The sequence below is a fragment of the Emys orbicularis genome, chromosome 7, assembly GCF_028017835.1.
Source record: "Emys orbicularis isolate rEmyOrb1 chromosome 7, rEmyOrb1.hap1, whole genome shotgun sequence".
Taxonomy (NCBI): Eukaryota; Metazoa; Chordata; order Testudines; family Emydidae; genus Emys; species Emys orbicularis.
In genome coordinates, this window is record NC_088689.1 from 45,981,806 (window position 1) to 46,125,984 (window position 144,179).

Genomic DNA, 144,179 nt, shown 5'->3' on the forward strand with positions numbered 1-144,179 from the left:
TTTTGTTATGGCCTCTACTGAATAAGACGACAGGATGCCTTTTTTGTGCAAGGTCAAATTAGTTACTATTCATTAAATAAAATAAAACAAAACAATGAAACGCAAGCAAGCTGTTCAGGAAGAAAGCACAATCACAGAATCTCTAATGCTTCTTGACACCATATCATTACATAGAGCCATTCTTCACATAATATTAACTTCTCGAATGGACATCACAAAAGTTATGTGATAATTCACTGTTGCCCTCTGCTGCATACATAAATCTACTTACAGTTTTTCCTCATCTTTTTCAATAGTCACCAATACACACGATGTCTTATGCCTTTCTCTACAAAGGTTTCATTATGATGAGCAGAGTCAGATCTATTAGCATTAATATATATGCACCTAAACTTCCTTTTTATATTCCCATATTGGGCTCAGTGTATGCAGAACTGAAGGATTCTGTAGTTATTAACAATACTGGAAATTAATTTCTTGTTTCTTAACAAGAATTAATCTATTTGGTAAAGCTCTCAATATCTTTTTTGATACAAGTTACTTATACTCGACAAAATTTTGTTGTCTTTCATGTAGCAAAATTCCCATTTAAATGAATAGGAAATTTTTTGGATTATGGGCAACATAATTTGATCTACAGAGACTTCTGCAAGTTTAGGATCAGATTCTGATCTCATTTATTTCATGTACATTGAAGTATCTCCTTTGACTTCAGTGTTCAATGTATGCTGGTGTGAATGAGATCATGACCCTTAGTTAGTAAATAACAGTGAAAGACAGGGTTGTCAGCTGCCAGTATTCGACTGCCAGATTTTGGGGACCCAGTTCGGCTTAACCTCTCACAATGGAGGTATTAGGAACCTCTTCTTGAACGACCAAGGATCAACCCTTCGTTCATCTCCCTCCTTTACAATACTTCTTCCAGCAAGTCTTTCAATAATACTTGCCTCTCTTCCCCACTACAAAAGAACAGAGGCTATGTTTTGGAAAACATTGCACCACTTGACCTTCAGCCTACCTGTCATGGGGAGGGTGACCAATGTCCCGATTTTATAGGGATAGTCCGGATTTTTGGGGCTTTTTCTTATATAGGCTCCTATTACCCCCCACCCCGTCCCGATTTTTCACACTTGCTGTCTGGTCACCCTAGTCATGGGTGTGAATCACCTCTCACTTGTGGTGATGTAAATCAAGAGAGATTACAGTGAAGTCAATGAAATTACACTGGTGTAAAACTGGCATAAGGGAGAAGAGATTCAGGCCACATGTTTGGTCTGTGTTCTTTGTGTTTTAATTTACATTGTAAGTTCTTTGGGGTGGGGATCACATCTTTCTCTGAATTTGTAAAGCTGTGAGAACATTTACTGCTGTCAGTAATACTAGTAAGTATAATATTAGCACCTATAATAAAATATCCTTATGGTATGATATTTATATGTACTAACAAGTTTAACATACTGCTTTTCTTGTCTTTCAGACTATGCATAGAATGCAGGTAACATGATTGCTCTTGGACCTACTACCTAATAAAGGAGGATTCATTCATTTCTTCTAAACCTGAAAAGTTTGTGCAGATTTAGTTTTAGTTTATATTATTTAATAACTTAGTCTATATATTTAGGCTTGAAAGGGTTAGATTTTTATCAATAGATATTGATTTCACCATACACAGACTGGCAAAAAAATATTTCCATTGATAATTGAAGTTTACATAAGGCAAAGTTTTAAAAAAAATGCTGCTTGAGATACTTTGTATATGTTGACAGTTTGTGTTTCAAAAGCTTTAACTTTTTGAATCTTAACGTGTATTGTCATTAAGCAATTATTGTCCGAACCCCCTCACCCTAATTTTCTGCAGCTGTGAATATTTACATTGATATAAATGCTTAAAACTCATAATTTTGTGCAACTGTGGAAATTTAAATGAATACAATTTTTTTAAATGCTTAACTATACATTGTCATCCATTGAAATCATAAAAAAAAAAAGATCAAATTCTGTCAAGCCTAAAAATATTCAGTAAAGTTTCTGGCAGTGCACTATAGCTTGATTATTTCTATGTATATAAAGTGCTACAATTGCTGTAGAATTTTATTATGTTGGATCAAAATCTGCTTTTTATTTACACCGCTGAAATAGTGGGAGGTTTCAGAGTTGTAGATGGGCGCAGAATTTGGCCCTTCTTAAAAAAGAAACCCATAAACCGCATTAATTTAAATTACAAAATCCAATTATTTTCTTTTTAGAAACATTACTAGGAAATACAGCATCACCACATATTCACTTGATCCGAACCCTAGATGGCTCTCCGATAGTAACACATAGCTTAGATTTGAAAGTGACCTAACAGTGAAACACTGTGTATCTCCTTCCCAGTGTCTTAATATAGCCAGTGCGCCAGTAACTCTTATGCCTTTATATTTTCATATTTAGTGCATGTACACTTCTAATGTAGGCACACTTTATTTTCAATGGTAATTAATTTTTTTTAAAGTGTAGTTTCTCCTTGCTTTAATCTGTTTCTTTTTCTCTGAAAATTTAAACTGTGAAAAAGCACTGAATTGCAAAGCAAGCCAAATAAGACCTAAAATTACAGCATCTGTAAATGTGATATTTAAGCCCCTGTTTGATTCTAGTTAGGACCCCATGGCTGTCCCTGATCAAGTTTAAAGTAGTGAGTTAGAACTGCTGAAAATAAAGTCCAAATCATGTGCAGGAAATCATCATATACATTCCTAACCTCTAACCATTGGGGTCAGAAGGTTGTCAATAAAATTATGTAAAAGAGAAATATACTGAAAGTGTTTGTTTAGTAAGGTTATTAAACATCCTTCGTTATAGCCCCCTATAGCATTCCCTGGTTTACCTACTATTTATCAGGGTACAATGCTAACTTTAGTTGTTTATACTAACCACTGTGTTTCTTAAATATTATAACCTTCTTTGCTCGTTACAGATGCATTTCCCCCTGTTTGAATAGTAGGAACTCTACCTGTGATTAAGTTTCCTAAATGATCCCGAAAGAAGTTTTAATTGCACCAGGCCACAGTTCCTCTTTTTTTTAAAGAGGAACTGTGCATCCGAAGAAGTGGGCTGTAGCCCACGAAAGCTTATGCTCTAATATATTTGTTAGTCTCTAAGGTGCCACAAGTACTCCTGTTCTTTTTGCGGATACAGACTAACACGGCTGCTACTCTGAAACCTGAGTTCCTCTTTAGTCAGTTTAGCAAATGAGCCATATGATGTGCTTTTTTTTGTCTAGGCATGTCAAAAACTCATGTGGAAAGAGACTTGAATTTAAAAACCATGAAGTTACAAGAACAGTACTCTGTGTTTAAAATCAGGGAGTCACTAAAACTGAAAAGGAACAAATATGAAGCGTACATGGAAATATACAGTAGTTTCAGCTGTGATCTCTACAGTATGTGCTTCATACAATCTAGGATGTTTAGTTTCATGTGTTTAATGTCCTAAGCACATGCCTTATATTTTACTGTATGTTTCAAAACACCATGAATACACACGGCATGGTTTGTACACACACACACACACACACAAATATAAATATATACTGTATATAGCTGTACCTCCATGAAATGCTATGTTTATATAGTCTTATCTACTATGATCACATACAAAAATTATGTTCCAACTTCTTTTCTTTTCCTTATGCAAATCCTTTTAGGATTACATTAAAAGTCACATTCTTTACTCTCTATCACAGTGTCAGTCCTTTCATTGGCAGTATCCAGTTAAACACCACAAATCCTTAACTTTGCTTGTTACAGGAGCTTTAACTGAAGCATTAAAAAGTGGTGTTGATTTTTAAGTGCTAAAATTATGTCTCTTCACTCTGAGATTCTCAGAAAAAGACATAGTACTGAACTTTTTGCGCTACACTCTATACCATAATCATACTGGAGTAAACTACAAGGCAGACATCTTGTACAATATGTAACTTGCAGCAGTTCCAGCAGCAGAACTCTTACTAAAAGCAAGTTGCTTGTAAACCTTGAGTCTCTTGGTTTGTATCTTTTCTCTTTTCCCCCCCCCCCGATAGTTCTAATATTTCTGCAGGTATAATTGGAACTGCAGGTTTTTAAAGTTCTTCACTTTCCACCACGCTCTGGGATGAGGATGAAAACAACTTTGGACTTTCAACAGCTGAAAAGGCAGAAAAAATGTCGAGTCCTTGACCAGTGAGGTTTGCATACCGGCCACCACTAGGTCGAAACTTTATTGGTAGTGGAATCTGTTGGTGCCATTGGGCTGAAGAAACAAAAACAATGAAGAGAAAACATAATTCCAAGTCAAGTCCACATTTATTTTAACATATATATAAAAAGCCAATGGAAATTTTCACACCCGTTTGGAAAGTGCTGCTTTCCATGTTTCTAAATGGGAACCCCTCTCAAGTCCTTTAAAAAAAAAAATCTGTTACTAATGTAGGGTCTGTTCCTTCAGATATCCTCAAGTACAGTGCTTTACAATGATGCAAAGTCCTATTGGAGCCAATGGGTGAAATCCTGGCTCTACTGAATTCAATAGCAAAATTACCATTGACTACAATAGGACCAGGATTTCACCCACTGAGCCTACTCATGGTTGTAAGGACTACAGTCAACAGTAAGTTTGTGGATCAGCAAACAGACATCAATAAAACCAGAAATCTCCCTCAGCAGTGTTTTCCCTCCCAGTTCCTCCCCCCAAAACCCCCCAAAAATCAGGGGAAGGATTTGTATTTCTTTTTTTTAAGATAAATAGTTCTGACTTTGGTCCATCTCTAATTTTCATTGCAGCTACTTTAGGTGACTGATTATGAACAAATTATCAATTTGTTAATCAAGTTATTAAGCAAAATAAAAAGAAATATATTGCTTTACGTAATTATAAATCTAGTTGCTAACAGTTAATATTCAGTGATATTAAAATGCACATACAGCCTGTACTTACACATTTAAAAGTAACATTGAACTTTTTTGAAGTTAATAATATTAATAATACCTAGCTGTTCTATAACAATGTAGTTCTCAAACCACTTTACACAGCCTCTTTCAACACCTTAATAAGACTCTACTATTGTGCACAAAACCTCCAATTTTGCACACAAATGTGACAAACCTATTTCTACCAGAAATCATTTGTGTATCTTTGTGCTAGTTGGATGCACAAATTCAGGAGTTGGTGTGCAGATTTGAAACCCATTTGGAAAAAGTGTCCTTTAAAAAGTAGATCCATCTTCTTAAATGTTGACATGTAGTTGATTCCATAGCTGACAAAATGCAATTTCTAAAGACTTCATAATCAATCATTTCATATTCAAACATCATAGGGATTTTTAGGGTATAACAACAGACAATTGGCAGATGTAATCAACACTGATCTATTAGAAAAACAAAGCAGCTAATCACGGGAGAGATGCTTGGGTCCACTGTAAGAGAGTTTTTGTAAATAAATAAAAGAATAGTAAAATCAATAGATTTACAGGAAATTAGGGCAGAGTTGTAGAATGGGTGATTTCTGGGATATATAGGAACACAGTAAATATTTAGGCTGCAGCATTGTAGTAGCTGGATGAGCAGCACTATGTGTAAATAAGGAACTAACTGTTACACAAGAGTAGAATCCTTTATCCCTTTTCTGCACTGAACTTTAGCCTTCTTTAAGATTCAGACTGTTTTGGATAAACAGCCTTTTCTTTCTCCCAGTCTCAAACAGGTTCCCTCCCTGATTATACCCTTTGTGTTGATTATACATATTTTTTTCTTTAAAATTTGGGGTTAACTGAATTGGAGACATTGAAGACTATTAACTACCAGACCCACCTGACACTGCAGGACTGTTCCCTTCTTGGTTTGTTCTAGCTTAGTTCTAAATGGCACAAATGATGAGGCTTTTAGTCACTTCCCTTGGCAGATTTTCCACAGAGTCTCTTAGAAAATGTTTTCGGATACTCAGTCCAAATTTTCTTATGTCATTTCTCTTAATTGGACCACCTAAACAATTCCTTTCTATGCTTATGGTTTGAACTCTTTAGGTGTCTGCTATTTATATTTCCTTCAAAATATGGGAAGCTTAAATAAATATATCTAAATCTTTTGTAAATATTCCAATCTCTCTCTGGCTCCCTATGTCCTATCATCAAGCATTAATAAAGTATAAAATGCAATTCTCCATAAGGCCACTGAGTGGCAGAAACTGACAAGGATGTGGACTAATTCCTTGGCACTGGCAGCCTGCCTGTTTTCTTTCCAGGTACAGTAGTCTAGTAATTCCTTTTAAAATGTAGATTAAAAGGATTGAAAATTCTCAGCTTCTGGCTAGTGCTGCAGAGACATGGTCTACGAAGTGTATGTGAGCTATCTTATTACACAGCTTAGGCATTCAGGATAAACGTTTTTTAATACCTTACCAGCTACAGATAATGGCTATGCTGTTATTACAATAGGCATTCACTTTCATCTAGGGGTTCATAGCTGCTAAATATAGTTTCAGACAGAGTGTTCTACGCCAGATGAACTGTGCATGGTGGCTCTACATGCTCTTGTGGAAGCATACAAAGTGGTTGATAAATCAAATGAAATGCTCAGATACCTACTTGTAGAAAAGACTATTAGCGAACAGAACAAATTCCTGAAAGACCAGAATTTGGACCTAATCTTACATTCAAGATTTTTTTTTCTAACTAGACAAATTGAATTTATAACATAAAGACATGGAGGAAAAGAGCAGGGTGCTGGACTGGTAAAGAATAAAGGAGCCTTTTAGCATTAAGTCACTGGCTTCAACAGAGGCCAGATTGATTTTATTGCCAAAGTTGTTCAGTGGCCTAATCAGTTTTTAGAGTACTTGCTATGGAGTTCTAGTGGTTGCATCCCTGCCATCTTCTACTGGACATTTTCATAAAGCCAAGACAGACACTTTTTTAATACGGACTGCAACTCTGATAGAAAAATACACCAATTTATTCAATTCCTTCCTTTGGCTTCTCAAATTGTTCTAGCCACAGAACTGCATAATTCTCACTTGCCTAAGTGGAAAATTGACTAATAAAATCTGAGAGATCTAGACAATGGAGAAAAGGGCCATGCTCAAGAAAGAATGAACATTGCTGCTTGACTCAATGATTTCATTTAATTATATATGCAGAAAGTAACCTTATGGTTCCAAAACCTGTTTCCATGTGAAATGTCTCTCCATAAATGTAGATCTTAGAAGCCTCTAATGTTTATGCAGGTAATTGCTTATATTTGTGCTGATTCTGTCCCCAAATGAAGTCAGTGGAAACGGAGTGTATCCGACTGGTTTTTTTTATCTCTGTATTGTTTACTGCATATCTTGCAATAAAAACTGACTAAAAAAGTTTTCTTGTGAAGTTATTTAGTAAATTGCATGTAACATTGTTTATTAAATGGCATGTATATCAGGTCATTAATTGAGATGCAATGAGATCTTTATGTTTCATATACAAATGTCACATTTACCTTGCTATGTGTTATGAAATTACACTATAAATGAATTAGCTGAAGAACAAAAAATGGTTTATTAGGGTATGCCCAGGGGTGGGCAAACTATGGCCCGCGGGCCGCTTCCGGCACATTGGATGTTTTTATCCAGCCCTCAAGCTCTGTCCAGGGAATGGGGTCAGGGGCTTGCCCTGCTCCGCCCGCCTGGTGCTCTCCAGCCCCCGACTCATAATTCCACTATCTTCGGCATGCGCAGAGCCACACTGCACAGGTGTGACTTCACTGCGCTGTTTCTGGGATCGAAACCCTGTCCCTACACGGCAGCCCCATTAACATGGCAGCGCACCCAATCCCCTCCTGGTCTCCTATGGCCCTATCCTCGAGAGCCTTGAAACTGCCCAGGGGCCGCACCTGTCCCAGCTAGGGTGCTTCCGCCCATGGCAGTGCCTGGTACGGCCGCCTTGGTGTCACTGCCGGCCGTCCCCTAGTAATCCCCGGTACCGCCCCTGTAGAGTCCCCCCATGCCACACCCCATGAGTCCCACCTCCCCCCACCTCAGTAACATCCTTTATAGAGCCCTCCCGCCCCCATGCTATACCCCATAGAGTCCCCCTCTGCCATCAGGCATTCATGGCCTGCCATACAATTTCCATACCCAGATGTGGCCCTCAGGCCAAAAAGTTTGCTCACCCCTGTCTGCTTATCCTGGTGTAAGAGGCGATGCATAGCTTTGCTTCCTCAGGAGGAACTGTTTATTATTATTTATTTGTATTATGGTAGTGCCTAGAAGCCCTATGAGAAATTAGGGGCCCACTGTAACTAGGCACTGTACAAAAACATAGCAAGACAAGTCTCTGCTCCAAAGATTTTTATAGTCAAAATAAACAGGACAGAGGAAGTATTATCCCCATTTTACAGATGGGAAACTGAGGAACAGATTGTTTAAGTGATTTGCCCAAGTCACCCAGGCTGCGGTAGCGCTGGGAAGTGAACCCAGATCTCCAGAGTCCGGTGCACAGCTCCTGCTCTACCTCTCACCTGCATCCAAGTTGTCATGCAAAAGTGCTAATATGGCCATGCAGGGCGTGTGTGGTTCTTACTCCTCTTTGTGGCTATATTAGGTTGCGAACATACTGTGACCCTATAGTAATAATGGGTCTATTCAATTTCCATCAATGTCAATGAAAAGATTTCAGCAAGAACTGCAACGGGTATAATAAGAACCGAACCACATATGTTTTTTGCTTTGTTTTACTTAGTAGTCAATAATAGGACACCTACCATATATATCAAGTCTAGCAGTGCATGAAACAATACCAGCTTCATTTTTCGCGGACAGAGTGTACCAACCAGCATCTACTTTCTTGGCAGGTTGAATCAAAAGGCATACGTATCCTGTTGTGTCTTGATGCATGCTGGAAAAATAAGTGTACAGAATTAGTATTTCTCAAGTGTCCATTAGTATTTCTCAAGTGTCCATCTGCTGTCTGGGTTTAACATCACATAGATTAAATACATACTAAATCATAGTCTTAGAGTGCAGCTTTACTCTGAAGGCCTGTATAAAAGCAGCAACTTCATACTCAACACATCTGCTCCTTGCATGTTCTTGGAGGCTGATCTGTTCATTCTAGTGATTCAAATATGTGTTTACTCCTCTCAGCCCTGCAGAGTCATCACAACAGTGGGCTTTTCTACACTACCGCGCGAGGTCGATCTAAAATACGTAACTTCTGCTATATGAATAGCGTAGCTGAAGTTGATGTACTTAGATCTACTTACTGCGGTGTCTTCACTGCGGTAAGTCGACAGCTGACGCTCTTCCGTCGACTCCGCTTGCGCTTCTCGTTCTGGTGGAGTACCGGAGTCGATGGGAGAGCGCTCAGCAGTCAATTTATCGCGTCTATACTAGACGTGATAAATCAACCCCCGCTGGATCGATCGCTGTCCGCTGATCCAGCGGATAGTGTAGACAAGCCCTAAGAGAGAGAGAGTAAGCTGGATTTTATACTTTATTATGCATCAGCTATAGAATTGTTAGTAAGTTCCAGTTAGTTATACCTGTACAAACCCATTTAAAACAGTTGTAAAGTATTTATTTTTCTAATGCAGAAACTGGAGATGCAATATATGAAATGGCAGTAAAATTGTAATATTAATCCTGGAGGAAAACATTCATAAAGGTAGTAATTAGAGCTGGTTGGAAATTTTGCTGTAAAATGTTTTTCTGTTGGAAAATGCAGATTCAGTAAATTTGAAATGTTCCAGGGGAATTATTGAATTCAGCAAAATCCCAGTGGAAACCTGCCTGGTTTCCTGCAAGCTTGCCCACCTCCCCAGGTTCTCAGCAGCTCACAAGGCAGGATGTCATGGACTGGGATGAGTTTGCTCTCTGGGCTGCTCTCCTCTCATCACCCTGGAGGTTTCCCTCCTCTCCCTCCCATCCTCTCCTATTATCAGCCCTGGAGTTTCCCTTCCCCCAGCAACAGCAGACAGGAAAAGCAAGGATAGGCAGCAATGACATAGTCCCAAATGGGAATATTCAGTTTCTCAGGAAAGTCTGAGATTCACAGTTTTGTTCTGATTCAGAATGAAACAAAATCTTAAACATTCTGAATTTCCCAGGTGATGGAAATTCCATTTTCTGGCCAGCTCCTGTAGGAACAGTATTCCTAAAGGGTAACATTCACTGTTCAATTAGCCCACTTAACTCACCCATATGGGCTATACTGACGTACAAGGGACACAGCATCTGTGTAGCAGGTTACATGCATACACTCTTCCCACTGCAGAAAGGGTCTCCTGGCCTCATGCAGGCCAGCTTAGAAGATAAGCTTGCTGGCAAGAGAGGGATGAGCCAGGGAGAAGGACTGACATTTTATGTTCATGTGGATCCAGGCATCTTAACACTGCACAGGTGGCACTGAAGGGCTGGGGTTGGATTTATGATAGGCTAAAATAGCAGCTGTGTAGGGCAGGCCTCGTAGAGCAGTCCCACAGATTGGACAAATACTCAGACTTCCTGTGGATGTTGGAAATTTCACCCAAATTAATTAAAAATGAGGCAAGCCAGGACAGAGCTTCATCCTGTTTTTAACCATTTAGCAGAATAGCCGGCAGGGAGCCAATGACTCCATGTTGAACTAATAGACTGTGAATCTAATTCAAACATTACATTGACCAACAGATTTACATAGGAGTAGGAATCCTGGCAAAGAAATCATAAAATATAATTAATTTCTAAGCTAAACAAAGTCAAGGAAATATTTTATAGCAAATTTTCTTTATTCAGCTAGAATGCAGTGATGTATTTGAGCCAAAATGCTGGATTCCAAACACTTCTGAGTTTTAGAAATGTGGACTGAAATCTGTACCTGGGCTTGAGCCCAAATTTTGCAGTCAGTTCCTATCTTTCATGTGCTAAACTAGAACTCTGGATCTGAACTTCAGGGTATTAAAAATCATGATCTGAATATTCTGGTATTGGGCTCATCTGTACTAGAAAGTGAATGCACGAAAAAATTATCTTGTCTGAGAGAAAATTAGCTGCTATTGCCCACAAAAAAAATACAAGGCTTCAAAACCAGCATTTGTTACAAGCACAAGCCTATTTGCTGATGCTGAGTTTATCTGATGGTGGATTTAATGTCTGACACAGCCACTTTTATGCTCACTTTAAAAAAAGTAATCAGATACTTAATGCAAATTTGCTTGTCACCGTATGAATAATGAACATTATTTTAAAATCTACAATATAAAATTGAACCTTTACTTGTCTGCACCCTTCAAACCTTGGGGAAATTAAAGTTTCTAGAATTTTATTAGCAAAAAAAAAAAGTGCAATTGTGGTTTGCAGAGTTTTCGTTTTAAGGAAGAGGAAAATAATTATTCTATCTGCAGCGCTGATGAGATCTCTGCTAGGAATCTTAATATTAAAGATACTAACTACTTGGAAGAAATCCAAAGAGGGAACAATGTCAGTTAAAAGGCTGGAGGGATTTAAAAGTTAATTATGCTTAGGAATAACTGAGGGGACAGAACTAGCTGTGACTATGCCAAAAGCCAAATTCTGGAACAGTATTCCTGGACCGCAAAAATGGAAGCACATTAATGCTGCAGACTAGTAGTGTGTTTCTGTATTAAGGAAGGAGTATTCCTGTTCAGAGCAGGAATAAATCTGCACCAAGGGTTGGAGTGTGGATAGATGCCAGTTTGGAGGCAAGGAGTTTGTGCACTCAAACACGGAGACCACACTTCTTGACTGCTAGATCCTGCTCTGCTAATCCCTTCTATGGCAGGACCTACAGAACTCTCCTCTCTGAGTTCTGGGAGAGATCAAATCTGGGTGGCCACCTTCTGCCTCCTATCCTTCCACTTCTAATTGCAGATTCTGGTGTCCTCCGCTGTATACTAGCCAGCCAGCATTTGGGGAACATGAATGAAGAGGCATTATTTAGGGTGGAAAGGGGCAGAATGTGTATGTAACTGCAAGTAATGGGATGAAATAAATAAAAACTTCCTGAAAGGGAGATCTGTTAGGCTGTGGACTAGTGTCTTAAGGGAAGGGGTGGAAGCCCCATCTCTTGGGATATTTAAAACTAGACTGGACAAGGCAGTGGCTATAATATACTGTACAGTACATTCCTAGGTTGATAGCTGGGTGAGCAACAAGACAGGACCTATATGGTTTTCCACCTCTAACTTGTGATGATAATGAGTTTGACTTTCTTATTTATTATTTATGCCTACAATGTATTGTATTACATTTTAGTCCACTATGTAAACTGAGCTGTAGCTCATTTGTGAATTTCATATTTTGTATAATAATTGCCTATACTCTTAAAAGTAAATCAAATATTTCCCTCTTATCCTAGAATGAGATATTGCTTTAAAAATCCTCTTAATAAAGGTCCAGTATCATTTATGATTTCCCCCCAAATCGACAAGTAAAAAGGCAATTTGAAAGATTAAATGACCATTGCAGTGATGGATCCCAGCAGCACTTTACTCACAGCTCAGCCAGCTGATCTCTTTTAAGTTTAGTTTTAAAAGCTAAACTGACATAAATATAAAAGAGAAGCTCATCTTTAAATACAAAATTATATTGTTAAATTGGAAAGGTTATGGCAGTGAAGTGCTGATGCCTATATTAGTAGGGTGCACTGAGCAGCAGGCACAATGGAGGTGATGAAGAACTGAGAGGCAAGGGGGATGAAATTCATCCTGGTACAAAGGCACAGTTCAAGGTACTTCTTAAACCCTTCAGGGATGGCTTATGTATTGCCAGAAAGGCATATACGTGTTTCACGACTGGCCCCATGTAGCAGAGGACTGTGTTGTGGTGAGTATGGGAAGGGGCAATAGGATCTGTGGTGATAAAGTATAAGTAACATACTATGCAAGTGGCCCAAAAACACTATCACCACTATACTAGTCTATTGGCTGGAGCAGTGGCTGTGAGGTGTAGGGAGCTGTGCTGCACTTTTGCACCCGGATCCCAAATTGGGGAAGTAGATTTCATTCCCTTATCCTTCATACTAAAGACCAGTTCCTTAGGTTTTAAGTGGGTGAAATAAATTTCATCTAGAGAGAGGACAAAACCTGCTCTGACAACAAAACTTTTGTGCCAACAATCAGCCCAGTCTCAAGGTGACTAACTGTATGAATGACTGTACAATACCTCATCCTTTCTCTGTTTGCAGGGATGGTTTCATTGTCTTTCTTCCAGTAGAATATTGGTGGTGGCATTCCAATCACTCTGCCTTCTAATCTGACTGGGTGCCCTTCAGGCACGCCACAATTCTGTAACTTCTCCAGGAATGCTGGGGCTTTTTTGACTTCCTTTGCTGGAAAGGAGGAGGAACAATTACTGTGCATCGACGTCTTTATTTAGTCTTTTGCACTGAACCGTTTGGAAACAAACAATCCAAAATGATTCCTATGACATCTTAGGCCTTGTCTATACTACCAAGTTTTGTCTTCAAAAACTGCCTTTTGTCGACCAAACAGTACGTGTGTACACATTGCGCTGTGACTTTTGTTGGGAAAGATGCCCGGTTTTGGTGACTAAATACATCCACCCCAACGAGAGATTTATGTCTTTTTCCTCTACCTGTTTCTCAACAAAGTGCCAGAGTAGACAACACGCTTGATTTCATTGCTTTAATTGGCCACCAGGAGGTGTCCCACAATGCCCATCGTGATCGCTCTGGTCAGCGTTTTGAACTCCACTGCCCTGCAGCCAGGTAAACAACCATCTGCCCCTCCCCCTTAGAAGCCCCAGGAATTTTTGAAATTCCATTTCCTGCTGGCTCGGCGTGGAGAGGTCTCATCGCATCTTCCCAGGTGACCTTCGCGGGTTATAGCACCAAACGCTCTCCCGCTTGGACCACTGCAGAACTGTTCGCTCTGATCTGTATATGGGGAGAGGAGGCTGTGCAGATCCAGCTGCACTTGAGCCATAGGAATTGGGATACCTACGGGCACATTTCTCAAGGCTTATACGAAAAAGGCTATGATCAGGATACACTACAGTGCAGAGCAAAGATAAAGGAGCTGAGGCAGGCGTACCATAAGGTGAGGGAGGCAAACCATCACTCTGGTGCTTCACCTAAGACCTGTTGGTTCTATAAGGAGCTGGACGCTATCCTTAGTGGCGACCCCATCTCCATTGCGAAGAGCCCCATGTATACTTTGGAGGGAATGGAGGTGGTGGAAAGAGGACCTAACCTGGAGGACGAAGTTATTGATGAAGAGGTGGAGTTAGATGAGCATGTGCAGCTCCCGGCAGGGTCACCTGGTGGGGCAGGCAGCCAGGAACTGTTCCCCATTCCAGAGGTGTCTAGCCAGTCTCAGCAGTCACTCTCCGGGGAGCAAGAAGCAGGAGATGAGACGCCTGCTAAGTGGCTGTGGCCTGTATAGTGCGGAGGTGGGTTCAGGGTATAGAAATAATAATAATAATAAATGGAGATATCCTATCTCCTAGAACTGGAAGGGACCTTGGAAGGTCATCGAGTCCAGCCCCCTGCCTTCACTAGCAGGACCAAGTACTGATTTTGCCCCAGATCCCTAAGTGGCCCCCTCAAGGATTGAACTCACAACCCTGCGTTTAGCAGGCCAATGCTCAAACCACTGAGCTATAAATGTGGTAGGCTGGCTGCGTTTCTGTGAGCTGGACTTTTCCCTGTGTAGCTAATTGGCACGGCAGAATAATGTGTTGATGCACGCTGAGATCTCATGGGAATCCTCCACAGAGATCTCCAGGGAAGTTTCCTGGAGGTACTCGGTAATCTTCTGCCGAAGGTTCCGTGGCAGAGCAGCTTTGTTCCTTCCCCCATTGTAGGAAACTTTCCTACACCATTCGGCAATCACTTCTGCAGGGACCAAAGCGGCAGACAGGCGAGCAGCATAGGGAGCAGGGCGGAAGCCACAAGCATTGAGTAGATGTACCCTCATTTCCCTGCTTACCCTTAGCAGTGAGATGTCTGCTAGAATGATCCCCGTCTGTGGAAAAGTGCAGGAGAATTGTAGAATTTTTTCCATAGAATGTTGCACCACAACCCTTGCAGAGAGTGTGTGCTCTTTTCCCCATGTGGAGCGCCCTCCAGCCCCCCAACACTCACCATGCTTTGGCTGTTCGCAGAGATGTGTGCCTGATTAGGGTCAGTGAGAACGTGATTGCAATGTAGCAAAAGATGTATATAACTGAAATGTTACAATGCTGTGCGTGAATTTAACAATCCCGCTTCTGTGCATTGTCCCCTGTGCTTCACCAGATGTGGCCTTCAGGAAGACCCCACGCACCTCCGCCGAGCGTCTTCGCCAGATAAGAAAGCGCCCAAGACGCAGAAAAGAAGACATGTTACGGGAGGTACTGCATTGCTCCAATGCAAGGAAAAGGGAACGCCAGGAGTTCTGGGAAGCCGAACAGTAGGACAGAAAAGAGAATTAGGAGTTTGTTAAGAACGCTACTGAGCGGATGATTAAAGTAATGGAGGAGCAAAAGCAGATGCTGCAGTCCTTAGTAGCGCTGCAGACTGAGCAGATCCATGCTCGCCTTCTCCTACAGCACATTCAGAACACTTTTCCATGCCCTGCCCCCCAACTCCACCCGCACATTCCCTTCCACTTTCCGGGAGTTCTCGGTTTCCCCTTCTCTCCACCCCCTTGAACAACTTTCACAATGATAGCTGGACCTAAACACAGTTGTGAAAGTCTGTCCTTCCCTGGTTCCTCCTTTCCCAGCAGGACCTTCTGTGTGCTGTTTCTTGTTCAATAAAAGCAAAGTTTTTTTAATGGTGAATCACTTTTATTTTTTTTTCTACAAATTCAGATTGCAGGCACTACCAATACATGCACAGGCATTGTAATCATTGTCTCACATGAATATAAGGCCCAAAATGACACAATTGCTTCCTAGGAAAACTAACACAGTGTCAGAGATATACATTACTGGTGCTCATTGTCAAAGTGCTGCCTCAAAGCCTCCCTGATTCTAATTGCCCCCCTCGAGGCTCCTCTGACAGCCCCAGTATCTGGCTGCTCAAAATCAGCGGCCAAGTGGTCTGCCTCAGCATTCCACCTATGAGCAAACCTTTCACCCTTAGCTTCACAGAGATTATGCAACGTATAGCATGCGGCTATGACCATGGGAATATTATCCTCATTAAGGTCTAGCCTGCCATAAAGGCATCGCCAGCGTGCCTTTAATCTGCGAAAGGCACATTCAACAGTCATCCAGCACCTACTCAGCCTGTTGTTGAACTGCTCCTTACTGCTGTCCAGGTGTCCCGTGTAAGGTTTCATGAGCCACGGCTGAAGGAGTACGCGGGGTCTCCCAGGATCACTATGGGCATTTCAACATCCCCCACTGTAATCTTCTGGTTTGGAAAGGAAGTCCCCATTTGTAGCTTTCTGAACAGGACGGTGTTCAAGAAGATGCGTGCGTTATGTATCTTTCCAGACCACCCTGCGTTGATGTCCATAAAACGCCCACGGTGATCCACAAGCGCCTGCAACACCATGGAGAATTACCCCTTCCTATTGAGATACTTTGTCACAAGGTGGTCTGGTTCCAAAATTGGAATATTTGTGCCATCTCTCGCCCCTCCACAGTTAGAGAACCCCCTTTCTGCAAAGCTGTACACTATTTCATGCACATTTCCCAGAGTCACGGTCCTTCGTAGCAGGATGCGATTTATTGCCCTGCACACTTGCATTAACACAGCCCCAACGGTCGACTTCCCCACTCCAAATTGATTTGCGACCGACTAGAAGCAGTCTGGAGTTGCCAGCTTCCACACAGTGATTGCCACACGCTTCTCTACCGAGAGGGCAGCTCTCAGTCTCGTGTCCTTGCGCCACAGGTCTGGGGTGAGCTCCACACACAGTTCCAGGAAGATGGCTTTCTGCATCTGAAAGTTCTGTAGCCACTGCTCTTCAGACCATACCTGCATAATGATACGACCCCACCATTCAGTGCTTGTTTCCCAGTGTACCCTATGCAGCTGCTCTGTGAATGCCAAAAGCAATCTAGAGTTGCTCCTATCCATGTCACGCAGAATGTCGGGTGCCTGTGAGTCTTCTTCAGGTAGGAACTTGACAATTAACTGCACTGCCATCCGCAATGTCTTCATGACAGTTAACAGAGCATAGGAGAGCAGTGCGGGATCCATCCCTTCTCACAAAGATGCTGGGGTGCACAGCAGAGAATGGCCGTTGCAAGAATGCCGTGAAAAAGCTGGAAGCCTGTGGAGTGCTGGGACACAAAGCAATGCATCACAGGACATTTAGCCAGGTCCCAAGATGCGCCACGATCCGCTCCGCCTTCCCACAACACCTAGTGACAGAAGGTGTCGAGCTGGACTGTGGGATAGGTACCCACAGTGCAATGCTCACACTGTCGACGATGGAGCCCCCAATGTGCATGCGATCTGCTGACAGAGGGAGCAAGTGTGAACATGAAATTCAGATTTTTATTATGTCGACTTTCGGGTGTCGACATCACTTTTGTCGACAAAAATTGGTAGTGTAGATATTGCCTTAACAGGTTGTGATTTTATTTTCTAATAAAAGATTATCAACTTGTTTAAGATCCAAGATCCTTAAGGGAATGTACTGAAAATCATACATAGAAGTGATTTTTTTCTATAGATGAATATATATATGGGGTCCAAACATGCTACCATTGCAGGAAATGAGTGCTGCAGATGTGGATTTCAACACCACTTTTACCATGGCTGCTCAGGTTTCATCAGGCTTACTTAATAAAATGAGTAGAAAATGAGTAGCATTCAGCATTTTTACATTTAAATATTTTTTTAAACTAATAAAACTATAACTGACATGATAGGGAGGCCATACAGTATTTTTAAAACCCAAGGCTGTGTCTTTTTCCTAGGGAAGAGATCAAGAACAGCAATGTATGAAGGCAGGGGGCTGAAAAAGAAAAAGATTATGGATGAGTAGGCAGGGGTTTGCACATAGATACTGTATAGAATCATCACAGCCCCGAAGGAACAACTGGAACACCTCTACAAAAGAAGCACTGGATTTGATTCTCTTCCTTACATCAGTTTTACACTGGTGTAACTCCACTGACTGCAATGGAGTTACTTTTGACATACAGTGGTGTGAGAGGAGACTCAAGCTCAATACATACAAAGTAATAGATACAAGTAATTACAGTATGATACTGTACATAGTCTTTTATTAAAACCTTTCAGTAAGTCTTACCTACAACACTGAGCTCCAGGCTAAATGAATTTTGTCCTGTTTTGTTGGTTGCAATGCAAGTATAAGTTCCAGCATCATTTTGTGTGAGAGGATCAATAAGCAAAGAGTGAACACCGGTCTCTCTGACCAACATCTTGTGAGTGCTATCTGGTAATACAGGTTTGCCATTCAGAAGCCACATCAGGTCTGGAGTTGGTAACCCACTCACCTAACAGACAATGAAACAGCTAAAGGCAAGTGACAGACTGACACACACATTCAACAACCCAATAAATAAACTATCGTAAGATCACATATGTATGAGAGAATGTAGAATAGAAAGTGAGGCCAAAGATAGAACTGCTAACTGCTATTGGCGATTATTTCCAGGAAAAAAATTGGTTCCACAAATAAGATTTATAAAAAGCAAAATGTTACTATTCTGCTTGTGTTCAGATTGTGATTGGCTGAAACCAAAACACTAGATCAGAACTTTTATAGGATTTAATAGGGATGAAATCAACTGGGTTCTACAGAACTCACTTGAAACACATAGAATTTAATAATACAGAATGAGGTATTTCTGTAGAAGTCTTAAATCAACACACAATAGAATTGTCAGTTAATACGATTGTTTTATACCTCTTATTACATTCTATAGGATTGTTCCATTAGAGATAGGTGCTCACTCAGGGTCAGAAGCTTCTCTTCAATGGAGAGAAGCAAATGCACGAATTCCAGAAATTGGAGAAGGGAAATGGAACCTACCTGGAATGGAAATTGCTTTTCTCCAATCTTGTGAAATCTCCAATTTGCTTTTAGGTCCCCACAAGCACTGGTAGGAGAGCAGAGCTAGAGAGTAACCAGCCTCTGTGGCATGCTCCCCTAGTAAACTTTGAATTATTCCTAAGGAAAATTCACTAGAAATGGGCAATAACTTCCACTCTGTCTTCTACTCCCTTCGGGGCTAGGGAAGATCTACTTGCATGGTAGTGGGACTAGTGTCAGCAGTGTGAGTGTTTCTCTGTGTATGTGGGTGTATACATCCTCAGATCTGGAATGGTGGAGGCTATGAAATAGCTTAAAGGTCTCTGGGGTCTGCACAAATGCCATACCACTGCTTAGCCCATTTGGATAGACACTAATCCCTGTGACCCACAACTCCTCAGAGTTGGGAGCATGGGTCAATAAGTTGGGAGTTTTTCTTCTCTATGCCCTTTAGAGAAAAAGGGAATAATCGAGGCTCTGTTGCACCTTTCTAAAAATATTAGTCTTCTAACTATCAATAAAATACAGTGTGAACCTTGGGGTGAAAATACAGTATCTTCAATCGTTTCTGCCCCACTTTTATAGCTATATGGGTGTGTGTTCAAGCACCTCTAACAGGATGACTCAATGACTCATCAGAGGAGCCCTACATCTCTATGGAAGTTCCTTCCATTTGCCACTCTTCTAAAAGGCTGGTAGAAACTAAGCCACATAAATTGTATGAACTCTGTTGTAAATGAGCCTTCTAGTTTTGGTGAAATTTATACAGCATTTTTCATTCCATTTTGCATGTGCTATGTAGAAAACACCTGAAGCTCAGGCAGAGTGGTAGTAAGAAATGAGAGAACAAACACAAGAAAGGCATTAAATATTAGAAGCAAGTATTGAAGAAAGCCTATTAAGGAAGACAGCTACCAGTATGTATACAGAGAGAGTAAGAGTGAGCCATGACAATACCTTACAGTCCAGTCTACAAAGTCGCCCCTCATGAGCTACCATGTCTCCAGGTGCCTGCAGAAAATATGGCCGGAAAAAGCGTTCTTGTAGTGGTTCTTTATCTCCTTCTTGCACACGGGACCTTGCTCTGCAATACAAAACTGCAGGTATGTGTTTGGAAGAAATATAAATTATTTTCCTAAAATTTGGTATGAGGCACAAACTGTAGAAAATGATCAACAGATATTTAGGTAAAACCAAAAAGTAATGCCAGAATAGGTGTACAAAGAAAAGCATTAAGTACAATATAATGTGTGCATATTTTAAATTTGTTAGGATTATCAAATGAACTTTTAATATAGTAAGTAAAACTGGATTCCTAAGTCATTCCATATTTTTCTAGCAGAATTTATTTTTACTAATTCATCCATTTCCAGTAACTCCATTGCAATTGTGATTAACTAACTGTAATAATAATACTTTGCATTTAATTAGTACCTTCCACCTGATGATATCAAACACTGTATTGACATTAGTGAGTTAAACCCCACAACTAGGGAGGTAGGGAAGCATTATTATCCTCATTTTTAGAGATGTGGAGAGTGAGATACAGGCTGAAGCCAAAATTTTAAAAAATTACTAGTGATGTTGAGTGTCCAAATTGAAACACATTAAAGAGGCTTGATTTTCAGAAGGTGGGTGCTCAGCAGTTTCTGAAAATCAAGTCACTTTAGGGTGCCTGAAGTCCAGCACCCAAATTCACTGGCTCATTCATTTGAAAACCTTGACCTAAGTGACTTGAGCGCATTAACAAAGGAAGTACATGGCAGGAGCAGGAATAGAACTTGGAACCTCTGGATGAAATCCTGCTCCCATTGAAGCCAGTAGGAGTTTTGCCTTTGTCTTCAGTGGAGCCAGGATCACCCACCAACTCAAAGTTCTGTGCTTTTGGTCACAGGCCATCCTTCCTCAATTAATCAGCTAAGTGCAAACAATCCACCCTCTAGAAACAAATTACACCAAAATCTCAATGACGGAATCAACAGATGAGCAGATAATGTTGGGACAGATAGCAAATTTTAACCATGCCAATAAAATTCTACGGCTCCGGACCAATCAGCACCAAAAAATTCAAGTAAATCACTCAACCTGAAAAATATTCTGGGTCAAAATGGCAACCTCGGTAAAGCAAAACGGTGTGATTCTGGCATTGTACATCATCTTACCTGTGCGACTGAGTAGTTGTTAATCGGCCATGCATGGGAACAGTCTGAACCATCAAGTGGCCAGAACAACTGATTCTCCCCTAAAAAAGAATGGAAATAGAATTAATTGTCAGTTAACCACTTGTTCGAGTCTTCATTATAAGTGTTTGATCCTCTACAGAACATTACGGAACTAATATATTTTAAACTGTGACTGTACTACAGGGCTTTTATATTACTTAAATACTGGGAAGTGCCACAAAACAATTTGCAATTTCACATCTTTCAAAATATATTAACATTTAAGGGCCCAAGTTCATCCCCGGTATAGCTCTACTGGAACAGGGTAAATCTATTGAAATCAAATCCATACAAGTCAATGAAATCAAGGAAAGATCATGAAAGCCTAGAATTACACCAGGGATGAATTTGGCCCACTGTATATAAATTATAGCAGTTCTATCTTTCTTTATAGAGTAAAACACAAGCAAAGGAACCCACCAACTAAGTGGCTAACCTGATCCTCACTAGACATTTGTCAATCAAAGAACATGTATTTGACAACACAACTGTTGTCCACACATCGAACTCTACTCTGCTTTGCGAGGCTCACCATAGGTTTAGCCAGTTTTACACCAGTGTAATTCCATTGACTTCAATATCATTCCACGGACACAAAACTGCAGTAACAGAGTGGAGAATCAAGCTGTTGTCAGCTATCATGTTATTTTAAGCAATGGCACCATAACAACTTAATCTATCTGGTTTGGGGACTGTATAATCAAAAATATTTATAGTTATGTGAAACTTGCTAAGAATAGATGGGAAATTTTGAGCAAAACAAAGGTAATGTTTTAGATTTACAATTTTTAAACAGGTCACATGCACAACTTGTGCACTGAGCTGTGGTCAATTTACAGCAGTTGTTAAAAAAGAAAACAAAATATTAGAATGTATAAAGAATGGAACAAAAACTAATACTGAAAATATTATAATGGCATTTATATAAATGTTGCACCCACCTGAAATATTGCATCTATTTCCTATCACCTTGTCTCAAAAAAGATATAGCAGAAATAGAAGATGTTTGGAATGGGTGACCAAAAATGATTAGAGGCACAGACACATGTTCATATAAAGGGAAACTCATTGTGACTGTTTAATTTAGAGAGAAGATGAGTAAGAGTATAAACAGGTTTTCCATAACTGTCTACTACGTGGATGCTTCTTACGCATCTGGTTCTAGCCACTGTCACAAACAGGTTGCTGGACTAAATGAACCACTGGTCTGATCCGGTATGGCAATTCTTATGTTCCTAATTACTTATCTTTCTAAGCTGAAAAAAACACTTTTGTAAAGAAAAAATTCCCTTACTTGAGGATTTGCAGCCATTATTGTATAGTTTCCATCATCATCATTAGTAGTAGCTTCAATGTGTAGAGAACATGTTCCATCTCCCTCTCTCTTCATTTTGCAATGTTCATTTTTCTTTGAAATCTGCTTGCCATCCTTGAACCAATATACCTGAAAGTGATCATAAAGAAAAACAGCTATTTACATTTGCTTTGCTGTTGAATAGTGACAAGGCAATCTGCAGATAAGAGTAAAATGTGTTTGCTGAACATTTGCTACTGCACATTTTTATAAATATTGTAAAATGTGCAGATCATTTAAAATAAACAACTGAATGTTTCAGTATTGGGATAATGTAAGTTAACATTACAGAACTGTTATCTTGGCTGTATGAGTATGTGCACTGCTAGACATCTCATCAAATCAGCCCATGTATTTGAGACAGAATCAGACCTTAATATTTTTATCAAGTTTTGTCTTCCTTTGATCAAAAAAGATCTGGAGATCAGTCCATGCAGATCACTTAGGGCTGACTTGCACTAAGCAGTAGTGGGGAGATTCTGCAATATTAACTGCTTTACTGATTACTTTGAGAACTACCTATGCAGAACAACAGTCTTGGGAGTGAGGGGCTGCAGAAGTGATATACTGGAAGTTACTGGTAAGGAACCTTTATTTCTGTACATCTGACTTTAAGCATCACTTACTTTGGGTATGGGTATTCCAACAATTTTGCAGGTGAATGTAACAGGAGATCCTTCCATGACCCGAAAATGCTTGAGTCTCTTGTCAAAGATGGGTGCTATGCACTTGCCTGTAGGTATTTCATCATGTTGGATTTCATCATCTGATTCATCCACTGGGGTGCGTTCCAGGCGAAACTCTATTTCATTCATCAACCTCTGTTCAAAGCTTGAAATCTTGTATTCCTGCAGAATTATATCGGCAGTGATCTGAACAACACTATTACACTCAAAGGTATTTCCAATCACTTGTCTTAAACCAAATGTCAGCTAAAAGACCTGAAAACCTAAAAAGCCCTAACCCCAACAGTAGGTGCACTGGTGCATCGTGCAGCAGTATACACCAATATGTGCACCCGCAGGCTCTTATTGTAACTTCGGTGTATATGTTTCACAAAAATGAGACTAAGGTTGAGATCTGTCAAAGGGAGCTGCACCTCTTCAATGGGAGCTGTGCACATAACTCCTAGGCCTCTCTCGAGAATGTGGCACATTGAAAAAGTAAACTGCGGTTTTCAAGGGTGTTTTCCAGAACTAGTAGCCTGCTAAATATATGAAGTACTGCCTTTTTGTGTAATAATTTAATTCACATTTAAATAAACAAAAGTATAGCTGCCAAAAGACAAAGATATCAAGATTAAAAAACATGAAACATTTTCGGGTTTACTTACCTTACTGCCAAAATCTTGACCAGTGGAGTTACTTTGTATTTGCACTGCTGTAACTGAGAGCACAATCTGGCCCACGATGTAAAAATGTAAGTTTGAAACTGGTCCTTAGATTATGAAAATATATAGTGCAACAGTCACCATTCCAGTGTGAACAACCAGTTATAATTTGTTTGAATTCATTAAGGGCCTGATCCAAAGCCACTGAAGTCAATGGAAAGACACATTGCTCAGCTACACCTTCCTCTCAATGCCAATGAGAAGTCTGTCTAAAACCTCTCTCATTATGAGATCTGTACATAGAGCGTCAGCCTCCTCTCTATTTGGCACAAAAATATGGCTCCTACTTCTGTTGAAGTCCATAGTAGTTTTGCAACTGATTTCACTGGGAATAGGATTATGTCCTTATCCTATTTCTCACGCAGATGTGTGCCATCAAAATTTCGCTCTAACTGCCAGCATACAGGGAGTGGAACTGTGATAAAATACAGGCTGCTTTGATCTAAGAATATTCAGTAAGGAAAAGTTCCAAGACCCTAAGAGACATATTTCAGAAATTACCGGTAAGTATTTCTGAAAAGATAGTGATGGTTTTTCTTTATACAGGATAATAATACTTTGAATTTTTAAAGCATCTTCCCTCTAAAGTTTTACAAATATTTATGAATCAGCCCTCATAATACCCCATATGACATATTTTAATAGCCTCATGTGCAAGATAAGCAAAGATTGCCTGTCAGATAAGAAGTGCAGCATAGTTCCTTTCACTCAGCTAGAAGGACTCTCCTTTTTGTGGTCGCTAAAAGTTGCTATCTACAGACCATAGGCTCCTTCTCCACTCCCCAACCCTCCTTGTACAACAGGAGCTGCCTAAATAGGCTAGTTATAGATTTCCCTGTGTGAGGGAATCCCTGGCTGGCATAGATCTGTCTCTTCACCCCCCTGTCCTAACAACCCAGTGTAGGGGGCATGGTGGGGATATGAGGGGTTGGGGCTGAGGAATGATACTGTACATTCTGATGCCCTAAGATACAGTTACCAGCCAGTGCACATTACAGCCTTCAGACTTCTCTAACTTATGTGGGAGGCTGAACTGGCTAACCCAGAATGGGAGTTGAGGGAGCAGAAAAGTGGGGGAAATACATTTTTGTCTCCCTCCTCTGCAGTGAACACAACACAGCCAGATCAGAGTTCCTGAGCCCACAAGTCTGTGGTATTGTGCAGGATGCATCCACAAGATGGTGTTACCTACTGTAATGGTTGGTTAAGGTTTGCCCTATGGCTCACCACCAGCTGGCAAGCTGAATACATCCTTACTGAATTTCATCTTGTTTAGTTTTTTCTTTCACAAAGCACGTCTTAGCATATCACTTTATATGATAGGCCAAATTCTAATCTGTTACACTAGCGTAAATCAGGAGTTACTCTGATTTCAGATCTACCAAATGTATCATGTTTTCCTGCAGACTACAGGTTTGGGCCTTTGTACAGGTCTACGGGGAAGTTAAGCAATCAATTGTTTTTTCTGGTGCTGGGAACAGGACTGTGTGGGGGCAGATTCCATATGAAATCAGAGAGTGATTTGTGTATTTTAAGAAATAGCCTTGGCATTAAAATGCTTCATAGTCATCTCCTTTTTTCCTGGAGTTACTCATAAATTAAATCATCCAAATTCAGATACACCAGTTTCTCTCATAAGCTGTGATTCTAAGCAGATATTTCTCTTTTTTTCCATGTCCACACTTTTCTGATATCTCATTTCATTCTTCTTAGATTTGAAATTTGCTGTGAGAACTTCTAAGGGCTTCTTTGGAATTCTTCAGGTAGCTCCTGAGAGCAGAGAGCAAACACTTGTACAGACTCCCCCTACCATCTCCCAGGACCTGAAGACATTATTACTAGTTTCTCTAAGGCCCCACAGGATAGCCACTGATGCATCTCCAGAATACAGGACATCCCCTTGGTTCTCCCCACCCCCACCTACGTGACCCCTCCACCCTTGCCAGCATGACCTCTCACATGTAGCACAGAGGATGCCATTGTTCAGAATGTACTGCCTGACCCTAGCCAGCGTGAGCTCACACACAGGGTCATGCCACTGGGGGCAGAGGAGTGTTCTCTGGGAAATGGCATCCTCCATGTATGATACCAGACAAACCAACGTTCAATGTTTTATTAGTATCAGACAGGCACAAACCATATGAAAACAGGACTGTCTGGTTTCAAACTGGACAAATAGCTTGTCTACCACCAGAACAGAATTTTTTTTTCAGAGTCTTGACATCCTGTATTTCCTTTGAGAGACAAGGTGGGTGAGGTCATATCTTTTATTGGACCAGCTTCTGTTGGTCAGAGAGACATGCTTTCGAGCCATGCAGAGCTCTTCTTCAGGTGTGGGAAAAGCATTCAGAGTGTCACAGCTAAATACAAGGTGGAACAAATTGTTTAGCATAAGTAAACACCTGTTTCAAGGGATCATGATTATATACCTATCACACACTTTACTTTCTCCACAAATGATGCAATTGTGTCCTGACATTGAGGTTTGTTACAGCATAACTTTAAAGTAGGAAGGCATATACTTCAGAGTGTTTGGCTTACCTTGGGCGGCTCCCAGTCAGCGGCACAGCGGGGGTGCAGAGGTCCAGCTCCTAGGCGGAGGTGCGCAAGCGGCTCTGCGCAGCTCTCTCCTGCAGGCACTGCCCCCCAGCTCCCATTGGCCAGGAACTGGCCAATGGGAGTGCAGAGCCGGTGCTTGGGGTAGCATGCGGAGCCCCATGGCCCTCCAGTCTAGGAGTCGGATTTGCTGCTGGCTGCTTCCGGGGCGCAGCGTGGTGTCAGAACAGGTAGGGACTAGCCTGCCTTAGCCAGGCAGCACTGCTGACGGGACTTTTAATGGCCGGATCGATGGTGCTGACCAGAGCTGTCGCGACCCAGTGCCTTACATTCCGCGACCCAGTATTGGGTCGCGACCCGCAGTTTGAAAACCACTGCACTATTGTACTGTATTTGCTGGTTTTGGTTGTCTCTGATGTTGCCTGATTGTGTACTTCCGGTTCAAAATGAGGTATGTGGTTGACTGGTCAGTTCGTAACTCTGAGGTTCTACTCAGGGACGGTGCAACCATTTAGGCAAACTAGGCGGCCGCCTAGGGCGCCTAGAAGCCCGCTTAGGCGAGGAGGTGGAGTGGAGGTGAGCTGGGGCGGGGGGGCGGGCGCGGGGAGGGTCGCCCGCAGTAATGGGGGGGGCACACAGGGGAACCGTTCCCCGCCCCAGATCACCTCCACTCTGCCTCCTCCGCTGAGCACACAGCCCCCGCTCTAAGTCTCCTCCAATTGGCGCCGCAAGCCTGCAAGGGGAGGAGAATTAGAGCGGTGCCAGCGTGCTCAGCGGAGGAGGTGGAGCCGAGGTGAGCTGGGGCGGTCTCCCCAGGCGGGGTTAGCTGCCGTGGGGGGGAGTCTCCCCAGGCGGGGTTAGCTGCCGCGGGGGGGGGGGGGGCGGGGAGTCTCCCCAGGCGGGGTTAGCTGCCGTGGAGGTGGGCTCCCCAGGCAGGGTTAGCTTCCGTGCGGGGGAGGTGGGGGGAGGGTGTCTCTCCAGGCGGGGTTAGCTGCCACGGAGGGGGGGGTCTCCCCGGGTGGGGTTAGCTGCAGAGGGGGGGCGGGGTTAGCTGCAGAGGGGGGGCACAAGGTGGACGTTTCGCCTAGGGCACGAAACTTCCTTGCACCGGCCCTGGTTCTACTGTATCTTAAACAGTTATATAGTCCACATTTACCATCGTATCTGAGCAACTGACAATCTCTTTTTTACCGCATTTACCCTCACAACACCTCAGAGAGGTAGGAAAGTACTATTCTTCCCATTTTACAGATACTAAGTGACTTGCCCAATATCATATGGGAAGTCTGTGGTGGAGCAAGTAATTGAATCTTGGTCTCCCATGTCCCAGACTAGTATGCTAACCACTTTTCCATTCCTTCCTTGGTCTTGATCTGAACATAATACGTTGTATTAGGGGGAATTCTGATCTATGTTGATCACTTACTTTCCAGGCCTGGCTTCCCCAAGTTCCAGATCTGTCCAATCAAACTATGCAGAAGGTTTAATTCTAGTTTCACCTTAATATCAGGGATCGTTTCCTGCATCCATTATCTCACCTTTAAACTGTGGTTGCAGATTAACAATTGTGAAGTTGTCTGCGAGTCACTAAACAAAAATGTTGTTCTTTGTGCATTTAGGACATCAGAAAATCTCTTACAACAGCTTTTATCCCTCAGCAGTGCTCTAGCTACACTGTTTTGTAAAGTGTCATGTACAGTTGTGTAGCTACAGGGCTCTGGGGAAGAATAGGGTGATTGAGCGGGTGATTAGGTAGAGGATATGAGGTCAGAAGTAAGGTACAGTAAATCCATGGATAAATTGGAGAATTCAGGAAGGCAACTTTTAGCTACAGTTGAATTAGATGGAACTTGAATGAGGATGGGGAGTGTTATGTCTTCATGGAGTAAGCAAGTTGCGTGACCACAACAATCCGAGACCCTGAAAATTTAGAGGATGGGGATTTGGACTACAGAAGCCAATAAACAAACTCTTGGTTTTTATGCACATTGTAATAAGGAACAAAGAAGAACGCATGGCACCTGAATCTTCGCTTGTATAGTCATTTGAGTTATTACAGTGCAAAGGAGAACCCAACCCAACACAGCAGAATTGTTGGAATGGTTACTGCTCTTTGAATCTCCAGCGTAGTCAACATCAAGCAACAAAAGGCATTCCATTCTGCCGGTGCCAAGTGTGATGTCTTCACAGCACTCCCAGCCCCTGCTACCCTAAGGACCACAGTTTGAGCCCAGAGATTTTTACACAGGATCTTTGTTTAGCAGTGCAAAGACCTGCTACTGGACTGGCTCAAATGTATAGTTTTAAACTATATTAGTGTGTTTAGCAGCACAAATGCTGATCATGCAATTTTTCAAACCTACAAAGAAATGCAAATATAATAACTTTCTAGAACAATGAAGCAATTATTTTCATATCATTTTTTTTTTACCGATTGTGTCAAACGCAGAATTTGGAAATGAAAAATCTAGTGACAAGAATTACATATGGTGTAACAAAAGTTGGATAATAATGTTGTACCTTGGATACATCTTGAGTTGTATAGTTGAAGACTGGGGAATCATTGCTTGGTCCCTGAAGTCTGTGGGTCAGTTTTTCATCATATGTTGTTCTCTAGCAGAGGGAAGTAAGATTAGGGATTAGGAAGATAGTACCATACCAGAGGGAAGTAAGATTAGGGATTAGGAAGATAGTACCATAACACTTAAAGGTATAATGTTAATGAATCTGGAGCTGATTTTGGAATCAAAATATAATAAATGAAGTTCAGAGGTAATGAAATATTACCACATAATTGGAGAGTCTGATACTTGTTCTAGATACTTGGGGTATTTCAGCAGTTTTTCTACTGATTTTTATTTGATACTGGCTGCTATCAAAAAGAAGATGCAGTATGTAATTACAAAATAGGGGCATTTTCTCCTTTATATTGTGCTATTTTATAGCAGAGAATATGGGAGAAGGGAGTCCATCTGATGGACCCATTTAAAAGTCAACCATAGGCATTTTTTCTTTCTTGTGTGTTTCTTTACTAAAAAAAAAGGCATGCAAAAATGACTGTTATTGCAACATTCTGATCCTGCACTGTGATCCATGCTGGCAAATTGTTGTGTTCATGTGGAATCCCAGATATGTCAGTGGGGCTTCATGCAGACACAGCAGTCTGTGCACCCAGATGACTATGCAGGATCATGGCCTAGGTTTGCACAGTTTAAATTTTAAAAGTCAGGAAATGCCGAAGATAAGGTTCCTACAGTACAATTAACTCAGGAATGTTGTACGTGTCATATTTCCTCTTCCTGTTTTCTCTTATGTCTATAATTCAAAGGTTTTGTTAAAACTACAATAATATATAAAGTAAAACAAGGCCATATTAATATTGCTGTAGGAATCTTAACTTTAACTTTTATTGAGTGAAGGTATCATAAGAAACTTAAAATGGGGAACATGAATCTCTTGCTGAAATAAGTAAATACTGTAAAATTTAATAGACTTTAGTCTATTTGTCTATTTCCTCATTGTGTGTGTGTGTGTGTGTGTGTGTGTGTGTGTTTGATTTGTTTTTGTTTTTAGGATTAGCATGAAAGAACACAAACAAAGTGATTGCTGACAAGTTTTCTGAATAAATGATCTTGTCAAACAAAGGCTATAGAAATTTTTAAAGGGTGATTTACATAAAAAGATTAAAGAAAGGTGGTTCTGATTGTGACTAACCTGTTCATCAGTAAAGCATTTCATAAAGCATCACACAGTAAACTAATTAACGATCACAAGTTTGAGTAATAAATCTAGACTGGAGTCCTGGACAATAAACTGGCCAAAGGGAAGAGAACAAAGGCTTGAGCTGCAATTTAAGAACTAAAATGCAGGGTTCTTTGTTCCTGCAGCTGGTGGTGACTGTGACACCCTGGCACCCCAATATTCACCACTGTCATGTAATTAGGATATGTTTTGTACAAAGTATGCCTTGTGAGGTATCATTCTAAAAGTCTTGATCTGCTAGACAGTAATATCTCATTGAATTGTATGTGCTATCGTCATATGTGAAGTGATGAAGTTTGGCTATGTATGTGTTACTGAAACATGTGAGGTTGAAAACACCCACAAGCAGCCTTTCAGGTACAACAGTAAAAAGGCCAAACAATATTAATGGCTTATTGAGGAAATGCACCCAAGCACAAGGATTACCCCAGGAACTGTGTATAATAGAAACCTCTCAGAGATAGTACTACACAATGGGAACTGTTTGACCCAGGTCACAGCAAAAGAGCCTTTCAGCAAGTGAGAAGAAGATATAAAAGGGGTTCAGTGACATCATGATGGTACCTCACTCTCCCTACAACAACACACCTGGAAATACCTGAGGGGCAAGGACTGAACTGTGGGAAGTGATGGTCCCAGGCTAGAGGGATTTTTAGCCTGTGTATGAAAACCCAGGAAAGCCAAGGCAGCTTGTGCCTTAAGAATCTGCCAGCCTGTTTATCACTCAGGGTGAGAATTTGCTAATTCATATCTTACCTATCTAGTGTGTTAAGCTCAGTTTGTGGTTTTGTTTATTTACTAAGGTAATCTGCTTTGATCTGTTTGCTATCATTTATAATAGCTTAAAATCTATTTTTTGTTGTTAATAAACTTGTTTTTGTTTTGTTTAAAACCAGTATGTGGAAATTATAATTTAGGGCAGAAAGCTGTTGCATATCTCTCTCCACATTGAGGGAGGGGCGAATTTTATGAGTTTACGCTGTGTAGTTCCCTGTGCAGCGCAAGATGGTACAATTTTGGGTTTACACTCCAGAGTGTGTGTGTGGGGGGGAGCCTTATCAACTGGGAGGTGCCTTAGCTGAGCCTTCCCATGCAGAGCTGATCTCAGCATCTGTGTGTAAAGCTGCAGCTGGGTAGGTCCCTATCTGTGTGTATGCTGGTGAAAGAGCAAGCTTGGAGAATTTAGCAACTTATCACAGCACCACAGTGTGAAAAGGAGCCTGGGCTGGTGGGTCAGGCGGGCTCAGTGGTACCCCAGTTCCAAGTGGCACCCCAGGGGGAACCCGTCACAGTGACATCTTGCTGTACAGTCAAAAATGAAATATAAAATAGTAAAAATCTAAAATCACAGCCACTCGCATATAATACACAGGCATCAAAAATATAAATCACCCCCAAATGATCAGTTCTCAAGTAGTCAGATGCAAGAGGAAAACAGAAGAAAGAGCAAATGTGTGTGTGGGGGTGTGTGGGTGGAGGGGAGGACAAGGTGCACCCAAACTGTCAAAGGCAGACCAACTGAATTAATGGGTTTGCAGTGTCCCAACACGCAGAGGGTGAAAAGCTCAATGACTGTTTTCTAGGTGGTGAATTCTATCAATGAGGACCGTTGTCCGAGAGAGACCTTTCTCTTTGATCTTGATTAGACCTAGGGCCTTAAAAAAGACCATAACTGTTAGCCAGGGACATAAAGCAATTGGTGACTGCTCAAGTAATTAGGGTACAAATACACAGCAACCCTTCCCTGGGCTCATGGGCTTGTGCTGGTGGGCTAAAAATAGCAGTGTAGACACTCTGGCTGGAAACTGGGCTCTGAGACCCTTCCCCTCTTGCCAGGTCTCAGACCTGGGCTCCAGCCCAAGCCCAAAAGGCTACATTGTTGTTTTTAGACAGCGTGAGCCCCTCAATTCTGAGTCAGTTGACCTGGGCTCTGAGACTCACTGCTACAGGGTTGTTTTTGCTGTATAGACGTTCCCAGAGAGCCCAGATTGCTAAGAGTTTTACATATTAATACCAAGATCTTGAATTGTATCCTTTGGCATATTGCCAATTACTAACCCTGTTTTGTCTTGTATTATACAACTGGGCATTCTCCATGAGAATTTACTTTGGAATTTAGTTCCCTCCCTTCGTCCAAAATAGCCTAAATTTGTATGTTGCTTTTCGGGATGGCTGAAGTATGTGTGATTATAGTCCTTTAGGGTACAGGGTTTTTTGAGGGAGTTTTGGGGGTCTTTGTGAGGTTTGACTGTGTTTTGTGGGATCTGAGATGAGATAATTGTGGTTATCAATGATTGGTTGTTTTGTTGGTGTTGGTGCAGAATAAATAAAAAGGAAATGAACTCTGATCTGCTGTTGCTGTGTTTGGTTTTTATGAGGTGTAGTTCTGTTATTGCTTAGGGTGCCTAGAAGAGCCCATAGATAAACTCTAGGCCTCCTGTATCCTGGACATTATCATATTCACCAGGGAAAGGGAAGCATACATATGTGTTTGAGGGCTGTGAACAAAATGGCCATTACTTAATCATCTGTAGCTTTACTCTTTGTACTGACAATAAAACAATCACATGCTGCTCTCAATGTCTCATATGAGATACAGCCAGAGAGCATTGCTGCATAGTTTTCTTCATGGTAAACAACATAAATGTGTGGGTACAATTCATAATTCTTAGGGCTGCAAGGGTTCTACTCGCACAACTAATCCAACTCCTTGTTCTCATTCTTTAACTCTAACTTTCCTTGATTATTGTAGATTTAGTTCCCTTAATTTTACTATAACACAGGGTTTGGAGATTTCATTATCTTTGTTTTCCTATCAATTATATAACTTGTATGGTAGCTTTCCAAGGAAATAATACTGCTGTTAACTCACAAGTGTTGTCCAAATAGTAGAACTTTTCCCATTCATAGTACCATTGAAATGAAGCTTGTAAGCATAATTCAGTTTAAAGGATGGTTATGATGATTAAAGTATTTAGTAAAAATGGCATCTTATTACTGCACACACAGTAAAATTTACATCTGCTATATCTATTAGCAAAAACATGTTTTTACTCCTGCCAATACTAGGGCTACCATATGTCCGGATTTCCCCGGACATGTCCGGCTTTTCGGTCTATAAATAGCCGTCCGGGGGGGATTTTAAAAAATCTAAAAATGTCCGGGATTTCCCCCCGGTCGGCTATTTATAGATAGAAAAGCGGTGGCCAAGCGCCGCTGGGCACCCAAAGCCCCTTCCCGGCTCCCCCCATCCCCTGCAGCCTTACCATGCTGTCTGGCCCGCAGCTGTCTTCCCCCTCCTCCCCTCCCCTGAACGCTCCGCCCCCCTGCTCCTCCCCCTCCCCTGCTTCCCGCGAATCAGATCTTCGCGGGAAGTCTGAAGAAGCAGGGGCAAGCGTGAGGCAGCAGCAGGTAAGCTGGGGCGGGGGGGGGCGCGGCGCGAGGAGGAGAGCTCCGGGGAGGCGCGGCCCTGGCCAAGCGGCTCCCTCCGGCCCGGGCCGAGCAGCGCCCGGCTGCCCCAGCGGCTCCGGCCCAGCTCGGGCCCCAGCACCCCCAGCCCGGACCCGGCCCGGCTCGGGCCCCAGCAGCGCCGGCCCAGCTCGGGCCCCAGCACCCCCAGCCCGGACCCGGCCCGGCTCGGGCCCCAGCAGCGCCGGCCCAGCTCGGGCCCCAGCACCCCCGGCCCGGACCCGGCCCGGCTCGGGCCCCAGCAGCGCCGGCCCGGCTCGGGCCCCAGCACCCCCAGCCCGGACCCGGCCCGGCTCGGGCCCCAGCACCCCCGGCCCGGACCCGGCCCGGCTCGGGCCCCAGCAGCGCCGGCCCGGCTCGGGCCCCAGCACCCCCAGCCCGGACCCGGCCCGGCTCGGGCCCCAGCACCCCCGGCCCGGACCCGGCCCGGCTCGGGCCCCAGCACCCCCGGCCCGGACCCGGCCCGGCTCGGGCCCCAGCACCCCCGGCCCGGCTCGGGCCCCAGCACCCCCGGCCCGGCTCGGGCCCCAGCAGCACCGGCCGAGCACCTCTGGCCCGGCCCCAAGCCCCGCAACCCCGGCCGGAGCGCAGCCTGATTCCTGGGCTCTTTAAAGCCGGCCCTGGTCAGGGGACAGGGAGGGGGGGCTGGATGGGTCGGGAGTTTGGGGGGGCTGTCAGGGGGGCAAGGGTGTGGAGAGGGGTTGGGACAGTCAGGGACAGGGAGCGGGGGGTTAGATGGGTCTGGGGGGGCTGTCAGGGGGGCAGGGGTGTGGAGAGGGGTTGGGACAGTCAGGGACAGGGAGCAGGGGGGGTTAGATGGGTCTGGGGTTCTGGGGGGGCTGTCAGGGGGCAGGGGTGTGGAGAGGGGTCGAGGCAGGCAGGTAGCAGAGGGGGTTGGATGGGTCAGGAGTTCTGGGGGTCCTGTCGGGGGCGGGGAGCAGTTGGATAGGGCATGGGAGTCCCCGGGGGTCTGTCTGGGGGCAGGGGTGTGAATATGGGGTGGGGGTGTGGATAAGGGTGGGGGCAGTCAGGGGACAGGTAGGGTCGTAGGGCGTTCTCAGGAGGGGGCAGTCAGGGGACAAGAAGCAGGGCGGCTCAGATAAGCGGTGGGGTCCTAGGGGGCAGTTAGTGGCAGGGGTCCCAGGAGGGGGCAGTCAGGGGACAAGGAGTGGGGGGGGTTGGGGATTCTGAGGGGGGCAATCAGGGGGTGGGAAGTGGGAGGGAGTGGATGGGGGTGGGGCAGGGGCGGGGCTAGAGCGGGGCTCCTCCCCCCCCCAGTGTCCTCTTTTTTGCTTGTGGAAATATGGTAACCCTAGCCAGTACTGCATAGCTAACATAGCTGTAAAAGACTATATTATAATCTATTCCACCTCATGCATCATCAGCAAAATTACTGGCTATGTTCTGCATCTTATATCCTTTATTGTTGGTGATGAATGATGTACTGGATGAAGCTGAAGGAACACATCTGGATTATAAAATATCATGCTGAGTGCACAGTTAGCAAACTCTTGACTTGTAAGCTGAACAGATTTCATGTGAAAGTCATTGTTGGATAATAAATAGGGACTCAAGACATATATATAGTAATATAATAAAATGATAGCAGCACTTTATATTCAGCATAGTACATCTTTCATTCCGGATGTTCCCAAGATGCTTCACAAATTGTATTATACAGCAATCACTTTCCCTGCCACTGAAATTCAGACAACTCTGAGATACAATACCAACTAGTAGTCCAGTGGCACCTTAAAGACTAACAAATTTATTTGGGCATAAGCTTTCTTTATTTGGGCATAAGCTTTCATGGGTAAAAAAACCCACAAAAGCTTATGCCCAAATAAATTTGTTAGTCTTTAAGGTGCCACCGGACTCCTCGTTGTTTTTTGTGGATACAGACTAACACGGCTACCCCTCTGATATTTGAGATACAATACAACACTCTGCATAAGAAAAATACTATACAACAACATTTAGGAGGAGATGGAGATAATATGTGTAAAAACGATGGCTGTCGATTAATTGCAGTTAACTCACGTGATTAACTCAAAAAAATTAATCACGATTAAAAAAATTAATCATGATTAACCGCACTGTTAAACAATAGAATAGCAATTGAAATTTATTAAATATTTTTGGGTGGTTTTCTACATTTTCAAATATATCCATTTCAATTACAACACAAAATACAAAGTGTACAGTGCTCACTTTATATTATTTTTTATTACAAATATTTGTACTGTAAAAATGATGAAAGAAATAGTATTTTTCAATTCACCTCATACAAGTACTGTAGTGCAATCTCTTTATCATGAAAGTTGAATTTACAAATGGAGAATTATGTACCAAAAAAACTGCATTCAAAAATATAACAATGTAAAACTTTAGAGCCTACAAATCCACTCAGTCCTACTTTTTGTTCAGCCAATCGCTAAGAGAAACAAGTTTGTTTACATTTACAGGAGATAATGCTACCCACTTCTTAATTATAATATCACCTGAAAGTGAGAACAGGCATTCACATGGCACTGTTGTAACTGGCATCACAAGATATTTACATGCCAGATGCGCTAAAGATTCATATGTCTCTTCATGCTTCGGCCATCGTTCCAGAGGACATGCTTCCATGCTGATGACGCTCGTTAAAAAAATAATGCGTTAATTAAATTTGTGACTGAACTCCTTGGGGGAGAATTGTATGTCTCCTGCTCTGTTTTACCCGCATTCTGCCACATATTTCATGTTATAGCAGTCTCAGATGATGACCCAGCACATGTTGTTCGTTTTAAGAACACTTTCACTGCAGATTTGACAAAATGCAAAGAAGATACCAATGTGAAATTTCTAAAGATAGTTATAGCACTCAACCCAAGATTTAAGAATCTGAAGTGCCTTCCAAAATCTGAGAGGGATGAGATGTGGAGCATGCTTTCAGATGTCTTAAAAGAGCAACACTCCGATGCGGAAACTACAGAACCTGAACCACCAAAAAAGAAAATCAACCTTCGGCTGGTGGCATCTGACTCAGATGATGAAAATGAAGATGCGTCGGTCCGCTCTGATTTGGATCATTATTGAGCAGAACCCATCATCAGCATGGACACATGTCCTCTGGAATGGTGGTTGAAGCATCAAGGGACATATGAATCTTTAGTACATCTAGCATGTAAATATCTTGCGACGCTGGCTAGAACAGTGCCATGCAAAAGCATTATCTTCTGCAACTGTAAACAAACTTGTTTGTCTGAGCGATTGGTTGAAGTAGGACTGATTGGACTTGTAGGCTCTAAAGTTTTACATTGTTTTATTTTTGAATGCAGTTTTTTTTGTACATAATTCTACATTTGTAAATTCAACTTTCATGATAAAGAAATTGCACTGCAGTACTTGTATTATGTGAATGGAAAAATACTATTTATTTTGTTTTTTGCAGTGCAAATATTTGTAATCAAAAATAAATATAAAGTGAACACTGTACACTTTTTATTCTGTGTTGTAATTGAAATCAATACATTTGAAAATGTAGAAAAATTGAAAAATATTTAAATAAATGGTAATCTGTTATTATTTAACAGCGCAATTAATCACAATTTTTTAATCGCGCGATTACTTTTTTTTAATCGCTTGACAGCCCTAGTAAAAACAATATTGAGAAAATCAAATATAATGAAACTACTAGCTAAGCTCAATATAGGACAATACTCATATCCATTCATTAAACACTTATCTTTTCTATGCAGTACTGATTTATCAGTGTTTGATAAAAACTGAATACAAATTCCTAAAAAAGAACTCTCCTGGTACTCCAAAAGAAAAAAAAAAAAGAAAAAGAAAAAAAAAAAAACCCGAACAAACAAAAAGCCAAGTTAATGCAGAAATACCTGATCCAAAAAAAAAAATCTTTTTCAATATTTCATTTGTTGGGACAGAACCCCTCACCCATGTGGCCAAGTACAGAAACACCTAGATATAATGCATCCATATGTCCACTGTTCTTTTTTCCCCCCTCCTTCATTTCATGTCCTGTTTGAAGACCAATACCAAGAGGTTTTCTCTCAAACTTTCAGGTGCTAGTATCAACCAAAGCAGTTCCCTCCCCGAGTTGTGGAGGTATAAAAATGTTAGTGGCTCAGGGTGGGGATTTGGGAAGCAGAGGTGAAAACAGTGGATTTAGCTCAAACACTGAGTCCCTTGTGGAGGAGATGGATTGTTCATTTTGCGGTGGAACCAGACTTCCCCCCTTTTTTTAACATTAACTTTTGTTGAACCTCCCCAAAATTGGAAGTTGTCTGGCAAGTTATCATAGTAATTAGAGATGGGTCAAATCTGAACTTCCTCAAAGTTCTTGGGCTGCAGGATTCAGGATTTTGGTTTGGCCTCATACCTAATGATAAATACAGTATATAAATAACTTGTGGTATCAGTAGATAACTTTAATACTATGTAGTGCCCCTTGTTTCTACAGAGGTTATCATGCAGTTAACTTGAAAGACTGACTGGTATTTCACAGTAGTTATCTAAATAATTTGTCTTACTACCCTAGCAAGTACAAACTGTAACACTTGTGATTCATCTGCAAAACATACCACATGCCAATTGTTTTACTAGAAGTGTTCTAGGAGGGGAATCCATTAGAGGAAAGGTTAACAGCATAATTAAAAATCCAGAGATTACAACAGCAGTTGTAACAGTGGGTAACTGACTCCACAGGGCCACAGTTTTCAGATATCTGTGTATTCTCTTTCAGAGATGCTTAAAGTTCTTGTTTGTGAGAAACTTGGGAAAATCCCTCCTTTTTGGACTAAGCCTCAGTAAACGGGTTTAGTACAAGGGGTCCCATAAAAGTGGTGAGAACAGAATACTTTCCCACAGATAAAATGGCTACTCTGTAGCCATTCGTACACTCTCAGTCCTTCATGTCCAAGTTCATACCAATATTGTTAAATGGCTGTTGAATCTGCATTATCAAGGAATTCCCCCAGCCTCCCCCAACATTTTGTTGCCACCTTAATTTCTTATTCACCCACATTTTAAAGTATTTACTGATTCTAGTTGATTTCAACTGATACTCACTTTCTTGAGCTTTGTTAAAAACTTATTTAATCAAGCTCACCTAACACTGGCTTTAAAGTTCCTATTGAAGGACATAACGGCTACCACAAACATTTTTATGATAAGCTGATAATGAAATAACCTCTCAATTAATATTACTCAGCTGTCTGAAAAAATGTTCATAACAAAAAGAATTAAAATAGCGTATTAATTCATACTATTTCAACCCAAGTAAATAAGCAATCTTTCATACAATTAGTTCCTCTACTTAAGTTGTATCAAATATGTACAGTAGATGAATTAAGATGTGTGTAATTAATTAAATGTCGTGAAAAGTGAGGAAGTGAAATCCAGTCCAGGTGAAGAGCCTACGCCCACATAAGGTTTTATATTCTTGCACTACTATCTAAATATTCTCTATTACAGATTATCAAGCAAAAATAAGAACTCTCACAGTACAAAATTCTACAATCCATACCTCTTTATATCCTTTTAAAAACTCGTTTGTTATTGCAAAGTAGTACTTACTATGAGACCTCACAGTCTTACACGCATCTGTGTCCCATAAGACTCAACATCTATCTTGCTTATGATGAGTGAATGAAGTGCACTTTAATAACAATCAATATTTTTACCTGCTGACTACCATGTCGACGGACATCCTCTTTGAAATGCATTTTTCTCTGCAGGTCCCTTACAACTGCAACTTTATTGTTGTGAATATAATCATCCGTTGCTAATTGCAGGGGCTTTAGATTTTTCTTCATTAGTCCATGGGATGCTCTAGAAAACAGATCTGTTACTAAAATGCTAGTAATGATAAATAGTAGTCAATCACTTTTGTAATGTCATTCATTAAACTCTAAATATGCAAAGAAATCAGCTGATTGCTTTATCTATTAAACAGAGAACAAAAACTTACTATCTTACTGTGTGCATTTAACTCTCGTTAATGCCAGTAGGAATTAAGAATGCACATTTAGAAAAGAATACGCATTAGATACTACATCTTGGTTCCAGATCCTTGCTTTCTGGAATGATGTAATCAGAATAACACCAAGCTGTTCAAGAAATGTGTGTACATCTAGGTGCAGGTACACAGAGACATAGATGTAACATACCAAAAAAGTTAATGGTGTTTACCTTACCAGGGCAACCATGTAGTGGGTGTGTCTTCACCCTCCCCTTCTCTTCTCATATTTTCCCTGATTATTCATTCCTTTCTGTGCCCTCCCCATCCTGGTTCTTCTAGGCCAAATCCCTACTTTTCCATTTGTGAAATGCTGTCTCTTTTTAAACTAAATCAAACTTTAATAAATGTTTGAATATTAAACAACAGTCTCTACGCTAAGAGACTAGGACATTGGAACACTATGGCCTTCCTGCCCCAAAAGCAACTGGGGAGTAAATCTGCAATGTACTAATATAATTAATTAGTTGTGTTCTGACTAATGGGAAGTATCGGTAGAAGGGGTAACAGTCCATCACTATGAAAAGCACATTTATCTTAGATCATCCCACACAAGTTTGGTGTTATCTCACCACTCCTACTGCAGTAATTCTTAACATCACCAATGCAAAATAATGAAGCTAAAGTTCTGGTATATCATAGAAATGTAGGGCTGGAAGGCACCTCAAGAGGTCATCTAGTCCAACCCACTTCACCGAGGTAGGACCAAGTATACCTAGACCTAAATGTTCATCCGTTTAACTCAAATAATTTTCAGCTCCTCTGTATGATTATTTTTGTGCCCCTCATTTTGATGCTTGCTCCCATATTAAGATGTACATTTGGCCCTTGACAGTTTAGGAGCTATTTACGTGTGGAGTTAGCTCTGGGCTGTGAGCCAGGAACAGTAAATGCAGATAATAATAGTTACCTACCATACCTCAGTATTCTGAAGATTAATTAGTTAATGATTGTAATGCGCTGTATAAACGTTAAGTGTGATTAATGTGAAAGGAACAATTGTTCTGCAATACGTATGCACTAGCTCCAAGTGGGTTTTTGTTTGGTTGGTTTTTGCCTACTGTTGTTGTGAGGTTGTAAAAGCTGCAGAGATCTCATTCACTGTTTGGTGGGGTAAGGTTAAAATCCTAATTCAGAACATGACAGCTCTGTTTCATAGATCTGCCCTCCATGCTGCGACTGCAGAAGAGCCCAGGCATGTGTTGTAGGAATGTTGCTGAGCTCAGCAGAAACCAATTACCTGCTGGTGCTGAGCAATCTTAAATGTACACGAGGAGAGGCTTCTTCGAACTTTACTGTGAAAGGCTGGTGAGTGTTGGGAGTAGACGTATATTTTTTTTAATTCCTAGATTTGTCTGTATTTGACATAAAGTTATGAACACAGGACAGTGAGTCAGGAGACTCTAGGTTTATTCTTGACAGTCACTGCCTTGCTGTCTCTCATTTACTCCATGTGTAAGATAAGGATAGTAATGCTGACTCCCCCTTTGTAAAGAGTTTGGAGGTCTATTCATGAAAAGATCTTTAAAAGTGTTAGTGTAGTACATGCTAACACAGTGTTGGTGTGAGAGACAGCAGTTATTATTATTAATCTCAACTCTGTCAAGAAAACAATGACAGAACACCATCTTCTGGCCTTTAAACACCCCCTGCCCCCAGCCTCTCCCAGCTCATCATCAGAAACAAGCTTCCTACAGACCAGGACACACCAACTCAAAGTAGCACCAGACCCTGCCAGAACAACAGATGCAAAAACTCTAGATGTATCTTCACTGCTACAATGATCAATACCCCCAACCACATACCCTTCAAGATCCATGGGTCCTACATATGCCAATCACACCCTGGGGTGTACCTCATCCAGTGCACTAAATGCCCCAATAACAATTATGTGGGTGAAACCGGACAATCCCTACGTTCTCAAATGAACTCACACAGGAAAATAATAAAAGACAAAAATCACCATATCACCTGTGGGTGAACACTTTTCACAAAGCGATCACTCCATATTTGACCTATCAGTCTTCATCCTCAAAGGACACCTGCACAACACCTTCAAAAAACGAGTCTGGCAGCTTAAATTCATAACTTTACTAGACACTAAAAATCCTGGACTGAATAGAGGCACTAGATTTATGTAAAACACTATATAACCCACTAAACCCCCCCCCCACCTTTTTTTCCCTTTCCCCCCATGACTGCAGGGGTATTAACTGGCCACTTCACCTTGAACAGTCCCTTGAAATATGTGTCATCTACTTATGCTAAACAATCTGTTCCACTCTGAGTACATTTCCCAGACCTGAAGAGGAGCTCTGTGTAAGCTCAAAAGCTTGTCTCTCTCACCAATAGAAGTTGGTCCAATAAAAGAAATTACCTCACCCATCTTGTTTCTCTAACAAAAAAATGAGACACTTAAAACATTAATCTTTTGGGTATAACATCTTACTTGTTTGGTTACATAGAGCACACTAGTCTGTCACAGAAACCTCTCTCTACCGCTTATTCTAATAATTAAATTATCATTTATTTGGAAACTATTAATTCATCAGAGCTTTTAAATATTTAACAATTGCAAACAAAACAGCACCCCTTTGTAAATTATTTTTAGATATACCTATTCTATATGCCTACCATTGGGTCACCTGATGAAGTCCTGAGAGTCCTCAATATCTCCTGCCTCCATCCATTTTAACCCTACCATCTTGTCATCCTGAGTACACCCTGTCCTCCAGGTATCATGTTGTAGCTACCATCCTTCCAGATGGGCCTGCCTCAAAGCTTCCTTAATTGGGCATAAGGGTTGAATGAATCAAATCCTCCTTTCCAAGAAGTGGGCATGCTGCTAATGGATAAGAACCCACCAATATCTTTATATTTCTATTTCATGAATGACATTATTTCAACAAAACATCTATGTGAGCACAAAACAGAAATTAACCATGGTTTCAAAGTAACTTCCTGTACCAACTTCAGCTTGTAAGTTTGTGCTACTTACGCAGCTGGTGCGCTTCTAGGCAGACCCATAGCATTGGTTGGTGGTATAGAAGGAAGTGAAGGAAGAACAGAACTGAGAAAGGCTACTGGGTTCTGAATCCGGCTGATTGGAGAGACAGGAGTAGGAAGTACGCTGTGGGGCTGAAATTGGTTCAGGCTAGATATAGAAAGCAATAGTGGAGGCAACACTGATTCTTTGGGACTTGCTAGAGGCTGCTCACTTTGGCTTGTAAACCCTCCCGGAGACCTTGTCTGGATTGGTGGAGGAGATCCTACGAAATTTTCCTTGTTCATTGTTCTTTGGGTTCCTTGAGGTACGCTGCTGAATGTAGGCACTGGGGAGCTGGAAGGGGAGTTGATAGGTGGTGTGGTGTTCTGGGACACAAGGAACTGTTTCGGTCGGGTATAGCTGAATGTCTGTGAAGGAGAGACTTTGGCCTGCTTGTATATAGTTGATGTAGACTGCTGGTTGAATGAAGTAGCGGAGTTCAATATACCTGTGTTGAATGGCAGTTCTCTTGGAGATGGGGGAGATGGCTGCTGTAGATGCTGCTGTTCAAGCAAGACCTGGTTGTGGAGCTGTTGTAACTGGGTGGGATCTCTGTGTACAAAACAAGGATGGGTGAAATCTGTCATGTGCCACACCAAACTGTTAAACAGGTTGTCTGCGCTGCCACTGTAATTCTGAGAGTATAAATTTTCATGTGCAGCTGGTCAGACCACAGGCTCAAAAGGAAAGGTGATGCTAATAACAAAAACTAGGGAGAGCTTCTTTCCTTCTCCCAGCTCCAGTTACATGCTATGTTCTGTGGCATCAAGCAAAGAGAACGATATCGGGTGGAAAGGAAATATTGTTCAAATAAACCACTCCTTTCCCCTGCTAAAAGCCTTTCCCCTTTCTTCCCAGTGCCATAATACATGCTATTCGATTGGAACAGTTTTGTTTTTTTAAACTTTAACAGGTGAAGAGAACTATTTGCAGGAAAATAAAACTCTGATCTGGAGACTTAATTTCCTTTATTTTAAGGGAGTCAGATTCTGCTGTTATGGTTAGTAGTTAGTAGTTCGTCTCCACTGAAGTCTGTGGGCTTGCACTGGTGTAACTGAGAGAACAATTAAAATGAACTTTCACAATCCAATATCAAGCCTGCCTTTTTAACATCTATTAAGAGTTTAAACTAAGTGCGGAAGCCAACAGTATGGTAAACAAAACTCTATAATAAACTACACTTCAAGAGTAAATGTAATCAGCCTTAATTTGGCTAGTGTTGACATTCAGTGCAGGGCTGGAGTACATCATTCAGGGAGTAGCTGCATTTCATGCAATTTTTATTTCCTAGATGTTATTTATAGCGGAGGTCTTTGTTCACTTTGCAGTCAAAGCAAATTATTCCCCACATTATGTGATATATTTTGTTATTATGCATGTGGAAATATAGCATATGGATAATAGGCTGCCTTTCCCCTTAGTGAAAAACAACATAAATGACAAATATGAGATGTGAAGAGTCATCATATAATAAATTGCTCAATTTTCCTTTAATATCTAACAAAGAAAGACAGAAAAGCTGCTATTGCTTATTTTTTTAATGTTCATTTTATATTGCACTTTAGTCTTCACCATTCTATATAGAATCTTCAAACCTTATGGTGCTTTCATATGTCTATGAATTCACTTACATTTTCTTTACAGGATTTATGTGTTTCACATGAAAATTTATCTTTCTGAAAGTTTAAAAGTATAAACTGCCCCAAACTGGAACTCCAAATCCAAACCCCATGAATTTAGTGGACCTTCAGATTTATTTAAATGTAACTGTTGTTCTTTACATAATTTAGTACCCACAAAAATTATGTTAAAAGAACATTATTAAGGTTTCAAAGTCAAGCACTCAAAAGTTACGAAATGCCAGAATTAAGGTTGCCTGTGCACATTTAATTTGGCCTCCTTGGGCATCTGCATTATGATACAGCCTTTCATTACATGATCACATATTATTTTTTCCACAGGACTCCGTAGTCATTCAAGTGTTGGGCAACATTAATAATGTTGTGAAGACTTACCGTGTCCCTCCTCAGCCCTTTTTTCTCTCTAGACTAAACATGCCCAATTCTTTCAACCGTTCATCACGTCAGGTTTTCTACATCTCTTATCATTATTGTTGCTCTCTTTTGGACTCTCTCCAGTTTGTTCACATCTTTCTTAACTTGTGGTACCCAAAACTGGACACATTACTCCAGTTGAGGCCTCAGCAGTGCCAAGTAGAGTAGAACAGCTACCTCCCTTGGCCTCCATATAACACTCCTGTTAATACATCCCAGAATGACAATTTCCTTTTTCACAACAGCATCACACTGTTGACTCATATTCAATTTGTGATCCATTATAACTCCCAAATCCTTTTCTGCAGTACTACCATCTAGCTTATTATTCCACATTTTGTAGTTGTGCATTTGATTTTTCCTTCCAAATGTGCCAAACAAGCTGTTGGCAAGTCACTTAATCTCTGTTTTCTCATCTGTAAAAGTGATAGGATACTACACACTTGCCTCAAAGTATTAATTAGTTAATTTTGTAAAGTACTTTTAGATCTTTAAATGAAAGATGCTATGTAGGTTTCCTTGTTTGTTTGTTTTCTATAAAGGGCTCTACACTGCTTGCTAAATTGGATTTGAGGCAAGGAATTCTATAAGTTCCAGTAGCAAAAAGATAGAAGTTTATTTCTTTAATTAACTGCAAAAGGGCGTTCAGATAAAAGAGGACGCAGTTTGAGTGTAAATCATGGTTGGGATTCCAAAAGTTGCCCTTGAACAATATTACACTGGTCCTTAAAATCTCCCCTCAGACCACAGTGCTCTAATCCTGCACTTGTCTGGTATCACACCATCTTAAACCTCTAAATATTTTATTTGTCTCAGGATGAGATTCATTTTCTGGGTTATAAAGTTATAAGGGAAGGTCTCATGAATCTTCAGTTTCATATTCAAGAAATACTACACCTACCAGTCTATATGAAATACAAAATTTTATGTATCCACTCCAGATAAGATTACATAAGCAGAGCTAAGTGAGAAATTTGCAAAGTTTGCTTGCATTTTGCCTGGATCCAGGCAGTATGATTAATCTCTTACTTGCAACAACACACACAGAATATCATAGAATTCACAACACAAAAAGAAATGGGAAAATATTTTTGAATTTTTAAAAAATGTTGTAATGCACTTTCATTTCCTCATGAAATACACATGAAATCAGAGGTAGTTTAATGGTATGTGATTTCTAACACTAATATTAAGACTTAAAATCCCTTTTACTTACAGTTTTGGTTTGGCCAGTACTGGAGGGGGCTCTTTTGTAGGTGAAGTTGGCTCTGGTATTTTCATTGTCTGTCCATTAATCCTCTCCTGGAAGTAGTGTGGTCTAACCTGGTTTGCAGATACTCCATCTTCTGATGATGTTTCACTTCCTTTATCATCTTCAGGCAGTTTAAAGTGCACCCGGAGGCCTATCTTAGAACTTGACCTGGGTTCATTGTGGTTCACAAGGACCCCTTCTAATTTAGGTTTTGGGGGCTGATCCACCACTGGAAGTGAAGGGATGAGTGGGGTAGGATGTTGTTCAGCAGCAATTAAGTTGATTGAGCTCATTGTATGAAGGGCAGCAGTATTGCTATGGTCCTCAGGCCCTGAAATGGCAAATATTAAACTTATGCTGTTACTTAAATTTGGTGAATTAGATTACAGTAAAATCATAACTGTTGCAGTTGGGAAAGCTCAGGTTAATGCCTTACCTAGCTTTGGAATGAATTGTTTGGCTATATTCATACACATACCTATTTCTTAAACTTAACAGAGAATATTATAAAGAGAAAAAAAAAGAATCTTTCTACAATTGGAAAGATCTAGAGGTGACCTACACCCCTGTTCCCCAATGAGTTCGCAAGCATCTTCAGAATCAGTCAGAAAAATTCTCTAGCTTTTATGGTTGCAAAGAAAACCTTCCAAACATGAGCGAAATGCAAACTAATGCTGTGCTGAGTCTTTTTTCCATTTATTGATGCGTTACTCAACCAGCTGCTTTGTATCTCAGAAGCTCAAAGCAGGTGAGTGGCAATTGAGGATCTGGGCCAACGTGTTCGTTTTGGGCTTTATACTATAGTAAGAGAACTGATACACTGGAAAGAATCAAGAGAGATTACAAAAAGGATTATTGATCAAATCCTGAGGTCAGTGAGAGTTTAGCTTGAGAAAAGACTGGCGCAGGATTTGTCCCTTCATGTCCTACAAGGATGGACAGAAGTACTCTAACTGGAGAAGTTCTGAAAAGACACAGCAATCTGCTCTATACAGTATCACAGCCTGATCCAGTTATGTGTACTTGCAAGAAAGTTACTAAAAATTCTCTCTTACCTTTAACAGTTAGACAAGCGATGCTAGAGACAGTGCCATATTTATTGCTTGCAGTACATGTGAAACTCCCAGAGTCTTCTGAAAACACCTCAGCAATTACCAAAGTGCAGATCTCCTCTGAAATTCATCAGCAGAAATATTAGTGTTTTATAGCCCACTGTAAGTGAACTCATGCTAATCAAACACATAAAGGCCTTGCCTACATTAGGACGTTTTCTAAAAATTTCCCACTATTGCTAAGACTGATTCAGCTTCACCACTGTTAACAATGTTGGCAGCCCTAGCATAAGTTGGCTACCAGCTGTCATTGGCAGGTCTGCAGCAATTGGTGTCCATCTATAATAGGGCTCTAACATTGCTTGCACAAGTGAAGCTGAACAGGTGTTAGCAACATTGGGAACATTTTCTAAAATGTCCTTACTACGGTTGCCAATTTTGTAATATTTAAAACCCAGACACTCCAGCAGGAGTGGGACACTCCCACACTCCCACACCCAGGCTCCCTGCCTGCCCTAGCTCTGCGCAGCTCCAAGAAGCAGTTGCCAGGTCCCTTCAGCCCCTAGGTGCATGGGCTGCCAGGGAGGCTCCACACGCTGCTCCCACCCCCAGTGCCGGCTCCGCAGCTCCCATTGGCCGGGAACCGCGACCAATGGGAGCTGCGGGAGCGGCACCTGTGGGCGTGAGGGCTGTGTGCGGAGCCTCCCTGGCCACCCATGTGACTAGGGGCTGCAGGGATCTGGCGGACGCTTCCTGGGAGCCGGCAGGAAGCGCCGCCGGGATCCCGTACCCCATCCCCCTGCCCCAGCCTGGTGCCACCTCCCACACCCAAACTCCCTCCAAGAGCCTGCACCCTGCATCCCCGGCCCCACCCCAGAGCCCACACCCCTAGCCGGAGCCCTCACCCTCCACACCCCTGCCCCAGCCCGGAGCCCACTCCTTCACCCTAACCCCCTCATCCCCGGCCTCACACCAGAGCCCATACCCCCAGCCGGAGCCCGCACCTCCTCCCACACTCTGAATCCTTTGGCCCCAGACCGGAGCCCCCTCCTGTATCCCAAACCCCTCATCCCCGGCCCCACCCCAGAGCCTGCACCCCCAGCCAGAGTCCTCACCTCGCAGCTCCTGTACCTCAACGCCCTGCCCCATCCTGGAGCCTTCTCCAGCACCCTGAACACCTCATTTCTGGCCTCACCTGGAGCCTGCACCCACAACCCATACTCCCCCCTGACCCCAACCCCCTGCCCCAGCCCGGAGCCCTCTATTGCACCGCAAAGCCCTCATCCCCAGCCCCATCTCAGAGCCCGCACCCCCAGCCAGAACCCTCACCCCCCTCCCACACCCCAACCCCCTGCCCCAGCCCAGTGAAAGTGAGGGTGGGGAGCGCAGCGACGGAGGGAGGGGGTATGGGGCAAGCGGGGGCGGGGCCTTGAAGAAGGGACAGGGCATGGGCAGGGTCATAGGAAGGGGTGTTCAGTTTTGTGCCACTAGAAAGTTGGCAACCCTAGACAGGAGCCAAGCATGCCAGGGGGGAGGGAGGGCTCTGGCTCGTTCAGTCACTGTCCCTGAAAGCTGAGCCTGGACGGGGGGCAGCCTGCCACTGCTGCCCCTTCCCTGCCAGGCTCTCTCCTAGGCAGCGGGCAGCGTCCTAGTGGCCAGAAGAGGCTCTGGTCCCACCCATTCCACTCCCCGCCCGGGCCAGCTACTGGGGGGGCCCTCGACCCTGTATGTCCCCCTCCCCCGCCCCGCAATGCATTGCCTAACCACACTTTCTTTGTCCGGTCAGTGTTTCTGACCGGACACTGCCAGGTGCCCCTTTTGACTATATACAAGGTCAGAACACAAGCTCCCCTTCACTAAGGAGCTTAAAATTGAATTTAAGCAAATACAATGGGCCAAATCTTTCCAAACTGCAATCAAAAAGGCTTTTAAGACCCCAAGATAGGTGGAAAAATGGGTGCAGTTAGCTGGAAACAGTTTAGGTACGATCATCCCCTGAGGTGAAAATACTATACTTAGGGCCTGACTTTCAAATTTACAGGCACAATTTTGCACATGGAGTGAACTGTGCCCACAGTCCCACATCAGAAAGTCACTCTTTCTGTACCATGGAGACTTGTTGTGGGCAACAAAGTGTGAATACAAATTTGGTAATTTGGTTTGAAAATCAATCTGTGACTATGCTGTTCCTGGCTGACCAGTGTCTGACATGTCTTGGCAGCTGCTGCAAGCTGATAAACACTCATCATGGTGGGATTGTTTGTATTTAGTCAAGCAGCAAGGTTGGATAGCATTTCAAGATTATAGAAGTCTGGGCTGACACAGTTTTCTTCAAGGACCAGTGAAGGTTTTACTGTTGCTTTGTAAGAACTTTCCCAGGAAGAATGGGTGATCTATCTTCTATCAGTATCTTGGAGAGGAGGGGAGGGTGACCACGGCACATTTTGATTTGTTAACCCTTCTTACTTATTGGGAGAAACCAGTAGCAGTACAGAAATTACTTGCCAATGAGGGTAACAGAATAATAGTTTATTATAACGCTAGTTTGTAGTAGTATAGTACCTAGCTTATGCTAAAATTTGCCAACCACTGCTTATATGGAATTCCAGATTCTTTTTGAATGAGCAGTGTATGATGAGTCATTGGCAACTGCACCCAGCTGATTACCTGCTAACAACTGCTTCACATTAAGCAGTGATACCACTAGCTGATAAATGATGGCACTGGCGGATTCTGGTGGAAGTTCCATCTAGTCATTCCTGAGCTGAAGTGAAAGCTATTGTGGAGCAGGAGAAAATGTAGGAATCCACAGGGATTTGTTGGAGACTTTAAAACAAAACAAAAAACCTCTCTGCAAGGGGCTGAGGGCAAAAAAAATGTTAAATCTCTTATTTATAAAAATGACAGTTAAAAATAGTGATTCAGTAATTTACGGCTACTTTCTCAGGTGCAGGGAATTTTCTGTTTTCAAATGTACACCTTTATTCTTTAATAATTAAAGTATCATTAGAGCAGAGACTTCCTTATGGGGAAGCAATCACAAATTCCAAATCTTCTGGGTTTTTGTACATCTATTTTTGTATTTCTAAATTACACTGTGAAGGGTAGCCCATGCTCAGCCCTGGCCCCTGACACTGGCAAAACCAGCCACTGATAGGATTCTGTGATGTCAGGGGTTGAACGTCTGATGTGGCACTCTCAGATTTCATTTGTTGTGAGCAGGGGTGGTAAGAGGGAATAGCTGACATGGCTAAACATCTGAGTCAATGCTCCCTGACTGGCAAACTGGATAAAAATAGTCTATTCCTACATCATCTGATGTACATTTGACCCCAAGAAAATAGGGGACCGTAATACAGACTATTCCATTCATATTTAGCCTGTGAGAAAGAATACTTGGGTCCCAGGTTGGGTCAGATCAGAACAGAGTGGAGGCCTTATTGTTTTCTTCTAAAATGAAAGAAGTTACTTTGCTTTGGTGGGTTTTCTCTTTTTCAGAGCTTCTATACTTTCACCTTTATGGAACACTGTACAGTAAATAATATTTGTGTACAATGGATAAAAGAAAAATCTATGTGAAATTTGCGTTTTGTGTTCAAATACAGAAATTTGCACCAAGAAAAAAATCTGCAGCCAGGAGTAAAAATTACCACCAACCTTATTTGTTTTCACGGTTAGAATTCTTTTTATTTTATCTTATTAAATCCTCATATTTATATAATCCTAAAGAAATAAAACATTAGATTATATTTACCTGGCTCAGTCATAGATCGAGGTTCTAAAGAGGAAAAACAATAGCAAAAGAATTACTGGATTGAATATATCATTAATTTTATGAATATGCTTCATTTTTCTCACTATGACCCACTATGAAGCGATGTCTCAGTTCTCCATTCACTGTAACATACCTTTCAATATAAATTTCTGTTCATGTGCCAACAAAAAAACTGAATTTTTAGAGTCAAGAGAATAGCAAATCCATAAAATGCATCCTCCTGCTCTGGGCTAGACAACAGAGAGTAATGTTCTAATTAACTCTTTGGAAACAGCAGAAAGAGATTATCCACATTTTGAAAATAGGTGTTTGTAAGTCCATATGTATACATAGACCTGAAATTTTACTGATTATTTACCACAAATGTGTGCAGTTTGTGTGGGACTCAAGCTAATCAAGCAAATAGGTAGCTAGCAGTCCATAAACACCAATATACTAGGGCTTAACATTAAAGATTAAACACTTCTCAGTTGATGGGACTGTACAGAAATGGAGTAGGAGACAAATAGAGAAAGAATACAGACAACCAGGAAACAGGCAAAGGAGTAGAGGGAGATGGAAGCAAACGATAGCAGTAACATAGAACTCAAAGAAACTATGTAAAGTAAGGAAGACAAAGGGATATTTGGTCGCAAACTCAAGAGAAACAAAAACAAAAAACAAACAAATTGAAATTGTGATTGCTTGTGGCCCCACTCTAAAGTGCAGTCATATGGGGAAAGCCATAATCTGGCCCTTTATATTTAGGTGAAATCAGCATATAGAATCATAGGCACTGACTTTCTGATTTCCCTGGGAGTGCTCGACCCCTGCTCCGCCGCAGGCCCTGCCCCCACTCCACCCCTTCCCCCAAAGCCCACCCCATCCCGCCTCTTTCTGCCCCCACTCCACCCCTGCCCCACCCCATTCTGCCCCCTCCCCCAAACACGTCCTGTCCTCGCTCTGCCTCTTCCTGACTCCGCTCTTCCCCAGTGCCTCCTGCCCGCCGCTGATCAGCGGTGGGTGGGAGATGCTCTGGGGGAAGGGGGAGGAGTTGATCGGCAGGGTCCGCTGGTGTGTGCTGAGCACCCAGTATTTTTTTTCATGGGTGCTCCAGCCCCAGAGCACCCACGAAGTCAGCGCCTATGTACAGAGTGTTACAGTGATGTCTCCAAGGAGCTGTGTCTACTCTGTCCATTATTCAGGAAATCAATCTGAATATGTAGGATTGGGTAGACTGGAATCCTTTCCCAATCCTTCCTCAGTAAACCCCACAATAAAACAATGTGAATTCTTACAACTAAATTCTAAATCAGAACTTCAGAATTGGGGCCCACTAGCAAGGACTCTACTTATCACATAATGAAGTTGATTATCTTCCACTGATGTAAAGGAAAGCAAGCTTCACCCCATGGAAGAGCATACAGTCTTTGCATTGCTGTTCATGACAGGCATTCTGCCACAGGACACCAATTTTAAATTGCAAATAGCACCTACTGAGGAGATGCTCTGAATGAGTACATCCCCTTCACTACACCCTCCCGTGAAGCACCACCCACTCTTTGAGGCAACACTGGCTCCTTGAGGGATCCCAGAGAAGTGGGACTTGTGTGTATCTTGAGCCAATGCAACACTACTGCTGATGTCTGTCAGCATAAACCATAGTTTAATATAGCTCTATGCATTGTAACCAAACATTCCAAGAGCAAATATGTCAGCATTTGTTTAAATGTCTATAATATAGCAGACAAAGCATTTCCATGCAGGAAACATACTTTTTTGTAATATTCTAAAATCTGGAGAATCTTGTATTAATGTCCCTTCTCTGTACCATTCAACCTTTGGAGAAGGAGCTCCTTTCACCCTGCACTCAAAGACAACCAGCTGACCCTCAGAAGCTGAAATATCCTGTAGCATCTAAAATATAAAAAAGATCAATATATTGTTTAATGATTCTGGAAGTAAAACTGAGTCTTATGACTTTGCGACATGTTTTAAAAAAAAAATCTGATAGACAAGAATGCTGTAGATTTCCTTTTTGCTATATAGCAACAGTAGGAAACAAAGTTTTAAGTTATGTATGCATAAAAAATCAGTTGACTTGTTTCATTTTGAAATGTGTAATCAAAACAAATTACCTTTGTAAACACAGGAGCAGCTATTAAGGGTCTTCCATCCAATCCTTGCAAATAATTAGTGGGGCTTTGACTCTGGAGGTTAAGAGATATGCAATGGTGAAGTTTAGATATACAATGGGTATTATGCAGTACACAGGAGAAACATACGATATCCCTCACACTTCAAATGGAATCTACTGTAAAGTCAGAACGCTCATTACCAGTCTATTTAAATGTTTTACCTTGAAAGTGTTTTCTGTTCACAAGCTTATAACTGTTCCCTAGTTCAGGATAGTTATTCCCAAATTAACAGGGAACATCCTCAAGTTGTTGCTGCACTGAAATGTCCTTGCAGTTATATCAGTCCTTGCTTGACAGGCTACTGTACATCACTCTGCTCTGATTGGCTACTGTCTTCAGAACTTCAGCCATTTACCCTCAGCATCTGACTGGACACTCTCATAGCCCTACCTCACATAACTCCAATCTTGTCACTATCTACTCATGTTGCTCCTCTGTGTTCCTTGAAAAAGACTTATTCCCCACACCCTGCCCTCTGACCTCCAACCCTGTATCTATTGTAGCATTTAAAAAACATGTGTAAAATATATCTGCAGTACCAGTAGTAACAGCAGTGGGAGTGCTAGTATAGGTAAAACTCTAGAGATATGCCGAGCTCTTAGGCACACTGTGCTGTCTAACCCTGGTCACAGCAAGTCTTCTTGACAGTGGTAAAAATGCTGGTAGCTGGCAGAGCCCTGAGCTAGTGCTCCCACCATTGTTACAGCTGGTGGAACTGACTAGGTGTTACTAATCGTGGAAAACATTTTAGAAAAAAGACTAGGCCTAAAGAGTAATTCCTCTGACTGGCTGAGACAGTCCATTATGAGATTTGTCTCTCAGTAACTGGACAACTATATCTTAGCAGTGTGCACTTCTAAATTTAAAATAAAATAAATAAAATAGACAATGAATTGATATGGCAGATTTGATTATACCACAGTTAAGCATAGTAACATGCAGAGCTTTAAGCCATAATGTACAAAAGTTTTCTTCTAAAACTACTGGCTGTTCATTTTTAAAAGTATGTTGAATGAGTTAATCTCCAAATTGGATAGGGAGCTTTATAGGGTGAAAGATAGGCTCTCCACAAGAAAATCTTAGGAGAAAGCCTATCCCCATTTCAGTCAATGGGAGTTTTGCCATTGATGTCCCCCATGGAAATCAATCCAAACTTCGAATTGCAGATGTGAAAATATATTCCACCCAGGGCCAGATTAACCATTAGGCTAATAAGGCTATAGTCTTAGGCCCTCCTATTTTTTAGGCCCTACTGGTCAGGCGGGGGCGTGGTCAGCAGTGCCGGCTTTAGGCCAATTCCCCTGATCCCCCCGAATCGGGCCCCGCGCCTAAGAGGGCCCCGCGCCCTAAAGAAGAGCGCCTAAATTAGTTGTCTTTTTAATTTTTACTCACCCTGCGGCGGTCCGGGTCTTTGGCGGCACTTTGGCGGCGGGTCCTTCACTCGCTCCGGGTCTTTGGCGGCATTTCAGCGGCGGGTCCTTCGGTGCCGCGGAAGACCCGGAGCGAGTGAAGGACCCGCCGCTGAAGACCCGGACCGCCGCCGGGTATTTGAATTGGGCCCCGCACTTCCTAAAGCTGGTTCTGGCGGTCAGGGGGCTGGGTGAGGGAGGAGGGGAAGAGCAACCTTGCTCATGTAGCCCAGCTGGAGCACCCCCCTGCCAGCGGGAAAGGTAAAGCAGCCCCCTGTGGGCTGTGGCTAGGAAGTAGCTCAGCCAGCAGCCATCACTGCACTGCAGGAACACACTGACGGGTATTCGGTTAACACTGGTGACTGGACACTAAAAATCCAGTTACCATGGGAACTGATACCAGGCGTGGGTGTAGTTTAAGCAGGCATTGTTCCCCCCTCTGCTCCTCCCACCCCAAATTTCTCCGGAGCTCTGCTTAGCTGTCAGGGAGAGAAGAGGCTCCCTCTGTCCCTCTCCTCCACTGAGGGCTGCAGGCATCTCCAGGATGCTGCCTCCTGGGTCCTAGTGCCCATCTTCATCATCTTCTATGTGTGCTGGGTCCCGTTTCTGGACAACTGGTGAGTGCCTGGGGGGGGGAGGGAGAGGGGGGAGCAGGGCAAGGGGGCCGGCGGGGGGAAGAGGCAGTACCAGAGAGGTAGGGTGAGAAGCTTGCACAGAACCTGCACCCACTCTATCCAGCTCCAACCAGAACTATTGCCCCTCCCATGTATAAGGAATGAATTCCCACACATCTGTAGGAAAAACAAAACAAAACATCCCATTCTGGATACCAGTACTCTAACTTTTACAGTACCTTCCATTGAGGGGCTTCAGATTTATGATGCACTGTGTTCAATACTGTATTGAACTGTACTAAAAATAAAAAAAAAAAATCAAATTTTTTTCTTTGATGTATTTTTCTGTACTGGGATGCACAGGCAACCAAGTTCTTTCCTTATGCTCAGCTTAGTTCCACAACGCATCTTTGTACTTTTAAGGGGTTGCAAAAGTACTGGAGGAAGCTCAACACACAATGTTGAAGGTTTCTCCCTTCCCTCTCCCTCAAGGATTTTAAATCCACTTGTTAGCAGGCTATGATAGAAAGACTGGCTGAATAGGCTAAAGGCAGGTTCTGTCCATTTACTGGTACTCTAGCAGTTCAATCCTTCATACAAGTACCTCTCATTTGATTTCTTTTGAGTTTCATTCCAAAAACTTAAAGTTAAATAAAGCTGAAGTTAGTCCTCATTTTTCTGCCCCAACTCAAACTAACTTCTTTCCCAAGTGGAAAATGTTGGCTAAGCATGGACTGTGATTTGAGGAGGGAATGAGAACACAGGCCAATTCCTGCTGACAGTTACACCTGTGTAGCCTTATTGACTTCAGGGAGAACCGATTTTTGCACAAGAATAGATTTTGGTGCCTTCTGCTTTTTCACATCTGGTATAAGCAGAATCTCATTCACTTTCCTCCCCTAAACTCTGAGCAGTTTAAGGAAAAAATAAGCAAGGTCTGCTTGATTTACACATGCAAATGAAACAGGAACACCAGCCTTAAACAAACACCAGACCTGATGTAACAAGGGTGTCACTACAGCAGCCTTGGTTGGACTGTTCTTTTGAAAGATCCTTAATGGTTCTTTTAAGATGCTGATGTTCAGTGAAGTCTTTTGTTCAGGGGGGCAGAGAACACAACAAGGAATAGCTCTGTTTTGTCAACTCCTAGTCATTCAAAATCTGAAAGGCTTTAGATGAAGTTTGTTTAATGTTTTTACAGTGATTTTGAAGAGCTAACATAGTACAGAAGTGCTAAATATTATGACTGGGCAACCATCTAAAGATCTGTGTCCCTTCTAGCTGTTACCTTTTTCTTTCAGAAAGCTTAAAACAAACAAATGCAAACAGTAAGGGGCTGGTGCACATGGAACTCATGCTTAAAAAAACCTCATGTCAGAGCTGCTGATCACACATTCTAGAATAGATAATACTTAGTCCTGCCATGATTGCAGGGGACCAGACTAGATGACCTCTCAAGGTCCCTTCCAGTCCTATGATTCTGTTCTATGATTCTAATTGTGGAAGAGCTTGGTGACAGAATGGCCTGACGGGGTGAATCACTGGAGATTAACTACACAAACTGGGTATCATCCCACAAATAATATTTGGGTTCAATGTCAAAACAGCAATTCATTGTCCTCAGTCAGTGCAACACTGGGAGGCACTTTCAGAGTAAGACAGCCTAAAATACAATGCCACCCAATGTAATTTTCCCACTACTACTTCCTCTACTTCAGTGGATTTTACACCTGCGTGGTTTTCTTGTACATAATAAAAGCTGGCTGCCTCCGAGACTGCAGTCAGAGTGAGATAGGGATGTGGTGTAGAGTCCAGAGCTTGGGAGAAACACCTGCAGGGCTTGGCTTTGCACTGTGCCACGTGGAAAGCTGAGGGTAGAAGCACAAGGTTGAAAGAGGTGAGCAGGATGGGGAATGTTGCAGTGTGCATCCTCATACAGATGAGCACTCAACTGCCTAGGAGGAAGGAGGCCTAAGAGAAGGACAGTGTAGCATCCCTCGTCCTACCTCTTACTCAGAAGTATCTGTTTGAAGAATTGAATGTAGTGAGAGTAGAATAAACTTGTTAATTTTACATAAATAAATAATATGTAAATATGTTTGTAGATAAATGTTTGATGACTTCATAATTTTTTTTGCAATATGTAATTCATACTTAGGCCCTTCACTCCCATTAGCCTTACGCCCCTCATAACCTTAATCCGGCCCTGATTCCACCAGGAGTTTTCTTTCTAAATTTGTTAAGCACTTTTACTAAATTTGAAGACTTTAGTTTTACTTATTGAACAACCCATTTACTTGTATCACTTAGCAGAAGCAAAATTAAATAAATGTAGATAAATCATTGCTCACTGTAGTTACAACTACAGCCCACCTTGTAAAATGGCTGTATGATAGGCAAGAAGCCCCCATGATTTCTAATCAAATAAATACAGAGGTTCTTTACTAAGTAAAAATGGAACAAAGAACAAAAGAAATTGGAGAAGTGTTTGCCTGAATTTCTTGTTAATGAACTATAAATTGAAAAAACATTCAGGTATTGTGTACCGAAGAAATGCAAAACACATTTGGTTTTCCTTAATAAAATTGTTCTACAATTTTGGTTTTCCTTAATAAAATTGTTCTACAAAGGGAGGTGGCTACACAGGCTTTAAAGCAGCATGAAAAGGGGAATCCTTAGCAGGCTGAATTGTAACCAGCTTTATGTTGCTGTGCTTTATGTTAAGTGTGCTTTGTGTTACTGGAATGTCACAAAGTAGATTTAGTGGGGGTAGCAAACTGCATAGAACTTGCAAGGAAGAGCACAGGTTGCAGGAGGGAAGAGTTTGGAGGAAGTACGAGTAGGGTTGTCAGGCATCTGTTTTTTGACCGGAAGGCCTGTTGAAAAGGGACCATGGCAGCTCCACTGCTGACCAGGCCATTAAAAATTCATTTGGCCACCCGCAGCAGAGCCAGGCAGGGTGCCTGCCCGGCTCCGCGTGGCTCCCAGAAAGCTTCTGGCATCTCCCTCTGTTTCCTAGGCTTAGGGGCAGCAAGGGGAGCTCTGCGCACTGCTTCCCCTCTCCCCACAGTGCCGGCTCCGCGGTTCCTGGCCAATGGGAGCTGTGGGGGTGGTGCTTCCACTCAGGGGCAGTGCACAGACTGCAGAGCCGCCTGGCCGTGCCTCTGCCTAGGAGCCGGACATGCCGGCAGCTTCCCGGGAGCCGCCTGAGGAAAGCGCTGCCTAGAGCCCACACCCCAAACACCTTCCCACGCCCCAACCCCCTGCTCCAGCCCTGAGCCCCCTCCTGCAATCTGAACCCCTCGGCCCCAGCCCAGAATCCCCTCCCGCACCCTGACCCCCTCATTTCTGGCCCCACTTTGGAGCCCACACCCGCCTAGAGCCTGTACCCCCTCCCACATCCCAATACCCTGCCCCAGCCTGGAGCCCCCTCCCACACTCCAAACTTTGGCCCCAACCCCCAGCCCTGAGCCCCCTCCTGCACTCCAAACCCCTCATCGCCAGCCCCACCCCAGAGCCCGCATCCCCAGCTGGAGCTCTCGCACCCCAATCCCCTGCCCCAGTCCGGTGTAAATGAGCGAGGGTGGGGGAAAGCGAGTGATGGAGGGAGGGACGATGGAGTGACTGGGGCGCAGGGCCTCAGAGAAGGGGCATGGCAGGGGACGTGGCAAGGGCATTAGGTTTTCTGCAAATAGAAAGTTGGCAACCCTAGGTACAAGGAAGCCAGTTTGTGTGCACGTGACTAAAATGATAGCTACAGTTGCATTTCTGTAAATAATTTTCATAATAAAAAGCCTGTTTAGTTTTACAGTCATGAGTTCTTTCATGGCATTACCTAGAATGCGGTATGAGAAACAATGGGGTTGAGGATCCAGACCAGGATATTTAAACTGGAGAACAGAAGTTGCTGTGTAGAAGATTGATAATGATAGTAATCTTCCTGGATATGCTGTTGCCTGTATACCATTAAACTTTTTAAAAAGAGTTGTTTTACTATGTTAACCCTAGAAAGGGGGACTGAATTTTTCATTACAGGCATTGTATCTGCCATGGGTACTGCAGCAAGGCAAATCCATGTAGGCTGCCTGAGAGGTAGGCTCTTTTTAAGTGAGCATTCCGATTTAGAAAATACTTAGGGGGTGTTAATTCTTAGAAATTTAAATCATACGTGTGACCTTCATCTGCCAAAGCAAACAGATTTACAGAGGTGAAATACCTCCCCACTGACCTTACTCAGCTGGGTGAATGGAATCAAAATGAAAATATCATGCTGCTGGCAGAGTTTTTCTAATCTACATTGCATAACTTGCTGACCAGAGCTTGTTATACAATTCCTTTCTGGGGGAGCAGAAATAGCCCAAAATCAATATAATTAAATTTTCAGTTTCACTGGAGAGAGGAGGCTTTCAAATTTCAAAAGCAGTTTCTTACAAGCCAACAAAACTGAAACCGATGACTTTTTCTGTTTAGACAACTGATGGACTTGCTTGCATGCCCCAGGCAATGCTGTCAAAACTGGGTTCACTCAAAGGATCAATCCTGTTCTTGTTGAAGTCAACAGCAAATTCCCATTAGTTCAGTGATTTGGCATCAGGTTTGAAGTTACCAGCTTAATTCCAGGAAATGGAGAAATTTACCATGGTTCAGCAGACCTCATTTTTATATAGGCATCTAAAATCTGTGTTGACTGATATCTTGAAAATGTCTGGTAGAGGGCTGATCAGTATAGCAGGATCCCCAGGGTAGTACAATCAGAACTCCCTCAAGATTTTTAGTTCATCAGAATTTAAGAGTGAGGAGTGTGACCCAAGGACCACTTGATGGCCACTGGCAGAGAGGGCACAGGGGAACATAGGGTTAGAGGTATCCCCTGGGTTCACCAAAAACAGTCATGTAAGGTCTCTACTGAAAGCATGTGTCACATTCGTCATCATAATTATTGTGAACTGTATCTGCAGATAATGTGTAATCAAGTATCAGAGGGGTAGCCGTGTTAGTCTGAATCTGTAAAAAGCAACAGAGGGTCCTGTGGCACTGCATTTAGCCGTATGGAATGGAATGGAAATCTATCAACCTCATGAAGAAACTTGCACAAATACAGACAGATATCATCTTCCTTTCCAAATGCAAATGGATGGACATCATACCAAATGGACTGAAGGTGAAAAATCCATTGCTATCTACATACTGCACAGACCACAGTGAGAGATTATGCCATACACTATCAAAGAAACTGAAGAACCACCTGATCAGCATCCTATACAGCAAACAGAAAAACATCAAGAAAGAGCTCTCCAACCTGGAGACTTTCATAAATAACCAACCCTCCACACAAATGGACTTTACTAAAATAAGACAGGAGATCTACATTACACACTTCACCTCTCTACAAAGGAAAAAGGACCGTAAGCTGTCTAAAATCCTACCTGCCACATGGGGCCCCTAACTCACCCAGCAATATCGTCAATTTATCCAGCTACACACTCAACCTAGCAGAAGAGTCTGTCCTATCTCGGGGACTCTCTTTTTGCCCCAGCACACCCACGAACATGATACAGTTCTGCGGTGATCTGGAAGCCTACTTTCGCCGCCTCCGACTCAAAGAATACTTTCAAGATAACACTGAACACCGCACTGATACACAGATACCCTCACACCAACAACACAGGAAGAAGAACTCCACATGGACTCCGCCTGAGGGTCGAAATGACAGTCTGGACCTATACATAGAATGCTTCCGCCGACGTGCACAGGCAGAAATTGTGGAAAAACAACATCGCTTGCCTCATAACCTAAGTCGTGCAGAACGCAATGCCATCCACAGCCTCAGAAAACACCCTGACATTATCATCAAAGAGGCTGATAAAGGAGGTGCTGTTGTCATCATGAACAGGTCTGATTACCAGAAGGAGGCTGCCAGACAACTCTCCAATACCAAATTCTACAGGCCACTTTCCTCAGATCCCACTGAGGAATACACTAAGAAACTGCACCATCTACTCAGGACACTCCCTACACTAACACAGGAACAAATCAACATACCCTTAGAGCCCCGACCGGGGTTATTCTATCTACTACCCAAGATCCACAAACCTGGAAATCCTGGACGCCCCATCATCTCGGGCATTGGCATTCTCACTGAAGGACTGTCTGGATATGTGGACTCCCTACTCAGACCCTACGCCACCAGCACTCCCAGCTATTTCCGTGACACCACAGATTTCCTGAGAAAACTACAGTGCATTGGTGACCTCCCAGAAAACACCATCCTAGCCACCATGGATGTAGAGGCTCTCTACACAAACATCCCACACACAGATGGAATACAAGCTGTCAGGAACAGTATCCCTGATGATGACACAGCACAACTTATTGCTGAGCTCTGTGACTTTATCCTCACGCACAATTATTTCAAATTTGGTGACAATATATACCTCCAGACCAGTGGCACCGCTATGGGCACCCGCATGGCCCCACAATATGCCAACATTTTTATGGCTGACCTGGAACAACGCTTCCTCAGCTCTCGTCCACTCACGCCCCTTCTCTACCTACGCTACATTGATGACATCTTCATCATCTGGACCCATGGGAAGGAGACCCTGGAAGAATTCCACCATGATTTCAACAGCTTCCACCCCACCATCAACCTCAGCCTGGACCAATCTACACGGGAGGTCCACTTCCTAGACACCACCGTACAAATAAGCGATGGCCACATTAACACCACCCTATACCGAAAACCCACCTACCGCTACGCCTACCTTCATGCCTCCAGCTTCCACCCCGGACACACCACACGATCCATCGTCTACAGCCAAGCACTGAGGTACAATCGCATCTGCTCCAACCCCTCAGACAGAGACCAACGACTACAAGATCTTCACCAAGCGTTCTCAAAACTACGATACCCACACAAGGAAATAAAGAAACAAATCAACAGAGCCAGACGTGTACCCAGAAGCCTCCTGCTACAAGACAGGCCCAAAAAAGAAACCAACAGAACTCCACTGGCCATCACCTACAGTCCTCAGCTTAAACCTCTCCAACGCATCATCAGTGATCTACAACCCATCCTGGACAATGATCCCTCACTTTCACAGACCTTGGGAGGCAGGCCAGTCCTCGCCCACAGACAACCCGCCAACCTTAAGCATATTCTCACCAGCAACCACGCACCGCACCATAACAACTCTAACTCAGGAACCAACCCATGCAACAAACCTCGATGCCAACTCTGCCCACATATCTACACCAGCAACACCATCACAGGACCTAACCAGATCAGCTACAACATCACCGGCTCATTCACCTGCACGTCCACCAATGTTATATATGCCATCATGTGCCAGCAATGCCCCTCTGCTATGTACATTGGCCAAACTGGACAGTCACTACGCAAGAGGATAAATGGACACAAGTCAGATATCAGGAATGGCAATATACAAAAACCTGTAGGAGAACACTTCAACCTCCCTGGACACAGAATAGCAGATGTAAAGGTAGCCATCTTACAGCAAAAAAACTTCAGGACCAGACTCCAAAGAGAAACTGCTGAGCTCCAGTTCATTTGCAAATTTGACACCATCAGATCAGGATTAAACAAAGACTGTGAATGGCTATCCAACTACAGAAGCAGTTTCTCCTCCCTTGGTGTTCACACCTCAACTGCTAGCAGAGCACCTCACCCTCCCTGACTGAACTAACCTCGTTATCTCCATACTGATTTATACCTGCCTCTGGAGATTTCCATTACTTGCATCTGAAGAAGTGAGGTTCTTACCCACGAAAGCTTATGCTCCCAATACTTCTGTTAGTCTTAAAGGTGCCACAGGACCCTCTAATGTGTAATCAGTTATGTACATATACTGAACATTATGTCCTTAAGGTCTTGTACAGGGCCGGCTCCAGGCACCAGCTGAGCAAGCTGGTGCTTGGGGCGGCAGATTATTGGAGGCGGCATTCTGCCCAATCCTAGGGCGGCACGGCCGCTTTTTGTTGTTGTTGTTCTTGTTCTGCTCCGGCCGCCCTGTAGGGGGCGGCGGCGCGGAGAACCAGAGCGCCCTGCAAGGCAGTCCTCTTCCTTCCCTCCCCGCCGACCGGAGCGGAGCCCTCGCGGCAGGCGGCAGGAGGCAGCGCAGCGGGAGGGGCCGCGTGGCAGCGCCCCTGCTGTAGCCCTGGCCGCCCCCTTCTCTCTCTCTCCCGCCCGCTCCCTCCCCTCTTTCCCCCCCCAGCTGGTCCCCCTGCACCCGCGCTCCGGCTGCGCAGCAGGTTTTTTTTTTTTTGCTTGGGGTGGCCAAAAAGCCAGAGCCGGCCCTGGTCTTGTAGGTAAAGGCAGGTCACACAGAGGTAGCATGCAATGAGTCAGACTTCTCCAGGCAGGAGATGGGAGATACTTATCTCCCTGGCTGACCATTGTGTATTGTGTATTTTACAATGGAAGTCTACTTGCATATTAATTCAAATGCTAATGAATAGATTACGAATGCTGGAGGAAAAAACAACAGCGGGGTTATCCTGTTTACAAGTAAAGATAATGAACTTTTAGGGGTGTAACTGCGGGTATAGAGGTACACTGGGCATCCTTCAGTCTGGGCAGAGAAAATGCCAATGTGCTTGATCTTATGAAAGGAAGATCTCAGCCATCCTGGTTGAAAACACTGGGAAAAGGATTTGCGGAAAGCCATACTATATGAGACGAAGGGTATGTCTACACTACGAAATTAGGTCGAATTTATAGAAGCCGGTTTCATAGAAATCGGTTGTATACAGCCGATTGTGTGTGTCCCCACATAAAATGCTCTAAGTGCATTAAGTCGGCGGACCGCGTCCACAGTACCGAGGCTAGCGTCAACTTCCGGAGCGTTGCACTGTGGGTAGCTATCCCACAGTTCCCGCAGTCTCCGCCGCCCATTGGAATTCTGGGTTGAGATCCCAATGCCTGAATGATGCAAAACAGTGTCGCGGGGGGTTCTGGGTACATGTCGTCAGGCACCTCCCCCTCCGTCAGAGCAACGGCAGACAATCGATTTGCGCCTTTTTACCTGGGTTACCTGTGCAGACAACATACCACGCCAAGCATGGAGCCCGCTCAGCTCAGCTCACCGTCACCATATGTCCTCTGGGTGCCGGCAGACGTGGTACTGCATTGCTACACAGCAGCAGCTAATTGCCTTTTGGCAGTAGACGGTGCAGTATGACTGGTAGCCTTCATCGGCGATCTGGGTGCTGGCAGATATGGGGCTGGCAGACGTGGGGCTGCATTGCACACAGCAGCAGCCCCTTGCCTTTTGGTAGAAGATGGTATATTACGACTGGTATCTGTCGTCATCGTACTGCAGTGGCTGTCAATCATGGGCACCTGGGCAGACATGCTCAGTCCTATCGAACTGTCTTGACGATGATGGCTATCAGTCGTAGTATGCTATTTTCTGCCAAGCACCCAGTATTTTCTGCCAAGCACCCAGAAGATGCCGAGGGCTATCAGTCATGCTGCACCGTCGTCTGCCAGCTTAAGATGTAAAAAATAGATTTGTTCTGTATTCATTTGCTTCCCCCTCCCTCCGTGAAATCAACGGCCTGCTAAACCCAGGCTTTTGAGTTCAATCTTTGGGGGGGGCCATTCTGTGTGACAGTTGTTTGTGTTTCTCCCTGATGCACAGCCACCTTTGTTGATTTTAATTCCCTGTACCTGTACGCCATGTCGTCACTCGCCCCTCCCTCCCTCCCTCCGTCCGTCAGATACTAGTTTCGTGCCTTTTTTCAGACCAGACGCCATAGCACTGGGATCATGGAGCCCGCTCAGATCACCGCGGCAATTATGAGCACTATGAACACCACGCGCATTGTCCTGGAGTATATGCAGAGCCAGGACATGCCAAAGCAAAACCAGGACCAGCCAAGGAGGCGATTGCAGCACGGCGACGAGAGTGATGAGGAAATTGACATGGACATAGACCTCTCACAAGGCACGGGCCCCAGCAATGTGCAAATCATGGTGTTACTGGGGCAGGTTCATGCTGTGGAACGCCGATTCTGGGCCCGGGAAACAAGCACAGACTGGTGGGACCGCATCGTGCTGCAGGTGTGGGACGATTCCCAGTGGCTGAGAAACTTTCGCATGCGTAAGGGCACTTTCATGGAACTTTGTGACTTGCTTTCCCCTGCCCTGAAGCACCAGAATACCAGGATGAGAGCAGCCCTCACAGTTGAGAAGCGAGTGGCGATAGCCCTGTGGAAGCTTGCAACGCCAGACAGCTACCGGTCAGTCGGGAATCAATTTGGAGTGGGCAAATCTACTGTGGGGGCTGTGTGATCCAAGTTGCCAGGGCAATGAAAGACCTGGTGATATCAAGGGTAGTGACTCTGGGAAACGTGCAGGCCATAGTGGATGGCTTTGCTGCAATGGGATTCCCAAACTGTGGTGGGGCGATAGACGGAACCCATATCCCTATCTTGGCACCGGAGCACCAAGCCACCGAGTACATAAACCGCAAGGGGTACTTTTCAATGCTGCTGCAAGCCCTGGTGGATCACAAGGGACGTTTCACCAACATCAACGTGGGATGGCCGGGAAAGGTACACGATGCTCGCGTCTTCAGGCACTCTGGTCTGTTTCGAAAGCTGGAGGAAGGGACTTTCTTCCCGGACCAGAAAATAACTGTTGGGGATGTTGAAATGCCTATCGTGATCCTTGGGGACCCAGCCTACCCCTTAATGCCATGGCTCATGAAATCGTACACAGGCAGCCTGGACAGTAGTCAGGACCTGTTCAACTACAGGCTGAGCAAGTGCCGAATGGTGGTGGAATGTGCATTTGGACGTTTAAAAGCGCACTGGCGCAGCTTACTGACTCGCTCAGACCTCAGCGAAAAGAATATCCCCATTGTTATTGCTGCTTGCTGTGCGCTCCACAATATCTGTGAGAGTAAGGGGGAGACATTTATGGCGGGGTGGGAGGTTGAGGCAAATCGCCTGGCCGCTGATTACGTGCAGCCAGACACCAGGGTGGTTAGAAGAGCACAGCAGGGCGCGGTGCGCATCAGAGAAGCTTTGAAAACGAGTTTTGTGACTGGCCAGGCTACGGTGTGAAACTTCTGTTTGTTTCTCCTTGATGAACCCTCCGTCCCCCCCCCCACCCGGTTCACTCTACTTCCCTGTAAACCAACCAACCCACCCTCCCCTCCCCCCTTCGAGCACCTCTTGCAGAGGCAATAAAGTCATTGTTACTTCACATTCATGCATTCTTTATTAATTCATCACACAACTAGGGGGATAATTGCCAAGGTAGCCCGGGATGGGTGGGGGAGGAGGAAAGGAAAAGGACACACTGCAGTTTAAAACTTTAACTCTTATTGAAGGCCAGCCTTCTGATGCTCGGGCAATCATCTGGGGTGGAGTGACTGGGTGGCCAGAGGCCCCCCCACCGTGTTCTTGGGCGTCTGGGTGAGGAGGCTATGGAACTTGGGGAGGAGGGCTGTTGGTTACACAGGGGCTGTAGCGGCGGTCTCTGCTCCTGCTGCCTTTCCTGCAGCTCAACCATACGCTGGAGCATATCAGTTTGATGCTCCAGCAGCCGGAGCATCGACTCTTGCCTTCTGTCTGCAAGCTGATGCCACCTATCATCTTCAGCCCGCCACTTGCTCTGTTCATCCCGCGATTCAGCCCGCCACCTCTCCTCTCGTTCATACTGTGATTTTCTGTAGTCTGACATTGACTGCCTCCACGCATTCTGCTGTGCTCTTTCAGCGTGGGAGGACATCTGGAGTTCCGTGAACATATCATCCCGAGTCCGCCGTTTTCTCCTTCTAATCTTCACTAGCCTCTGTGAAGGAGAAACATTTGCAGCTGGTGGTGGAGAAGGGAGAGGTGGTTAAAAAAGACACATTTTAGAGAACAATGGGTACACTCTTTCACGTTAAATTTTGCTGTTCACATTACACAGCACATGTGCTTTCGTTACAAGGTCGCATTTTTCCTCTTATACTGAGGGCCTGCCGGTTTGGTGTGAGAGATCACTCACGCAGTGCCAGGCAACAGATTTCGGCTTGCAGGCAGCCATGGTAAGCTACAGTCTTTTGGCTTTTTTAACCTTCTTAACATGTGGGAATGGTTTCAAACAGTAGCACCCTCATTTCCCATACCAAGCACCCATTGGGTTGGCCATTTAAAATGGGTTTGCAATGTAAAAGGAGGGGCTTCGGTTTCCGGGTTAACATGCAGCACAAACCCAACTAGCCCCCCTCCCCCCCACACCCAATTATCGGGGATGATAACTTCACCCCTCCCCCCCACTGCGTGGCTAACAGCGGGGAACATTTCTGTTCAGCAGAGCAGGAAGGGGCACCTCTGAATGTCCCCTTAATAAAATCGCCCCATTTCAACCAGGTGACCGTGAATGATATCACTCTCCTGAGGATAACAAAGAGCGATAAGGAATGGATGTTGTCTGCATGCCAGCAAACACTGGGACCATACGCTGCCATGCTTTGTTATGCAATGATTCCAGACTACGTGCTACTGGCCTGGCGTGGTAAAGTGTCCTACCATGGCGGACGGGATAAGGCAGCCCTCCCCAGAAACCTTTTGCAAAGGCTTTGGGAGTACATGAAGGAGAGCTTTCTGGAGATGTCCCTGGAGGATTTCCGCTCCATCCCCATACACGTTAACCGACTTTTCCAGTAGCTGTACTGGCCGCGATTGCCAGGGCAAATTAATCATTAATCATTAAACACGCTTGCTTTTAAACCATGTGTAATATTTACAAAGGTATACTCACCAGAGGTCCGCTGTGTGCCCTCAGGGTCTGGGAGTACGCCTTGGGTGAGTTCAGGGGTTACTGGTTCCAGGTCCAGGGTGATAAACATATCCTGGCTGTTGGGGAAACCGGTTTCTCCGCTTCCTTGCTGCTGTGAGCTATCTACATTATCTTCATCCTCATCTTCCTCGTACCCCAAACCCGCTTCCCTGTGTGTTTCTCCAGTGAAGGAGTCATAGCACACGGTTGGGGTAGTGGTGGCTGCACCCCCTAGCATGGCATGCAGCTCCGCGTAGAAGTGGCATGTTTGCGGCTCTGCCCCGGACTTTCCGTTTGCCTCTCTGGCTTTGTGGTAGGCTTGCCTTAGCTCCTTAATTTTCATGCGGCACTGCTGTGCGTCCCTGTTATGGCCTCTGTCCTTCATGGCCTTGGAGACCTTTTCTAATATTTTGCCATTTCGTTTACTGCTACGGAGTTCAGCTAGCACTGATTCATCTCCCCATATGGCGAGCAGATCCCGTACCTCCCGTTCAGTCCATGATGGAGCTCTTTTGCGATCCTGGGACTCCATCACGGTTACCTGTGCTGATGAGCTCTGCGTGGTCACCTGTGCTCTCCACGCTGAGCAAACAGGAAATGAAATTCAAACGTTCGCGGGGCTTTTCCTGTCTACCTGGTCAGTGCATCTGAGTTGAGAGTGCTGTCCAGAGCGGTCACAATGAAGCACTGTGGGATAGCTCCCGGAGGCCAATAACGTCGAATTCCGTCCACACTACCCCAATTCCGACCCGCTAAGGCCGATTTTATCGCTAATCCCCTCGTCGGAGGTGGAGTAAAGAAACCAGTTTAAAGGGCCCTTTAAGTCGAAAGAAAGGGCTTCGTCGTGTGAACGTGTCCAGGCTTAATTCGATTTAACGCTGCTAAAGTCGACCTAAACTCGTAGTGTAGACCAGGCCTTAGGAATGTCTTATGAGTTAAGTTTAGGCTCTAGAAAGCATGTTATGATTTTGTTTTATATGTAATCATTTGTTTCCAATATTTTTACTTACTATAATTTGAATCTTTGTTCCTTCATAATAAATGTAATCTTGTTTTCACTATAAATATATCTAAATACGATGTGTTAAGCAGAGTGGTGATCCTGAGTCACAGCTAGTAAGCTCTTCCTTTGGGACTAGAGAATCTATAAGTTCAGTGAGTGTTCAATGGATCGTGGGCTGAGCAGGCCTGAGGGAGGCTTGGAGGCCTTGGGGGTTAATGTGTGCCTATTGCTAACAGAGAGAGCAAGAATCAGGGAGCTGACAAGACATCCTCATGCTAAGGGCAGGTGGTAGCGAGGGGCCTTACCACCCTGGGTATCCCTGGAAAGCATCACAGAGAGTTTTTTTGTACATAAGGGTCCAGATTTTTAAAGTATTCAAGTGCTTAAAGATACAGGCATTAGGTGGGCTTTTGTAAATCCCACGTGGAAACTACCTGCATCTTTGAGTGCCCAAATCTGGCCCAAGATGGCTAATTGTTTCACAGTAACTTGCTACTATATACAGACTTCTTATGCAGATGTATAAACCTTTCAGTTTTTGTAAGTGAGATGTGCTAATAACTATGATGGAGAGCCTTTGGTTAACTAAACTGAGCCTCTGAGGTGAAAATGACTTACAGAAATCACAAGCTAATCTTATTTTGATAGCACATTTTCAGATGGCCTCTAATTTTGCTGAAGTAAATTGCGTATGCAACCATGGGAGCACAATTTCTGCATTTTGTTTGCAAACTGGACATTTGCACACCTAACTACTCAATTTTTGTTTAATGCAAGTATAAAAGTACAAAATGAAAGGCCACTTCTGAAAATGTGGCCCTCAAAGTCTGTTGGAGAAAAAAGCTGATGAGCAATTAAGTCCTGAGAATCCATAGGGGGGGGAAATGGTAAGAGATTATTTTCCAAGAAAAGATGGGTGAGTGAAAACTAGTTTGAATATCCTTAGAAAAATCCTCCTCTCTGTACTGGTATAGTGTCACAGAATGAAACGCCTGTTCCCTTGTCAATCAGAACTGATAGACAGCACTTTGTCTCTTGAGAGCATGCCTCATCTATATGATTTCACATAAGAAAATGGAAAAGATAATTAAAGTGTAGAGAATTTAACAAAGGAGGGCTTGTAACTACTGTGTCTAACACCTTTGCTATTATCCATTTTACTCCTTCCTAATGGACCTAAGATGTCCAGTTAAATGGATATCTTTAATTTGTGCTATTGCTACCACAATTCCATTGTGTAATTGCCATTATTTACATTTAACTTCCTGGAAGAAATTCAGCTCTCAGTTACAGTGGTGTACATCCACAGTAACTCTGCTTTAAAGGAGTTAATTCAACTATACCCTAATATAAGTGAGAGCTGAATTTGGTGCACTATTTTGTTAGCCCATCAAGCCATAAAATATAGTAAAAATTTGTTGTACAAATAATTTTTGCCAGTGTATTTCATACCTTTCCTAAATAGTATATAGGTACAATACAATACACCACTAACTATATGTACAGTAAAGTCCAGGCGAATAAATAGCTCATTTACACTCTTGGCAAAGAGTAGGCAAATAGGCTTCAACATAACATTTTAAGGAAGTTGCTCATCAAGAATTCAGTCATATCTGCTTATGGCTAGCGGTTTCCTTTACAGAGGGAAATAGTTTACTCTTAAAGGCAAATATTCTGCCTTCCTTCACAAAGGAGAAGAATGATAAGCTAAGATAAATTAGAAAACTCTAAACAGGAATATTAAAATATAAAATAATATGCTAAATAAAAACATTATAGAAACCACTTTAACACAAATCATAGCAGCTTCACTGAATTAAAATTAATTGCAATGAGTCCCATCAGGAAAAAAGAGGCTACATTACATGTTATGTCTGTCACTACTGAATGTGAACAAATCAGTCTGTAATGTGAAGACACTAATGAACTGACCTACATATGCAACTGCCCTTTACTACATGGAATGTCTGACCTGGTAGAGTGTGCATGGATTCCCTCTACTGGCTGAGATGGTGCAGCTGCTCCTTTTGCTCACTGCCTCGTAGTCATAGGGTATGACTATGCTGCAGTTAAAAACCCATGACAGCAAATCTCAGACCCCAGCTCTACAGACTCGGTCTCGCGTTATGGAGCTAAAAAAGGCTGTTTAGACGTTTGGGCTCTGGCTCCGAAACCCACCACTTTCCCGGCGCTTCCGATGCCTATGCTCTGGGAGCAAGAGGCTCCACTCTCTCTGCCATATGTTATATGGTTAGCTAGCTGTCATGACATCTATGTGTGCATGCAACCACGTATCATCATGAGGTTCAGAGCTATGTCTATCAGACAGGCACATCATGTGTAAAAATTGAGTTGTATAAAATGTATATATTTTAAAAAAAGATTTTTCTTAAATAGATCATATAGAATATTATTTCCTGTACCTGATAAACTGGCTGACCCACAGTAGATGGCACCTTTGGTGTCTCTTGATGAGTGGTTGTAGTGTTAGTAGCAGGAGATGGTGCATTCAAAGAGACGTCAGTTGGTTTTTGGACTCTGTGAAATATTTAAACAAACAAACAATTTTTTCTAAAAATGAGCAGTGTGCTTTTATGAGTAGAGGATAGTATTGCATAGATGTTCTCTCTGATTACCTAGGCTTCCATAATATACACAGTATTACAATACTATAAAAACTTCATTTTAGTATTAACTTTAGGTCTCATCTAAATCAATGTGATAAAGTCAATTCACGTGGGAATATATATGTGGAGCTAATAATTTTGCTGCATAAGTTTGCCATATACTTCTCAGGTGGCTGATTTAGTTTTACAGGATATTATAAAACCCAGCATGGATTAACCAGTGTTGCGACTCTAAAACTGCTCCAGTCTATAGTGGGGGATTGGACCAGCACAGAGCCAACTTTAGGAACAAGGGATGCATAACATTCCTTCCTCAATTGTACTCAATGCTCCTTAGGCACATGTGAGGATCTGGCCCTCAGAGTCTAACAGAAATGTTGTTGTCTACTATGACACAGAATAAATAATCTGGTTCTTAAAAAAGAACAGCAGGAATAGCTTCACTTTGACAAAAATACTAAGAATTTTGGTAGCACATTTTACAGATGTAATTTTTTTTTTTTATTTCTGCTATGTCATTTCCATTTATAATTCAGCTGAATAGGATAGCTGGTTCTGTTTTATTTTTAGTGCTAAGTAAAAATGATTAAAACAAAGAGACAATCTTCTTTTTCATTTTCTTTGGGCCATATGTGCGCCTCCTCTGGAAGGTATCAGAACCTTCCCAGGGAAGCCAGTCTCAAGAGTCTGAAAAAACACTGCTGCAAACTGAGTATACAGCTTCAGGAAACATTGGTTTCTCATTTGCAAAGGTGAGAGTTGTTACGTTTTTAGCAGATGATGTAGTATTCATTTCCTTTAAATATAGAGTATTCAAGTTCATGTGATGACAGCTGGAAGCTAAGTAGCAAGAAAAGGAAATTCTGGTTATCCTACATCTAATCCAACATAAGCCTGTTCTTTGGGGACATCTAGCTACTAACTCAGAGCAGCATTCTCTTTACCAAGAAATACAGGACTGCAGTACATGGCTTCAAAATCTAACTGAAGCAAGCAAGCTGGAGACAACAATCAGGTGATGTTTTCCCATCTCTTTAAGAGCAGGAAAATAGTTGACACACCTGGAGGCATCCTCTAATAATCTTGCAAAAGAGAAGAACTGTTAGGAATGAGACCCTTAGAAAAGCCATTGCTAGTGCTGTGCATAACTTTCATTATGAAACTTGAAGACTGGTGGAACTCTCCTGATTTCATGTAGGGCTTTTGGTAGAGCAGAGCAAAATTTTTCAAATAATTTTATTTGCCAAAAAAATGCAGTTGATTGGTCAAATTCAGTTAATAGTTTCAGCCAAAACAAATGATTTAAAAAAAAGTCTGAATGTTTTATTTCAACATTTTTGAAACAAAATGTTTTGACTTTTTGTTTTGAAATGACATTTCATTTTGAAATTCAGCTAGACTTATTTAAAAAACAAACAAGAACAACAGAAATAGAGGGTTTAAAAAACACCCAAAGCAGAAACTAAACAAACAAAAAAGTTAGTTTAGTTACCAAGCTGAAAAATCAATTATTTGCTCAGCTCTAGCTTCATGTCAATTCCAAAATTTGAGGAAGATTCATGAACCAAGCCAACCTGAGTCATTTGAGGCTACATGTTCCTCTCTATGGTCTTCTGCTGCAGCAATACATTTTGCAAGAGCAGTACTGGCTTTGACTGACAATTTGGCAGCCAAACTGTCAAAAAAGGCTAAGAAATCATTGCAGTTAGGTTTGGAGTTAAAGAAAATCTCAATGGTTTCAGCATTCAAAGTTGATGCAACCAGGGATGCTTTGATGTTTTCAGCACATACCTTGGCCTCTGGTGTGGTGACCAGATGGCACCTCTCATTACGAGCCTGGAAAGGTAATATACTGGCTGAAATCATGTTAGGGGCTTCAAAATATTCAGGAAGTTGCTTATGTGGGGCGTCGTTTGACAAAATGATGGTGGAATCCTCCGATAAATTAAAAAAGACCTTACAGAACCCTCTTAACTCCAAATCTGGGGGAAAGAATAGCTGGTCTTATTACGGTCTACATATCCTTTTCATGACTACTCCTCTAAATACAGAAGGCAGGACTACTGCAAAAGCAAATGGCCCAAGGCTAAGTCTGAAAGGGGAGAAACAAATCTTCCTGCAATGCAAATTCCAACACTGGACATAATGCCTCACTAGTTCAGCAGAGTTCCTGCATTTTCCTGGAGTTATCCCTAGATAAAGTTCCTTCCCACTGTGAGGACGGAGACACGGAGTCTTGTGGTGAAAGAGGTTCCATGTTGTTTGTTAAAATGCAGCTTAACCTATTCCTGTCCCTCTTCATTGCCAAAGAATGGCCTCTTGACAAGTGACTGCCAATCAACTTTGATGACACCTGGCTAGAGGCATCAGCTTGTCCTTTGTCTTTGAGGAACAGGTTTACCCACTCCCCAGACTAGTCTGATAAACACATTTCAGTCATAATTTTAGCTTATGTTCATAATTTCACTTTATAATGAACCCTCGCAGGCAGAAGAGGATATAGGTATGCCCCTTCCTGGGCAACATTCTAATCCGAGTCCCCAAGGAGGGGCCCGCTCAAGTGACTCAGTCACTGATCCAAATGTTGCAACAGCATAGATACATAGTAAATTTCTGAAAGAGTCATCTTCAACAATCTCAGCGCTTCATTACAGTAGTTCAGCTATTGCATCTCCCTAAGGCGCAGAGAGCTTTGTCTTGGGATTTGAACATTGTGCTGCTCGATACCTTAATGCAGGCGCCCTTTGAACCTATGAAATGAGTTTCATTGTATTACTTGACTATCAAAATGACCTTTTTGATCGCTATCACTTTGGCAAGAAGGGTGTCAGAGTAGGGAGCTTTGTCAGTTGATCCATCCTGCTGCAAGTTTCACAAAGATAAGGTGGTTTTGAAAATGGATCCCACCTTTATTCCAAAAGTAGGTTTGATTTTTCATTAAGTACAAGAGATCTCATTGCCTTCTTTTTGTCCACATCCGTCTCATCCAAAGGAGAAGCTATGGCATTAGCTGAATGTAAGGAGAGCTTTAAAGTTTTGTCTGAAAAGAACTGCATAAGAAAAACAGCCTTACTGGTCTTATTTCATAAAAAAAAAAAAAAAAGTATTAAGGCATCAGAATCATCAATCTCACAGTGGATATGCTGGTGCATTGCTGATGCATACAGAGCAAAACAATTCAAACCTCCAAAGGGCACCAGAGCTCACTTAGTACAAGTGGTGGTGGCATCATGAGATGAGAAAGGGAGGTCTCTTATGATAAAATCTGTAAAGCTACAACATGGTCATCCCTTTATACATTTACCAAGTTTTACAAGAAATACTCAGTATTCAGCTGATGCAGATGTTGATTGGCAAGTCTTGCATGCTGCAGTGATTTCATAGATTAGGGGAATCCTTTCTCTCAGTGACATTATTTTGTTCCTTCCCTAGGAATTTTGTCACTGTTGAGAAAATCACACACTGAGGATCTATGGACTTAGAATTGGAGAATTTGTGGTTGTTTACCTGACAATTTTCCCCTTCTTTGAAGGGATAGGAGGGAGATCTTTGAAACTTACGGTTACAGTTCTCTGCAGTAGTTAAATTTTTCTTGTTGAGTATTATTTTTGCAAGGTGCTGATGCAGAACGAGAGATTGGTTTTTTTGTTTCAGAGTCCAGAGGAGCTAGCTTTGGAAGCATCTTGAAACTGAGGGGGGTCCCTGGAAGGTGGGGGGTAGTCTCTTGTCAAGCATCCAGTCAACTTTTGATTCTGTACTTTATGGTTAAAAACAGGTGGTGACCCACACTGAGGATCTGTGCACCTAACACTTTGAAGAAGGGAAACTGCTCACTTAAACAACCACAAATTCTCCCATTTTATATTTTAGAGGTTAAACATATTTTAAAAACTTAATCACACACCCTACTTTTTTTTTTTACAGTAAAATTTTTGGAATATCTTAACGCAAGCAACACTTACTGATCCATTTCTTCTGTGCTAATTTCACCTTCAGATTCAGAAGAGGAGGCACCTATGGAAGGGCAAAAACATTTCACATGGAATCAAAATTTTCAGCAATTTGTCTAGTAAGTATGCAAACCTCCATTATTAGGATTTCTTATATAGACTTTTAAAATTAGGATTATAAAGTTAAAACAAACCAAAAGATTATGTGCAGTAAAAATGAAGTAATGCAGTATACTGAATTAAAAGCAACACTGTATCCTGAATTAAATGCAACACTACTAATGATAAATCTTGGGCCAATACAGATTTGAAATGGGATGGATTCAAGTGAAGAAAACATCATCTAAAGTGACTGTCTGGCTGGATGCCCCACAATTCCTCCTTAAAATGTCACTAATATCTAAATCTTTTGACTGTTCTATGCTCTGTGGCATATGTCTTTGGAAGTATTGTGTGGTCAAATAAGCGCTTATACTTAGACATTTGGTATTACTAGCACAAAAACATCAGGGACCTGTAACCACATCTAGTATTCTTTGGGTTATTGGTTCCTCCTCCAGCCACTGCCCGTTCAGCACTGTTTTGGTAAGAGAAATCATAGCTCCATTTGCCAGTGGCCTGGTATTCAAGACAATATCTGACTCTGCTTTCCCTGTGCTCAGAATCTGTTTTTTTTTCTTTGAGGTGCCTAGTAGTGAATGTCTTCACTTAGCAGTGTCTCCTATCCAATTCCAGTAGTCTTTTATAAAAGCAGATTGTGACCCAAATCTGGAGAGGTAGAAAGCACCTGCTGAGTACCCACAACTCCCATTGTTTTAAGTGGGTATTGCAGGTATTCAGCACTTCTCATGATTTGTCTCTTCATTGGCAAATTGCAGAAACAGAGAGAGAATATCATTAAAGGATGGTTTGTGATACCTTTATATTGAGTAGTACCTTCCTCAACAAACAGTCTCATTGAGTTTAATGGGAGTGGTCATGGTGTAAGATACTCATTAGCACGAGTAAGGATCTCACAAATTTGACCCTAAATACAGTAGTATGTACAAAATAGAAAAAAGAAAATAGAACTACAGCAGGTTTTGCTAGGTTTGGCAATGTAATATTACATTGCCAAACCAAGTAGAAGGTACATATATATATATATATATATATATATATATATATATATATATATATATATATATATATATATATATATATATATATATATATATATATCCCATAAACACTCTTACAATTTAAATATTGAATTTTGGAATCAAATAGATACAAGGAAAAACTTTACTCCACATAGATAACAAAACGTATATTAAAATCAATATTCCCATTCCAGAGCAATTTTTAAAAATGTAATGATTTCCTATTAGCTTTTTCCTAAGTCAGGAGAAGGTTGTCTGGCTGCTTAAATTTGTCTTTTATGGTCATTTGCATGAAATCCATAAACAATTTAAATTAACAAAGTGTATCTGAAGGTTGCACAGAATTAGATGTTGCTTAAGAACAACCCATGGAAGCTGACTAACCATAAAATAATGTCATGACAGGATTAGTTGTAAAACTTGCTAGGTCATCAATAAGCCATGCAGGCAGTTTATTTGAAGTAGTAAGATAAATAACTGAAAACTTGAAAACTGTCTTTCCATTATATAAAAATAAGAGAATACACCGATGGAAATATATGTTTACAATTAAAATGACTGAAAAAATTGAATAATGTTGTTATTCTATTACATTTTATGAGACTGAAATCATAAATGAAATTAGGGTAACAAGGCTTAAACTTTGTCTTTGACCCTTAGGACAGAGTTGAGAAAAGCGTTGGGATGAGCCATTAAAAAGAAACTAAGCTTATAAGAGTCCTTTGTTAATTCAGGGCCTGAATCAACTGAAGAGCAATTAAGTTTACAAATGCAACAAAGAGGTTCCTCTTCATTCCCATAAACAATGAAAAGGCTCTAGCTAGGTGACCCTCATTCTATCTACACAAAGATGTAGATCCCAAGGTGAGACATCTTTAACCAATCAGGACCCAATAAAGGGTCACTGTCTGCTTAGTTGCAAGCCTCCCTGTTCTCTCCCGTGCAACCACAAATATTAAACTGCATTATTTTTGCACAATTTTATTTTGTTTTCCCATTTTTATCCAAAATGTGGCTGACAAGACTGAAACCAAGCAAAAGTGTAAATGGAAAAGTGTAGAAGGTAATTTTGCCCTACATGAGCTAAAATACAAGAGTTACCTAGTACTGAGATTTCTTTATTCTTGGTAGTAGTGTTACAGCCAGTGTTTAGCCAGTTAATAGTTTTTGGCACCAACAGCTACTGACCAGTTAGGAGGGGAATAGTGCCAAACTAAGTTAGGTCATATAACTCACAATAAACACACACTCTTAACAAAAATATAAAATAAAAAATCCTTCTGCTTAGAGTCTGGAAAGAGAGAGAGAAACCAAGATCCTCTGAATTTCTTTTAAAATTTGTGAGGCACTCCGGCTACTATGATAATGGGTCCAGTGTAAAAACCCAGCCGTGATAGACAGAACCCACTTTTAGCTAAATGCGTTGTTTTTGGAACATAAGGATGGAAAATATGAGAGAAAGAGCCTTAAATCTGAGAAAACAAATACATTCAGTTTCATTTACAGTACATATTATATGCAGATATAAGGATCAAAGTATGTGTTGGACTTGTTTGTATACAGCTACAGGTTGGGGATAACAGGTGAATCTCAGGCTATATTTCAGTTTTCCATGTTGAAATAATAATTATTGCCAGAACTATCATATTCCTCAAATGTTTGTGCAACAAGTGCGAGAAAAACAGATTGATGGGGAATTAGACACATAGGTTGAGTTTTCTTTTTTCTAGAGGAGCTACAGAAAAGAACTATAGAGAGGTATCACAATCTCAGCACTTTTAGTCCCTGATCTTACAATGAGATCTGCAAGAGGTCCTGGATCTGAGTTCGTTGCAGGCTCAAGGCTTAGTAAAAATGTATTTAAAGAGCAATAAGAATACCTATATAAAAGAACTTTCAGAGAGAAAATGATAAAATGTATTAATAGACTGGAATTGTTGACTTTCCGCTAGTCAGCTGTGCAGCAAACCAGTAAATTTAGTGCTAGTACATAAAACACATATTTCTATTTTTAAAGATTTATGATCAGTTTCATTTTGCAAAGATTTGTAATGTTACCTTCTATGTATATCTCTGCAGAAGTTGAGTCTGTCCCATAGATGTTTGAAGCAAAGCAAGAATAACGTCCAGTGTCTTCTTCAAAAGCTTCAACTATAATCAATGAGTGCAGATCTCCTGACTGGATAATGTGAATGTCTGGTGAGTTTTCAAGCTCCTTTCCTTCACAGTACCACCTGCAAGGCAAGATTACAGTTTATCATAACAAAAACTTGACAACCAGAAGGCTGTTTAACAACAAAACAGATGGCTTATTGTCCTAAGCAGAGAGATACCTTAGGCAAATTAAACTGGCAGTTGAAAGAATAAACAGTTGATTGTTTTTGGAACACATAATTACAACAAATAATAGAGGCTACAAGCTATACAGTACTTATACCTATTAACATATTAGTTTATTTCAGACAACAATGTGGTATTTTTCCAGATACAGGGATCTCACCAATAACATGATAGGGGAAGAGAATAGAGTCCTAATTTGAATTCAGCTTCAGTTTCTCATTACATCATATGAGTTACATTAGATTTACTTCAAAAACATTATATGTACAAATGTACATTAATTTTTTGGACATATTATAGAAAAATCTAATCTCAAACTTATAACACTTTCAAGCATCTCTTGATTGACTCCCTTTCACTAGCTTGTTTACGTAAGTATCTTATCATTCAAATAGCATACCTTTCTGATGTCTGTTATGTGTGGCCTGGAGATTGGAAAGATTGACTGGATCACTATACAGTAGTAAAGATTATTATTCTTCCTTGTTTTTTGTATTTGGTATCCATGTTTCTGGTACATGTGTTTAACAACTTTTTAAAAAGATCAATGCAGTTATGAAAGTCCAAGAGATGGTGGTGTCTCATCTGCCTTTCCTGCACAACAAGGCCCAACCCATAAAGTTCAGATCCGGATCTGAACTCATCCAAAGTTTGGGAGTGTTCAGATCCGGTGTTTTAGTTCAGACCATTCTGTACTTGCCTGGTATAAATTCCTGATATAGAAATTTCTCTTAAACTTCATCCCTGTAAAATGTCATGTTCAGCTTGGAACAAAGTAAAGAAAAGGACTGGAATTTAATCTAACATGACTCCTTACATTGTCATGTGTTGCTGCATGTTTGTGACCACTTGATCATTACATATATAAGGTTAATGTTTACATCCCAAGGAAAAGAAGTTTTCTACCACATTATAAGACATCTCCATGGACAAGTCTTCTCAGGGGCAGATGGCCATTCAGGCAGCTGGACCCTAAATTCTTCTCTGGGTCCTGTTGCTACATTTGCCTTTTAACACTCATTTAGATGGCACAGATTACACTGGGCCTGAACCTGAAATCCCAAATCCTATTTCTCATGTGAAAACAGGGATTTCACAACATTTTGTTAGGCACTTAGAGATATCAAATCTCTTTGCATTTCAAAGAGCCAATGCTGTAGAAGATGCAGGAAAGAAAGGAGCATGTCTAGATTTTGTTGTAAAAGCAGCACCTCAGAGGGCAGCTCCATGAGATTGGTGCTGAGATTGCCTATCAGCTCACCCTTACGCAAACAAGCAGGAGGAGAGAGGAGGCCATCCTGCTGCCCCTTAATGATGTGGAGGGAATGATGGAGGAAGGTAAAAAGCAGCTGGGTTTCACTCCAAAGCAAAACTCAGATTGATGGAGGGTGGGGAAAAGGAAAGGTACTATGGTATATTGAAGTCAGGAATTAAAAGTTCTGGGCAAAGTGCAAAAGCATCTGTTTTTAGATATTGAACTAAACTAATTCTGAACTATAAACCTTTTGAGGTTTGTCCAGTTTATCCAGCCCAACTGTTTCCACATATATGCAATACTGTTTCTTACAAGCAATAGTTGTATTTTCTGTTTTCTGCCATTTTTCTAATTAACTCAAAGAAATAATTAAGACTGGTTGAATAAAGTATTCAGTGGATATTATTCTGTGAATTCTGATTTTTTTCAAATATATTTGATTGTCAAATAACATAATTCCCAGAAAATATCCACTCAGTGTGCAGTGGCAGTCAAAAAAGCTAACAGAATGCTAGGGGACCGCTGCTCAGGCATCAATGTTCCCTCTAAATTTTAACGTTCATGCATGGAATAAATTTTGTTATGTGACCAATATGAAGGTGATGTGTCAATAACAAAATTAATGTGGTGGGGGTGGGTCCAAGGGGTTTGGAGTGTGGGAGGGGGTTCAGGGCTAGGGTAGAGGGTTGGGGTGTGTGTGTGGGGGTGAGGGCTCTGGCTGGGGGTGCAGGCTCTGGGGCGGGGCTGGGGATGAGGGGATTGGTGTGTGGGAGGGGGCTCAGACCTGGGGGGTGGGTCCGACGGATTTGGTGTGTGTGTGAGAGGGCTGTGGGTTGCGGCAGGGGGTTAGGCTGTGGAAGGGGGTCCAGGCTCTGGGCTGGGGGTGTGGGTTTTGGTGTGGGGCCGGGGATGAGGGGTTTGGGGTGCAGGACGGGGGTCTAGGCTGGGGGGTGGGACCGAGGGATTTGGTGTGTGGGAGGGGGCTGTGGGTTGAGGCAGGGGGTTAGGGTGTGGAAGGGGGTCCGGGCTCTGGGCTGGGAGTGTGGGCACTGGGGTGGGGCTGGGGACAAGGGGTTTGGAGTGCAGGAGGGGGCTCCAGGCTGGGGGGTGGGACCGAAGGATTTGGAGTGCAGGAGGCGGGGCCGTCACTACCATTTTTGCTGCCCCAAGCAAAAAAAAGCCACCCGAACTGCCGAAGCAGGGGTGCGGGTTCTGGGGTGGGGTCGGGGATGAGGGGTTTGGGGTACATGAGGTGGCTCTGGGTGTGGGGGGGCTTAAGGCTGGGGCGGGGGGTTGGGGCATGGGCTTACCTCGGGCGGCTCCCAGTCAGCGGCACAGCAGGGCTAAGGCAGGCTCCCTTCCTGTCCTGGCTCCGTGCTGCACCCTGGAAGTGGCCAGCAGTTCCGGCACCTAGGTGGGGTGGGGCCAGGAGGCTCCGCGTGCTGGTCTCGCTTGTAGGCACCGCCCCCGCAGCTCCCATTGGCCGCTGTTCCTGGCCAATGGGAGTACAGAGCTGGGGCCCAGGGCCAGCTGTATTGGCCGCTGCTCGGGCAGTCCCTGGGACCAGCTGCCTGGGGCCACCAGAGCAGCGGCTGGTGCGGCTGACTGTGGGGCTACCCAAGTGGCTGGCTGCAGAGCCGCTCCAGCAGCAGCCGGTGTAGCTGTCGCCAGGTCTGCCTGAGCCACTGGCCCCAAGGTCGGCTACTTGGGAGGCCCTGCGGTCAGCCACACCGGCCACTGCAGAAGTCACGGAGGTCTCAAGAAGTCACGGAAACTCTGACTTCTGCGACTGCCATGACAGACACGGAGCCCTAATGATAGAGGTCTATATAATCATGAATGGTATGGAAAAAGTGAATAAGGAAGTATCATTTACTCCTTCACATAACAGAAGAGCCCGGGGCACCCAATGAAATTAATAGGCAGCAGGTTTAAAACAAAGGGAAGTACTTCTTCACACTACGCACAGTCAACCTGTGGAATTCATTGCTGGGGATGGTGTGAAGGCCAAAAGTATAACTGGGTTCAAAAAATAATTAGATAAGCTAATGGAGAATAAGTCCATTAATGGCTACTAGCTAATATGGTCATGGATGCAAGCCCATGCTCCAGGTGTCCCTAAGCCTCCAAAAGCTGGGACTGGATGACAGCGGATGGATCACTCAAAATTGCCCTGTTCTGTTCATTCTCTCTAAAGCATCTCGCACTGGCCACTGTCAAAGACAGGATACTGAACTAGATGGATCATTGGTCTGACCCAGTATGACCATTCTTATGTTTTAACTATTCACCCAACTCTAGAAATAATTCAACTAAGTAAAAGTTGTGTATTAGCTACTGAGCACAAGCAAATATTATCAAAGAAATGGCAAGTAAAAATATACTACAGCAAATATAAATTAATTGTAGAAAACCTTAGGAAAGACTTTCAAACAATAAACTATACTGTGCTTGCACAGTGTCTCCTACCACACATCATGAGGGTCAGATCATTAAGAATTTGTTTGTACCTCAGATCATTAAGAATATGTACCTCAAATCATTAAGAATATGACTAAACAAATAAAATTGCTTACAATTAACACTTCAGTTGCATTAGCATGTTGGAAGTACTGCATTTCAGATCAGTTTGGGGGTATATATCAGACAGTATATAAACTCTGGATCGTCCCTAAAGGATCTTCCTGAGAAAAGAAGGGTAAGCAGCCTATACCATTGAAAGATGAACTCTAACAGAATTATGTGCAGACTGATAAGTGAGGCCTGAGGGAGTTCTGTAACAAAAACAGCATGATAGGCATGCAGGAAGAAGTGGAACTTCAATACTTATTACATAACTGAGATACAAACTAGTTACTATTTGTTCCCCGTAAATCATAAAAGCCTAATGTGAGGACAGGGTATATTATTTTGAATAAGACATAGTATGATCTATACCTGTCCAATTAATTGACTTTGATTGTTCAGTCTTGGAACTTGAAAACTCTATCTATTCTGCAGGGGAGTTCCTGCCCTACAAAGTGAACCCAATTGCCTACCACAATGACATCCTGTTAGAAAGACACTCCTTTATAACTGCAGAGTAGGATTTCAAGGTTGAATGACTGTATGTATCAGTTTTGTGCCTTTAGGCGTCAGTTTTACCTCCCACTTTCACAAGTTACTAGCCTCTACGGTAACAAGCACTATAAACTGATCTAATTAATAAGTACTTACAAATTTAAAACCACCAATTACAACTGACAAATATGTAAGCATATATAAAGAAAAGAGCCCAGTAACATAATTTTATTACAACAGACTGAGAACAGGGAGAACTTTGACATATACTCAGTTTTCCCTTCCTAAATTTCTCACAGCTGAAATACAGACTTGCTTATGTGAAATATATTCACATTGTTTATGTGAAATTTTGCCATTGAGAAAATGGCAAAATTTTATGCTCACAACCCTGATCTCTTAGTTGGTCATCATCTAGGGGAGCCTTGGATCACATTCCTCTATCCCCTCCAGTCCTACTTTGCTCATTTTCTAGGTCTTCAACTCTTGGGTGGGCAAAATTAGATGCCCTGGCGTGTTTTTTCAGTCAGCGATTTGCCCAGGACAGAGCTGTGATCCAATATACTGTACTTCATAGCAACCACTGATGCTGCCTCTAAGCTTCATGGACCTTGTTAAATATGTGTTTCAAAACACTTCTTAAACACTCTATTATTGGAAGCCAAATCCAGTATTGAGGCGCTCAGTCAGAAGTTTAAGAAATACCATTATCTGCAATCATTATAAAAGGAGCAGAGACAGTTACACATTCCTTAAAAAGCCAAATGGACTATAGATAATTTCCAAAATGGCAGAAGAAAGAACACTTCAAAATTAGTATAAAAAGACAAAAGCTGTGGACTGAAAATAAAGAAGCTTCAAAAGAAGCCTCTCTTTTAAAGGACTGATTGGGCAGCCTAGTACTATTGTTATTCTACTGGCTACAGTAAGATTATATGGGTCTTTGCTGTGTGTGTGTGTGTGTGTGTGACAAAGCACAGACACATTACACTAAATACTTTGATACAAGCAACACTAAAATGAAAGGGCTATATGTGCTCCTGCTGATCAACTTTTTGAATAAAACTGAAAGGTTTTATAATTCTATAGGGGTAGGTTGGAATCCATTCTTCATTCCATTGTTTGTCAAGGGTATTTTCATGTAAACCATTTCTTTCTATTAACTTGCATGAATGCAGTCTTCTGTTATAGAGCAATACAGATGACAATGTATAACTCAGTTACTGCTGTTCTTTCCTCTGCAGTTACTATTCCTCTCACCCCTTCAAAATGAGCAGCATGAGTTAGTAAAGTAAACTTCAATTTATGCTTCAGACATATACTACATGGGAAAACTGAGCCTATTTTTAATCACTACTTCCATTTTACTTGAAGTTCATACACTAATTATTTTGAGATTACAGAAAAAGAAAAGATCAAGAGTACAATATGCTCTTGTAATTTTTATAAATAAAAGGTATGTTTTTACCCTAATAGTCCTCTCCTCACTACCACAAATTGTAAAATAACGTTTTAGGAAATGTTTTAGCAGGATTTTACATCCATCATATAAAATGTCAGATTGTGATATAATCCTGATTAATTAACATTTTATTCTTACTATTGAAATACTGTCCATGGCAGCAATGAAATGTTAGTTACAAAGGGAGTACTGACATTGAGATACGTGGCGTGACTAAAGAATAATACTCTCTGTCACTGACATTTTATTCCTGCCACAAATTGTAGTGATAGTTCCACTACATAAGCCAGATTCACATGAAGCCCAACCAGCGTCAAACACTATGGCCAAATTCATCCCTGGCATAACTCCACTGACTTGAATGGAGTTATATCAAAGACAAGTTTGGCCCCATGGCTTAAAGAGATTAAAAACTAATAAATGAGTTTTTATTAAACTCTCAGAAATATTTTTCAACTTAATGAAGATTATATGACTTTTAAATTTAACTACAAATTAATCAATCACAGATCTATTTTCTTAAACAAAGCAGTGCTCAAATGAACCCTTTTTAGCTATCTGTGTGTATGTTAGAGAGTGTTCTAATAGAAATTTCATGACATGCAGCCTGTTTATAGCACTTCAAATCCTCATGACACTTACAGAACGGTTGTGTGTGCCAAAGCATGCAATGTGATTCATAAGTAAAATTAACCTAGCAGAGATGAGCCAAACAGTTTGGAAAAAATTTAGACCCCTCTTAGCCTGAGCGGATAAGGAGGGGCCATCTGCCACCAATAGCAAGGATGTATGTCAGACCTACTACTTCAGCAATTTAAAAAAAAGAGATGCAGAAGGAAGCATGGAGAGAAGTCCTCACAACCTTTAGCTTCATTAAAAGAATTCGATGGTCCTCACCCCAAATACCTATCGTATATCTGACCTGTAGCTAAAGTAAATGTGACTCACTGTTTCAGAGTTTTTGGTGGGCGGAGGTTAAATTGCAATTCAAATGAACTTTTTAAACTATAAATTCTTTGGAGTATGGTAGTCGTTTTCTATGTGTTCATGAATGCCTTGTACAATGGAGCTGCATCTTGGGTGCCCTCTAGGTGCTACCTCAACATAAATGTTTAATAAAATAAGCTGTGTTTCTCCCTAGCTGTGAACTCAGTTTTGGGGTCAGTATAACCAGATTTTGTGATGTCATTCTTTGATTTCTCCTTTTTTATGGCATTGCATAAAACTGATATAAAATAAAAGGGATAAAGTTTGGGTACATTGAAACATCTTTGTAGATAAGCTTAACCAACTTCACCTAGTGATGTGCTTAATTTCTTAAATCTTCCTGAGGCATTTGGTATTGCCTCATTTGCCACCTGTGGGCTTATTTATACTACATTTTACACACAACCATCTTTACATTAAGGCCTGGTTGCCTCAAAGGTTTGGATAAGCATCCAAATCAAAACAATCAAATCTTCAGAGGCTCACTTACCATTACTTTAAATCAGTTTCTTGTGCCACACACCCTTTCTGTCCCTCACTGAGTGATTACCCACAAATACTTGCCCAATTGGTAGATTACACTATTTACCATTTACAACAGTTTTCTGGCCCAGTTCCACCCAACATGATTTACACTACTATTTACATCACCATTGAATTTGTTCCATAGTGTTTTATTTTTCAATTTGACTTATGTATGTCAGACATATCCAAATTCCAATCACGGTCTTCTGCTCTTTTTGTATTTCACCTAGTATCTAAACTTCTTATCTCTGTAACATCATCTGACTCCTACCCATTCAGTGTGGTGCTTGGTCCCCCTATAATGGTGGTTGCTGGGCTACAGATATAGGTTGATAAGTCTGCTGCAGCCTTGGTTGACAGAGCAGGATCTTTCAGCTCAGGCAGTAGAGGCTCATACTTTTAGATCCTGAAGTCCTGGGTTCATTTCTTACTGATGATGATCCACCAAGGGGCACTGTGTTACACCTTAAAAATGGCTTTCCTATACCTGGATGGCTGTTATCCAAGTTTCAGAGAGAACTCCTGCAGAAGACACTTACTGGGATTGGTTTGGCCAGTTCTGTAGTTTGTAATTTGTAGTAATTACAGTTATGTAATTAGCATAAAAATACAGTAAATTATTTAATTTTGCAAGTCTCTATGTTACATCAACTAAGTGTAAGAGTGCTCATTTAGAAAGAAAAATTACAATATTATAAATGCAACATTAAAATATAGATACAAAAATATCAGCTAAGTCCGTCGTTGTAACAAGTACTAAATATTCTTACAATGCCAGTTTTACAAACAGTAAGTCAAGTGCTGAACCAACAGAGTGTAGAGAAACTTGATCATTTACAGGGAGTAACTGGATTATTAACCCTTTTGCTTGAAGTTGACAAACGGTTTCATGTTATAAAAGTGTAAAACATGAAAAGGGAAAGGAGAAATGACTGCAACAAAGCCTAGGTTTTCATCACACTGAACTCTATTTCCACATGTAGTAACTGAAACTTGTGACCATAAACACATGAACAAGTCACTGCACATGGAATTAACCATATACAGTATGGCACTGTCAAATCAGGTACAAATACATGGCAGCATATCAATACCATTAAAAAATAAGAGCTATATGTTTAAAAGTGACTCACACCTGAGACAAGGAGCCTGTCTACACAATGAGCTAGTGTACAGCAAGTCAGGATGTGAATCTACAGTGCACAATCTTATTGCACACTAACTGATTGCGTGGACCTTGCTACAGCGTACTGGGAGTTCTGTAATGCACTTTGCCATATTCCCATTTCAAATAGCAGTATTTCAAAGAACACTACAGAACTTTTAATGTGCTGTAGGAGGGTCCATGTGGTGAGATAGCGTGCAGCAAACTCGTGTGTTGAAGATTCACACCCTCACTTGCCACACATTAACTCACCATGCAGACAAGTCCAAGGTTAGCACAACTTATACAGTCTTACCCAGGGGTAGATTCCCTTTTGTTTCACCTGGTACAGCTGCTGCTTATTGACACAAGCCTCTCCATAGCTGCACTAATGTATGGGATTCACAAATAATGTGCCCAACTACTGGATGGGGATTCTATTAATGTGCTCTTGTATGTTCTTGCCATGATTTAGCAGACACAACAAGTGGATACTGAATACTGCTGTACAAATGTAATTTTAAAAGAATGATTTTTATTGATGTCTCAGTTGGTTCTGGAGATATAAAAGCTGAGCTAAATAAGGGAAGTTTGGGTTTAGAGGGAAATTTACAAATGAATTCTGTTGCCATCAAATAACTCATATTTTATTTGTATACATTTTCTGGAGTAAAAGTTGTCTCCCTTATACCTCATTGTTGCTATAACAACATGTTTTAAGTGTTCTCACCAGAGCTGGTCAAATAGTTTATAAAAATTAATGGACACTTTTGCAAACAAAAATGCCAATTTTGGTTTGCTACGATTCGTGGAGTTGTATTATTTATTATGAATAGGTGTTCAGACAACTGCTGGGCATTTATGAAAATATTTGTGAATCCTAAAGTTTGGCAAATTTTAGCACAAATGATTATTTGTCTGAAAATTCATACCGAAATATGTTGTTTACTATTCATTATTCATCCTTTAAAAAGTGTTTTCGTCAGCCAATCAAAGCAGAAATTATATCATGTATCTTAGCTGTTCCATCACACAATGGAAACAATGACTAGTCAAAGTGAACAGTTTGTGAACAACTCATAGTCTGAAAGTTTGGAGTGTTATAGCTGTGTTGGTCCCAGGATATTAGAGAGATAAGGTGAGTGAGGTAATATCTTTTATTGGATGAAGTTCTGTTGGTGAGAGAGACAAGAGACACAGAGCTCTTCTTCAGGTCTGAAAGCTTGTCTCTTTCACCCATCTTGTCTCTCATAGTCTTAAAGTTATTAATCTAATTATTCAGCAAAAATTTACAAATGACAAATATATTTAAAGAAAATCATCACTGTATGAATATTTCAATAGGCAAATAAGTGGCTAAATTAACATTGAATCATATGCATAATGAATAGTTCAATCAGCTCTAGTTGTCATAGAGTAAACAGCTTCCCCTCCCTACATTACTATTTCCGATCAGATCCCTTAGGAAACTTCAGGCAGTCCCAGGTATGAGAGGTTCAGTTCAAGACTCCAGCCTCTAATATAATAATCAGGAGATTTTATCACAAACCTCTGACTTCTTCCACCTTGCCATTGAGTCAAAAGAACTAGACTCTGATTTCTTGCTACTATTGAACATTTGGTAGCAATTATTCCTATTAATCCATCTGTCGCTGATGGAAATTCTTTGCACCCATCTCTATGCAGTACTGAAACTCACTGATTTAGAAGCAGTGAAATCATGATAACATTTTGGATTTAAATTACTTGTTTAGAAAAGTGCTTGCTCAGCAGCAGTAATGACAGGCTAACGTGAAAAGTAAATCAGTAATAACAAAACCCACATTGCAATCCCAATATCTTCTAAAAGTTAATTGACATTTACCTCAGATAGTGGCTACAAAAAGTAAAGGTTTCAGAGTAGCAGCCGTGTTAGTCTGTATCCGCAAAAATAACAGGAGTACTTGTGGCACCTTAGAGACTAACAAATTTATTAGAGCATAAGCTTTCGTGGGCTACAACCCACTTCTTCGGATGCATCCGAAGAAGTGGGTTGTAGCCCACGAAAGCTTATGCTCTAATAAATTTGTTAGTCTCTAAGGTGCCACAAGTACTCCTGTTATTTTTACAAAAAGTAAATGCACTCTCAAATGCCCAGATGCATGTTCTTGGAAAAAGAAGGATCATTATCATTTGCTTTGAAGCCCAGCAAAAACATTAATCAAATTTGTAGCTGCAGACAACCCATGATACTGTGTTCCTTTTAGGCATTCTTCTCTAGGACATCTATTCCACCACTTTGTGTGCAGAAGGCTAGTACATTCTGTCAAGATGGCTGATACCAGCAATGTGAACTGAATGTCAAATGATAAAGTTAGCTTCTATTCTTTCTTAATACCATCTTAACACAGGTTTATGAATCAAAAAAATAACCTGTTTAAACAACATTTTGTGTTGACAGTCGTACTTTTTTGAAGTGAGTGGAGTTATTCAGATTTACACCAGTGTAAATGAGGGCAGAATAACTCTAATAGATCAAACCAACATGATGGAACTAAGCACTTCTAAACTTGGAGTTTCAAAATCCAAATCAAAACTTCCTTCAATTCAAATGCATTCAAATTTGGTATTTGGATTCAGGCATTATAGGTTAAAGGCAAGAGCTTGTATCCAAACCTCAGACTAGAGGTTTTAGTTTGAACCATCTCTAATACACGCTTTTTGAAACAGTCTTTGTAGGGGTATATTTAAGACCCAGTTGTACCATAGAAACAAATTACCTTTCTGCCACTCAAATACTCCATCAGAAGCCATGCTGTCACATCCAACATGACAATCCATGTCCTCATTCCTCAGGCTCCCTTCCACTGGTCAGTGGGGAGGACCAATGCGAGTTACTACTGACCCACTCCCGTATTAACTTGTGCCAGAATGTCCTACAGGCCTAGGAGAGTGTGTGTGTGTGGTGGGGGGGGGGGGTGAATTATGATTTGGAGAGAAGCCATTGCCCTTCTCCAACCCCAGACTATTAAAGCAATTAAGCATTCAGAGAGGGGGTTCTGCAAGGTTAGGGGAAGGGACAAGTATTCCATGAACCCCACATTAAGCTCTGCTTCATGAACTGCTGATAAATTCCTGCTTTCCAGAGGCTGTTGACTTTTTTGTATCTGTCTTTCTTGGCTATAAGAATATAGTTGTCTTCTCCTTGCATAACTTCACAGCCATTACACTAACCAACCATACACCTCAAAAAGTGCTACCCTCAAAGTAGGCTGATCTCCAGTACTTTTTCTAATCCAAGGTCTTAACACATTTCAGCATCTACAGGCAACAAGATGCCTTCTTTACTGTCTTTGACAGCTCTATACACCATGCCAAAGATACCCAATATTTTTAGTGAATACTGTATGCTCAAGTCCCCATAGCTCATTGGAAGTTGATCCAAAAGTAAATTATTTTCTGATTTTATTTTTCCTGGGAACCAATGACTATGAGTGAGTCAGGATCATTATATATTGGAAATTTATAATATAGACAGATGCAATCAAGCAGCACAAAATACCACATAATGCTCTCACTAGTTCTCACAAATTATAATCTTGGCTAGGTTTGAACCTGGAAGATGGAAGAGTATTCTTGGTTTTCTGGATAGCTTTTCCTTCCACCCATGCCCAGTGTTTATTACTGCCTGTTTGCAGGGGTGATGAGATGTTTGATTCACAGGCCAAAAGCTGCATTATGCCTTAACAACAACTATTAACACAAAACCAGACAACCCTTTGCAAGCAGCAGGTGTTGCCAATCTGCTCTTTAACACACTGTAAACTCACACACATACACACAGTACAAACTTAGCCTCTTCCTAGTGTTTACTGTTATTTGTTAGTTTAGTAACAGAATTTTCTACTGAGCCTAAGCTTTCTCCTGAGCTTGGCTGCTCCTGGGTTGTTTTATTCTCTTTGGGATTCCTCTATCCCTGTCCCTAATTCCACCTGCTTCAGGGAGATGTTCAAACCTTTTATGCTCTGGGTTAGATCTCATAGGACCGACTTAGTCTGGCTCCCAGTGTGAGTCAGTGTGGGTCTTGTGGAATTTTTTAAAATGTATTATAGGAAAGATCCTTCAAGGCAAAGTGCCTGGACAAGTCAGCCTCGGAGTCTTTGGAATCTGAGAAGTTAGAGATTTCTTCAAAGTAGGGAATTTGTAGCTAGGACTCGGCAACATTTCTCCTCTAGTCCATTCAGGAAAAGCAACTCCCTTACACTACTATCTTCTTTCATCCTCTTTCTCTTTTACCAGACAAAGAGCTGAATTCAATTTGGCATTTGTGATGATGGAGGCTGAACAAGAGGAGTACAAAGAAAGGCCTCAGAGGAAACTGTTAATCAGAGAAGTGAGTTTGGGCAGGAAACATACTGGAACGCACATTGCTACACATTAAGATGCTTCCCTTTGATTTCAGCCTAGAAACAACATACACCTACCTCCTCTGTTAACAACAATCAGATCCTTTGGAGGAAGGGTTGAATTCTCCTTTCAGTTACTGTGATGCATCCTCATTGCAGTCACTGGGGTTGCACCCAGGTGACTGAGAACATTTAGTCTATGGGCTATCTTTAAACAAGTTTAGGTTGAGAAACACCAATAAAATCTGAGAATTTGAAGGTAAAAGTGAGAATTTTAATAAACTATTTCCCAATCTGTGTCCCTGGCATACAATGTTTAGCACTTTTATAGTGCCTTTCATCACCAAAGATCTTTACAAACATTACCTAATTAATCCTTGAAATTCCCCTGAGATGTAGGCAGAAACTATACCATGTGATTTAGCTGTCCAACCACATGAGTAACAAATAGTGATTAGTTAAAGCATTTCACAGTTGAAGACACTAAGGTTAAGTGACTTTTCCAAGGCTACTGGGGGAATCCTTATCAGACCCTGTATTAGAATTAAGGAGTTCCTGGCTCCGAGTGTAATAACTAAAGAGGGGATTTTTAATCTCTCATCATTTATATTTAGACATTTATTAGTGAAAATCTCTTGGTCATACAATCCTGTATTTACTCAACCCAAATGCATTCAAACTATAGCAACAAGAATCATGCACATAGCTATATTCAGCTGGTTCACTGTGATTAATCACTCAGTTCCCATAAAAAGAACAAATATTTCTCAGAAAGGAGATAACACATTTTCTAATTACTGAAGTGTAGCTCTTAACAGGTATCTCCTCTACAATTCAGAGAAAAAGCATGCCCCCTAAATGTCTTAAGTTTAAACAGCAACAACCCTCTGGATGATTTAAAGAAAGCAATTGTTTTTCCTAATTAATTTTAATAACCAAGATCAAATAATTTCTGCTTCAAACTTCTAAAACGTATACATAAAACCAACTTAAAAGTGTAACGCATCCACCTGCCATTACAGAAATGCAAAATGGCAAAAGTTGAATATGTTTACCTGACTTCAGGTGCTGGAATTCCTACCACAATGCAGTCCAACTGCACTTTGGTTCCTTCAGGAACTTCTCTGCTTTTCAGTTTTTGTGTAAAGTGTGGTGGCTGTCCGATAGGCTCCTCAAAATATAAAGATGTGGGTGCTGTCTCTGTTGTTAATTCTGTACTTTCTAATTGATTTATAGCTTCCAAGTTTGCCTCCTGTAGATCATTTGTTTTTTCAAGTATATGCTCTGCTTTATTATCCAAGTCTTGAGGTACTGGAATAGAAGGTCGTTCTCTCTTTTCTGACAGCTTTGGGAAACTAGGGCTACCTTCTTGAGCAGCCTTAATTTTAGATTCAAGTTTGCTCCTGTAGTTTTTGCATGTTTTAGGTCTTATTCTTTTAGAATTATGTGCTTTGAAAAGTGAAGAAAGCTCCTCAATAAAATCTGCTGCCTTGTTTAGGAATTCCTTTTTGGATTCTGCTTCAGAACCAAACTGTTGTTTCTTTAGATCCTGAGTGCTCTCTTTGGAACCTTTTGTTTCTGTGACATGATCCAGGCAAAAGTTTGAGTGGAGACTATTGTCTGAAGTTGGCAAAACTGTGGACTGGGCCACTTGTTTGTTTGAAACTGTTTTTCCGCAGTTTTTCACTTGATCAGAGCTATAATGTACATGTGTCTGTTGCTCATCCTGTTTTTCAAGTGGATCTTGATCAATTGCTTGTCTTGCCAGATTTACACTTTCATCTAATTCTTCTTGGCTCAAAAAGGCAGAGAGATCTGGAAGGTCATCTTGGCCAGCTACTTCCTCTGAAGCCCCAGAAGTACTGCCATAATGGAAAGTATGGGGAGATGCTTCTGATCTACTTCTTTCACTGTTCCCTGGATGTCTGGTTTCAGCTAAATAACTCTCTCTCAGAAGTTGAGATATTGAAGTGGAAGATTCTAAACTGTTGTCTTGCATGCTGTCAACAAAAAGGACAAATAGGACCACACCTTATCAATAGTAAATTAGTTGCCAGCACAGAATTATAGGCGTCTGAAAAGCAGAACACAAAGTTTTTAAATTGTACTTCTGTTCTAAATTTTTCTTGTAAAAATGGCCTCTTTTTATTAAATAGACCTGTTCTTGTGTATATTCAGAGTCAGATCTGCTGACTTTGTTAACTAAAATCAGTTTTTATTACTTTTGACTCCTATTAGACTTGCAGAGCTATTCTATTCCAGGTAATAGGTCAAGAGAATTGTTAACTAATTTCCAGTTGTAAAGCCTTTATGATTGACTATGTGCGAGCCAGCAAGAACCCACTTTGACTTTTAGTTTTGATGCTGAATTTGTAGGACTGACAATTAGAAAAACAAACAAACAAACAGCTTTACGGTACTTTTAAACTGAGCAAATTTGGTTTGAAATCACTGAGAGTCAATAAGTATATAACCCCACAAAGTCAATTTTTGGGGTTAAAAACACTCTAATGGCAATTTTTCATTGAAAACTCATAGAAAATAATATGTTAAGTACATAAGAACGGCCACACCAGGTCAGACCAATGGTCCATCTAGCCCAGTATTCTGTCTCTAACAGTGACCAGTGCCAGATACTTCAGAGGGTATGAACAGAACAGGGTAATTTTGAGTGATCCATCCCCTGTCATCCAGTCCCAGCTTCTGACAGTCGGAGGCTTAGGGACACCTGGAGAATATGGTTGTGTCTCTTAACATCTTGGCTAATAGCCATTGATGGATCTATCCTCCATGAACTTATCTAATTCTTTTTGAAACCCAGTTATACTTTAGGCCTTCACAATTTCCCATGGCAATGAGTTCCACAAGCAGACTGTGCGTAGTGTGAAGAAGTACTTCCCTTTGCTTGTTTTAAACCTGCTGCCTACCAATTTTATTGGGTGACCCCTAGTTCTTGTGTTATGTGAGGGGGTAAATAACACTTCCCTATACATTTTCTCCATACCATACATGATTTTATAGACCATTATCATATCCCCAATTACTCATCTCTTTTCTAAGATGAACAGTCCCAGTCTCTTTAATCTTTCCACATATGGAACCTATTCCATGCCTCTAATTATTTTTGTTGCTCTTCTCTGTACTTTTCCAATTCTAATATATCTTTTTTGAGATGGGCTGACCAGAATTGCACTCAGTATTCAAGGTGTCAGCATACCATGTATTTATAAAGTGGAATTATGATATTTTCTGTTTTATTATCTATCCCTTTGCCAATGGTTCCTAACATTCTGTTAACTTTTTTGACTGTTGTTGCACATTGAGTGAATCAGGGAACTATCCACAGTGACTCCAAGATCTCTTTCTTGAGTGGTAACAACTACCGTATATACTCGTTCATAAGCAAAAAATTTTTAGTAAAAAAGGGAAGCACCAGAGAAGGGGGTTGGCTTATGAACAGGTATAGAGAGGGAAAGGTGGGCCACAGCCCCGCCCCCAACAGAGGGAGCAAGGAGAGGCAGCATAACCAGCAGAGCCAGAAGGGAAGAGGTGGGGCCAGAGTCTCTCCGCTTCTGGACACGCTGCTCTCCCCGAGCCGAGCCGCCCAGCCCGCCGGAGCACGCTGCAGCTGCACCGCCCAGTCTGGCCCGCCGGAGGAGGCTGCGGCCGCGCCACCCAGCCTGCCGGAGCAGCTCCAGACAGGCCAGAGACATCCTCCTCTGGCCCTCCCCAGATAAGGTGGGAAGGGATGGGATGGGGAGAGTGTGTGGGTCCCAGGCTAGGGGTGGGGTCATGTGGGGGGTGGTCACAGGGGTTACTCCCCTGACTCCCAGCTTCTCCCCCCCCAAAAAATTTCCCCACCAGTTGCTGTCCCGGCCCGTCAGGGTAAGCAGCTGGCGTGCCGGGACACTTTGTTTACTTAGGTTTACCTCCGTGCCTGCCTACGCTCGAGGTAAACAAACCATCTCAGCCCACCAGCAGCTTATCCTGATGGCCCGGGAGCCAAAGTTTGCTGACCCCTGAATTATAGGGTCGTCTTATGAACGGGTTATAAAAAATTTCCGTTTTTACTTATCCATCCTGCGGGGGTCGGCTTATAAACGAACCGGCTCATGATCAAGTATATACGGTAATTTATCCCCCGTCATTTAGTATGTATAGTTGGGATTATATTTTCCAATCTGCATTACTTTACACTTATCAAAAATTAAATTTCATCTGCCATTTTGTTGCCCAGTTTAATGAGATTCCTTTGTAACTCTGCAGTCAGCTTTGGCATTACAAAATTACTCAAAATAGTTATTGTCTGCAAATTTTTCCTGCTCACTGTTCATGCCCCGTTACAGATCATTTATGAATACGTTGAACAGGACAGGTCTCCATACAGACCCTTGGGGGACCTCGCTATTTAGCTCTCTAAATTTATTCCTACTAGGGCTGTCTATTAATTGCAGTTAACTCACGAGATTAACTCAAAAAAAGTAATCATGATTTAAAAAATTAATCACGATTAATCACAGTTTTAATCGCACTGTTAAACAATAGAATATCAATTGAAATTTATTAAATATTTTGGATGTTTTTCTACATTTTCAAATATATTGATTTCAGTTACAATACAGAATACAAAGTGTACAATACTCACTTTATATTATTTTTGTTATAAATATTTGCACTGTAAAAATGATAAACAAAAGAAATAGTATTTTTCAATTCACCTCATATAAGTACCATAGTGTAATCTAATTATCGTGAAAGCGCAACTTACAAATGTAGATTTTTTTTGTTACATAACTGCACTCAAAAACAAAACACTGTAAAACTTTAGAGCCTACAAGTCCACTCAGTCCTACTTCGTGTTCAGCCAATCACTAAGAGAAACAAGTTTGTTTACATTTATGGGAGATAATACTTCCCACTTCTTATTTACAATGTCACCTGAAAGTGAGAACAGATGTTCACATGGGACATTTGTAGCCGGTCTGGGGTTCCATCTGCCAGCTCCTGCCAGCTGGGGTCCCAGGCGCCGGCCCCGCTCAGCCCGCTGGAGTTCCGTTCACTCAGGCCGGCAGCGGGCTGAGCGGGGCCGGCAGCCGAGACCCCGGCTGGCAAGGGGCCAGCGGCCGGAACTCCAGATCGTCAGCGGGCTAAGCGGGGTCGGCAGACAGAACCCCAGACCGGTGGCGGGCTGAGCGGCTCAGCCCGCTGCTGGTCTGGGGCTCCATCCACCGGCTCCTGCCAGCCTGGGTGCTGGCCGCCGGGCCCGCTCAGCCTTCTGCCGTTCGGGGGTTCCGTTCACCCAGGCCGGCAGCAGGTTGAACGGGGCCGGCAGCCGGGACCCCGGCTGGCAGCAGCGTGCCAGTAAAAATAGGCTCGTGTGCTGCCTTTGGCATGCGTGCCGCAGGTTGCCGACCCCTGGCCTAGTCCCTACTCCTTACCATGGAGCTGGCTGGGCATGGGGAGGAAAGCACATTGCCTGTTTCCATTTGAGGCTGTCGGAGACACAATCCCTTACAGAGTGTCTCTGGAGTGGGGCAGCTTCATATCGCTCCATTTAAGGCTGAGGCTAAATGTTACAATCTATCTCTTTGTGGTTTTATACATGGGAATGGTGTGATATTTTACATGAATTGTACAAGTGTAACTAACAGCAGTATTTGTCCAACTGATTTGTCTGGGCAAGTTTGTTATCCTGAAAAGTTCATTATCTTTAACTACGTCACTCCATTTCTATGCTCTCTGTAAAACTAAATGCATTGTTCATCAAGACCTGAAGAGGAAGGATGCATTCCTGTAGAAATATGAGCACAATGGATGGTCACATGAGGAGATACAAGTTGAAAAATGACTCGATAAGACCAAACCCTGTCATCTCCTGCAGTGAAATAAAGGTAAATGCTTCATAAATTGATTGGATGGAGGAGATATATGGAATCATCTAACGCTGGCTAGTCAAGATTTCATTTATATAGATCTATTGGGATTACAAATTTCTCATTTCAGTGTGATGTCTATTCCCATGGTCCTCATTAATCATCATGCATTTTTTCTGCACCTAAACAAAACAAACAAACAGTTGTGTTTCTGTGTGTTTCTTCTGAATTTTTGTGCTGGGGCTTGTGTTTTTCCTCTGGATTCTTCATACAAAACATTGAAACACAAATAAAATGATCTCTAATTCCCTAAAGAAGTAAAATTCTGATATCTGTTAGGGCACTTAAGCCAGTCATAAGGAGGAACATTTGGCTTAGCAAAAGTAGTTGGAGAATGTACACTAGCAAAAGAGTACAATAAATAGGCATCTTTCAATAACAAAAAAAGGAGCATTAGTTTGAAAATATAAAATAGCGGATATAATATTTTGGTCATGCAACTTCTTCAGGAAGATCTGTAATAAAAATAACAAAAAAACAAAACATTAAAATACCAAGGGGGCTAGATTTTGACTAGCCATAACACAGTCACATAGGGGAGTGCAAAGTGTCTCCCCCTCATGTGGCCAGACTAGGGCTGCTTGCCTGATGGCTCAGACCTCAGATACTGGGGGAGAGCTGAGTTAGTGTACCTAACACTGACCCCTGTAAGCATGTGGGCAGGAAATAAGCAAAATGAAGACTCCACCCAGCTATGTGCCAGCCAGCAAATCTGGTCAGGCGTGAGATAGGAAAACAAACAGTACCCCAGAAAGGGGATGAGTTAACTTTCTTCCTCCTACCCATCAGAGCAGGAGCAGAGCACAGAGTTCCTCCTAGGATGGTGCATCTAGGCATATCTTCATTCATAGGCTGAACATAAAAGCTCAGTCTAATTCTAGTTATGCTTACATTTTTCTTTAGAGATCATTCAGGGTCAAATTGTTGTATCTAACTCTATTTTCTATTTTCAGCTTGCCTAGAAGATAATTCTTTTGTTCTATTTTTAGTAAGGTAGAAGTTGGCTGCTAGTCAAACATCACACTTTGAGACAGCATTTGGTTATCTAAACTCAGAAATATTGTGAATAATATGATAGCTAGAGTCAAATGAAAAAATGCTGAGTTTCACCAAGGACTTGCTTTGAGAAAATCGAACAACCAAATTACAAATAAGCCTTGAGAGATGTGGAATTTTTTTTTTTTATTAAAAGAAGTTGTACTCTTCAAGCACTCCACAGAGCAAAGTGATAAAGAAGTACATCTGTGTAAGCTAAAGCTGTCTAGATTTCAAAACTAGAAGAGAACAACACAATCTCTATTGAGGTCAAACACACAATCTAGCAAGATCCCTGGGTTGGACAATGATAGAACTGAATTTAATTTATTTACTAAAATACCTATACATCTCTTACATAGTTTCTTTTCAGCAATCTAAAACATATTACCAGAGCAATGACTACAATGTTAAAGGCTTGATTAAAAATGAGTCTTAGTTCTTATATTGCAATGGTAGGGACTGCAGAAGAATCTGAACTGCAAAGTATCCAGATTTGGATCCAGTATTTAACATCTCCTTTCTGGCTCAAATTTCAGGATTTTGGTTTGGCCTGGTTATGTCTTGGGGATTTCCCCTTCATTTTTCTCATCAGAATGTTGGAACAGCCAAAGAAGAGTTTATCCTACACAATCTATTCCATGCTTCATGGTGAACCCAGTGCAGAGCGGGATAGAAGTTTGGGAGTTTAGTCAGTGATGTGTGAGATACCCATACGGTGCTGATGTGATCAATAAAGCTTATACAGAGTTATGCATATCTCTATTTAGAATCTGTGACTTGACACCCCTCCCCCCATCCCCAGTAAAACGCTACTCAACAGAGACCGTCTCTAGCAGGGACACAATAGACTAGATTTTCTCAGGTAAATCAAAGCACCAAAACCTTAGTCAAATTTTGTAGTGGAGATTGGAAAAGAGAGCATCTGTTTTAGTAAACCAAAAGTCAACAGGAGAAATTGTGAAGCTACTTCTAAATAGCTTGTTAGTGATATTTAGGATGGAAAATGGGGAGATAAAACCTGATTGTCTCCACTGACACAAGGACAGAGTCTAGCAACATTGACTATACATGGTTCTTCTGTCCACCTTGCTAATTTGGGTTCAATTAACTGGATAAACACTGAGTTCCAAAAAGCCTACATTTCTGCCAATGTTCTGTTGTTAGCCAAGTGTCCTTTAGGGTAAGATATACCACAATGCTCAAATTGGCTTCAACAACTTGATTTTGGCAATGGCTTGACCTAAATTTCGTATGTTCAAAGCAAGGGGATTCCTAAATGACGGGAGTCTGTCCCATGAGACTGTTGTGTGCCAATTCATTTTATATAGTATGGAGTCACTTAAATTCATTCTCTTGTTGTTACTGAAAGAATCCTGAGTCTTGTTGAGATAAATGATAGTGAAATCTTAGCAAATAGGGAGAATTCTTGGACACATTGGACGCAAGTCAGCTCCTGTGTTTGGCTAGGAAAAAATTGAATGCCTGATGTTACAAGCTATCTAATAATAAAGTGGTAATCTGGAAGTGAAGCATTCAAACACCTTCTTTGGCATTCAGTCTGATTTTAAAATGAGTAGATTTAGTCAACACATATCATTCCTGCCTGCCACTTCTAACTCCCATTAATAGAATATGAAAGAAACTGAGGTTTAAAATCTCTAGCCACAGAATAACTAGCAAATTGCTAGTTTGACCTTTTTTCTTGCATATTGAAATTTGTGGGTCAGATGCTTAGAGGTTGAGAACTGGTGTTGCTCTGTTCATGTCACACAAGCTGAGGACCTCTCCCTGTATTTCTACTGCTTCTGGTTAAAAATTAAAAGTTTAAATCATTAGTGATATTAGATTATATCCATCTCCAATTAATTTAATTGAACATAAGTCATCCCTACCCAATTTATAAAATGTAACATTAACCAAACACAAAAACTTCAACACTAAACAATTAAATTAGTTTTTAATAATTAAAATGATACATAGGCCATTAAAAAACAAGCACAGAGATGTCACATGTGATCTTTCAGATATCTAAAGATCACAATCGCATTCCCATATGCTTGTGGGAATTGTCACATAACAGTTGTCCTTGTTTCTGTTTCCGGTTACTGCCTGTTGATATGTTAGACAGACTTTGAGACTCCAGACTCATGAAAGGTTAGGCTGGAGCTGGGGAGTTAGGTCAGCTGTGTTCTCTGTTCCTAAGACTTTTTTAAAAAAATTTATTATGGAAAATTACTTACAAGAAAATGGTATATCACTCAGTTTTAGATACAAGTAGTAGTTTTTAATCCAGTTCCCACACCAATTGCAGTTAACTAAGTAACAGAAATCACATTTCAAAATACTGGCATGAAAACAAAGAAAAATAAAGGAAGCTTCCCAGTTCTCAGAGAAAGCAACAGCTTCTGATGGGAAAAATACCTATAATAATAAGTGGGTTAAAATGCAAGTCAGTCTATTGCTTCAGATATATTTTTCTAGATAATTTACTTTTCAACATTCACATGTTTTAATATGCCCCCTGCTTTGTTTAATCTATAATACATTTTAGAATCCCTAATAGTTACAAACATCATTTGATTGGGAGGCTAAGAAATTCTTACAAGTGTTTGCTCATTGTTACATAATTTTGTAAATAATAATTTAAATATCTCCACATACTGTTATTCCAGCCTTTGAGTTGTATGTAAGTATCTAGTTTCTCATGGATTTTTTTAAAATTGCAGTTATAACTGATGGAAGCTGAGGATCTATGGAGAAAACACTGACTCCCTTTGGGCCGCTACTGCTTCTACTGAAGTCAATGGGAATTTTGACATTGACTTAGATTGGATCAGAATCAGGTCTTTTGTGTGAACAAAATCTAATAAAAAAAGGTCAGAGTGTTATTGCTGAACTGTGGAGGACAATTACATTTTTATTAGTGAGTGTTGACACAATTCTTCAGAGACCATTCTTATGAATATATATTTTAAGCCCTACCCTTGAATATTTATTCACCTGACCCTCAATCTCACTATTACATCAATGGGATGTCTAAGAAAGAAGCAATGTAGAACTTTCAAACCTTCATGAAATTAAAAAAACACATACAAAATTTCCCCTTTCCTTTATTTTGTTCTTTTTTAAAGCTTCTTTCATCTTGCCATATATTAGGAACAATATTCATGGTATTGGAGTATGGTCACAATAAACCACTTTCGTGATTATTGTGCACAACAGATATTATCCCTGGTTCAAAGTTTAGATGTGTAGTGCTGTAATAAAATGAGAATATTTAAGACCCTCTCTTACCCTGATTTTGAGTTGTTTTTGCCATCTCAGCAGCTCTCTGGACTGCAAAGCAAATAATATTTTTGAGCAATACTAGCTGAAGTCAGATTGAAATTTAAATAAATTCAGGATTAATTTTAAAATGTAAAACTGTTAAAGATGAACATGTTTTCTAAATTAGCTATTACTTATCAGAAGTCAGCATTAGTGCTGCAGTCTTTGAGGGCTGGTGTAGTTGTTTTTCCACAGCCAGATGTCTTTCTCTCCTACTGGGATGTGATGCCGGAACCAATGTCAATGGGCCTTAAATATAGTATTGTACGCCCTAATACTGTAAGCCTTTTTTGACTCAAGTAGTCCTTAATCACCTGGACAGTCCCATTTACATCAAAGATTACCCTCATAAGAAAGAGCTTGTATAACTGGGCCCAGAGATGACGCATAACTGTGGATAGCGGGGGGAGGGGCACAATTAAAACATTCGGGGGGGGCAGTATGTGACCACCCCATGTGTTGCCTCTGCCTCCATCCCCGACTCACATCAGTGGGCGGTCTGCAAAGCAGGCAGCGGGAAGTGCTGAGACTCCAGCAGCAGGGAGGAGAAGCTGCCCCTGTAGCGGATAGGGGGAGCTCAGACAGCCTTCCTGCTGCTTCCTCTCTCCCCATGCTGCACGGACACACGGAGAGTGCTGCTGCTAGGGGGACCCACTTCCTTCTTGCTACTGGGCGTCCTGGTGAGAGGCATCCCGAGAAATCGGGCGGGAGGGCACATGACGCCTACGTGCCCCCCTCCCACACGCATCGCCTCTGATTCTGGACCCATAGTTTATAGACTTCGAGATTTAGCACTCTAGAGCTGTGTGAACAATTGATTTTTTTGTTTGCTGCCCAACCCAAAATACCATAAAGAACATTCATTTTGGGTCTCTCTAAAACAAACAAACAAAAAAATCAGTTTTCTCAGTGAAATGAAAAACAAACAAAAATTAATTTTGGGTTGATTGAAACATTTTGTTCAACCTGAAACAAAACATTTAGTTTCATTTTGGGATTTTTTAACCCTTTAAAATTAGTTTAAACAAGTTTCAAAACAAATATCAAAATGTTAAAAAAATATTTAAAATGTAAAAAAAAACCCAAAATGTTTTGTTTAGAAACTTGTATAAAAATGGTTTGAATTCTTCTACATTAAAACCAGTTTTTTTTCAGATGAAACTATTCACTGAATTCAACACAAACTTTTGAGTATTTTTGCTCAACGCAAAAATGCACTTTTTGGCTAATAAAATATTTGTCCCAAAGGTTTGCACAGCACTGCTTTGGTAAATCCCAAGGGAGAAGAGGATGTTATGTATAGATACAAAAAAGCCACAACTATAAAGCAAAGTAAGAGTGACAAAACTTTGTGCTCCTATTCTGGCTCTCTTCCAAACATAAGGAGACTTGATTTGGTGGGTCCTCCATGCCCAGAACTATAGATAAGCATTCCAGGCAGAAGTTAAAGATCAGAGATTGTGGCCCAAATGTTTTATTGAATATGTAGCCTGATTTAGCCTCAGTCTTATCCACCCCAATTCTCTATATTATTCTTGCTAGTATTAGGACTGATCAATGAATGGGAGCACTATGCATAGGACTGAGGACAGCCTGAATACAACCTTAGTTCATGTCTGAAGCCAAAACTTAAATGTTAGTGCTCAGATATAATTTTAATATATTTCATGAAAAAAGCAACAGTGGGTCCTGTGGCACCTTTAAGACTAACAGAAGTATTGGGAGCATAAGCTTTCGTGGGTAAGAACCTCACTTCTTCAGATGCAAGTAATGGAAATCTCCAGAGGCAGGTATAAATCAGTATGGAGATAACGAGGTTAGTTCAGTCAGGGAGGGTGAGGTGCTCTGCTAGCAGTTGAGGTGTGAACACCAAGGGAGGAGAAACTGCTTCTGTAGTTGGATAGCCATTCACAGTCTTTGTTTAATCCTGATCTGATGATGTCAAATTTGCAAATGAACTGGAGCTCAGCAGTTTCTCTTTGGAGTCTGGTCCTGAAGTTTTTTTGCTGTAAGATGGCTACCTTTACATCTGCTATTGTGTGTCCAGGGAGGTTGAAGTGTTCTCCTACAGGTTTTTGTATATTGCCATTCCTGATATCTGACTTGTGTCCATTTATCCTCTTGCGTAGTGACTGTCCAGTTTGGCCAATGTACATAGCAGAGGGGCATTGCTGGCACATGATGGCATATATAACATTGGTGGACGTGCAGGTGAATGAGCCGGTGATGTTGTAGCTGATCTGGTTAGGTCCTGTGATGGTGTTGCTGGTGTAGATATGTGGGCAGAGTTGGACAGAGACCAACATCTACAAGATCTTCACCAAGCATTCTCAAAACTACGATACCCACACAAGGAAATAAAGAAACAAATCAACAGAGCCAGACGTGTACCCAGAAGCCTTCTGCTACAAGACAGGCCCAAAAAAGAAACCAACAGAACTCCACTGGCCATCACCTACAGTCCTCAGCTTAAACCTCTCCAACGCATCATCAGTGATCTACAACCCATCCTGGACAATGATCCCTCACTCTCACAGACCTTGGGAGGCAGGCCAGTCCTCGCCCACAGACAACCCGCCAACCTTAAGCATATTCTCACCAGCAACCACGCACCGCACCATAACAACTCTAACTCAGGAACCAACCCATGCAACAAACCTCGATGCCAACTCTGCCCACATATCTACACCAGCAACACCATCACAGGACCTAACCAGATCAGCTACAACATCACCGGCTCATTCACCTGCACGTCCACCAATGTTATATATGCCATCATGTGCCAGCAATGTTGCAAAATCTGTTGCTTTTTACAGATTCAGACTAACACGGCTACCCCTCTGATACTTAATATATTTCATGTGTTCATTGTTAGGCTGACACATTAAGATATCCAACAAGGTACTGTGTGGTATTTTACATTATTTAAACAATGAGCCATGTTCTGCTGTGTTATACCATGCACACATGAGGGCATTATTCAATGGGGTTGTACTGGTATACCTGGAGGCAGAATTTGGCTCACAGTCTGTATGATAGGGATGGACAAACTCAGTGGAGTTTGAGATTTTTAAAGTCGGTTGTCCTGTTTTTTGGGTGTGCAAACTTGCTTGAGATCACAAACCTTTTCCTCTTGTAATTTAAACCTCTGATTTCTTAAGTGAGATTCAGTTTAAATAAAAGAACAGGAGTACTTGTGGCACCTTAGAGACTAACAAATGTATTTGATCCATGTGCCAGCAATGCCCCTCTGCCATGTACATTGGCCAAACCGGACAGTCTCTATGCAAAAGAATAAATGGACACAAATCTGACATCAGGAATCATAACATTCAAAAACCAGTAGGAGAACACTTTAACCGGTCTGGTCACTCAATAACAGACCTGAGGGTGGCAATTTTGCAACAGAAAAGCTTCAAAAACAGACTCCAACGAGAAACTGCTGAACTTGAATTGATATGCAAACTAGATACAATCAACTTAGGCTTGAATAGAGACTGGGAATGGCTGAGCCATTACAAACATTGAATCTATCTCCCCATGTAAGTATTCTCACACTTATCAAACTGTCTGTACTGGGCTATCTTGATTATCACTTCAAAAGTTTTTTCTCTTACTTAATTGGCCTCTCAGAGTTGGTAAGACAACTCCCACCTTTTCATGCTCTCTGTATGTGTATATATATCTCCTCAATATAAGTTCCATTCTATGGATCCGAAGAAGTGGGCTGTAGCCCACAAAAGCTTATGCTCAAATAAATTTGTTAGTCTCTAAGGCCTGGTCTACACTAGGAGCTTATATCGAATTTAGCGCCGTTACATCGAATTAACCCTGCACCCGTCCACACCAGGAAGCTACTTAGTTCGAAATAGAGCTCTTTTAAATTCGACTTCTGTAATCCTCGAAAACGAGAGGAGTAGCGCTAAATTCGAAATGGCAATATCGAATTAGGCTAGGTGTGGATGGAAATCGACGGTAATAGCTCCGGGAGCTATCCCACAGTGCACCACTCTGTTGACGCTCTGGACAGCACTTCGAGCTCGGATGCTCTGACCAGCCACACAGGAAAAGCCCCGGGAAAATTTGAATTCCTTTTCCTGTCTGGCCAGTTTGAATCTCATTTTCTGTTTGGACAGCGTGGAGAGCTCAGCAGCACTGGCAACGATGCAGAGCTCTCCAGCAGAGTTGGCCGTGCAATCTAATAGAAAGAGGGCCCCAGCATGGACTGATCGGGAAGTCTTGGATCTCATCGCTGTGTGGGGCGATGAGTCCATGCTTTCAGAGCTGCGCTCCAAAAGAAGGAATGCAAAGATCTACGAGAAGATCTCTAAAGCCATGGCAGAGAGAGGATACAGCCGGGATGCAACGCAGTGCCGCGTGAAAATCAAGGAGCTGAGACAAGGCTACCAAAAAACCAAAGAGGCAAACCGACGCTCCGGATCCCAGCCACACACATCCCGTTTCTACGAGGCACTGCATTCCATCCTAGGTGCGGCCGCCACCACTACCCCACCACTGACCATGGACTCCGAGGATGGGATATTGTCCACGGCCGGTTCCTCCTCGGAAATGTTAGGTGACGGGGAAGATGAGGAAGGAGATGAGGAGGACGAGGCAGTCGACAGCGCTTGCACCGCTGATTTCCCCGACAGCCAGGAGCTCTTCATCACCCTTACCGAGATCCCCTACCAACCGTCCACAGCCGTTACCCCGGACACCGAATCAGGGGAAGGATCAAGCAGTGAGTGCTTTAAACATCTAAACATTTCATTTTAACATAACTGGAATATTTATATTGTTAAGAATGGGCTTTTCAGTCACTCATTTAAACATAGAAACTTTTATTTATAACAAAACAGGAATATTAACTATATTAGTAATTTGTTGTTCATGATTTAGTTGGCTTAGTGAACTATTTACTCCTAACTATGTATAGAAAATCAAGTACTGTCCGGATATTCATGATTAGTCCACCACAGGACGCTCCACTCTGTAGTCCCTTATGCTGAACTTAAATGAAAAGGCGGTCAATGTGCCCGGGAATGGACAGACAGTCCTCCTGGGATAGCTTGGCATAGCTCTCCTGGAGGTACCGCTCCAGCATGCGCATGAGGTTCCACGGCAGGGCGATCTTGTTCGGTCCCCCGTGGTAACACACGTTCCCACGCCATGAGTCCATCAGGTAGTCGGGGATCAGTGCGCGGCACAGCATGGCGGCATACGGCCCAGGCCTCTGCATGCTCTCACGCAGCATCCTTCCCCTCTCGGTCTCCGAGATCCTCATGAGTGTAATGTCACACATGACGCCCTGCTTTAAATTAGGGAGGGGAATGTTAGTATTGGGACTGCTTTACAGCCACGCGGTGGAGGCGGCAGAGGGGCAGCATACAGGGATCTTTCCCGGGGACAGCCGCGAGGTGGTGGGACAGGGGCAGAGCTCATGCTTCCCTGATTGCTGCCAGCAGAGAGTGGCCTTGCATTCAGTGCGAAAGGAGCCCAGTGCTACTATTACATTTTTAAGCTGCCACAAGTCTACGGCTTACCATGTTTTCCTGCAGCAGAAGTAGAGGTGTCCTGCAACGCTTCTCTGATCGCAACTGCAGGACCCCAGACACATAAGGCGAGGGCCGAAAATTCGACCTTGTCCTGAGTGCGCATGTGAAAGGTCCAGTGCATGGTGTTGTTCACAGAGAAAGACTATGTTCTTTGTTAGCAACTTCATTTATCTGTCTCAGGAATTTACTCCCTTTTTCCCATTCCCACAGACACATCTGCGACTGTCTCCCAACCCAGCCTGGCATCACACTCCCAGAGGCTAGCGCAGATTAGAAGAAGGAAGAGAAAGACGCGGGAAGACATGTTTTATGAACTTATGGAGTGCTCACGAGAGCAGGCAGCCCAGACGACACAGTGGAGGGAGAACTTGTCACAAATGCACAGAGCAGTCATGGAACGGGAGGAGAGGTGGCGCCAGGAGGACCAGCAGGCTACTCAAACCCTGCTTGGACTAATGAGGGAGCAAACGGAGACGCTCCAGCGCCTAGTGGATGTTCTGCAAGACCGGAGGCAGGAGGACAGAGCCCTGCTGCTGTCTATCTCTAACCGCCCTCCCCCGCCACCAAGTCCCACACCCCCCTCACCAAAAGTACAAAGAAGGAGGGGCGGCAAGGGCCGTTAAAACTGTCAGTCGGCCCCTGCACACTGCTGCAGCAATGGAAGGCTCTCGTTCCAAAGTTTGAAAAGTCCTTTCCTACCCATCTCACACTAGCCCACGTCCAAGTTTCCTCCCCCCCCTTTTAATGTGCGGTTCATAATAAAACATCTGTTTCTGTTAAGTACTGTTTCCGAGAGTGTCTTTTGGAGGGGATTCTGTCTGAAGGGGGGGAAGGGGTTTGTTACTTGGACAGGACAGTCACCTGTAGCAGGCTACAGAGGCGGGGGCAGGTCCAGCATCAGGACACATACACAGTGCAGTCACCAGTTACCCTGGTCAGTCTGGGAGGCGGTTTTCATGGTCTGAGGTGCGGGGGGGTTGATCTGTGACTTTGTGGCGGGGGAGGGCAGTTAGAGATCCTATGCCGCGGTCCTTATCCTGGATCACAGAGCCACGCAGCAGGGGATCTGTTACCCTCCGCCCCCTGACAGAAAGTCACTTGGCCGACACATACATGCAGTCCCGCCCAGGACTGCTGGCAGGCTGCGTTGAAACAACCAATCCAGCACTGCGGAGCCTGTCATTCCCGGACTTTAGAAGCATCATTTGCATCAAAACACTAAGCCCGCCCCCCGCCACAGTCTGCGTCCCCGGTTTAAAACATTCCCGCGAAAACAGTAAAAAAGAGAACCTTGTTCATTAACAGAACAGAACAGATTTTATTTGTTGGGAAGGTGGGGAAGGGGGTATGTAACTTGGAAGGATAGTCAACAGTAACTGGGTAAAGAAACGGGGGCAGGTTCAGCATCTGTGTCCACAAAGTAAAAAGTCACTGGAGACCCTGTTCAGTCAGGAACCTGGCTTTCAAAGCCTCCCTGATGCACAGCGTGTCCCGCTGTGATCTTCTAATCGCCCTGCTGTCTGGCTGGACGTAATCAGAAGCCAGGCTATTTGCCTCAACCTCCCACCCCGACATATAGGTCTCCCCCTTGCTCTCACACAAATTGTGGAGCACACAGCAAGCAGCTATCACAATCGGGATATTGGTCTCGCTGAGATCACAGCGAGTGAGTAGGCTTCTCCATCTCCCCTTGAGACGGCCAAAAGCACACTCCACCACCATTCTGCACTTGCTGAGCCGGTAGTTGAATAGTTCTTTCCCTGAGTCCAGTGCGCCAGTGTAGGGCTTCATGAGCCAGGGCATTAGCGGGTATGCAGGGTCCCCGAGGATGACTGTAGGCATCTCCACATCCCCAACAGTTACTTTGTGGTCCGGGAAGTAAAGACCTTCCTGCAGCCGTCTACACAGACCAGAGTTCCTGAACACCCTAGCGTCATGAACCTTGCCAGGCCATCCAACGTAGATATTGGTAAAACGTCCCCGATGGTCCACCAGTGCTTGCAGCACCATGGAAAAGTAGCCCTTCCGGTTGATGTACTGGCTGGCCTGGTGGTCCGGTCCCAGGATAGGGATGTGAGTCCCATCTATAGCCCCACCGCAGTTTGGGAATCCCATCTCGGCAAAGCCATCTCTGATGAGCTCCACGTTTCCCAGGGTCACTCCCTTAGGCTTTGTCTTCACTACCCGCCGATCCGGGTTTTTCGGGGATCGACTTACCGCGTCTAGTCAAGACGCGGTAAAATCGATCCCTGATCGCTCTGCCGTCGACTCCGGAAATCCACCTCGGCAGGAGGCGGCAGCGGAGGCGGCGGCAGCGGTCGACTTTCCCGCGTCCTCACCGCTAGGTAAGCCGACCTAAAATACGCAACTTCAGCTACGGTATTCACGTAGCTGAAGTTGCGTATCTTAGGTCGGAACCCCGCTGCAGTGTAGACCTAGCCTCAGATAGCAGTAGCTTGACGATTGCCCTGGCTACTTGCATAACAGCAACCCCCACGGTAGACTTGCCCACGCCAAACTGGTTAGCGACGGACCGGTAGCTGTCTGGCGTTGCGAGCCACCCTCGCTTCTGGACAGTCAGGGCTGCCCACATCCGGGTGTCCTTTCGCTTCAGGGCAGGGGACAGCAACTCACACAGTTCGAGGAAAGTCCCCTTCCGCATGCGAAAGTTGCGCAGCCACTGGGATTCATCCCAGACCTGCAGCACTATGCGGTCCCACCATTCCGTGCTTGTTTCACGGGCCCAGAATCGCCGTTCAACAGTATCAACAAGACCCAGTGACAGCGAGATGTCCTGGGCGCTGGGTCTCATGTTCTCAGAGAGGTCGGAGCTAGTGTCCGACTTCATGCCGTCACGGTGGTGCCGTAGCCTCCTCTCATGATTGATCTGCAGCTGCCTCTGGTACAGGTGGAGGAGAAGCTGCGAGGCGTTGAGAACTGCCACAACTGCAGCGATGGTCGCAGCGGGATCCATGCTCGCACTGCTGTGGCGTCCGCGCTGTCAGTAATCAGAAAAGCGCGCGAACTGATTTCCCGCCGGCGCTTTCAGGGAGGGAGGAAGGGAGGGCGTGAGTGACGGACGGATGACGACAGGCGCCCAAAAGCGCCCTCGACACATTTTTTTACCCAGAAGGCATTTGGGGCTCGACCCAGAATTCCAATGGGCAGGGGGGACTGCGGGAACTGTGGGATAGCTGCCCACAGTGCACCGCTTCCAATGTCGACGCTTGCCCCATTAGTGTGGACTCACAAAGTCTCACAAAGTCGAATTACTGTCCTTAGTGTGGACACACACGTTCGACTTAGTAATATCGATTCCACATAGTCGAATTAACTAAAATCGAAGTACTCTCGTAGTGTAGACAAGGCCTAAGGTGCCACAAGTACTGTTCTTTTTGCGGATACAGACTAACACGGCTGCTACTCTGAAACCAGTTTAAATAAAAACATTTTCTAGTGAAAAGGAAGCCTTTCCTCCTGCCCTGTACTGGTCTGTCACAGGTGGATGCCTTATTTGCAATAAATAACCTGTATTTTTCCTCATTAGATTTTTTTTCTGACTACTTTTCTTCATTCTTTTCCCCCACAGTCCTGCTATATTTGTTTTTCTCTCTGCCTGTTGTATGCTCCATTTTCACCACAATTTTTTCACTAAATTTTTCTTCCCTTTTTTTTTTTTTGCAGTCTCTCCTAAGCAAAATGTGAAATCAATTAACATTGAAGTTGTCAGACTTTCAAACTACAAGATTTGAGTGGGTTTGAAATTAAGCAAATGAATTGCCCATCCCTGCAGTACATTGCTTATTAAAACAAGTGAAATATTAATTAGTATAATGGCCTGATTTGTACTGTGTGGTACTGATTTACTGATTCAGACAATGGTTTGTGATCTTTGACTGCATTATACAATTGTTCTTTATTGTTCTATGTAATTTTTAAATCCCAAAATCTTACTATAAAGCATTACTTATAAAAATGTACTTACCCTGCTAATGCTAGCTGTTGGCAGGAAACATTGAAGGTCTGTATAATTCCTTTAGTCCCATAACAAAACTGTTGTAAAATTTTAAAAGAATGTACAGGAATAGTACCTAAAAAGTCTGAACTATGTTGTGTCATGGTCTTTAACTATGATAGACTATTGTCTATAAAAGCTTGCTCCTGAACTTATTGTAGAAGGAGTTTTTAATAGCTTAAATAAGTAATTACTTTTGGTTATCAGTATAAATACATTTAATTGTATTTAATTTTGATAGCACTCTCTGAGGAAAAAAGAGGTAAGAAAATATATCCTGTACTCATGAACCTTTAGGAAGGCCAGGGGAGAGAGTAGAGTTGAAGTTTATGAAATTGGATCCTTTAACATTTGCTGATTTTTTATTTAGTTTACAAACCTAAGAGCTTCTAAGTAAATTTAAACCTAATGACGTGAACAAAAATCTGCTGATAAAATGATCAATTCCCTTAACATGATCTGCATAATACTATCCTGACTAAGCAGATGAGCTCAAGAGCTACTCTATTCTCTTTTAAATTATGTATTTAATATAATTCAAGATGTACTACTGATTACTGCTTAATGTTGCAATATATTGGGCCAAACACTTGCCACTGACAGTCAAATGTCTTTCTGAGTGAGGTGGGGCGGGGGAGAGAGCAATGCCCTTCTATCTGGAGTGTTTCTGCAGCTGTTGTGTACATTAATCCAGAGAGCAGATCTCCCAACACTAAATATAGCCAGCAGTGTCATTTTACTTGAAAAAAAAAAAGTAAGTATTTAACCAAGGAGTCATATTAAATTAGGCCCGAATTTCTTTAAGAAGGAAATGCAAATTACTGTATTTTGGTGTAATCCTAGCAATTATAAAGTAATCATTTCACTATATGGTAAAATGGGGAAAAACAAAAGTAAAATTCCTGCAAAGCAATTTTCATGTCATTGCTGCCTTCTGTTTATTCTTCCATCGGAGACAAACAGGCTGAGGGAATTTAGGAACCCCACCAATCCTATTCAAGCTCTTTATGATCTTACAGGACATTGTGTCTCTTTCACTCTAACTCACATGCTTCAGTGTAATTTAAATCAGATAGTTTAAAAGTGATCTGCTCCCTGCATATTTCTGATCTGCAATAAGTAGCACTCAGGTATACATTTTCATCGACCCTCTGTGCACCTGTACAGTGTTATCAAAACACAGTAACGATCTAAAGTAAAGACATTACCTTTTTCAATTCCTCCAGATGTTGATGTCCAACTCTGGCACTCAGCAGCGATGCAATTATCCAGAAGTATTAAATCAAAGTTATAGAAGCACAGGAATTCTTCAGGTCCTTAGGAACAGAAACAACTAGGAGTCCATAGGTGAAAGGAGTTAACCTTAGTTATAGTAAGGATGGCTGTAAGAAGCCGGATAACCTGTCACCACCGGAGCAATAGCATTTGTCAGTTTGCAGGTCCCAAGTTATTTTGAGCAGCATAAACCATGTGCCTTTGAAACATTCCACCTCATTGGACAGGAGAATATTGAGCAAAGGGATTCCACTGCTATAACAGCACCTATGGACAGCTATTCAATCTTTCCACCCACAAAACTGCTCCTGCAGATGCTTATGCAGGCTTTTGCTGATTCAACCATGGAAATATATTTGCATTATATTAATTTCCTCTTGACAGAGAAGTTTATATTTGATAATAGGAATGTCATAATTTAGCCTTTTCATTTACTGTATTTGTTACGGTCAGAATTTATTAGAAGTGTAAGATTACACTCACAGGGAAATCCATCAACATGTAACAACTTAAATGTTATGCAACTACATAGACATAATTCTACAACTTCAATAACAACTCGTGATATAGACATTATTAAAAATAAGGTGCTCCTGAATTTTTCTGAATGCTCTCATGTGGCACAATCTTGCAAAAACCCCTAACAGTAGCCAGTAATTATAAATCCTCCATAAGAAAACAACAACACCCTGCTAATTTTAGAACTTCTGAAATGTTATATTGAAAATAAACTTTGGGAAACAAACAAACAAACAAAAAGCCTAATGGGGCAAACAAGCTTCAGCTGCAAATAAAACTGAAATGTCAAAATACATGTAGAAAAACTTCAAAATATTCAAAGCAAATGACAGAGACTTAGCAGCCATGCAACTCTGTATTAACATTATTATATACAATGTAGCATATAAGAAGTAATTACTGATCAAATTCATCACATCACTTTGAAAATGCAAAGGATAGATTTTTTCCCTCACACTCATTCCAGATACTGGCAGGAAAGAGCTCTTTGGTTCCATCATCTGTTAAAATATCCATCTCATCAAAGTTCTATTGGATTTATAGCATATACAAAAAGTACTAAACCATAACTCCATCTTTATATATTCTGGACAGTAGATAGGTAATATCTCCATAGCAGCTGGTTTAGCTTTCTGTTATAAACTAGATTTCAACCTCCCTCCAGCTTCACCAAAACAGTAATAATCTGTCTGAAACTTATCAAGTGTGCTCCACTGGCAGAGGAGAATTTTTAGGAAATGTATTTTTGAGGTGGAGTTATGAGACCAGGCATGTTAAGCATGCTAATGTGAAAAGTCAGGAGTATTTCACTTTTGAAAAGTCTCCTAAACTTTTGGGGTGTTTTTTGGGAACATTGTGGCAAGAACAGCTTGGGCTATAAACTCCAATTTCAGTTTATTTTGCTGCCTTCACTGATACTGAAAAGTTGAGTAGTGAATTCAGTCCATTTGCAGAGAATTTTGAGAGATGGAGGTCAGATGTACACTTTATTATCTGTGATATCTGATGTGAACCTTACAGTGCTGGCAAGAGCCGCCTACTGATAATGTAATACTTCTAAGAACTGGCATGGGCATTACAATACCTACAGGTACAGCCTACAAATACTGCAAGCTCTGTGTGGTCTGTTGTGCCTCTTAATATGCCCATAAAACCTATATAGAGTTTGGCTGAGATTATAATTATTATAAAATTTGCATGGGCTCTTGCAGAACTTTGAACTTCTGGCTGGACTACTGTAGAAAGGCCCATTATGATTTAGTCTGACCTCCAGAACACAAGGCATAGAATTTAAGCAGGTGATACCTGTATCGAATCAATATAGATAAAAATACAGTCCAATTTTTTAAACAATAATGGACATCAAAGTGTCACAGTTACTCATCAATACAGTTAAAAAACTTCCAAGACAAAAATTAAGCTGGAATTACAGTTGTTAATATATATCAACAATGCAAGATTAAAACCTTTAAAGAATACTATAGTTAGAAAGCCAGTCTTTTGCCTTACAAGACACTCCTCCTTTCTAATGCCATTTTGATAACCCAAATACAAATTATTCTGCCCCTTCTCAGTCCTCACAGCTGATATCATGTTAGCAGCCCCCATAATATTGACAGGCTATAAAAGTAATCTAATGGATTTACTTCCATATGTGAAAAACTTCACTTTGAACCATAATTTGGACATATTATTTTAGTCAATATAATTACTCAAAGCTATATTTCTGGCTTTCAATTCTAAGATATTTTGTACTGAAATATTTTTTTGGTAAATTCTCCAATAATCACCAATGGCTTTTGGAATTCTCTAATATAAATTTGCTTAGACTTTTTTGTTTAGCAGTTTCATATGAAATAATAATATCTGTTATGAATGAATCCAGAAAACAGATAGTGTTTAAAATGCTCGCCCTGTGATAAGGGATGTTTATGAAATTGTTTACAGGAAACATATATAATCAAATTTTAAGTAAGTGATTATAAAAATGGATTACATTTTAAAAATGTAATCTTGAAAATTAATATACTCTTCTTTCAGTTACTTTCTTGTCAGTCCTGAAACTCCTGTCTGGGGCATTACTGATGATGGAGCCAAATGCTGTCACAATAAGAACATAAGAACGGCCATACTGGGTCAGAACAATGGTCCATCTAGCCTAGTATCCTGTCTTCCAACAGTGGCCAATGCCAGGTACTTCAGAGGGAATGAACAGAACAGGTAATCATCAAGTGATTCATCCCCCGTCGCCTATTCCTAGCTTCTGGCAAACAGAGGTTAGGGACATTTCAGAGCATGGTTTGGCATCCCTGGCCATACTGGCAAATATAGGGTGACCAGATGAGAGGAAGAAAATATCAGGACACATGGGGGGGGGGAGGGTCCGCTGGTGGAGGGGGAAAAAAAAAAGCCAAGTGCTGCCGGCGGAGCAAAACAAAAAAACAAAAAAAACCCAGCGCTGCCGGCAGAGCGAAATATCGGGACGTCTGGTCACCCTAGGCAAATAGCCATTGATGGATCTATCCTCCATGAACTTACTGCAACCACACAAAAGCAATCTAAATGGATCCAGTAATCTATTTTGTCCATGTGAAAGTACTCCATACTATTTATCTGACTATTTTTCATAATTAGTCATTTATAAATAAGATTACCATTTCAAATTAATGTTACAAATCCTCCATCCAACAAAGGTTGTTAAAGCACTATTTCCTTGGTACAGAATGAGCAAAAAACGTTTTGTGTGTGAGAAAGAGAGAGAAACCAATGAGCAAAGCATCCGATATTAAATAGATACATAAAATAATCAGCCAGAGCTATCAAGTGGGTACGCAAAATTCGTTGTGACTAATGCCAAGATATTTTTTAAAGAAATTCAAGTCAGAATTATTGGATATAAATGTACTACAAAATATGTAGTTTCTAACACAGGGCATCCTCATCATTATGAAACAGAAACAATTTCAGTATGACATTATAGGTGAAATCCTGCCTGTATTGAAACCATTGACTTCAGTGGGGCCAGGATTTCACATCCAATATCCATAACTACAAGTTTAAACAATTTATGTATTGTCACATCACAACTGTGAGAATTAAAGGAAGAAAACAAAACTTGATCTACTTACTTTTCCTTAGGTTTAGTACAGTTTGTTTTCTATTGATTAAGATCCTGACTCAGCAAAGCTCTTAAACATGTACTTATCTTCAAGCACATCAGTCATTCCATTGATTTCAATGGCACTAGTGACGTGCTTGAAGTTAAGTATGTGCTTAAGTGCTTATGGGCATAGATGAATTTCATGGAGGAATATTATCTCAGCACCCCAAATCCTTAACTTTGATCACTGATATTTCACCTTTATATTGGAGTTTGTAGGCCCCTACACTCCAAACAAGACCTTAATATTTGTAATGAGATTGCAAAACAAGAAAGAATATCCATTCAGCAGAAGACATACTGTTCCTTTTGAACCCATCTAATTAATATAACTAAGACACAGTAAGGAATTCCCAGCTGCTTAATGCATTTGAGTACATCATAACATATTCCAGGTGTTTAACTCACATGAGTATGTTATAACATATTCCAAGAGTTATGTTATTCACCATAGCATACAAAACTAACCAGAATGCATAGTCCAAATAAGTACTACTCAACTAAAGAAAGTAAAAGGAAATCTAGAAATAGGATATTCAAGCAATTTATATTCATTACAGTGTACAAAAATAACCTAATTTGTTAAAGTGCATGACACCAACTTCAATCTTAATGTACAATGAGACATGAAAAAATGGACAACAGAAAAGAGGAAAACAAATATTCATGCACCAATGCTGTCCCAGGCTGAGAGTGTAATCTGAGTACACAACATTAGCTGCTAGGTTTTCTCATTTATATGCAATTAAATATAATTATATTATCTCAATTATACTAAAATTCCTCAGTGGAGATAAATGCACTATTTTACTAGAATAGTAATCCCAGGTTTGTCGTATCAGTGGACTGTCCTGTCCTTTTTTACTATTTAAAGGCAATCTTACAAATTTAAGTATACTAACAACTACCTGCTGTTGTCAGCATCTCTCATGTTCTATTTTATAACAAGTCTCCAGCAACAAAATTGCACATATGTACTGAATACAGCTGCATTTCATTGCAAAGGTATAAATTCCATTACTTGTCTAGATGTGTGCATGTACTTTTCTAAATAGGGATTGTAGGGATAATTGTGTGATAAGATTTAAGTAATTAAAATATAGGTTGGGCTCAAGAATGATTTTAATGGTTTCATCTTTTACTTCTATGTAGGTTATTTTGTCTGCACTGAAGTTGAGAGATGAACCAGTGCAGTGTATCATTTATAAATTAATTAAAATATTAAGCATGCAGTTATAAAAAAAGATGAGCTTAAGTGAAATACATCCCTAGGTAATTAAACTTATAGTCTTCCTAACCTAATTTACATTAAATCAATGCAATAGTCAAATCAAGGTTATAATTGAATTATAATCAATAAATCAAGGGTTCAATTTATCTGGTTCAGCAATTACTACAATAAGTCATTAAATCCAATTATAATTTACAAGCTAAGGAAAACAATTCATTTAATATTTCACAGGAAGATTATGGGGAGAAGCTGTTCCCTTTAAGCAATTTAACTAAGGGTATGTCTACACTACGAGAGTAGTTCGATTTCACTTAAATCGAATATGTGGAATCGATATTACGAAGTCGAACGTGTGTGTCCACACTAAGGACAGTAATTCGACTTTGTGAGTCCACACTAATGGGGCAAGCGTCGACATTGGAAGCGGTGCACTGTGGGCAGCTATCCCACAGTTCCCGCAGTCCCCGCTGCCCATTGGAATTCTGGGTCGAGCCCCCAATGCCTTCTGGGTAAAAAAATGTGTCGAGGGTGCTTTTGGGTAACTGTTGTCATCCGTCCGTCACTACCGCCCTCCCTCCCTCCCTGAAAGCGGCGGCGGGAAATCAGTTCGCGCACTTTTCTGATCAGTGACAGCGCGGACGCCACAGCACTGCGAGCATGGATCCCGCTGCGACCATCGCTGCAGTTGTGGCCGTTCTCAACGCCTCGCAGCTTATCATACACCTTTCCCTGAGGCAGATGCAGAGAAATCAGGAAAGGAGGCTACGGCACCGCCGTGAGGGCCTGAAGTCGGAGAGTAGCACAGAGCTGTCAGAAACCACGAGACCCAGCGCCCAGGACATCACGGTGGCAATGGGTCTTGTGGATATTGTGGAACGGCGATTCTGGGCCCTGGAAACAAGCACGGACTGGTGGGACCGCATAGTGCTTCAGGTCTGGGATGAATCCCAGTGGCTGCGAAACTTTCGCATGCGGAAGGGGACTTTCCTCGAACTTTGTGAGTTGCTGTCCCCTGCTCTGAAGCGCAAGGACACCTGGATGCGAGCAGCCCTGACTGTCCAGAAGCAAGTGGCCATAGCCCTCTGGAAGCTTGCAACGCCGGACAGCTACCGGTCAGTCGCGAACCACTTTGGTGTGGGGAAATCTACCGTGGGGGTTGTTGTCATGCAAGTAGCCAAGGCAATCGTCAAGGTACTGCTCTCAAAGGTAGTGACCCTGGGAAACGTGGAGGTCATCATAGATGGCTTCGCCGCGATGGGATTCCCAAACTGCGGTGGGGCTATAGATGGGACTCACATCCCTATCCTGGGACCGGACCACCAGGCCAGCCAGTACATTAACAGAAAGGGCTACTTTTCAATGGTGCTGCAAGCACTGGTGGACCACAGGGGACGTTTTACAAACATCAGCGTCGGATGGCCGGGCAAGGTTCATGACGCTCGCGTGTTCAGGAACTCTGGTCTGTTTAGACGGCTGCAGGAAGGTATTTACTTCCCGGAGCACAAAATAACTCTTGGGGATGTGGAGATGCCTACAGTGATCCTCGGGGACCCTGCATACCCGCTAATGCCCTGGCTCATGAAGCTCTATACTGGCGCCCTGGACTCAGAAAAAGAACTGTTCAACTACCGTCTGAGCAAGTGCAGAATGGTGGTGGAGTGTGCTTTTGGCCGTCTCAAGGGGAGATGGAGAAGCTTACTGACTCGCTGTGATCTCAGCGAAACCAATATCCCCATTGTTATAGCAGCTTGCTGTGTGCTCCACAATCTGTGTGAGAGCAAGGGGGAGACCTTTATGGCGGGGTGGGAGGTTGAGGCAAATAGCCTGGCTGCTGATTACGCCCAGCCAGACAGCCGGGCGATTAGAAGATCCCAGCGGGACGCGCTGTGCATCCGGGAGGCTTTGAAAGCTAGGTTCCAGACTGAGCAGGGTAACCAGTGACTGTTAAGTTTGTGGACACAGAAGCTGAACCTGCCCCCGTTTCTTTACCCAGTTAATGTTGACTATCCTTCCAAGTTACAAACCCCCTTCACCACCTTCCCAAAAAATAAAATCTGTTCTGTTTTGTTAATGAACACCGTTGTCTTTATTACTGTTTTCGCGGGAATGTTTTAAACCGGGGACGCAGACTGTGGCGGGGGGCGTGTTTAGTGTTCTGATGCAAATGATGCTTCTAAACTCCAGGAATGACAGGCTCCGCAGTGGTGGACTGGTTGTTTCAACGGAGCCTGCCAGCACTCCTGGGCGGGACTGCGTGTATGTGTCGGCTATGTGACTTTCTGGCAGGGGGAAGAAGTTACAGATCCCCTGCTGCGTGGCTCTGTGATCCAGGATAAGGACCGCGGCATAAGATCTGTAACTGCCCTCCCCCGCCACAAAGTCACAGATCAACACCCCCCCCCCCCAGAACATGAAAACCACCTCCCAGACTGACCAGGGTAACTGGTGACTGCACTGTGTATGTGTCCTGATGCTGGACCTGCCCCCGCCTCTGTACCCTGCTAAAGGTGACTGTCCTGTCCAATTACCAAGCACCTTCCCCCCCTCCAAAAGAAAATCATGGAAACAGTAATTAACAGAAACGAATATTTTATTATGAACCACACATGAAACAGGGGGGCGGGGGGTGAAACTTGGACGGGGGCTTGTGTGAGGTGGGTAGGAAAGGACTTTTCAAATTTTGGGGAATGAGAGCCTTCTAGTGCTAGAGCTGTCTGCAGGGGTTGACTGAAAGTTTTAACGGCCCTTGCCGCCCCTCCTTCTTTGGACTTTGGGTGAGGGGGGTGTGGGACTTGGTGGCGGGGGATGGCGGTTAGAGATAGACTGCAGCGGGGCTCTGTCGTCCTGCCTCCGGTCTTGCAGAACATCCACAAGGTGCCGGAGCGTGTCCGTTTGCTCCCTCATTAGTCCAAGCAGCGTTTGAGTTGCCTGCTGGTCTTCCTGACGCCACCTCTCCTCCCGTTCCATGATTGCTCGGTGCATTTGGGACAAGTTCTCCCTCCACTGTGTCTGCTGGGCTGCCTGGGCTCTGGAGCAGTCCATTAGTTCTGAGAACATGTCCTCACACGTCTTCTTCTTCCTCCGCCTAATCTGCGCTAGTCTCCTAGAGTGTGATGCCAGGCTGGGTTGGGAGACAGTCGCAGATGTGTCTGTGGGAATGGGAAAAAGGGAGTGAATTCCTGAGACAGATAAATGAAGTTGTGAACAAAGAACATAGTCTTTCTCTGTGAACAAGACCATGCACTGCACCTCTCACATGCACACTCAGGACAAGGTCAAATTTTCGGCCCTCGCCTTCAGTGCCTGGGGTCTTGCAGTGGCGATCTGAGAAGCGGGGCAGGACACCTGAACTTGTGTAGAAGGCAAACATGGTAAGCCGTAGACTTGTGGCTGCTTAAAACTTTAATAGTAGCACTGGGCTCCTTTCGCATTGAAAGCAATGCCAGTCTCTGCTGGCAGCAATCAGGGAAGCATGAGCTCTGCCCCTGTCCCACCCCCTCGCGGCTGTCCCAGGGAAAGATCCCTGTATGCTGCCCCTCTCCCGCCTCCACCGCGTGGCTGTAAAGCAGTCCCAATACTAACATTCCCCTCCCTAATTCAAAGCAGGGCATCATGAGCGACATCACCCTGATGAGGATCTCGGAGAGCGACAGGGAACGGATGCTTAGGGAAAGCATGCAAAAACCAGGGCCGTATGCCTCCATGCTCTGCCGTGCAATGATCCCAGAGTACTTGATAGAGTCCTGGCGTGGAAACGTGTCGTACCATGGTGGACCTAATAAGATCGCCCTGCAAAGGAACCTGATGCACAGGCTTGAACATTACCTCCAGGAGAGCTACGTCGAGATCTCCCATGAGGATTTCGTGTCAATCCCCGGACATATAGACCGGATTTTGGTGTAGCTGTACTGGCAGGGACTACAGAGTGGAGCGTCTTGGGCAGCAGAATCATGAAAATCCGGACATTGTTAGATTTTTTTTAAATAGTTGGGACTAAATAGTTAAGCGCCCAAGGCAAAGTAATCATGAAAAACCCATTGTTAATATTATAAATATTTCAGTTCTGTTAAAAATAAAAGTTTATATGTTTAAATCACTTAGTGAAAAACCCATTGTTAATATTATAAATATTCCAGTTCTGTTAAAAATAAATGTTTAGATGTTTAAAGCACTTACTGCTTGATCCTTCCCCTGATTCTGTGTCCGGGGTAGCGGATGGGGACGGTTGGTAGGGGATCTCGGTAAGGGTAATGAAGAGCTCCTGGCTGTTGGGGAAATCAGCGGTGCAAGCGCTGTCGACTGCCTCGTCCTCCTCATCTCCTTCCTCATCTTCCCCGTCCGCTAACATTTCCGAGGAACCGGCCGCGGACAATATCCCATCCTCAGAGTCCACGGTCAGTGGTGGGGTAGTGGTGGCGGCCGCACCTAGGATGGAATGCAGTGCCTCGTAGAAACGGGATGTGTGGGGCTGGGATCCGGAGCGTCCGTTTGCCTCTTTGGTTTTTTGGTAGCCTTGTCTCAGCTCCTTGATTTTCACACGGCACTGCGTTGCATCCCGGCTGTATCCTCTCTCTGCCATGGCTTTAGAGATCTTCTCGTAGATCTTTGCATTCCTTCTTTTGGAGCGCAGCTCGGAAAGCACGGACTCATCGCCCCACACAGCGATGAGATCCAAGACTTCCCGATCAGTCCATGCTGGGGCCCTCTTTCTATTCTGGGATTGCACGGCCATCTCTGCTGGAGAGCTCTGCATCGTTGCCAGTGCTGCTGAGCTCGCCACGATGTCCAAACAGGAAATGAGATTCAAACTGCCCAGACAGGAAAAAGAATTCAAATTTTCCCGGGGCTTTTCCTGTGTGGCTGGTCAGAGCATCCGAGCTCGGACTGCTGTCCAGAGCGTCAACAGAGTGGTGCACTGTGGGATAGCTCCCGGAGCTATTAGCGTCGATTTCCATCCACACCTAGCCTAATTCGATATGGCCATTTCGAATTTAGCGCTACTCCTCTCGTTGGGGAGGAGTACAGAAGTCGAATTTAAGAGAGCTCTATGTCGAACTAAATAGCTTCGTGGTGTGGACGGGTGCAGGGTTAATTCGATGTAACGGTGCTAAATTCGACATAAAAGCCTAGTGTAGACCAGGCCTAAGAGTCTGTTAAAAACAGAGGCTAGTCCTAGGTTGGTTTTAAAGATGTACAGCTCTGAGAATGCTTTCCTAGTAACTTCCTACTTTGGCTCTCTCTCCTATGAAGCTTCACAGTTCACACAAACCACATCAGACTTTTGTTTATTTAATCTATTTCTTCTCCCCACTTTAACACAATGCCTGCATCTTTCTGGCAGTCTTGCACAGCTACAAAATGATTTCTACAATCCTCACGCCTAGCAGATATAGGATGACACATGCTTAACCCTGAGATACTATTTAGATAACAGACTTAAGGCTATGGTTTACACCCCAAGGAACAGTTAGTGATGCACAAAGAGACACACATACACAGAGACTCACGTTAATGGGCATTGGAGTGATTTGAACATCCTCAAATTTGCTCTACAGAAGGATTTTCAAGCCTTCCTCTTAAGGTCCTTAACTCATGTGATTGATCTTAGTTTTGGAACTAAGTTGATATTTACCAGTGTCTTTATTGACAATAGGATGGAACTTGAAGATTTTTTGCATGCAGGAGGAAAGTTTGGTTTCTTCTCTCTCAGTTGTAGGCTTCAGGCTTGGCGTAGTCAATGTTCAGTATCTTTCACCTCTTCTTCTTTGTATGGCCAGTTCAGGGAAGACAGCAAGGTACAACATTGGGTGATGATGCTGTTGTGAGACAGGCCCTTCCCCTGCTTTCTGGATGGTTAGAGTCTTTTATAGGGGTCAGTGTCCCCTTACGCTGCATCAGGGGACACCCCAATATCTTCAAAGGCCTGGTACCTGTAATTTGACATGGACCAATGACCTGGCATCTTTGTCTTGAAGTCACATAGACGATTCCAGGATAGAGTGTACATGTCTTGCAACAATCCGTTAATAACCATGAACAGACGTTTCTTGAAAACAGGACACAAGAAGGTGTCATGATAAGGAGCTGGTAGGCAAACTTCTACTTAGGCCCCAGACATATATGTCTCAATTGTTTAAACATAATTAACAATTCATCAGCATTGCTACACATTCACCCATTCCCACACCTCCTCATGACAGTGAGTTAATTATGACACTGAAAATAACTCTAAGAGGTGGGGACAGAATCTAGGGTAAACGGATGACCTTACCCTGATAATCTTTTGCCCACAAGCCAGAAGTTGCCTCATACATCTCCTTAGAATGCTAACTCATTAAACATTTGGCCAATCAAATTTATTTAGGCCTAAATCCAAATATAGCCCATGTTCTCAGCAGGATGCCTTCTTGAACAGAGCCCTAAAAAAGAATACATTCTAAACTGTACAAGCCAACCAATAAATTATTTTATTCTCTTGAGAGATGATATCAAGATATAAAGAGTTTAAGGGACTAGAAAGTGATACAAAGAGGTAACACAGACACCCAATGATCCTCCTCTCCTCCAGTGTTTTGATACATTCTTTTGCAATATTTGCTTTTTTATTGGGAAGAATAAAGAAGTGCAGCACAGAACTCAAACCCTGTGGGATATGGGGAGAAAATTGCATTAAGTTTAGGGCTGTCTTCTTCTATGCCTATGTTGAAGGAATTCTTCCCTGGCCATTTATAGAACTTGTAGGGCCTCTTTATGCCCTTTCATTCCTTTCACCTGGTGAAAGAAGGAAGGAAGCTGGGATGAAGATCTCAGTAAGTCTAAAAAGTCCAATTTTTAAAAGATGACCATGTTTCTGATGTCATTTTATGTAAGAACAGACTTTTGTCTGTGGTTTCAATTCAGTTCCAAATAAAAAGATTTCAAAATCACCAGAACTACCATCATAGTTGGTACCAGAGTTCTGATTACCCATTCAATTTTAATGTGTTAGTTTTTAACATTCACATCCAATAGTGCTGGAAACAATGATTCAGGTTTTTTTTTGTCAAGGCTTTGAGTCCCTTGTTAAATCCTTCACAGCCTTATTATATATCCTACTGAGGCCTAATGATTCAGGGATTTTTTTAGCTCTCTGGTGTAACCATCTAGGAACACCATCACATACCCACTTTTGGTTGTGCCCCACCATCTGCTGATCTAGTTCATTCTCCTGATGAATATATTTATTTATGATTTGGAGAAGAAAGCAGACAGTGAATTAGTAACGTTTGCTGTTATGGACTGGCGAACCAGCTTCAAATAAAAAAGTATAGCAGTTCTATAACCGGCTTGCAGGTTGGACGTGAATTGCATCCCCATAAATCTCAATTTAGTGCCTTGTACAAAGCCAAATTAGTTACACAGACTTGGTGCAGGAGCTGTGAATTTCACCCTAGCTGAGTTGTTTGGGTCATCTTTCCCTGACTAGTCAGTTATTACCTGTTATTCGAGGTAGGATACTCGATTTCATGGTTTAGTATTCTGAACTGCTTTGGCAAGTCCTATGTCTCTTTTTAATCCTGGATATGTAATTATTTAACTCAAAGCCTTTGTTTTTTTGTAAATAAAAATTTTAATATTAATTTCTTGGATATTGCCACTAAAGATGGGTCCATAGTAACTTTCAAACAACATGTGAGATAATATAGGTTTGGATATTTTCTTTTCATAACATTACGCAGTGCAGTTCTTAACACTAGCATGCAAGGCATTGGGTGACTGCACTCAGATACTATTATTAGAAAGTGTAGACATATCAGAAGGATTGAAAAAAACAGCTTACTTTTTTTTTTTTAATATATGACACAAATAATCACACTGGAACAATCTTTTAGTCCTTACTGTTTTCTCACTCAGATACAGCTCCCAGTAACGTTACCATTTAACATGACAAGGCTATTTTTGTATTTCAATACAAGTATTGCCTGAGTAAGGACTGCAGAATTTGCCCACCATCATTAGGTATGTGAAACAGGAGTTAGGCAGGTCAGAGATAGTGTTAATTGACAGGGTCTGATCCTATTTCCATTTAAATCAATAAGAGCTCTATTACTCATTTCAATGAGAGCAGGATCAGACCCTTTCTAAGGAGCCATAACTAAAGTCGTAAAGGTAGTACTTGACTGAGTGATTAATTGAGCTGTAATCAGTTCTTCTATTCTCCTCTTCATCCAATGCGTTCATGGTTTAATCCTATATTCGATGTGCTTTTCAATGTGAAATAGCAAACTAAAAATGTATCAATATTTTGCTTGCTTGTATCTGAGAGAGTCCAAAGAGAAAATCTTGTTCAATCCCCCCTCTCTCCAAACATAGAGAAAATACCCATAAAATGTGTGTGTGTGGGGGGGGGGGGGCGTTTTTTTGGTAGATAGCAATTTTATAAAGAACAGGTAATCTTTTGTTGGTTCATATAAACATGTATATTTTGAAACTATGGTGTATAATTATAATTCCTCAACTTTGAATTTTAACTATATATCCTTATTACCACTTAAATGAGAAATTGAACAGATCTTGACAGTTTGTTAAAAAAGATTCAGTAGTTACCTATTTTTAATTCCCGGTGAAGGTTTTAAAAAATATTGCATGAGAAGCATCAGTTTCTGTGTAATTTTTTTGTTTCAGATTTTTTAAAGTGGGTCCTCTGGTTAAGAGCCAAAGAACATTGGGTTTTATTTTAAATTAGGATGTTTTCTTTTATAGGATTATTGGGTCCATTTAAAGGGATTGGTCAGCTTGAAAAGATGACTGACTGAAAAAAAGATAGCAAAAATTATTTTTCTCTATTTTTGTTTGTTTACTTTGTGCATCACAGCAATTTTTCTATATTTCACTGTTTCCTCTGTATAGTCAGTATTTACTCAAGTTCTCCCTTATGCATTTTTTAATGAATCTTTTTAAAAAATATAGACATATAAAGAAAACTGGATTCTTAAACTAGTTAATATCCAAAAATTCAAGCGGATAGTTTCTCTTTAACATTTTAACACACAATGCTATCTAAGGCCCCAGTCCTGCAAGTAGGTCCATGTGAATGACTGCACCACAACTAAGGTGGGGCAGAGTTTGTCTGGGGCTTACCCAGGAAGGACAGCTCTGCTTTATGGGCGGGGGGCGGGGGAGGAGGAAGGAGGTCAGAAACTGCTGTAAAAAAGGTGCTCGGTGGTCAGCTTTGCAGCAATGACTCACCCCCCCCCCCGCCCCCAGGAATGTGAGGTACGAAGGGTATAAAGGTACGAAACCTGGGTGGGGCAAGTCTCTTTGTTCCACACAGCAAGGAAGCCAGCACCTACTCTCCCTCCCCTTCGTGGAGGCGAATTGCAGGCTGGGTTAGGACCTGCTGTGGGCATTACGCTATTCGCTATACAGCTATAGGGGGGCTGGGAAAGAATTTTTCCCGCACCACCTGAATTGGCTTTGGTGGAGTGAGGTTTTTTTGCCTTCCCCACAACGGGTGTGAGGGAGGACCTTTTCTGGTGAGAAGGTGGTAGGCCATATGTCGCAACTTATTTTTTAAGGTGGGGTGGATGTCCAGTGCAGGTACTCCATAGGGAAGGCAGCCAGTGACCAGAAAAATGGCCTGGTAAAGGACTTAAAAGGAGGTACTGGATAGAGGAACAGAACGGGGGAGAGGATTGTGGACTCCTCTGATTGGTACGGCAGGGAGACATCCCCCCTCCCCCGTTTTTCATAGCCTACCTTAACCCTCTTACGAAGGTGGTGGATGGAAAGGTCCAAGCCATGGGTTGGCTGGGGGACCTGGATGGAAACAAAGGGCGGGGCTGGTGGAAGCCCCAGAGAATTGATTTGAATAAACATGGATTTGCCTGCACTGTACACTTTATCTGCCAGGTAGTCCCAGACATCTATATAATAAAGTTGCGGCCTGATTAAAATCCATAACAGGTGTGTCCTGTCCTTCTTGCGGTGTACCCAGACAATGGATTCCTGTGCCTGCGCAGAACCTCCATATGGCTGAAGAGGTCTGCTTATAGAGCTTCTGGCAGAATTTGGAACTAAGATAGAATCTCTGATTGACAAATATTGTAGGAATCAAAGAAAACGACTTGTCCTTCCAAACAGCAAAATAAGCATAGAAAATACAAAAAGAAAATTAAGAGGCTCAAACATCCACTTGCTGAGGAGGGAGGGGCAAGAGACCCTGTCTGATATCAAGGCACCTGAAAGTATTTAACTGGAATTCCTGACAAACAGTTAAACATTAAAGTATTTGGTGTTGTACTGTGGTCTCTGCTGCAAAAGGAATTTTGCCAGAGTAAAGAATTCAGACTCAGGCCTTTTTATTTTCTCTTTAATCCTTTTGTTAAAAATAGTTTGAACTGAACATATGAGATATGGGTATTACATAATACAGGAAAACACTGATTAAAAAGTGATATTTGTAGAAGGCAGAAATTGTGTCCTACAAAAGAAACATCTAATGCATAAATGAAAGAACATCTACATTACATATATATCAATATATGGCCTGTGGTTTTTGCTCATGTATTACCCATTCCAAGATAATTAACTGTGTCATTAGAAATAGGGGGTTCTACCACTGGTTTTTTTAGTCTCTCATTCCTGATTGTAGTACTTTTTTTCTTTCACTCTTTACATTAGTGAAAATGGGAGTTATGTTATATCTCCAAGGAGGCGAGAATATACCCCTAACTATTGAGAATTTCAAAGCACTTTTTTTGAGCAAAAGATGATAGAAATCTCAGAAATTCCCATTATACAAATCCAAGCTGCCGAAGAGCTACAACAAGACTCATTTCTTCTGCAATCCCCACAAATACTAATTCAGGACACTATTGTTTGTCACCTATCCATTTCTAAAAATAATAAAATGATAAGTGGCTCTCTAAGTTAACACTATCCTTTGGGTCTTCCAGTATATTTTGTATCAGCTCTTTGTCTGTTAGATTATAAACTTCTCAGAGCAGAGTCTGAGGGCTAATCTGTGGTCCCACTGACTACAATAGCAAAAGGATTTTATCCTGTATCTTCCTTTTTGGTTTACACAAGCACTGATCACACTGATCATATACAGCACTAAATTAAAAACTAGCACCAATGATTTCCTTCACAGTCCTGCTTCACCCCCTCAAACATCATTTCATATACTATCTTGTGTGATATCACCAAGATCCCCAGGTTTCTTCAGCAAACTGGGTTTCTTTGAATAATAGAATCTTTGCATGAAATAGTAAATAAAATGCTGTCTGAAATGTTTTCATAAAAACTGGATAAGCTAGATGGCCATGTGATGTGGGTCACAAGAATAAAAGAATTACAAGTAATTGAAAGACTTACAGCCTACATTAAATTAATAGTTGAACTATTTGGGTAAAGACTTAGCAACAGGATAAAGTGATTATAAACAAATAATTGATTTAAATTTAATAACAGTATGTATAATTAGAACTTGTTCTGCTTTACCTTTGTGGTCTTCTTTACCTAGCATATCTGCTACCCTCTCATTTACGCCTTACGTAAGAAAGTAACTTGTACTGCCAACAGTTCTACTTAACTGTAATACAAAATAAGTAACTAAATACAGGGACCAAAGTACAGAATAGTGAGAAGCAGTCTGTCTGGAAGCCAATGTGACAATAAAGCATAGTGGTTTTATGGACAGAAAGATGGCTATATTTGAGAATTAGGTGAGTATTAAACATTAATTAACATTAATGTGGACTGAAGGCCTCAAGTCTCACAGAATTTATTTATAAATTCATCCTAAAGATGCTATATTTGAAAAGGAAGGAGGATGCTATATACAAGTAATTACTTTATAGAAACAGTGAAATTTTCACATTGTACTAAGGAGACCAAAATGAAGACTGTGCTTTTTTTTTTTTTTTTTTTAATTGCAGTCCATGAACTAGATTAGGGCCCCATTGTGCTAGGCATCATTCAGACATACAGTAAATGACATTCCCTGCTCCCAAGAGGTCACAATCTAAAAAAAAAACCAAAAGAAAACTATGTTATGTGTTAGACTTCAGTGACAGGGACACAGTTTTGGAGGCAGCTAAAGAAAAGTAGGAAACACCATTTTATAGGGGTTAGAAGCTTAACATGATCAGCTGGATCTTTACCTTTACTTCCCTCTGAAAATCAACAGATTCTCCACTTTTCTGGTTACTTGACATCCCCCCGAAGGTGGAATTGAAGTGATTTGAGCCACCAACAAATGGTTGTTGTACATTAGCTTACTCTTCCCTATCACTAGTTTTTCTGCTCCATCACACATACTAGCTTTCGGAAGTATCTCAACTTTGTCCAGTAATTTCCAGCCATATCTCAGCCACTTCTTTTCTTTTTTCTTTTTTGTTATCATTTAAGGATTTGGAAACTTTATTGATGGTGCAATAAAAGACTGAGCCAGTTATATAGCTGCAATAAGGCTGAGCTCATCAATGGAGCTGGATTCAAGAAGGAGGGAGGGGATTGTTTGAATAATTTGCTCCCTGTAAAAATAAGCATCAGCCTAAGGACTTGGCATTTCCGTTTTACCAGACACAGTTATTTGGCCAAGTATTGTATAATGGCTGAAGTAAGCAAGCCCCAAGATGATTAAACTGGATTCTTTTTTAAACTAGCTCAAAACTAAAGCACCTCTCCACTACATTGCCTTTTTCTCCTTTCTTTCTCATTGCTTGCCAAGCTCCATCTAGTGTTCTCAAATATGTAATACATGTAACCACTCTTCTAATCAGTCTTCTATCAAAGAAAAGTATCCTGCTCTTGTTGAGCAATCAGCTCAATGACCAATAGGTCTTATCCATTAACTACTAAGATCCAAAGCTTTTAAAATAACTATCAAGGGAAAAAACAGTCTACAGAAGTGGACACTAGCAGCTGAGCAAAATTCAGTATATGGCTATCTTTCTTTAGCAACATGTGCTCCCCTTACCAAATCAATAAGTCACTTGAATAAGGCCATAGAAAACACATTGATATTCCACATTTGACCATAGCTGATTATCATAGAATATATTGGAAATGGGTAATTTTTAGAAAACATGGTAAATACACTATGGACCTCAAACAAGGTGTTTTAAAAGTCAGTAGTCCTGATTAAAAGCTCATTTAATAATGCACAACCTTAACCATTTATTTTACTATGTACAATTATATATTTAACCAAAAATATCACAATATATTCTTTACTGGTATGACTTCAGTGTAATTGCATATGTGTAACGGAGAGGAGAATTTGGCCCAGTATATTTGAGCTGAAAACCTGAAGAATTTAAGTGAGGGTCTATCTGCAACAGCTGCCTTCTTGTACTAAAACAGCAAAACAACTGTGGTGACTATTAGTACAAGCGTGATGAATGTTAGCGTATGCTGTAATGAAGGAAAGATGCTCAGAGATTGCTGCCTGCTATCTGAGCAGTCTTCACACTGCTGCACTGATTCCTAATGCACAATTTATATAGAATGGAGATGCCTTCAGCACTCGTGAACACTCGTGTATCATTTTCTTATTATGTATGGTGACTTTGAAGGGTTTTTTAAGGGTTTGAAGCCCAGTATGAATTTATTTTTAAAGGACCACATAGCTAGTAGGAGCCTGAAGAACTGAAGCCAGTAGCGGAAGCCAACCCGTTTTAGAGTCTTAGAGCAACCAAAAATAGAATGAATGGCTAGAACTTTGGAGCGTCAGAAACCTTGACGCCAGCTGCAAACAGCAGAACTCTAGAGGAAGTTAATTCCAATAAGATATCCAATAGGACAAAAGATTTAATAACCTAGAGGTGGGAGGTGGCAGGCTGCCAAAGGTAGTTACTGGAGGCTAGGGGATCTCAATCTGAATTCCTTTTGTCAGGGTTGCTTTTTTTATACTTTTCTTGCTCTGTTTGGGAAGACACCAAACAGACCCCTGATAAAAGGTATAGAAACTTAACCTGGGTGTGGCTGTTTGTCTATTCCCAGCTGGTGATTCGGGGCACTAACCTACAGTAAGAGTCACTCCTAACTAGAATGGTTTAACTACCAGGCTTGTTATAAATAAATAAAATTATAAATTAATGGAGATATCCTATCTCCTAGAACTGGAAGGGACCTTGAAAGGTCATCGAGTCCAGCCCCCTGCCTTCACTAGCACTTGTTGATAGAAGAGGATGGGGACATTAGTTTTCCAACCTATTTTTACAGCTTCTTACCATCACTTGCCTCCCAGTCTTCCTCAACGGTTTATCAGTGATAATTATGGGTTCTAGCTAGATCCTCTCTGGCTTTGTGCTTAACAGATCTCATAAGATAAGCAGGTATGGGACAGAGTTCAGAGAAAAGCAACATAAATGATCAATTAAGCAGCTGGAGGGATTAATTGAAGAGGAAAAATTAATGTGTATAGCTTGAAGAGATAAGGAGAGTAGCATGATAACAATTTACAAATATTTGAAGGATGTAAACACCAAGGAAAGAGATGATTTATTTAGCATGGTACAATAGGTATAATTGGATGAAATGGGAACTAGGCCTGCTTGAATGTTACAATGGGGCAGATCAGGGAGTAAACATAATTCTCATATTTATATGGAGCAAAAGGTCTCAAAACCCTGGGCAAGTGGTACAAAGGGACTTCAGTCATTACACCAGCCAGTAAAGTGAACTAGTGGCTACATGTATGTGTGGCTCTGAGTTCAGGGTGTAGATTTCACCTCTCCAACCCATCTACACTTCTGCTGAGAAAGACTGGTTACTCAGGCTTTACACAGGAGAAGTGACTTTCACTTGAACAAGAAAATGTAGGGTCTTTTAAAAGACAGACAAAGCTTTTACCTATGTTTAAATAATGAGCATCCATTTGCCAACACAGTGCAGTGCTCTTAAGGCTCCTGAATCTGAGATGGATGGCACTGTAAAATGTGCCTGTTCCATTTAACTGTGTCTCATGATCAACCATCATAAAGTAGAACTCACAAGTAGGTGGTAATACTTTCCAGAATCATGATACCTATATTTGTTGAAAACAGCTTTCACTGTCATCCTCACAACATATCCTAGATGAGGAACTAATGGAGAATACTATTGTCTCTGGAGCGTGATCCAAAGCCCTCTAAAGTCAATGATGAGACTCCAGTTGACTTTGACTGCCTTTGAATCTGGCCCATTGACTAATTATTGACTAATTATATTGGAGAGTGAAGTGGGTGTAGAACAGAAGTTTTATGGAATTTAAAATTGGACTTCCTTTACTTTGTAATAGTAGCTACTGGCTTCTACATAGTAGCATAGTACATAGTAGCTTCTACATAGTTAACTTTCTGAAATCCTCACCCTTGTTAGGTGACTGGGATGGGAAATAAATTTTAGGCTTTTACCTGCACTCCTGTGTGTCACATTATTATATCAACTTACTTACTCTCCCCTCCCTGTGATTCTTCACTCTTTCCCTTGTACGGCCTCCTCTGTCTGAAATTCTCTTCTTCCTCACTCAGGCCACTGAGCCATCTCCTTCTTTAAGTCATGTCTTTAAACTTTACTTTTCATTTTAGTTTTAACTGACTTTCAGTATAAAGTAATTTGTGGTCATCTTGTAAAGTGCTTTCAGATCTACTTATCAAAAAGCACCATATAAGACAGGGGTCGGCAACTTTTCAGAAGTGGTGTGCCGAGTCTTCATTTATTCACTCTAATTTAAGGTTTCGCGTGCCAGTAATACATTTTAACGTTTTTAGAAGATCTCTTTCTATAAGTCTATAATATAAAACTAAACTATTATTGTATGTAAAGTAAATAAGGTTTTTTAAATGTTTAAGAAGCTTCATTTAAAATTAAATTAAAATGCAGAGCCCCCCAGACCAGTGTGAGTGCCACTGAAAATCAGCTCGCGTGCCGCCTTCGGCACACGTGCCATAGATTGCCTACCCCTGATATAAGAGATAGGTATTATTATTATATGACAAATGTGGCACAAAAATTGTATGTTAACTAAATACAAACACATTTCAACCTTCTACTTATTGAAGACTCTTCAAGAAGAAACTGAAAATTTTGTTACAATGAGACACTACTTTTTTTTGATGATATAGTCAGAATTCACTTTAAAATACTGAGAAAGTACATAAACATTTAGAAAATACCTCAGGCAAACTTTTCAGAGTGTACTTGTGTGAAAATGAAACTTCTTTAAATAAAATATCTTTTCAAATGAATTTAGTACTTGTGAAAAGTTGTGCAAATTTGTGTAACATTGATGGAATCTGAAGTCCTTTGTTTATCCAAAGAGCAAGCATTGTGTGGGCAGTGCCAATGTAAGTGTACCCACTAACGTACCATAACCTTGACCAGAAGGATAACACTTAAGAATAGTAGAAGACAGAACTTTTGCGTCAGCCATTCACTCTATGCTAAGCAGCCCAACAAAGATGACATATGCGCCAAGTGTGATTTGTGTGTATGTATGTTATTGTTGTGGATATATATCCTCTATTAGAAACTGACATGACATGACCAACAAATTTCGAACAACCCCCCCAAACAATCAGCATATTTTAAAGACTAGATTTAACACAGTTGCTTTGTATATACAATTCAGTCTCCTGAGCCATTTAGTCGACAAATATAAGCTACCAACTCACCCAATGCAAAGGGTCAAAAGATATATCATAGAATTTAAAATATAGCCTGATCTGACAAACTATGCAATTTACAAATTAACTGTAGACCAATTAGTTCATCAGTGACATATACTAAATCCTTGTGCAGTCATACTAGTTATAAAATTAAATTTTCTTATTGTCTGGCATGCCTGTGATGCATTTTTAAAATGTCTTGTGTCTGTTTGCTTAAAAGAGGAAGACCATTAGAAGACTCCAGACCCCAAAATATACAAGGAAAAAACCATCTATTTAGGTAAGTCATTGTGGACATCTAATTAGATTATCAGTGTTGATTTAAGGCCACATGTATTTATGAGCCTGAATATGGATTAAAGGAGTTTAGTTTTAGATACCCATTTTTGAAAATCGTGACCACTGTCTTTGTCACACATATATAGGATACATGAAAAATCTTTCCTATGGGTGGAGAGCATTAATTTTGATCTTTCACTGTGCAACTGTCACATTTCAGGGTACAATCCAGACAAGTGAGGGGTTGTGTCACTACCTCCCCTGTAACCCTGGGTGCCTCAAATGCCCTGCTGCTGTGACTCACAGCCTGGACACCAGTACCCAGTTGATAAATGTGTAGATCATACCCTGAGCACCTGTGTGCTGTAGATCCCTGGATCAGCAGCTCTGACTCCAGCAGCCTGCCTACAGCACAACAGCCCCACCCTGGCTTCCACCAGCCGTGGTTACGATTTTCAGGGTGACCCCAACACAGTCCCAGCCCTGAATTTTCACAAAACCATCTGCCCAACCCTCTCCTGGAGCCTGCAGAGAAATAATGTTTGTTTGCTTCTTTAAAGAGACTAAAGTACATTACACTAAGCGTATTAACTTAACTGGGGTAAATACACCCCCTTTCCTTCAAACACAGCACTAAGTTGGTTTACAAAACCAGATAATTAACAATAGGACACAGGTTAAGTGATGCCAAGAAAAAGAAATAAAAGCAGAGATGGTTACAAGCAAATGTGTGAAAACACATCTATAAGGCTAAAACTTAATCTAGCAAGGTACAGGCTGTGTTCAAGATGGTTTCTCTCACCAGTCATTCTTCTTTCCAGCCATGGCTGACTTTCCCTCGGGCAGGACCTTCCACAGAAGTACAAGGTGCTGGCTTCCCTTGTCTTCCTAGGTGAAATATCTTTGCCTCAGCATGTTTCTCACCTATATTCCGTTTCCAGATACTTGAACCCCCTCTTAGTTGAAGGGCCCATCTTCCTTAGCTTGAAGAGCTCTGGCTCTTTGTGTCAGTCTAATGATGGATGCCAAAATAGCTTTCTGTCTCTGCTTATCTCTCTCAAAGTTCAGTGATCTTTATTCAAGAGGCAGGATGACCTCACGCTGTTCTTCCCTTTCTGTGGTCTTCCCATCCCCCTGCTAATTTGAATGTAAATGCGGTTTCCATTGTTTTCTGGTCACAACTTGCTTAATTTTATTGGAGACAGATAGATAGATGTAACATTACCTCCTATATTTGAGAGACCTGTTTCTCCCTTTGGTCACAGACTGTAAAGCATAATATTAATGAATATCCATAATTCCTTATGTCGTGTTAATACATACAATTCACAGGGATATTAATCACCAGTGTGTCAGAGACTTTCACAAAACACCTCACTGGATACACTTTTATAGTACAGTAATATTGTATACAATCAGTTGATTCAATTGCTTATCGCTTGAGGTTCAGACCCTCTGTCTTTATAGCCAAGATAAAGTTCCTCTAAGCTGTCTCCTCCCACGCTTGTTAGGTCAGACCTGTTTACTAACTCCCCCTGACATGCCTGGTATAAACACACTTTATTTATAATTCAAGCATATATCAATAACTCTTAATACATACTGTATACATATATCACACAGCAATATTAATGATCAGTGAGTTGTTAGTTTTCCAATGACATAATACATAATACATTTTTAGATATAGATTATGATCATAGTGAGTTTGGGTACACTGAACTGGTCAGGCCAGCTGAAACTCATTACCTGATACCAGGGAGCCCCTTGCCCTCTGGGACTGGGATGCTCTTATGGTCACAGCGACATAGTTAGGTTGACTTATCCCCCACACTGTAAATGTAGCCAGGTTGACAGAAGAATTCTTCCATCAACCTAGCTACCACCTTTCGGAGAGGTGGATTAACTTCATCAATGGAAAAACCCCTTCTGTCAATGTAGGAAGCATTTACACTATGGTGCTACAGCAGCACAGCTGCAGTAGTGAAACTGTGCCTCTGTAGTGCAGACATACCCTCAGATTTCCCCCTTTTTATGTTGATTACTGTATGTGCAAAGTTATGAGGATAGAATTAAGTATTGGGGTTGAATCTCCAGAGTTTCTATTGTTTAGTGTGTCTTTCAAATTATAATGCACCTTTGATGTTTAAGTGAGATATGGCTACAAACTTTACAATAACAACACGTCATCTATTAACTTCCTTAAATTTCTAATCTTAACCTAAAGAACCTAAAGTATGTAGATGTATGTCCTTATTTTTTATACAAATTTTGAATTCTTTAATCTATTTGTCAAGTGATTTTTCTTTTAATTTGTTTTGAGGGGGCTGAGAAGGGGGAATTTGTTTTGAGGCGGAGTTGGAAGAAATCATCAAAAAACTTATATAATCATTAAAATGTGTTTTAGAATTATTGGATTAAATACGGACGTCCTTACTCAGTCAAAGCTCATAGTGAAGTCAGTGGAATAGTAAGGACTACATTAGAGGAGACTGCAAGATTTGGTCCATTGTAATTAAAAATTCTAACTAAATCTTAGGCAATATGTTTTAAAAAGTTAATGGTTCTAAACTCTATGTGGAAATATGCAGACATTATAACTCTTAAGAACTTTATATTCAGCGATCATAGCTAATACTAACTCATTTGACATGTTGACAGAGTTTATAATGGTTATAAACAGGCTATTTCTAGGTTCACATCTATTATAAATGCTGCACAGAAGCCAATGGAGATTATTATAGTTATAAACAGACTATTTCAATGCTCCTGGCTATTATAAACTCATTGGAGAAGCCAACTAGGTTTTTAATGGTCATGAACTGACTATTTAAAGGCCCATTTACAAACTCCACTAGGAGGCCAACTGGGTTTATAAAGGTCATCAAATGACTATTTTTCAGGAATTGGAACTCTAATTCTTAATATTATTTATTACAAAAATATTTATTATTACAAAAATCAGCCAAAAGGGCCAAATATCCCTTGGTTTCAGCCCATGTATTTAAAACTGTGGAGTTATACTAAAAATAAATGTGGTTTATTATGTTTACATCTGATAAGCAGTCTTGTCTGACTTTTGAGTTTATCCTGATTTCATTTTCTGTATGGAACTATTCACATTTATGAAAATTATTGTCAATTGGGGACACCATTTTTTGCAAGTCTGGGTGGCTATCTAAGTCTCAAAGCATTTTTTGTGGAGTATTTAGAATGTTGAGTTTTAAGCTGAAATTGGTTGTACAGTAACTCCTCACTTAACATTGTAGTTATGTTCCTGAAAAATGCAACTTTAAGTGAAAAGATGTTAAACTAATCCAATTTTCCCGTAAGATTTAATGTAAATGCGGGGGGTTAGGTTCCAAGGAAATTTTTTTGGGGCAGACAAAAGGCATTATATACTGTACAGTACCGTACTGTACTGTGGTTGGGAAGTGCCCCTGGCTTACCCCACACAGGTACAGCCTGCTGCAGGCAAGGACGCTAGGAAGCACCTTCACAGCAGCAGCAGCAGCTTCCCCGGAGAAGAACAGGCACCGACTTTGCCGGGAATACTCCAGGCCCACCTCTTCCTGTCCCCGCTCCACTCCAGGCCCACCTCTCCCCACCCCCACTCCACCTCCTCTCCGGAGCATGCCGCATCCCTGCTCCTTCCCCCCCAAAAGTCCTAAGCACCGCCAAACAGCTGTTTAGCAGTGGTTAGGATTTTCTGGGAGGGAGGGGGAGGAGTGGAGATGCGGCGCTTCCCCGCTCCTTCCCCTCCCTCCCAGCGCTTCGTGCTTAGGACTTTCTGGGAGGGAGGGAGGGGAAGGAGTGGAGACGCAGCACTTCCTCGCTCCTCCCCCTCCCTCCCAGAAAGTCCTAACCACCGCCAAACAGCTGTTTGGCAGTGGGGGAAGCGCTGGGAGGGAGGGGGAGAAGGCAGAGAAGAGGAACTTGTGCAATGCTCCCTTGTAAAGTTGCTGCTCTTCCACAGAATCTTACAAGCAGTAGACAGAGCAGGCGGCCAAATGACGTTATAAGGGAGCATTGCACAACTTTAAACGAGCATGTTCCCTAATTGAGCAGCGATGTAACTTTGAAACAACGTTAAGCGGGAGGACGTTAAGTGAGGAGTTACTGTTGTGACGGGTTGGATCACAGAAACCCCCTTGGGAGCTGCCACCTAATGTGCAAAGACTACCTCTGCTCCTGTTTTCCCTGCCAGCTCAGGACTCCAGCACCCTGTCTTGCTGAGCCAGACACTCCTGTCTGCTCCAACACAGACCAAGGGTCTGAATCACTTGTCCCAGAGCTGCAAGTTTACCCAAAAACAGCTCACAGAAGTGTGCTTGTCTTTAGCACTCAGATGCCCAACTCCCAATGGGGTCTAAACCCAGATAAATCCGTTTTACCCTGCATAAAGCTTATGCAGAGTAAACTCATAAATTGTTCGCCCTCTATAACACTGATAGAGAGATATGCACAGTTGTTTGCTCCCCCAGGTATTAATACATACTCTGAGTAAATTACTAAATAAAAAGTGATTTTATTAAATACAGAAAATAGGATTTAAGTGGTTCCAAGTGGTAACACTGCTCTACAGCCAAAATGCTTCTGAAATAAATGTAGTCAAACTTTACTAATTCTGGGTCACTGAGAACGAAAATGATGCTTAAAATTGTTGATTGGCTCTAGTTTTCAAGATATACTATTGGGTCAGTATATACGACCCTTGACTTGGGAATGGCGGAGGATAAGTGAGTTATAAAGGGAAGGGATCTCAATTTAAACCAGAAATGACTAAAATACATCTTTGACTGGATCTATGAATAAATCTATGACTGGGTTTGGACAGTACTTGCTTTTTAGGCAAAACAATGAATGATGCAATCTGAAGCTGGTATCGTGTCATACATGATATGAATTGCATCATGTTATTCCTAGAAGTCATGGATGATGCAATCATAACGAAGCTTACATCACTCTGCTGAACAAATTGCCCTATATCAGCTCTAGAAATCATACAGTGTCGTGCTCTCTTATTTGTCAGTGTTTGATTTTGCAAAGGGACACATTTCTGTTTAGCCAAAGTGAGCAGAGATGCCTCATACTTGTGTGAACAGTGCAGATAACTTCTGCTATGTTTGTGGTGAAGTGACTTTTGCATCACAAAAGCGCAGTATAACCCCTATGGTTAAGAAAGCCTATCACCTTTATTTTGGCTGCAAAATTGGAGATCAGGACAAGAGGTGGGCCCCACACATATGCTGCAACACTTGTGCAACAAATCTTCGCCAGTGGTTGAACAGGAAAAGGAAATCTATGCCTTTTGCAGTGCCAATGATTTGGAGAGAGCCAACAGATCATACCAGCAATTGTTACTTCTGCATGGTGCCTCCAGTTGGGAAAGGTGTGTCAAAGAAGAAAAAGTGGACTGTGCATTATCCAAACATTCCATCAGCTATACGCCCAGTACCCCACGGAGAAGGACTGCCGGTTCCTGATGCACCAGAATCATTCTCACTTGAGTCAGACGAGGAAGAGGATGAAACTTCTGGTCCTGAACCATCAATGTCACAGGACCCACATTTTCTCCCATCCTCCTCCTCTGAACCACACCTCATAACACAAGGTGAACTGAATGACCTTGTCAGGGATTTGGAACTACCCAAGAGTAAGGCAGAGCTGTTGGGCTCCAGACTACAGCAGTGGAATCTCCTGGCAGGTGATGTTAGGGTTTCCATGTTCTGTGACCATCAAAAGGATCTTGTCCCATTCTTCTTCATGGAAGGTGATCTTGTAGCCTGCAACAACATCGATGGTGTGATGGCAGCCCTCAACATCGTTCACGATCCAGATGAGTGGAGACTGTTCATTGATTCATCGAAGACGAGTCTTAAAGCTGTTTTACTGCATAATGGCAATGTTTTGCCATCAATTCCAGTTGGTCATGCAGACCATATGAAGGAAACCTATGACAACATGAAACAACTTTTGAGGTGCATAAACTATGACCAACATCAGTGGCAGCTTTGTGGCGATTTGAAGGTGGTTGCTCTCTTGCTTGGTCTGCAGACTGGATACACAAAGTACTGCTGTTTTCTCTGGGAATGGGATAGTCGTGCAAGAGATTCCCACTACATCAAGAAAGATTGGCCACTCTGACAGTCATTGGAGCCTGGGAGGAAAAGTGTTCAGCATCCACCACTTGTTGAATCAAGGAAGATTTTGTTACCACCCTTACACATCAAGCTGGGTCTGATGAAGAACTTTGTCAAGGCCATTGACAAAACACAAGCAGCTTTCAAGTACCTCCGTGGAAAATTGCCAAGGTTAAGTGAAGCTAAGATAAAGGAAGGTCTCTTTGTTGGTCCTCAGATTCGTGAACTTCTTCGAGATGATGCATTTGACCATGCACTGCGTGGCAAGGAAAAAACGGCATGGAAAGCCTTCCAGTTATTGGCAATAAATGTTCTCGGAAACAACAAGGCAGACAACTACAGGTTGTTGGTGGAAAACCTCCTCAAGGCATACAAAAGCCTTGGTTGCAACATGTCACTAAAGATACATTTTTTGCACTCTCATCTAGATTTTTTTCCACCGAACTGCAGAGCAGTGAGCGACGAGCACGGCGAGCGATTTCACCAGGACATTGCAACAATGGAGAAACGCTATCAGGGCAAATGGAGCCCATCAATGCTTGCAGACTGTTGCTGGACAGTGACAAGAGATGCTCCGTTTAATGAATACAAGAGACAAGCCAAGAAACGCCGAGTAGACACTGAATAGGACTAAACTATGTACATAATAGTTTTTTGCCTTTTGTTTCATAATAAATTTTATTTATATAACCCTTTTGCTGATTTTTTAAAGTGTTACATAAACAGGACAGGTGAAATATTATCATGTAAAGCGACCATAAACCCATGAAAAGACCTAGGTTTACAATTTATAATTAAAACTCTACTATCTACACAATATACGTAGACATAAAATGTAAAAACTTAAATATCTTAGAAACAGTAGCCAATCAGTTGTTTTAATTGTCATATTTGAATTCAGCACATCAAAATACATAATAAATAGCACATTTTATCTCTGAAGCAGACGACTTCTCAAAAATTGTAGACCAGTGTAACAGGCAGAACAAAGTAAGTCACTAAGCAAAATAAAATAAAATGCACAAATCTATGTCTAATCAAACTAAATACAGATAATCTCACCCTCAGAGATGCTTCAGTAAGTTTTTCTCAGACTGGACACCTTTCAGGCCTGGGCACAATTCTTTCCCCTGGTACAGCTCTTGTTCCAGCTCAGGTGATAGCTAGGGGATTCTTCATGATGGCTTCTCTCTCCCTTTGTTCTCTTCCACCCCTTTATATATCTTTTGCATAAGGCGGGAACCTTTTGTCCCTCTGGGTTTCCACCCCCCCCCTCACTGGAAAAGCACCAGGTTAAAGATGGATTCCAGTTCAGGTGACATGATCACGTCACTGCAAGACTTCATTGCCCACTTGCCAGCACACACACATATACAGGAAGACTAACAGGTAAACACAGCCATCTGCAGACCATGGTCCTGGTTAATGGTAGTCATCAAGATTCCAAACCATCATTAATGGCCCACACTTTACATAATTACAATAGGCCCTCAGAGTTATGTTTTATATTTCTAGTTTTAGATACAAGAGTGGTACATTTCTACAAATAGGATGATCACACTCAGTGGATTATAAGCTTTGTAATGATACCTTACAAGAGACCTTTTGCATGAAGCATATCCTAGTTGCATTATATTCACTTATTATCAAATCTTTATAAAACTATCCCAGTTACATTATATTAACTTATTATAATGTTTTTATAAAACCATATAGACTGCACAATGTTACAACTGTATAGTATTTCTTCTGGTATATTGATTGGCTGTGCCTACCACAAGTGTTCAGGAGGGAGAGCAGAAACTGTTATGACTCAGTTTCACAGTGGAGAGAGGCTGCATTTTGTGGGTTTCCTCTGAGACTGTCAGAAATATAGTGTCTCTTGTATCTCCAGGGTACTAGGGTTTCCCTTAAAAACATGCTTACAAAGGCTTGTGTCTCTGCCCTACGTCCCTGTCAAGAAGCAGGTAGCAGCTCTGTGTTGTCTGTGCTGCAAAGTGTGTGTGGCGGGGAGAGGGAATTCTGGATTAGGGATCAGTGATCACGCTTGGTAGCTCCTTGGTGGAGATTGGAGTAAGCCACTGATACTTTCCTCCTCATCAAATAAGAAGACACCAAGTACAGATGATGGGGGTTTGCCAAAGGTAACTGCTCTACTGCTGCTGCTTGAAAGTGATATATAGAATTGTTTTGACTTGTATTTCTGCAAACATGAAATTTTGAATTAACATGGCTTTTTGTATTTTCACATTTTGAAAGAAACATTGTCAAGTTTTTCCAGAAAAATAAAACGTAGAAAGCCCCAAATCACCTGAATTTGATGTGAAAAATCAACAACAAAAATTGTCACCCCTCTTGCATAATTCTTGTTTTAATGAACAGAAAAAAAAGATCACTAGCTTGCAGCCATTCCAATCGCCTAAGGTTAAACTTGGTGAATATTTAGATGGGAGACCTCCAGTGACATAAGGAGTCAGTGGAATATCTGTGTACATTTTGTGCTCTAGATGGCAGTTGTGATTCTATCTTCTACAAATTTTTCCCTGTGGTTCTGGTTAGATTTATCGCACAACTTCAAATTTCCCCCCTAAATCAAAGTAAATTATGCAAAAAATACACCAGTACAGTGGTAAAGTTGAGATTTTAATCACAGAAAAAGAAGGAAATTTCGAGTAAGAGTTCAAACAGGAGTCAAGAACTCCCATCTGCTCACACGTAGACTGTGGTGCTCCACATGATCTGTAGGCCAAAAATGGTCCTATTCCCCTTTTAATCCCAGGACTCTCATCCAACATGAACTCATGGAATTCAGTTCATTTCTGGAGTGGGAAATCTCCTGTGTTTAGACGAGAAGCAAACAGCACAGCCATACTACCTCCTTGATAATTCCCTTTCAGTCCATGTTCCACCAATAGGGTCATAGGAACAACAAAATGGAACAGTGCTCAACATCTTAGATGTCTACACACAAATGCAAGAACTATGGAGAATGAACAGGAAGAACTGGAAGTCTTAGTACATAGCTATATTATGACTTAATTGTATCACCAAGACACAGTAGGATGAATCTTATGACTGCAATATCGCTACAGAGGGGTACAGCTTGTTCAGGAAGGAGAGGCAGGAAAAAAAGGGAGGAGTGTTGCATTGAACATCAAGAATTTATATGCTTTTTCTAAGGTCCAGAAGCAAGTGAGAGGCAGACCAGTTGAAAGTCTCTGGGTGAAGATAAAAGGGGGAAAATAGGGGTGACATCATTGTAGGAGTCTACTATAGACCACTAAATCA

General features: G+C 41.9%; 1 protein-coding gene across 1 annotated transcript; it reads right to left on the reverse strand.

Moving 5' to 3' along the window:
* Positions 1 to 4,099: 4,099 nt before the first annotated feature.
* MYPN (myopalladin) lies at positions 4,100 to 93,778 on the reverse strand. Its single transcript, XM_065408198.1, has 19 exons — positions 92,835 to 93,778; positions 78,680 to 78,855; positions 75,492 to 75,543; positions 71,326 to 71,440; positions 53,021 to 53,092; positions 52,658 to 52,799; positions 50,883 to 50,906; positions 47,132 to 47,248; positions 46,041 to 46,407; positions 42,723 to 43,322; positions 39,390 to 39,537; positions 23,150 to 23,371; positions 22,464 to 22,613; positions 21,110 to 21,189; positions 19,905 to 20,031; positions 18,201 to 18,408; positions 13,147 to 13,312; positions 8,748 to 8,881; positions 4,100 to 4,269 (listed from the first exon to the last, which is right to left on the reverse strand). The coding sequence occupies exons 1-19, from the start codon at positions 93,776 to 93,778 to the stop codon at positions 4,100 to 4,102; spliced, it is 4,014 nt and encodes a 1,337-aa protein (XP_065264270.1).
* Between the last annotated feature and the right edge of the window lie 50,401 nt (positions 93,779 to 144,179).

What these genes read in the sequence shown, in the direction of transcription:
- MYPN (XM_065408198.1), bottom strand. Translation starts at nt 93,778, where the DNA reads ATGCAAGACAACAGTTTAGAATCTTCCACTTCAATATCTCAACTTCTG. An exon ending in AGCACAGAAGAAATGGATCA is followed by an intron (nt 71,441 to 75,491) that starts GTAAGTGTTGCT and finishes AATATTTCACAG; the next exon opens with AGTCCAAAAACCAACTGACG. An exon ending in TCGATCTATGACTGAGCCAG is followed by an intron (nt 47,249 to 50,882) that starts GTAAATATAATC and finishes GATGAATTTCAG; the next exon opens with AGGAGATCTGCACTTTGGTA.